At 42.0% G+C, this 144,179-nt stretch overlaps 1 long non-coding RNA gene across 1 annotated transcript; it reads left to right on the top strand.

Annotated features, from left to right (window-relative positions):
• Positions 1–7,031: 7,031 nt before the first annotated feature.
• On the top strand, positions 7,032–119,808 carry LOC149523597 (uncharacterized). Its single transcript, XR_016350660.1, has 5 exons — positions 7,032–7,096; positions 7,862–7,957; positions 39,715–39,788; positions 111,455–111,582; positions 114,284–119,808. It is a non-coding gene; the product is annotated as an uncharacterized LOC149523597 (long non-coding RNA).
• The last annotated feature ends 24,371 nt before the right edge of the window (positions 119,809–144,179 follow it).

Here is a 144,179-nt window from a genome sequence, read left to right on the forward strand (position 1 = left end):
CTACAAAGTGTTTGTGATGCTCACAGGTACACTATGCAGCTGATTGGGGGTCCATGCTTGTTGAGCTATGGTGTCTGCACAGGTAACCCAGGCTTAGGAAAAAAGGCATGAAAATGATTGTTTGCCATTGCTTTTGGGGACAAAGGAAGAGAGGAGGCAAGTGCATCATGGGAAGATGACAAAATGTACCCAAAACAGTCCATGAAAATGTTTTAATCCTGTAAGGGAGCCAGTGTCCTCTCTAATCTTTTTCACTGATGTGCAGATATTTTCTATTTATGTGCAAAATAATTTTTTTGTGCACTGAAGTGTGTGTGAATGTGCACCATTATTAGAACCAAAACCTCACTGTAGGCACTCTGCTAATCAGCTCGGCGGCATTCGAATTTCTCCTGAGCGGCCGCACAAGTGCTCAGCTTACAAGGAACACTGACCCTAACCCAGAATTCCAACTGTCAGCAGGAACAATGGGTGAGCTGCCCACTGTGCATTGCTCAATGAGTCCATGTGAGCCCTGGGAGTGAGGATGTGCTCGACTGACTGAATGTGCATAGTGGGGAGACGCAGCATCCACTTTGTAAAAATCGGAGACTACATGATAAATTAAATGTCACTTAATTTTATAGTGCAGACATACCCTAAGGATACTTCTACTCTGCAGGTTGAAGTCGACTTAAGATACGCAACTTTAGCTACGTCAATTGCGAAGCTGAAGTCAAAGTACCTTTACTCGGCTATAGGCATTGTCTACATAGCAGGACATCGAAGGAAGAACACTCTCCCTTCAGTTTCTCTTACTTCTCGTGAAATGAGGGTTACAGAAGTCAGAGTAAGAAGCCTGTTATTTTGAAATCAGTGTGCAGTGTAGACATAGTCTCAGTCTCTAGTTTTTAGCAAACTGAGTACTCACTTCTGTTTTTCTAATCTCCTTGAATTCACTGAAAACCCCCTGCATATTTAGTGCATGACTTTTCTTCTCATCTGAGAACATATCAGGGTTAAGTATAAAGCAGTGGTTCCCAACCTTTGTGACCATAGGGACCCCTTTTCAATCTATTAAAATTTCATGGACCCCCTCTCTGGGGGAAAAGAAAAGAAAAGAGCGGGAAATTTTCAAAGGACCCCCTGCAGTACCATCTCAGACCACCAAGGGTCCGCGGACCACAAGTTGAGAACCATTGGTCTAAACTGCCAGTCAAAACTGAAATAAGAAAGAGAAGAATCAGGCAAATTGTTTTCTGACAAATGCTGTTGACTATGTGTGGGCTGAAGTGAGCGAAGAGCTTGAAATATTAATAAGCATTAGAGGGTGGAAAACAAAATTTAAAAAAACCCTTCATTGTGTAGCATTGGTTGATAAACAGAGTATAATCCCATAATTATAGTTATATCATAATGCATAACATTAATTAAACTCTGATGTGCAATCATAATGCTTGCATTTCCTGACTTAAACGCCAGTATTACAAAAACATACACAAGGGCTATGTCTAGACCGGCCAGTTTTTCCGGAAAATCAGCCGCTTATCCGGAAAAACTTGCCAGCTGTCTACACTGGCCGCTTGAATTTCCGCAAAAGCACTGACTTCCTACTGTAAGAAATCAGTGCTTTTTGCGGAAATACTATGCTGCTCCCGTTCGGGCAAAAGTCCCTTTTGCGCAAAACTTTTGCGCAAAAGGGCCAGTGTAGACAGCTGAGATTTGTTTTCCGCAAAAAAGCCCCGATCGCGAAAATGGCGATCGGGGCTTTTTCTGTGGAAAAGCGCGTCTAGATTGGCACGGATGCTTTTCCACAAAAAGTGCTTTTGCGGAAAAGCGTCCGTGCCAATCTAGACGCACTTTTCCGAAAACGCTTTTAACGGAAAACTTTTCCATTAAAAGCATTTCCGGAAAATCATGCCAGTCTAGACGTAGCCAAGGGGTCCAACTGGAATCACTGGGTCTCCTCATGGTATGCAAAAGCTGAGTCTTGCAAAAATCTTTGCATGATCGTGGCTTGACTCCTTAACTTTGTGATTTAACATGCCTTAATTAACATTTTAGGCATGTTGTTTTATGTTTTCATTGAATATTGTGAATGCTGAATACCCTGATAATCAGTGCTGGAATATGTTTGTGTTCATGACAAAGTAGGGTAGCTGTGGTAACAAATTCATCCTGCAGATTTTAAAAAAAACTATCCTGTTAAATAGTACACAATAAATTTTTGTTGTTGTTTTAAGAGATTTTGGTGCTATAGCCTTGGGATGCTGCTATAACTAAAGCAACTTATCTATAGGCTACATGGGCTGACCATTGACCTCTTTCTATTTTGGGTGTTTTTCCAGATAGGAGAAAACATCCTTAGTTCTAAGCATATTTATCTGAATAGATTATGTATTTACCTGTAGATTCAATATGGAAAGTAAAATGACAACATGGCAGTTGTGGAGAAATTATCTGAAATTACCTTTGCAGTGCTAAGAGTTTACAAGGTTCACCCTCTGTAATAGGCTGCTTGCCTTTAAGAGTTTTGACGCTTTGCTGGACTTACATGAACCTAGCTGCAGACATGATCTTTCCTTACTACATTGCTTGCCATTTGAATAGGTCACATTTTGATGGGATATGCTTTCATTCCCTGACTCTGAAACTGCTGTATAACTCTCCCTTCATGCTTGCATATTTCTAGAAGGATACATTCCATTATTCACATAGCAAATACCTAATTATTTGCAGCTGAATCCTTTGTAGGAACACCTCCATAGCTTTCTGAAATACTGCAGATATCTGTCAAACCATAGTAAGTTTTCACCCACGGCGAATAATGTGAAGGGAAATAGTTTCTTTCCCATAATGCTGCTGAAGTAGAGCCTTGCATTGTTCTAAATTGAAAACAAAAAGAAGTACCTTGTGTCAAGTACTTGGTGTCATTCAAGACTCTTTTAAAATTATTCTACTTCTGTGTGAGTAGCCAAGTTTTAGTCTCTGAAGTATTCTACTTGCCTTCACCCGTATTCTTTTATTTTAAGTTTCTTTATATAATAAAGGGACAGGCACTAGGTACAGTTTTCAAACTATGGTCTACCTAGCCCCTTGTAGACTGGCAGTACTCTCCTACTGTGGATCTGATTTTTTGAGATGCTGAATATATCTACAGCTTTCACTGGTAACAGATGAAGCTGTGAATGTTCCACACTTCTGAAATTTAGGCCCTGTTTGATGATTGTGTGTCGTCGTTGTCCCACATCTCATTCTGATATTTGCTGGTCTTTTATTAGTAGTTCCTATGGAACTAATGTTCTTTATAAAACCTGAGTCATTTACTGGATGTAGGATGTACCACTTTTATTACCAGTTGGAGAAAATAAGATTCATAAGAAAAGTCACATCTAGATTGAGGAGAAGAGGAAAGGTATCTAGATCTCCAGCTGGATGAAAAATTGGTTTTTTGATTCCCAGGCAGTTCTGGAAAAAAAAAAGGGGGGGGGGGTTGGTGCAACTGGATCTAATCATGGGGTTAATTTTGGTGAATCAGATCAAACATGTTTTATTGGTCCCTGTGATGAGACTGCTGGCCCCCACTAGCCTAATAAGAGTTAAACTCAGTCCAGAGAGAGGGCTGGGGCTGTGGAGCCAGCAGCTGGGGCATGTAGCAGCCAATTAGGGCCCAGCTGGGGCTGTATAAATAAGGGCTCCTGGGATGGAAGAAAGCAAAGACTTTTGCTGTACCTGTGCAACAGGAGAGACTGTATGGCTAGGGATGCTACTAAGGTTTCCTGAGATAGGGATATGCTGGGGAAGGATAGGTAGAGCTGGGGAGCTTTGTCTAGGCAGATGCCTTGTTTTCAGAGCCTGCAGGGAGGCAGCCAGGGTAGAAAAGGTAACAGGTCCTTGCCAATGCTGAGTGGCTGTTTCAGACTGCAATTGGTACTGAGGCAGGGGCTAGAGGATAGGCAGTGGGGTCAAGGAGGCAAGCTGGGTAGAGGGGAACTGGGGTTCTCTGGGAGGGTAGAAGCCTAGACTGCAGGATAGGAGTGGACAATAACTTTTGCCTGGGAGCCATTTCAAACCATTTTTTTTTAAGTAAAACCCTGAGCCACCCTGGAAAGGGGCCTAAATGGGAAGGGGTAGGGCTACCCCATCCCCAGACCATGTTTGGTCTAGGGGTGGAGGGAAGCCCCTTTGCCTCCCCCCCCCTTTCCCACTAGGCACCCATGCCCTGGAAAAGGCTTGGCATGCTCCCTCACCTCCAGGCCAATCAAGGAGTGCAGGAAGCTTCCCTCTGCCCTGTGAGGACCACATGGCACTCTGAGGTGCCATAGCTCCTCACAGGGCTGGGGCAGGGTGAAGGAAGCTTCATGAAACTCCCCTGCCTGCAGGCCCTAATTGGCCTGGGGGTGGGGGAGCAGCAGGGCCTCTGTGGGCTGGATCCACTGCTTGGTGGGCTGCATCTTTGCCCACCCCTGGTGCACAAGATGGGCCGCTAGACAGTGGTCAGCAGAAGGTGGTCTGATGCTGAAGAGCAATTCCCAAGGGGACCAGCAAGGTGCTGCGGTGTTGTCACAACCTGTTACAATTCCCAAATCATGGGCTGTGTCTAGACTGGCCAGTTTTTCTGGAAAAACTTGTCAGTAGTCTACACTGGCTGCTTGAATTTCCTCAAGAACACTGACAATCTCATGTAAGAAATCAGTGCTTCTTGTGGAAATACTGTGCTACTCCTCTTCAGGCAAAAGTCCTTTTGTGCAAAACTTTTGCGCAAAAGGGCCAGTGTAGACAGCTCAGATTTGTTTTCTGCAAAAAAGCCACGATCGAGAAAATGGCGATTGGGGCTTTTTTGCGCAAAAGCGCGTCTAGATTGGCACGGACACTTTTCTGCAAAAAGTGTCCATGCCAATCTAGACGCTCTTTTCCAAAAATGCTTTTAACTGAAAACTTTTCCATTAAAAGCATTTGCGGAAAATCATGCCAGTCTAGACGTAGCCATGGGGTTTATTGGGTGGTGGTGGTGGTTGTGGGTTTTTTGTTTGTTTTCCTGGTGATGCTCACAGGAGCCTCCCTTTATGACCTTGAACCTACTGGTTCAAGAGACCTAGCTTCTAATCCATGCCTGTGAGCAGACTTGAACCTGAGCCTCCCATATCTCTGGTGAAAGCTCAAAATCCTGGTCTAGTGTATTCACTCCATTCTAGAACAGTCTTCTCACTTTGACCAGAAACTCTACCCTGTCCTGAATAATCTTGCTTAGAAAACAGCCACACTTCTGCAAAAAGTTTTGGTTTTATTGAAAAATTCTTGACTGGCTTTATTGAGGCATGAGAATGGTCAAATGTCACTTTCTCTAGTTTGGTGTTAGACTTTGAATGCTGACGTAGCTTCAGCCTCAGGAAGGTTTGAAACCTCCCCTGGAGCTGCAGCAGTATTATCAGAAGCTATCATGACAACATTAAGCTCCAGTGTGGTTCACTTTCAGCTTGCCATTTTGAAGATTATCTTAGCTAGACGCTACCCTGCTGTGAATTTGTATGATCAAGAGTAATGTGGCTTGAACACACCGCACAAGAAAGGGTAATGAATACTTTAATGCCCAAGGAAAGGTTAATGAATAAGGTAATGAAAAAATTCTACAACAGAGAGGAAAAAGTGTTTCTCTCTCTCTTGGTATCTGAATTCCATGCACAGCTTTTCCTTCAGATTGCAACTTATAAATCACAGCTTTCTTTCTGAACTGCATATGAAATCCGCAGCCCAAATACTGCATAAGCAAACAAGCAGACTAACCCCAGTGTTTCAAGATCTGAGAAGCCTATAAAGTAATACAAAAACTTTAAGCTAACCCCTGGTCTAGCTTTGCTATGGATATACAAGCAGGGATCTTTTGGAATTAGGCCTGGAGTCATAAGCCCCATGTCTGAAAAGTAATACCAAATATTTTGTTTATCATGTGTAACATTTTCCCCTGTGCCATGTATCAGGAGTACTCTGGAAGTCTCCTTGACTGTGTCTAAACTGGCATGATTTTCCGCAAATGCTTTTAACGAAAAAGTTTTTCCGTTAAAAGCATTTGTGGAAAAGAGCATCTAGATTGGCATGGATGCTTTTGCATAAAAGCACTTTTTGTAGAAAAGCATCCGTGCCAATCTAGACGTGGTTTTGCGCAAGACAGCCCCGGTCGCCATTTTTGCCATCGGGGCTTTTTTGCGCAAAACAGTCCTAAGCGGTCTACACTGGCCCTCTTGCACAAATACATTTGCACAAGTGGGCTTTTTCCTGAACGGGAGCAGCACAGTATTTGCACAAGAACACTGACAATCTTACATCAGATCGTCAGTGTTCTTGCGCAAATTCAAGCGGCCAGTTTAGACAGCTGACAACTTGCCAGTCTAGACGCAGCCCTCATGTTATCAATATCAAGTCCACAATTTTTCTTGCCAAGGTGGACTGGATGTGGTTACCTTCATAACCCACTGGGTATGTCTGTGCTGCAGTTAAATCCTAGGACTGGCAGAAATTGGATGGGGGGATGTGACCCCTACATGAAACCCTCCAAATGTTGCCTCAGGAAAATGTGGTGCCAGGTATCTATCTCCCAGAGCCTAACAAGACATGAAAGGCAGAGAGTGCTGGGTAGGGAGTGTAGGAGCAGTCCTTCTCCCCACATGTAGGAGAGGGGTAGCAGAGCTTGTCACCTCTTGGGTGTCACTTCTCCATGTTGGTGGGGGGTGTGCACCCCTTCCTGTGTGAACCCTAAAGTTTTAAAAGAAGGTAAATAAGAATCCAACTATGCAGTATTTCATTTTAATGGGGGCTCAGCTTGATGTTAATTTGAAGGTTTGTACTGCATAGTTATGATTGGTTGCTGTTGAACTCACTTGAATATGAATAATTTTACCAGGGATCTTGTATTCAGGATAGGGAAATGTGGTCAGCTACGCAACCTGAGCCCAGTGAGTCCAAGTCAGCTGACATGAACCAGCTGTGGGTGTTTAAATGTCCTTTAGATGTGTCCACTGAAGCCATTCAGCTGGGCAGAGGGTTTCCTGTGAATCAGCATGGGGACTGAATAGACTGCCTTTGCAGCACTCCAGGTCCCTGTGGATCCAGAAGATGTGAGGTAGGGGATGGAAATTGAACCTAGATCACTCACATATTGAACCATAACTCTATCCTGGGCCTCCACGCCTGTTTATCTATTAGATCCAAATTCTGTCACCCTTATTTTCATGAACTGGTACCTCATTTCACAGGCAGGCCCATTGATTTCAATGAAATGTAAGTGGCAGAATCTGGCCTTTCAATTAACAATAGGTTCAGTGCTCTGAAATTCTGAAGTGTATCTCAGCTTAAATAAAGCTTCTGAAGTTCTCTTTTGCTCGCTTTAAATTGCACCCATGGTATTCCTGTGGTTGCTGCACCCTCCCTAAGATCCCCCATCCTTACAAGTTTAATGGTGAATTATTTATCGGCATATTCATTTGCAGTTCTGCACCTGTATCATCTCTAGTGGATGATATTCTAGAAACATGTGGTCTTGACAGTGTGTCAATAGTGTGTACACCTTTGTTTGCATTTTTTATTTCACATCCATCTGGCACTTTTGTAGTCATCAGGAGTCTCTGTATCCTTGGTGGGGAGCCACTTAGTGGTTCCATAATAAATAATTATTAATAATTCATCAAGTGCTGACAGCTTGTTCTGCCCTGTACAAACATATAAGGAGAACTTTCTGTGTAGTAAACATTAACTCATGAATGCCTCTAGGGGATTTATGAGCCATTTCAACTTCCACAATAGTCCCATGTATGAATTAATGGAATAGTTCCATTCTAAAAGCTACTTGCTGACATTTATTTGTTTTTCCTTTTCTTATGTGTTTCAGCCACTGCTCTGCAACTGTTTGGAGGAAGACTGCCCCCGCTCACTCTTTCATGTCTCCCATCACAGAAATGTGGTGACATCCAACAGAGAAATAAATGTAGGTATGTGGTTTTTTTTTTTCAAGATTGCTAATGCACCTAGAGATGGTGGCAGGTAGATTCACCATTTCTAGGTGTATTTTTTTATTTTTTTGCCATAGAGCAGTTTTGGAAAAAGTGTAATAAATAGATGTAACTCTTAGTATCACTAATACTTGTATAACTGGACTGGAGATCAGATCACAGTTGCAGATGTGCTGATAAAAGAGCTATTTTAAATTCTGAATTGGTTGAGCTACTAGAAAACGTGTAGAGCTGTGTCCTATGTAAATTCCAGAAACAAACTGTAGAAGGGCAGGGCAAGGACAAACTTTCGTTACCTACAGAAGTGAACTGCATCTGCATCTATTGATTACCCTATGCACAAATTAGAGATGACATCAAATGAGCATTCTTTTTGCTGGAGACTTGATTAAATTGAATGCAGCACTGGGTAGGGAAGATTACAATATTGTTAAAGGCCCTAAGAAAATACGTAGCACAATAGACCTAGCTCTGTCTTTATCCACTGAACTTGACAATGGTGCTTTTGAGAGAAGGTAAAAAGAGAAACTTCCTCTAGTATAGCTTTCTTCATTTTTTGTATTACAATAGGCTTGTGCTGTGTTTGTTTAAAATGTGCCTCTCACTGAGTTTTGAATTGAGCAGTATGAATGATTATTATTTTTTAAGGTCTTAGCCCCTACCTTAATGTGGATTCTTATAGTACTGTATATTGCTAATGTGTCTAGGCCATTCTATGTTAGCTATATAACACATGAATCTCCACATGTAATGTGATTGCGCTTTTTAAGCAATAGTGTTATGGCATTTCAGGCCCATAGAGAAACAGCATGACTTTAGGCAGCAAAAATTAATAGTAACAAACATTGTTTGCGAGATGTTGAACATTCATCGTTGCCCCTCAGCTGCTGTTTGTGGAATTATAATTTGTCTGTGTTTTGTTGATGTGTATAAAACAATTAGTATGCCATTAATGACGGTGGGGTCCTGAAACTGAGTATCACATCAGTGCTTCTTTTGAACAGTATATGTCTTTTTTTTTAAATAGAAATGATTCTCAAGTAAAATTATATTGGTCAGGAGAATAACAAAAATCCGAAGAAAGATAAATGACTTGCAGATATCTTTTCAAAGAAGGTCTTAGCATGTTTTGTTTCCTTGTAAATGCTAATTACTTTGTGGTGTAATTAAGGTACAGGAGAATAAGAATTTAGGAATGGATTATTGTTTGGAAAGTTAATCAATTCTATTCTGACTTAGCCTAAAATGAACTATTTATTCTCGTATATAGGTTCATCCAGTTTATTAGCTGTCTGTGTCCTCTGTTCTGTGATTAATTTTTCAAGCCAGGCAGAGGTCACCCTAATGATAAAATGACACACATGATAATCATTCATGCATACATGGAAGCAATTTTAAAAATGCATAAATGCATCAGTTTTACTGGTGCTGGAGATTGAAGTCCAGATCTGCCCTTGAACCAAATCTACTTTAAAGTTAGTACAGTTTCAATTCCATTTTCAGCCTTTTGTATACAAAGTAAAATGACGGATTACCCCAGTCCATGGAAAATCAGTTTCCTTAATTTCATTGCAATAGGCATTGATGCCCATATGATACAATTAGGTAAAGAAATTATGCACTGTGTTGCCTGAATTAACCTGTCTCCTTGAACTTCATCCTTAACAAATTGCCCTTCAGGCATCAGCAATTCCTCATTCATAAGGGCATCCTTTTTCTGAGTGCCACAACTCGTAATCAAATTAAATCCACTCTCTGACAAATTATATAGCATGCAGCAGGTAGCAAACCTGTCAAATACCTGGTGTGGACTATAATATCAGGTTCATATTAGAAGAGGAAGAGATTTTAAAATACCCCTTCCAAATCAATGAAAGTTTTTTTTCCCCTCTCTCTTGCGCGCTCTCTCTCTCTCACACACACCATTTTGCCTACAAAATCCTGCTATTAAGCCATCTTATTAAAACTAGCAGTGCCTCAGTGGAATAATTAACCAGGAATTCTGTGAAAAACTGCTCTCACCTATAAAAACAATGTATGAGGGATACAAGGAAAAGGTAATACCCATGTAGCGGTATCCATCTATTTTAAAACAAAATCACTAATAAAATGCCCCCAAATTCAAAAGCCAGCCAACTATGGGACAGGCTTAAGAAAAGAGTTATTGTGGGAGCCAGAGAAATATGTGTGTGTGATGTCCAATCAAATCACCTGTCAAAATAAAGGCTGATGACCAAGGAATAATATTTCATGATTACAGTTCCCCCATTGAAGACTTTCAGCTGCATTCACAGCAAAGGCCTTGTCTAATTACCATTTTAGTCCCACTCCAACTACTGGTTTTCAACTAGTATAATTGAATTGATACATCCTCTAGTGTAGATGCAAGAGAAATCACTGTAACGATGCTTATTCTCCCATGACATAGTCCCATATGTTTTGAGGAATAAGCTATGCTGCTAGATAAGGAACCTTTCTGTTAGTATAACCACATTCACAATAGAAGCCCTGATTGAACTATTTTCAATAAAAAAAAAAAAATCTCCCCCCTCATCTCCAAAGTGCTCCACTTAGGAAGGAACAATCAGTTCCATACATACAAGATGGGAAGCGACTGTCTAGGAAGGAGCATGGCGGAAAGGGATCTAAGGGTCATAGTGGACCACAAGTTGAATATGAGTCAACAGTGTGATGCTGTTGCAAAAAAAGCAAATATGATTCTAGGTTGTATCAACGGGTGTGTTGTAAGCAAAACTCGTGAAGTCATTCTACTGCTCTACTCTGCACTAGTTAGGCCTCAGCTGGAGTACTGTGTCCAGTTCTGGGCACCACATTTCAAGAAAGATGTGGAGAAATTGGAAAGGGTACAGAGAAGAGCGACAAGAATGATTAAAGGTCTAGAGAACATGACCTATGAAGATTAAGGGGGGACATGATAGCGGTTTTCAAATATCTAAAAGGGTGTCACAAGGAGGATGGCTTGGTAGATAGTGTTCAGGCAGCCTATGGTTTCCAGACTGTAGTATGCCCTGATTTTGCCTTTTTTGGCATTGTATGCTCCAAGTCTGACTTGGAATTTCCACCTCTTGCAGTAGAAAAATAAAAGATTCCTTTAACAGAATTTTTGAAGTGTTGCAGATATCTAAAACTCTGATCTGAATGATTTTTTTAAAAAATCCTGTTACTAATTAACACATGGTATATTGTATTGTATTGCATTAAGGCCAGATCTTCGCTATGTGGTAGTGTTCTGGCTCTTATGACTCAGAAATGGTAAGTATTAGGTGCGATGCTAGTTGTTTTGTAATATGAAACCTTATTTGTAAGTTCTTTAAAACATACATCTGTCTACAAAACCTGAAGCCATTTGTTAATTTGCTCTGGGGTTTCTACTTTTTGAGTTGGTGACACTCACAAGGTGAAAGTTTCAAACCAGGAGAACTTTTTTTCTGTTTTTACAGGTCTGTTTCTCTTGTTCTTATATAGCATGGATCCTGAACATTCCCCAGAGAAACTGTATAAGCCTGAGTGAATGCCTTTTACTCTTCTTTCCAGTGTCAGTAGATATTGTAGTAGTATATGCAAGGAGAGCACGTCTATTTCTAGTTGACTCATAGATTTGTTTAGCATATTAAAACTGAGTTATGTGTGAATAATATATATTTTGGTGTGTTTGCTAGGTTGAGTTGTTAGAAAGGATGATGATGATGCATGTACTCCAAGGGTAGTGTTAATTTTCTTTTAATTCCAAATTACATATCATAAGCATTGCTCCCTATTAACTATTCCTTGTGTTAATATACTTTTTTCCACACCTACGAACTGTTTATATATATATATATGTATGTGTGTGCTTTATTTGTACTAGTGGTACACATCCACACACTGCCTCAGTATTGGTATTGCACATAAGAAATTTCAACCCACCCAAAAGAAAATTCAACCTGCCCAAGGAGAGAAAATGTTAGAGGGAACAGTGCTGAAGAGCCTAAAATTTGTGACTCCATGGTAAGAGAAATCTGGCTTAATGAAATCTAATTATAGACTGTACTACCTGTTTGGGGTGCCTGCCTTGGTTTTGAGGATCTGCCCAGAGGGTGGCATTCACCGTCATCAGCGAGACATAACCTATCTCTAAAGCATTCTCATTTTGGGGCTCCCTTAGTTCCCATCCATGTAAACAGGAGATGAGAGATCATCACCTTGCAGGAGGTACTTGGTACTTTTCAGTCCTAGGCTGCTGCTTTATAAGTATGAGCACCATCCTTCTGGCTTACAAAAGAGAGAAAAAATATTCTAACCTGATCATTTTAACTGGGCTACAGCAAGGGCTAACATGTAAGACATGAAACGTATTAAGGTGCTGGGGCAGGTGGAAAGGACAGGATATACAAACATTATAAGGAATTGAAAATATTAATGAGTATTTGCTTCAACTCTAGATGATATTAATATAGCCTCACCTTCTTTATGGTGTCATTTTGCATTGTCTCAGCACATCCTGAAGTTTGGAAACATTAGGAAATTTTAAAAGGAGGATTCTCACTTTTGACGATGCTTGTCCAGCATTAGCAATTTTGCCCTAGGGTAGGTAGTTTAAGCAGCTATTTGCAGCCCCAGCAAAAGCTGCTAATTTTGTTTGCACTTAGAATTTTGGTGCAAATCATCAGCCTTTTACAAATCATCTTAATGTCAAAAAAAAGTTTCATAAACTTGTGGGCATGTGAGGGGCTATAATGGAAACTAGCTCCCTACAAGCCTTTCTCTGATTTGCGGGGGCGCTGTGCAGGTTCTCCAGCCTGCTTTAATCCCTTCCAGCCAGAGTGAAGAAGCCAGTCCATTACACTGTAAAAAACCAATCCGAGGTGGTTTGCTGGGGCAGCCCTGTTTTATAAGAAACTACTCAGCAGAGCAGTGGGCAGTTGGATTCTGAACAGCAAGGGTGCAAGAGCAGCTCCTAGGGAAAGAGAAGCCCCTTAGACAGAGCAGTGCTGGGCAAGTTAAGGAGAATTAGAGGGCAGCTCTGGCCTGATACCAGCCAGATTGTGGCTTAGATATAAGGGTCAATAAGGTGCCAGGGTCACAGGAGAAATGGCCCAGGGAATGAGAGGAATTAAAGGGGAGAGAAGAAGGGCAGGACAAAGCTGTTGCCAGAGGGTCCTTGGGCCAGGACCCCCACTTTTTCCCTTTTGTACCACATGTAACCACTACTGGAGCATGGCCTATACAGACTACAGCTTTCACCGAGGTGTGGGGGCTAGACATTGGCTGTATTTGGCCATGGTGGAAGGTGCAAGACTGAGAACTGCTGATACCCCCAGAAGGGGGTTAGAAACCAGACTAGTGAGCACTGCTGGAGGGCAGTGTCCTGAAGAGGACCTGGGAGCAATGCGGGTCCAGAACTAGAAAGTAGACTGAGTATAGAGTGACAACAGGCAAGACTCTGGCCAGAAGGGGGCACCCTGCTGAGGATTGAGCTAATTCCCAGTGTAACCAGCAGGAGGTGCCACGCTGGTGAGTCCTACTCCATTGCATACAGCTTTAAGTGAGGTTAAGATACATTGCCATTATTGTGCACAGTGCTTTAGAGCAGGTAAAGTGTACGAACATAAACCAAAATCCCTGCCTGGAAAACTTCTAATGTTTTAAAAAAATAAAGATTGGACGACAAACATCTAAGGCCTAAAAGTGAACTGGCACAAAACCAAGTCCTTGTCTCTTGGTAACATCCCCTCTCCCAAAGTAGAAGGAAACTGTACAGAAAACTTCTATTCAGAGAAATAATTGGGGTATTCAGTTCCTTAATGGTCCAAACATGCAAGGTAGTGCTGGTGCTTTGCAGTATTAAGAGTCTGAAAAGCTATTCCAGCTTTTCGCTGGAGCACTGAAGCCACTGCTTCTCCTCTTCCCTCCCCTCCCCATAAAAAGAAAAGCCCTGAGGTGTCTCCTGGACAAGAGAAGCCCCAACCTGTCCACTCCAGCCGCAGTGGGCTGTGTACTTCCTCCAGCACCACTGAGCCTCCACTCCCCTGGTCCCTGAGCACCAGGCTACCTCCAGTACCAAGCTTGGCCTGCAGCTTCCCCTAGCACTGTTCTAGGCCCAGTGCCACCACAGTTTGGCAGGGACATGTGCTGAGTCCAGCTGGCAGCTTCCCTAAACACCAGGGCTATGTCTAGACTGGCATGATTTTCCAGAAATGCTTTTAACGGAAAAGTTTTCCATTAAAAGCATTTTCGGAAAAGCACGTCTAGATTGGCAGGATGCTTTTCCGCAAAAGCACTTTTTGCAGAAAAGCGCATCTAGATTGGCCACGGACACTTTTCCGCAAAAAAGCCCCAATCGCCATTTTCGCGATCGGGGCTTTTTTGCGGAAAACAAATCTCTGCTGTCTACACTGGCCCTTTTGTGCAAAAGTTTTTTGGAAAAAGACTTTTGCCCGAATGGGAGCAGCATAGTATTTTCGCAAAAGCACTGACAATCTTACATGAGATCATCAGTGCTTTTGTGGAAATTCAAGTGGCCAGTGTAGACAGCTGGCAAGTTTTTCCGGAGACGCGACTGAGCCAGTCTAGACACAGCCCAGCTGCTTCCTCCTTCAGACTCCCCACCCACTGAGCTGCCAGCCCCAGCAGTGCCCAGCGGAATCTCTACAATCCAGTGGCCCTCCACATTTCTCCTCACTCTCCATCCCCAGGAAGGGGGATGCAGTAAGCAGCAGGGACCTTTGTGGCTGGGGGATGGACTGGAGGAGGCAATAGGATACTTGGGGAAGGTGGGGGCACCACAGTCTAGTTATTCAGTGGCAATGCCCTGACCTATTGTACCCCCACCTATGACAGACACTTCTTAGTTTCATAGCTGCAGTTCTGCATCCCATGGTTTGGGCAAAGGTAAGTGGCCAATAAGGTATCTCGAGATTAACATTTTTTGGTCTGAAGAGTTCCTTTAATAGAATTGTTGTATTTGGAGGGAAAATCAGCTCAAGCAATGTAGCCATGATACTGGTTTGAAGAGTAGGATCTGAGTGGTTGTAAAGAAGGAGAGGCAATGCAATCAATGTGGGTGGCTATTTGCTGAAGCTACAAGAGGTTGGTGATATCTGAGATTTCATAGGTGTATTTTATTCCTTTTTCTCAGACTTCCAAAGTGAGGGCTGCCTCCATTCCTGTTCCAGGCCTCCAGTTCCCTCCAGTGTAGCTTCCATGCACTCAGTCTCTTTTCCCCAGCTATAGAGGCTTCTTCACAAACTCTGGGCCTGCAGGAATGGCTGACGACCCCATTCACATGGGGGGAGATGGGTGCAGAGAGCAAGGGCTGATCAGAAAACAAACATTCCTTTTCATGAACATTAAGACTTTGACATTTGTTTTTGTTCTGCAGCAGAACAAAATGGAGCCCATTTCAACTTTACCAAAAAAAAAAAAATTAAATTTTCGACAGGAAGGGTGCTCAGGGCCAGGATACGATTGTTGGGGGGAGAGCTATCCTGCCATCCCCAACTGGCAAGGTGGTCAGCTCCCCTAGAATATAGAGGTCTGTGTTTCAGTCTCTGCTTTGCTTCATTTATAAGAGGAATTTGACTGTCTTCCAAATCCCAGCTGAGTACCCTAAGCACCCCGGGCTGTGTCTACACTGGCCACTTGAATTTCCGCAAGAACACTGACGATGTCATGTAAGAAATCAGTGCTTCTTGTGGAAATACTATGCTGCTCCCATTCGGGCAAAAGTCCTTTTGCGCAAAAGGAGTGTAGACAGCGAAAATGGCGATCGGGGCTTTTTTGCACAAAAGTGCGTCTAGATTGGCACAGATGCTTTTCCGCAAAAAGTGCTTTTGCGCAAAAGCGTCCGTGCCAATCTAGACACTCTTTTCTGCAAATGCTTTTAACGGAAAACTTTTCCGTTAGAAGAATTTGCGGAAAATCATATCAGTCTAGACGTAGCCCCACTGTCTGTATCTTGCTCTCTGATTTTTACCATCCTTGACTGCAGCAACATAGCTGAAAGAAGTTTAATCAAAAAAGATACATTTCTGCAAAAGTGTTCAGTATTGACAAAGCAGCATTTTTTTATGCAAAAACATTTCATCAAAAATTGCTGGTCAGTTCTATAGAGAACTGCCTGTGTTCCCTGATCAACAAGGTGTGAAGGCTACAAATTTTTATAACTTTATGAGGAGCCAGTACTGAAATGTGAAGGACCCAACTTTCTCTAATTTCAATACAGAAAGTAGCATTTTGACTGCTGGAATGAACATTAATTAAGAAACAATAATTATCATTGTTTAACTTGAGAATACACTTCTACAAACATTGCAGATGTTTTCCTAGACTCAGTTTCTAAAAGACACAAAGCATGTTTCACTTTGTGTTGTCTGCTCTGAATCGTCTGCTAAGATTTGGTTACATGGAAAAGTTGCACCAACATAACCTCCTCTTCTGACCCTGACCAGAGGCTTGGGAGCTGGCTACTGGCTTGCTAGCAGCCCTGGTGGGCTCTGTGGGAGCACTGCCTCGCTCATGGCGGCACAACAGGGTCCTGCTCTGTGGCACAAAGCTGGCAGGGCCAGTGTGGTGTCACAAGGTGTTTCAAAATAGAGTTTTGAGGGGTGTGGACAGAGTGGCTACCAGAGCAGCTGTGAGAATCCCAGGAGGCCAATTAATTTGAAATAATCAGAGCTGCGCCATCCACACACACCTGATTTTGAAATAGCTATTTCCAAATAGGCATTATTCCTCGTGAAATGAGGGTTTATTATTCCGGAATAAGAAGCCTGTTGTTTTGAACTAACGGGCTTGCGGTGTAGAAGCTCACCTTGTTATTTCGAAACAACATGAGTTATTTTGAAATAACGCTGTAGTGTAGACATGCCCTTTGTGTAAATCAGTATAGCTCCATTTAATTTATTTACACCAGCTGAGGGTTTGCCCCCTTATGTTTGAAATATTGTATGACTCTGATTTTCCTAGTCAGCAGTGCACTGATTTTGATTAATTCCATCCACCTACTTACTCCAGCAGGGGAAAAAACCTCATATTCAGATTTCGCACAGAAGCAAGGAACTGCTAATTCAGAAATTATCTGGTGGACTTTTAAAGCCACCTATTGTTTCTCCACTACTTTCATCTCTGTAATTAACAATGATATCCCTGTTACCCAGCAGTCACCTGAATGGCAAACTCTCATTAACTGGATTTTCAACAGGATTCCATTTAGATTTTATTTTAGGTATAGTGGGTGCAATCAGATTACAAAGTTTTACAATAGGATGTGCTATTTTTGTCATTATAGTGGCAGAATATTTTTAAATGCCTGAATAGTAGCCAAAGAAACTATTGGATTTAATGCACGGGTCAGTTGCAGGATAAATGCTAAAATTAGTGCATGATGACACCCCTGTTATTTGCAACCTTTTTCTTTGAGCCTCTCTCTTCATCATACTATAAAAACTCCACAGCCCACCTGCATCACAACAATTTTTATGCACATTCAGTAGATTGAAAGCCGGGACTGGTTTTATGGGGGAGCAAGCAGGTCAATTACCTTCAGCCCCACATCCTGGGGCACCTACAAAGCTAACTTGCTTGGATTTCAGCTTTCTGATGCAGGCCCTAGTGAGTCTAATGCTCACCCTGCTGTTTGGTTTACATTTTGGTGGAACCCCTAAAACCTGGTTACAGACTCCCAGAGGGCCCCGGACGTGTGTTGAGAACTACTTTGTTAAAAAATTGTACACAAGCTGGCATTTTTTTTTTCAATCCTGAATCTCTTATTTCACTGCTGAGCTTTAACCCTCTTTTGATCAGCATGGAGACCTGATCTTGATCCTTTGTAATTTAGGGTGTCCTAAAATCTACACCTGACTTTTCAGATATGATACTAAACATGACCTAAATAGATGCTGTATGTGGACCACAGTCTGAATATGATAATGATAATAATACCTTCAAAGATTGCAGGTGTAACACATACTTTGGGTTCCTCCTGTTGCCACACATGGTGCAATTTTCCACCATATGAAGAATACATTATGAGGATGAATGTGGTGAGTACCCTGGAAATCCTTAAACAATGTCTTGCCATTTCTGGCGGGGGAGGGGGAACCTAGCTACATGATGAATTTGTGTGGTGCTGACCAAAGGCTGACTTTCCAAAGTCCTGGAAACATGCTTGATCCCTGGCTCTGCCCAGGACCTGCCCCAAAACACCATTTTCCAAGCCCCCACCCATTCTCTCACGACCCTGCCTCCCTCTTCCTGTTCCGCACCCTTCCCTGAACGTGTCATACCCTTACTTCTCTCTCCCACCTCCCTAGCATCCTGTATGCTGAAAAGCAGCTGATTGTGGCAGGTGGGAAGCAAGGGAAGGGAGAGGGAGACACTGATTGATGAGGCTCACTGTCAGGTGGGAGGTCCTGGGGGAGGGGGGGGGGGGGGGGGGAAGGCCGATGTGGGGCTGTTGGTGGATGCTGGTAGACTCATCATTTTTACCCGTGTAGGTGCTCCTGCCCCATAGCACTTGAGGAGTTGGTGCCTATGATACTGATGACATTCAGAAAGTCCCAGGAGGGACTGGTAACATTGTCAATACCCACCAAAATTTAGTCAGATTGAGCTTGATATGCTCTGGTTTCAAATGTCAGCAATGTGGGAAAAAATCATTGGCTCCCCTATGTTAAAAGTTGCCCAGAGCTGACACTAATCCCCCCCAGTATCAACATAGATTAAACCAGGGTTCCGCAGAAAATGAAAAAATGATGTCAGAACAAACCTGAACATTAATATAATCTTAGCCAGTATCGCAGCTTGTCAAGAGGGCTCTTCTGTTTCACTGTTTTATTTAATACTCTCATGCCCATTCCAGCTGACACACATAACCGTAGAACATCTTTGCCTCTTGCCAACCCTTCTCTTGTCATTGATTGTGACATGAGTAAAGGTCACTTTTGCATGGGATTAAAAAAAACAACAGCAGGGAGAGTGAACAAAAGAAGGTGCTAATATCAAAGGGCCAAATATTGACTATGTATAAGTAGGTGGAGATTATTTGGCCCAATTTAGACTGGGGAGTCACACTTTGTTGCCACCGTCTGACTGTGTCATAGCGTATTCTTTTGCATTATAAATGGGTCTGACTTACAGCAAGGGAACAAATCCCATGATTCTGCAAGGTTTTCAAAATGACAGGAGCTGTGTTTGATGAGATGAAAGCCACCTGGAAATTAGCATTTCTGGATGCAAGGCAGAATGTACCATTGCTGGTGAAAGGCTCCACTTACAACAGTTGCATTGCACTGCACTCCAAAGAAGTACAAATCCCTCCACTCCCATTTTTCTCCTTCTTATTCTTTCTACCTGGTCTAGGAAGATTTTAACAGTCACCAGATTTTTGGCTTTCATGCCTCTGAAGATGTGAGAAAAGTGGAGCCAGTGCGATGATGACTAAAGATTCAGAATGAGAAACACTGATTAGCGTGGTGGTGAAGGGGGGTGCGCAGAAAAATGAGCAGAGGAAGAGGAAAAACTATTCCTTAATTACACCAGGACCTTCCTCTCCCATATTACTCTCATTAAAGCAACTGACATGCTGTGATGTGATACAGATGGAACTCGGACAGCTGCTACAGAAAGGGACGTAGAAGTTGCTGTTCATCCATGAAATTCTCTTCTCTAAGGTCCATTGCTGGAAGTGCTAGATGCTGAGCCCTTGCAGGAATATTCTTATGTGAAATCATATCAGGTGGGCTAGAGGAATGTTTTGTCATGTCTGAAATCAGACAAATGGATGCAGTTCTTAGTGATCAAATTCATTCCTGATGCAACCCCACTGAAACCAGAGGAGTGGCACTAGTGAATTTAATCCATTATACCTACATATAATTACTGCTGGGAGTCCTTTTAGTCTGTCCATCTCTTCAGTGAATTTCAGTATGTTTCCATGGGTGCATAGATATAATGGACCATTCATACTTGTAACAGGGAATTTCAGCTTTTAATAAAGGAGGGGAAGGAACAACATTTCTAACCACTGTCCAATTGAAAAGGTGACAGATACAATGTGTTGCTAGGGTGGGACACTTGTCACTGGTCTTTCCTAGAGATCACTGCCACCTACGCCTGGCCTTATGAGTTTGGCCAAAGCATAATCATAAAGGTCCCAGGTCAGTTAAATGCACTTCCTAGCAGTACTGGCTCAGGCTCTACTGCTATTAGACTTACCACAAATTCCCTAATAGCCAGATGCCTAAGGTTGATCTGGCTCCTACTTAGAGGAGCTAGCATGACCTCTGGTCACATGGCTGTACTGTCCTTGTGGTACTTGTATGGCTACAATTGTCATGCCTGTATGTTTCTGTGGTGTGATTTTTTTTGATAGTTTTGGGGTTTGTAGGATGCAATTTTAAACCGTTTACGTTAGGTAACATCTTAAAGTTGTTTGGTTAATATCCCAAATTTAATACACAGATTAAATTTTACAATGTAATAGGCACCAAGTATTTTATATTACAAGCTACGCTTTTGCAATTATTGTATAGACTCTTATTTGTAATGCCCCTCATAAAAATATTTGATACTAAATGTAATGCTTAATTGCTAAAATAGATGCTTACAATTTTTTGAGAGGGTGTTTTGCTTTTTTTTTTTTTTGGTTGTGCTCTTTGTTTTAGCAAAAGAGTTAGTAACACAATTTTTACCAAGTATTTTAAAGTTACTTTGCTTGTAATGCCAATTCAGTTTCTAACAATTTAGAAGCATAAACTTTAACGACCACTACTTTCCTTTAATCTAGTGTATATTTGAGACAGTTTGTGCGTCTGTCCATCTGTGAGTCTATTTGTTCTTGTCCTTCTTAATGGTAAGAGCTAGGATCACAGCTATACAGCTTCCTCTTCCCATAACTTAAAGCAAGGTCAGGACAATGGGATGTGCATGGAATGTGATCACCTCTCATCAGATGGAAAGGGAGGACTGGAATAGCAAGGACAGTTACACTCCTAAATGGGGCAGTAAGCAAGCACACCACTGCTGCCCTGACAGCCCCGAAGAGCCAAGGAGCAGCTGCCGGTTGGACAGCAAGGCCCCCACTGTTCCTGGGGCCAGCCTTGGGGAGCAATACTGCCAGACAGTGCCACCCCTGGTGAGCAGCTGCCTGCCTCCCCTTCCCTTTGCCCCTCTTGCACCCTCCACCCCTTCTCTTGAGCCCCCGTACCCTGACTCCAGACCCATCCTATCTCCAGCCCCATGCCCTGAGACCACCACATCTGCAAGTATCTGCCCCCCCCGCCCACACACACACTTCCAGCCTCATGCCCTGAAGGACCCAAGCAATGCCAGGTAAATCTTCTAGTATAACATAAAAGAGTAGAAATTAAACCAAAATGAATGTTAAATAGAAGTATATGCAAATACTCTGAGGGCATTAGATTATGATCCTTAGTTGTGTTTAGGAGACTAAGTGGGAACCTGTTGAAACTAGTTACCTTTATGCATAAATTGTGATTTTTTTGAACATTTTTACTTAAAAGGGTATTAATAATGATGGGTTATATTCCAACCATAATATTAAAATAGTGTGGTACCACTTACATTTTTAAAAAGATATAAAACTGACTTGTTGCAACAAGATAAAAATAATAAAACAGTAGTTACATGACACATGCAACAAACATCATTGAAGAATATATATGACATACAGGTCAAACTTACAATTAAAAACAAATAGTATTAGAATTTTATTTATACCTTTACAAAATAAAACAAAAATAAATTATAGAACATGAAAGACCTAAATATTTAAATCAGCTATTACCATTTTATTTAAAACTTTTGATGAAGTTGATACAAAAATATACTACAGGTTGAACCTTTCTAGTCTGGTATACTTGAGACCTGACTGGTGCCATATCAGAGAATCTGTGGAACCATGTACGGTCAATATTGTCTAGCAGCATTACCAACACTGCCACTGCTTACTGGGCTCTTAGGGAGCAAGTGTAGACATACCCTATCTTGGGATAGGGATGCAAATGTAGTGTACCAAAATTGCTAATGAAGTGCAGGATTTAAATATCCTGCGCTTAATTAGAATAATCTTGTCCGGCCTCCATTTTGAAATCATGTTATTGCAAAATAAAATGCCCCTTGTATCAGCATTATTTCAAGAGAAAACCCTTCTCTCAAAATAATTGTTAAACCTCATGAGGCGTTTTATTTTGCAATAACGTGATTTCAAAATGGCGGCCGGATGCGATTATGTTAATTAAAGTGTGGGATATTTAAATCCCTTGCTTCATTAGCAATTTTGGTACACTACATTTGCATCCCTATCCCGAGATAGGGAGAAAGTGTAGACATACCCTTAGAAGACATTTAGGGATAAATTAGAACTAAATAACCACAGAAGAGAGAGCCAGGCCTGGTGGCTGTAAACAAACTTTAGGGGACCAAAGGAAACTTGGCTACATTAATTCTAAGAGGGCATCCAGCTAAGTAAAATCATTCCAGACCATGGATGTTGCCAGATGAGAGAATGCTGGACTAAAGAGGTTTAACTTTTATTATTAGCCAATTTTGTTGCCTTAAGTTACCTAATTAATACATTTTTATTACTTTATGCTAACTTTATTTTAAAACATTGCTATTTGGAAATAAAGAGAGACCATATTTTAAATATTAGCTAGTGCTTAGCATTAGAGGCAGAGTTAGCATTTCTGTTGCTTGGCAACCATATTTTTAAGAAAGATGTATTTCCAGATGTTGCATTTATGAAGGATTAAAATAATTCACTGGATTTAAAGCTTTTACCTTGTTTTCGTTTCTTTTTAACTGCTTTATTTTTGGAGCTTTTGTAAACTCTCTCTTTTAATACAGAGAGAGCGAGCTGAAGGAGGGGTAAGTGGGGGTAGAGTGACCTGAGCCAAGAAAGTAGCTTTATTAAGGTATTTTAAAGTGCAGACAGCAGCAGCAAGTTTAGAAAACTGAGAAGGGAGATAAAAGAGAACTTAACTGGTATGTAAAAATATTTGAGATAAAATATTTTATTTTTCACTGAGTGTGGGTCAAAGCTGTTGGGAACCACTCCAGAGTTTTATTCTTTCTGAGAGGGGAGTGAGGGGAGTTATCTGCTCTTTTAAAACCTGACTTTGTTCCTCAGTATCTGTTGCTTTTGTGCCCATGCCAGGTATAGAGCAGGAGTGTCCTTTGATGCTGTTTTTGGGCAACTCTGTATGCCAATGTATTAATTTTAGGTGTTAACCGGCTTAATTTTGTTCATTTGTTTTTACTTTGAAGGTTTTTTTAATTTACTTTCCTGCAATAGTTTCAGCTCCTGTCTCCTAATGTTCTTTACAAATGTTTTTTATTTTATTTACCCATTGTGACAGGCATCAGTCTAGGTTCAGGTTTTACTAGGACTGGCTTTATCTAGTGCATCACACGACTTATAACCCCCGTCCTCCCCCGTGGCTCCCTGTGCTCACTGGGAGCTGCCTCCGTGCCCCTGAAAATGGCCCTCTCCTCCTGGCTCCCTGTGCTCTCTGGGGCAGGGGAGCTGTTCAGCCATTAAAGATGGAGCCTGATGTGGCCAAAAAGCCTGTAAACACATTTTCTTAAAGGGGCAGCCCTTTAAGAATGGGGGCTACTTAAAGCCTGCTGTTTACTACAGATATTTACAATGGGAGACAGCACATCCCTTTTTTTTTTTTGTTAAGGTATTTTATAGCACTTTTCAATGTTTTATTCTCTTCCCACGCTTGCTGTTTCTCAACTGCTTGCTATACCTCTTGGAGAATGAGAGCATTCCATGGTTCTGTAGTGTCTTTTGCTTCTTGTAACTTTTTCTTTGTTTGTCACTTGTCCTGCCAACGTCATGTTGCTTTAACCACTGAACAGTTATGGTTTGCAATACTCTACATTTAAAGCAACAGTTTTTGCCCTAGCCTTGCAAATTTTATTCCATGTTTGAGGATAGCTTGCTTACTTACTAGATCAGTGGTAATGGGTCACCAGTGTTGTTAGGTGTTAATAGATGTCTGGTTGCATGTGCGTATCCCTTCTGTGTGCTGCCCCAGTCCTGCACAGTCAGCTGTAATGGCAGATCTCAAGCAAACTGCCCAACGACCAAAAGACCTGTTAAAGAATGAAGGCCCCCCCCCCCCCCCCCCAGCCAGGTTCATTGTTGAAAAAGCACTGGGCTAGTATGCCTCAAATTCTACTGGACCACTAATAGATGTATGCCCATATCAGTGGACCAGCTCAGTAAACTGTGGGACTTTCTATTCATCTCTGGGCCAGGCAAAGATGCTTTCTCTGAGATGCATCTTTATACCCAGATACAAACAATTTATTACTGCCCCTCTAACATAATTAGTTAATGCCCCCTGATGTGGCTCGTTATTACCCATCATCTTGTACATACTGGTCTAGACAAAACATTTCTATTGCATCCTGTCCTGCTGACCTTATCTTTTAGGAGGGGTCAGTGTGTTCCTGTTATTTTGGGGGGATTATTTTGTACCATCCTTGATATTGGGATATGTTTGCATAAGTACTCCGTAAGAATGTGTATTTCTGCAGTATCAGTCCTGATCTTGCCAAGTGCAACCTCATACCAGGCCTCCGATGCAAGGGCTTATGTTTCAAGCTCTTTTCCTATTACAATGATCAGTAGACCTGGGCTCAGAGGGCCCATGTTTCTGGCAGATCTGTAATTGATGAGACTACAGCTCAGCTCAGCCACACGGACCGAGCAGTGCACAGGGGTTAAAGTTCCACTTGATACGCTGAACTTACATTCAGCTTCTCTCTTTGCTAATGAAATGATGCTCATGTTCCACAAGTGCAAGTGAGCTGGAGCTATGAGACTTATTCAAGAGCTGAGTGGTTTGAATTTTGCATAGATAAAAGTGGAAGTGTTCACATCTTCAGAGAACAGCAAGAGCATCTTTGACCACAGGCAACATGCAAGCGGGCACAAGGAGTCATGTGCTCCACAAATGCCATGGGTGGGAGGTGCAAGGGGCTGACCAGAAGGAGGATTAGTTGGGGGGAGGCATGGTACCCACAGCAGGAGTCTGCCCCCACATTCACTGGCAGAGGCGGGGCAAGCACAGCAACACATCCCCAACTCACACTGCTCCTCCAGCCATGGTTTGGGGGAGAGGTACGACTGCCCCTGCACTCACTGGTGGGAAGTGAAGTGATGCAGCCGGGAAAGCAAAGCAAGCTGGGGCTGCATTGCTCTGCTTGTACTGCTGCTGCTGGTCAGTGCAGGGGCTGCCCACCACTGCCAGCACTGCCCCCAATCCCGGTAGTCCCCTGGGCTGCGAGGTGTGGGCAGAGAGAGGGTGGAGCAGGGGTGGGAATGGGGGCAGAGAGAGACAGGGTCTGAGGTGGAGGAGGATTGTCGTGGCCCTTCACGTGACCACCCCCAGCCCAGGGGTGGGTGCCTCCATCCCCTTTGACCGGGTACCTCTGTGTGTGATTGAATATTCTTGTGGTGCAATATCAGTGCTCTATTGGCATTAGCAATTGCATGAGTTCAGCAAATCCTCACATCCCTCTGTGCTGGGCGGGCACCGGGATCTCACTGAGACAGGTGAGATCAGATCAGGAAAGATGCATCATGCTGCTGCTTTAACTCTGTCACATGGGAAGGATAAAGAAAAGTGTGAAAGAGTCACAGATTCAATTGCGTCTCCTTTCCTGGCTGGAGTGCTGCACCTCAAACACTGAGGTGGGAATTCATAATACCCAAGAGACTGGTGGTAGTGGTTGTTTTGTCTTACTACTAAGTTGGGAACAGGAATAGATATCAAAATGTGCCTGGCTTGGAGATGGTGATGCAGCTAAGAAAGTGTTTTAATAAAAACTGCCCCCAACTTAACACACTACCAGTTTTGACAAAGATTAAGCACCTTGACCAATGCATAGAGCCAAAGGACTACTTGTTGATATTCAAATCATAAAGTGAATCATCCCAGGCACTATTGAAATGGCGGCTCCTCATTAAATGTTTTACTAGGTTCTGTATTGAAAAAATACTGCTGATAATTAACCTTATTTTGGTCCAGAACAGGAGATGAGCATATGCTTAACTTAAGGACTTGGGACTTGCATGTTTAAAGTCAAGTGTTTTCCTAGATCAGGGCCTCTAATTTTTTCTTCTGGTAATTTTATCAATTTTTATAATTACCTGCAGGCAACCTGGATTTGCATTTGTTGTTGTTGGTCTGGTTGTTGCATATAAATATCTTGGAGCATACTACTATCAGCTTCTGACATCCATCTGTAAGGTTTTTCACATTCAACTAGCTTAAGCAGAGCTGTGCTGTAAAAGTAACCTCGTATCTTATTGTTTCTAGCTTGATTGCTTAATATTCAATAAAAGATTGTTTTTTAAAAAAAGTAGCTGTGCATTGCACAGAAAGATGAGTTTTTGGAAACCAACAGAAAGCTGTGAGAAGAATTTCAAGATGTTCTCCAGATTTTGATCTGCATTTTATAATCATCCTTATGCATAGCTGACAGATTCCAAACTTATATGTAAAAAGACTTCAAAAATAAAAAGTTAGGAAAATAACTCCATTCAATCTGGCTGAAAGGCAGCCGCATGCTGCCATCATTAACAACCACTGCTGAGAAACTGGCAAATTGATAAATTAAGCTCTCGTTTTGTAGCAGCCTCTAACACACAGGCTCCAGTATTACTTGAGTCTTCAGGAGCTGATAAATCAATCAGCTAGAGAAGTATTTTTACCGTACTACATAGGTACAAATTAAATGCAGGGACTGTGAATCAGTTCAGTGGGTTTAGTTCCAAGTCAATCTTTGGACCATCACAAGAGGTTTACATTTTGTATTGATGTTGAAGTGCATCCTTAATTGAGATGTCTACTTCAGGAATCTCCTCTTGAACACCAATTAATACACATCACGTTAAAGCACAGTTTTTTTTTTGTTTTTTTTTAAGACTCAAATAAGGAAGATATAATGAAGCCAAACTAAGTGCAACTTTTGGTATGTTACTACATGTAATACATTGATAGCTGGAAATCACAATCTTACCCCCAGTTCCATAAGCACCAATGTTAACAAATTGATAGATTTTAAAAACAGATACACCTTCCTTAAATAAGAGAGATGAAGTTTAGTTATGTTCTTTATGGCTATGGGAAGCTGATATTTATTTTTGGAATTTTTTATACATGCTGATCTGGCTCACTTCATGCAATATAACCTGAAACTACTAATGTTTTTAGTAGGTACATCTGAGCAGAGTTTTTGTACCCTCAAATGGAAAATAAATCATCCTGGATGGGAATTTGGTCTAATCAGCCTCGCGTTTCGTAACATTCAAGTTGTATAATTACCAAAGGATGATGTATAAATTCCAGTAGAAAATGCAGAGAATAATACTTGGAAAGGACAATAACACATACATTGGTATGTCTTGTGTTGCCATCTCCACTTCAGGCCTAATAGGAGTCTTGCTTGTGTTAGGACTGCAGTAGTAGCCCACAGATGAGTACTGTTTCTTGTAGAGATAAGATAGTGTAAGCAAAGCTAATGTAAAAAATTTGAATGTAGTCCATTACTTTTAAGGAAGCTGATAGTTTATTTAAAGCAGGTGGTTATTATTTAAGTTTTCAATGTTGGCTATAATTGAAAGAAATGTATGTTTATATGCTGTGACATAGTTACAGTATTAATAATCAACAATACAAACGATAATTGGAGCAAGAACAAAGCTGAGAAAAAAAGGTGGTAAGGAGGAGGGGAAATTTCATAAGTTATCTTTGCAGACAAACATCTTAAATTATGCAATTGTGAACTCAATGAAATCTGATTATCTTCCATGTTAAATGAAGAACACTATTGTCTACTGTTACTATGTCCTATCTCTCAAAAAAACCAAAAAACAACCCTACAATAACTAAAATCAAAATCATATGGGTTCTGATAAACTCTCTGGTCCCTCAGCTCTGAGTTCTTATATCAAAATGTTTTTGAAAAGTATGTGAGAGGTCTGGCTCTCTGGCCAGATACAGCGTCTTGGAAGAGCAAGCCCCGTGTACTTTTATTTAATCATCTACTCTCATCACAGGCACATGAGGGCAGATTTGCCATCTGAGGTTTAGAAGGGACTTCCTCACTGTATCCAGAAGATCGGAGCACTTACGAAATAATAGCAGGGTTTGGAAAAGGTTCTGAAGTCTACCAGTAACTTTGGCCATAGGGGATTTTTTTCTGGGTCTCTTTGTTTTGATGGGTTCCAATAAAAGAATTAGTGCTCAGAAGTTAAGAGCTATAGAAATATCAAAAATAAGTAGGAAGCCCGAGAATGGTGATGAGAGCTTTGTTCTGAGCCAGTTGGCTAACTTCATCCCTTTGCATCTCTTTCAATCTGTATTCTTTTTATCAGGCACAGTTGGAATAAAGACATGCAGACTTGATTTCAGAGAGACTTTGTACTGTGAAAGAAAATGCACAATTAAGATAAGCAGAATACTGGAAAAGGACGTTTTTGCTGGTGGCAGGATTATAATTTTCTGTGAAGTTTCAAAATAGTCTTAATATAACTTTAAATATAAACTATATTTTAAATGTTTTTCTTGATAACCTACTGAAGTCAAGAGACAGTGTCACCCTATATTGTAATTGCTATAATATGTTAGATGCACTGTGCTGTTTTGAGACACTTGATAGAGAACTACCTGAGTGTAATACTTACAGAAGAATATGCATGTGACAGACTTGACTTTAACTAGATTTTGCAGTGAAATCAGGCCTTTAATATAGTTTTAAATCAACTTTTTGTGTGTAATTACAAATCCATCAGGGTAACAATTTAGTGGATGTCTGGCTGTAGATAACTAGTTTTGCCTCTGATTGTCTCTGCTTATTTATAAAGGTCTTTCAAAGGCTAAGTAAGCTATTCTGAAATCTCAATTTCCATATCTACTCCACTGGATAAGAGAATTAATTTTTGAGGTCTGGAAACAGAAGATTCAAGGCCTGTTGTCTTGTTTCTAACTGGGAACATAACTACAAAGTGAGGGCACAGAGGCAGGGAGAAACCAGTAATAGAGGCTATTTAACGCTGAACAATTAATGTATTAGACAAATAAAAAATAAACTAAAAAAAGCATATTGATTTCTCTCTCAAGAAGTTGGTACTGGAGTTCAATAGATCAGATTTCTGTCTTATTAGATCTTGTACTCTTTAAACTGGTTCAAGTCCCAGAACATTAATTGTGTCATAATTAGGTTCTGTGGAGCAGAATGAGGATTAGTAGATATTGATAGAAGCAAGGGGGTTAGCTTCTGTCCGGACAGGGAAATAAACTGCTTCTCGGAGGGGGACAAGTGTTCTGAGTGGTGGTTTCTTTTTTTTAAATTCACATCTTTACTGCTGAATAAGTAGTGCAGACTAAGTTCAGTGGTATGGAAGAAGGGAGTTGATCTTTTCAGCTGAGATTTTCAAAACTGAAAGTTCTATTTTAAATATGATTGTACAGGTTTGCGTGTGTTATTTGGGACATATGTGATACGTCTATTTGATAAATCTTATCTTTCAGAAGTAGACATATGATTGAAAATACCCAGGTATTTTGGCAGAGGTGGATGTCCATGTTCAGAGGTAGACATGTACATTTGGAAAGATGTAGACAGGTTAATGAAATAAGACCTAACATTTAAAAAAAGGAGAGGTGTGTAAAGAATCCAGAATGTTCTAAGGCAGTGGTTCCCAAACTTTTCGGCATCACACCCCCTTTTTGAGAAACCCTCATGGCCCCCTCCCCTTCATAGCAGTAAAACTTGTTGAGCAAAAAAAAATAAATTGATGGGGGAGACTGGGTTGCCTTGTGCCCCCCCCCCCCGGAATTTCTTCATGCCCCCCAGTTTGGGAACCCATGTTCTAGGGTATGGGGTTTTCACAGTTCATTGCATTGTGACCCCTTTTGACAACCAAAACAACTACATAACTCTGGGAGGGGCGGAAAGGGTTTGAAGCCTAAGCCCAAGTTTCACTGCCCCAGGTTTCAGACCCACTTGGGCCGTGCTGTGACTGAACCCTGAAATCCAGGGCTGAAGCCCTGGTCCCAGCACACCTAATGCAAACCCTGATGACCCCATTAAAATGGTTTTGCAACTCTCTTTGGGGGCCTGACCCACAATTTGAGAACCGCTGCTTGAGAACATCCAGGTGCCAGACATACCAGAATGGAGCTGCAAAATGTGCATGCTTGTGTTTTCTATTGTTCTTAGCATATTGTTTCTGGCTTTAATTATGTTAGATTAGATACCTTCCATATGCAATAGGAGACTTTGGATTAGATCTCTGTCACAGATCTCCAACAGTACTGCTGTGAGGAGCATTCAAGTTATGGGCTTTTGGATGCCTGGAATGTTGTGAGCTCCTGGAGCCTGAATTAATTTTAGACACTTCCCCAAGCCATAGGCCCACACTCATGACACAGATCTTCCAGTGGCAACCCCTTAGGAGTGGTGGGATCAATTGTCCAGTGGCGTGGCTCTTTGGGTGCAGAACTGACCTTCAGTGCTTGAATAGACTTCTCTCCCAGTACTCAACCCCAAAGTGGTTGACAGGCCCACCGGTGGGGGGCAAAGGGAGCAGTTGCCCCGGAGCCTGGCAATTTAAAGAGGCTCCCAGCTGCCACCACTGCTTTTTGGTAGCCACAGGCCTGGGCCCTTTAAATCACTGCTGGAGCTGCCCACTCCATGTAGCTCTGGGGATTAGGGGGGTAGGGAATGCTACCACTCTCTGGGCAGCACTGTGGTCTGGTTGCTTTAGTCCCTCCCTTCTAGGAGCATGGCGTTCTCCCACCCCCACCTTGTCCAGGAGCCAGTGGAGGCTGTTGGCTCCCCCAGGGATGGATCTTGTTTACAGTTTTACTTTCTCGGGGGCACATAGTTGTTGTGAAACAGTCAAAACTCCCTCTTTTTCTCTCCCTAGAATCTGTATTTATGCTATTTTATATTTAATTGTGCAAAGCACAGGAGAGCACATATCATAGCAGACCATAGTAAGTGCAGCTTCCCTCCTTAGCTCATTCTTCTCCATCAGGCAAGTATGGTCCTTCACCACATTGCCTGCCCTGCCTCCCATCTTTGACTCTCCTTCACTGAAAATTTCTAAAAGATTGGATGCTTTTCTAAAATATCTATTCTGGGAATGATTTGGGGGAAGTCCTATGGCCTGTGTTAGGTAGGAGGTCGGACCAGATGGTCACAATGTTCCCTTTTGGTTTTGAAATTTCACTCCACGTGAGCACATGTGTGCATGTACACAGCACCCTTCACTCCTCCTTATGAGTGCTGCAAGGATAATCAGCTTTTTTTGTTCTTTCCTGGCAACTTTCCTATACTTTCCATTCCATTCCAAACCCCCTTCCCTTCAGGTAAGAGAAGGAAGTGTCTTCTCCCAGCTAGTGTAAATTCACTAAGGTGTTTTGCTTTGAATTAAGGGCTTTCACCCTCCTTTGTCTTTGACCTGTCAGACATGGTACAACCCTGATAACTCCAGATGGACTTGTACACATACATGCTTTCCATTACACAGTAACTTCATGGAACAATTTCATAAAATCATGCATTATTCAGATCTGGGGCAGGAAGACAAATGTCAAATGATGAAAATCAGTGGAGTCTTCCTTTACCTTAATGAAAAAGTAAACCTCAATCACCAGGAAAGTGACTATTTTAAAAATACTTAGGGCAGGCAGACACTGCCACTTATGTCCACTGGACTGGAAACTGTATGCCTGTAAATCAATTTTCAAGTATACATGATTTATTTGGAGAGTTCTATTAAAAGTAAACTAGTTGTTATGGAACATTTCCAAAAATATAAGTCAATGTAACTAAGTGAATTCTGTAGATAAATACATAAAAGGCTGTAGGAAGATTAGAAAAAAAAAGTTTCTGATGATATCTGTTAATCTCGTTAGCCAGGATTTCAAAATGAAGTGTGCTTTGGCAAGGATAGTGCACTGCAGTTCTTTTCACTTGCTTCGTGCTATGCTTCAGAAAATTACATTAATTCACTGACACTCATTTTTGTTATTTATTTATTGTTAGAACTGTCTTGATGCATGATAACCAGTAACACACAACTTCTTGTTCTCAAGCAGGTAAATGTAAGATTTCTGCCTCCTGAAAATGTTTATTGTGAGCCTCATTTATTTTACTGTCGGTTCATAATTAGAGTTTTACCAGAAATATGACTTGCAGCTGGAGAAAACAGAGCAAAATTACAATTCTGGAGGTTTACAAATAAAAAAACCTCCAGTTCTCATGCATGACTCTATCCAGGTGCTGGATTTGGCTAGCTATATCACCATACAAGCACAGCTGGGTCCTGATTCAGGACCTGTTAAACTGTAACTACATGAGGGCTGTGTCTAGACTGCATCCCTTTTCCGTAAAAGGGATGCACATTAGACATATCGCAATTGCAAATGAAGTGGGGGAGATTTAAATCCCTGCTTCATTTGCAATTGCGATATGTCTAATTTGCATCCCTTTTCCGTAAAAGGGATGCAGTCTAGACACAGCCGAGTAGTTATACTGAAATCATGAACTTAAGTGTTTTCTTCAATCAGGGCCTTGCTGAAGATCTTTTTGGCACCAAATCTCATCTTCCCTTATGTAATTTCAGTTGAGAAGTTGAAAGCCTCAGGTCACTGCCTCAGTGTGAGGAAGTCTCAAAGGGGCAGCTGTATTAGTCTTTAACTGAAAATCTTTAAAAAACAACAATGGTCCTGTAGCACCTTAGAGACTAACCAAAAATACATAGCTAGTATCATCATGAGCTTTCGTGGGCACAATCCATTTCTTCAGATGACAATTGTTATTGTGAGGAGAGTAGGGAAAGGATTTTGAGCTCTACCTGTCTGCATTTTGTGATGTAGAAAGAACATTAGGAAACATATGATGGTGCACATTATAGTGAGGTGACAGAATGACAGATTTTAATAGGCCTTTTCCATATTTAATGTCTGTGGTACTGTGTGGCAGAGTCAAACCCAGTTGCTTTTCTCCTGATTGTGGATTGCCTTGTCCTACTTTTAATTTGGTTTATAATAGTAAATTTTCCTTCTTAATTTTTCCGCTTTGCTGTCTCTTTCCCTCTAAAGTAAATTCCATGGTAGAAAATACCACAGGCTACATTTCACCCACTGACATCAGCAAATGGAAGCAGCAAATGGAATACTGCTACAGTCTGTTTGGCACCAATCTCTAAGATGTCAGTCAAAAAGCTGAATGGCGTAGAAGATATATTCCAAAGAAAAATGTGAAAGAATAGCTGAAATCAATTGTGTATATATATAAAGGGGAATATCCTTCTGATCCTATTTTTAAATTAGTTAGCAAGGACAAGCTTCTCTAGATTGCTGGATGTCTCCTTTGTGACCTCGTTTCAGCAAAGCACTTCAGCACATGTTTAACTTTAAGCAGATGAGTTGTCCACCTGCTTAAAGTTAAGCATGTGCTTAAGTGGTTTTCTGAATCAGGGCTATCAGAAACTAGCATTTCTTTTTAAAAAATTTTTCTTGAATAAAGTGAAACAACGTTTCTGAAGTGGGGTATCTCCATTTCCACATCCGAATACTTATAAAACAAGGTAGAAGTACTCTTCCTGGCCAATGCATGTGGAGAGTGGGGATAATAGAAATCTGTCAGATCAGCTTTGAGGAAATGAGCAGTGTGTTAAAATGGCAGATGAGTTGCTGGTTCTGTCTATTAAGTCTCTTTAGTAAACTGCAACTGATTCAAATGATACCAACACTTGTAGGAAAGCCTCTTGGATCCAACCAGCATGAAACTGGGCTGTTGAGTATATGAGTGAAACATAGGATGTGCAAGTAGTGGAAGGGGGGACATTACACTTAAATTGCCAGAGCAAAGATGATGATCATCCTATGGGATGGAGCAAGGTTTAATAGCAACCAAATATTAATTCCACCAAGGGGCTTCCGTTAAAAAAAAAATCTGACTCCATAGTTTTGTGCCTGACTATTCCTTGTTTAAAATACACACCAAAAATTCAGCCAAACCCATTCAATCTGACAAAGCGTCCTCTCAGATAAGTTTGCTTCTGAAAAGTTCAGTTGACTTTGATTTGGGGGGGGCGGGGGCAATGTAATTATAGATAGTTTTACAATGTGCTATTTTTTTTAGACCATGGATGCAAAAATAGCTCCTACTCCTGTGCATCAAATTGGGTGCTGGAAGGGGGCAGTCTATCCTAATCCACTCTGGGTTCTAATGCAGAAAAAGCAACAATGGGAAATATTTTTGCTTTTACCCCCTACTTGCCTTCCCTTCATGCTGACTGCTGAGAGGTTTTTAAAAGCCAGTCTCCAGCACGAGTACATGGTCGGTTTTTACTCTTTATTTGGCACAGGGGAGGCTGGCTAGGCTTTTGAAATTTCTCAGCAGTCAGCAAGAATAAAGTGGGCATCCTAGTGGCAGGAGTAATTTTCAGCTTCCTGATAACAATTGGCAGAATGCTGGGAAAAGCTATTTAAGAATAAGTTTTGATCACGCAAGTCTATTTTGGCCTATATTTAATGAGATGTCAGCTAGAATTTACAATAAGTGATTAATTGTTAATCTCCATGTGCATGTTAGGTTTTCCACTGTTAGGTGTCTCAGGTCAACTTATTAGTACAAAGAAATACAGGAAGAAGCAGCGGTAAAAGATATTGTTAACTTTATACTAATATGTACGTATATATGTGTAAACAAAATTACTGAACACGTGTGTGTGTGTGTGTGTGTGTGTGTATACACACACTATTATTATGCATTTAAAAATGAATGTATTATAATCATCAAGATGTGCCCATATACACTGGACTTTATTATTGTGACCATTGTTCTTCCAACCCACTTCCATACATTTTCGCCCAGGCATGATTTTTATGTCATGTTTAAGTCTGTACACATGACTGGGCAGGGTCAATGTCTTGTTCCTGTGAAGCATCTAGCACAGTTTTGAATATTCAGTAATATTAGTTTTTACCTAGTACCCACATTCACATATGGACACAGACTTAGGACAAAGGTGGGCAATAAGCGACCCATGGGCTGGACACAGTTCTTCAGGTTATCTCCTAGTGGGCCATCGGGGCTAATCCTGGTGAATCATGTCCACCCCATGAGTTGCTTATTGCTCCCTCCCCCAACTTAGGGAAAAGGGTAGATGTTTAAGCCACAAACTTTCTTTGTAACAGCTGCATTCGTTCCTCAGTTTTCCTTATATAAATGTGATAATACACCACCCTGTGAGGTGGGGAAGTATTGAGTATAAAGCTACACAAATTGGGACATATCTGCATATTAAATTGATGGTGGAGGTACGAGTAAGCATCTAGAAACATAGAGTGGACTGAACTCTTACTTTTATCCTGCATAATCACTTGATAAGCATAAGTCTAGAGCTCACTTTATTAAACTCCCAAACACTATGATTTCAGCACACATCAGAACTCAGATGAAATGAGTTTTATTAGTTGATCGAGTGAGACAATGTCTCAGTTGAAATCACTGACGAACAAAGTCTGGGTAACTCTGGAGCAATTTCCTCTTAGAGGAGGGACTGGGAGATGCCAGTTCAAGATAACACTCAATAGAAAATGAAAAGACAGTTGAGAAGACAGTGTTGCAAAACAGCTATGATAGCCCAGCCTCTGTGGGGCTATTTGGATGTCTTGTCATGCCCTTCCCCTGCCTCTCCCTCCCACTGTAAGAATAGGTTTGTGGCTGGCTTTAAGACAGCATGGAGAACTGAAACTTCATTTACATTTGAACTTTGTGAAGCTTTCACGGCATTTTGTGAAAAACCCTAAGAGATTACAAGCCACACTTTACAATGTTAGATCCTGACTGTTGCTATATCATATGCCAACAGCATTTCATTTTGTGATGCCCCTTTTCATGTTTAGAAAGGTCAGCATTATAGTCAGCAAGCCCTCAGTCTAACAATAACTTTTGAAAAAAAATAGTTCAGAGAAACCTCATTGTTTTGCAAGGTTGTAGTGTAGTGAAATTGCTTAATGGCCTTTCTCTGCTCCTATGTGAGCTGTCCTGTAGCTAATTGCACTACATCTCTGTCATTGTGGCTTTCTGCTCTATGAATTTGGTGGCCCTTCCACAAATTAAACTTACAGCACTAACTCTGGTGATTCCCTCATTTATTGGTTACCCTCTGCTTTGGTTTGTGGAACTATGGGGTCTAAGGTGTGGTCTCAGCACAAGTTTCATTGACTTATCTATGTTGGTTTGGAAAACGATTTATCTAAATCACCACAACCCCTTTTGTGAACATTCTTATTTTAATGTATGAGTGTCCCATATTGGTTTAGCTAAATCAATTGTGATATTTCATACAGGAAAAGCCTCTTAATAAATAAACTGGTTTCCCTTGCTAGGCGGGTAAGCAACACATGACTGAGAGTTGTAGAGGAGTTAAAGTGAGGTAGAATATAGTAACTTTATTAGGTCATTCTTTGAGGGTACTAGCAGTACATTTGAACATATCAATCAATAAGCACTTAAGTACTTTTGAAAACCTAGCCCAGGATTGGGGAACCTGGGGACTGAATGTGGCCCCCAGCTTGCCCGGATCTGGCCCCTAGCACTTGGGGAGCCCGTGCTGACACTCCAGCTCATCACTGCCCTACCATGGGGCTGGAACACACAATTTACTAGCTTGGGCCCCCCAGGCTCTGGGTATAAGGGGAAATGTGGGGAGTGTCTTGCTGCTTCTCAGTTGGGGCCACATCACTTAGGGGCCAGAGGGGGGAGGTTCCTTCTCACTTGTGAGAGGCTCCTGACTGATTTTTGTGTGGATCAGTGGCCCCTGACTCAAAAAAGGTTTCCCACCCCTGACCTGGCCCTTGAAAATTGGTGCTGAATGTGATTTTTCAAAACCTTTCCATAGAGATGGAGCTGGGAGTTAGGATCTTCCAAGCACCTGTTAGGCATCTTTCTGCATCTTTAAGCACCTAAAAAAAAATTGCCCAAAGAGCCCAATGCTGCTGCCACTTTGGTCAATGGAGAGACCCATTGAGTTCAGTGGTGAAGGTCTAAGACGTAAGATCTCACCAACACCTGCATTACACAAGAAACCAACTCATTAGCAGGTTAGGATCCATTTAATTTCTCCCTGAAAAAGGAACTATGAACTCTCTCAAATCACTCTTGCATGCAAAGACCTGTGAGTGTGCCAGTGTTGAGCAGTCCCTTACTCCCTGTAGTAGATCCCAGGATTTCTCATGGAGTCAGATAGTGCTCATTGTTAGAATTGGGCCCTGTGTAAGCAGAGAGGTCTCATAATTTGCAGTATTGCACAAGGTAAGAGAAGTATCCTATTCCCTCCAAAGAAAAGAGGCAGACATGAAGTGAAAGGCTTACTGCCACTGCGGCTTTCATATCTGTCTCTACCTCTTGCCTTTTTTTTTGTTTTTACATACGCTGCTTTGAAGATTTTCTTATACAGGCAGTCCCCGACTTACACGGATCCGATTTATGTCGGATCTGCACTTACGAACGGGGCTTTTCTCGCCCCGGAGCTCACGGGCGGTGGGTCACCGCCAGTGTCCTCCGGGGCGAGAAAAGCTTCTCCCGGTCTCCCTGGTCTGCTGGGGGGGGTCCAGCAAAGCCGCTGGACCCCCCCTCCCCCAGCAGACCAGGGACACCCGAGCAAAGCCACCGCCTGGGCGGCTTTGCTCCTGTCCCCCTGGTCTGCTGGGGGGGGGGGGAGGGGTCCAGCGGCTTTGCTGGACCCCCCCAGCAGACTAGGGAGACAGGAGCAAAGCCGCACAGGTGGCATCCCGCTGCCTGTGCGGCTTTGCTCGGGGGCAAAGGAGCAAAGCCACACGGGCGGCGGGGTCCCTCCACCTGTGCGGCTTTGCTCGGGTCTCCCTGGTCTGCTGGGGGGGGAGGGGGCGCAGCTAGTGCGCCTCTTCCTCCTCCCCCCCCAGCAGACCAGACTTTTGTTGCGGGATGCCTCGGGTAGAGCAAAAGCCACACGGGCGGCGGGGTCCCTCCACCTGTGCGGCTTTGCTCGGGTCTCCCTGGTCTGCTGGGGGGGGAGGGGGCGCAGCTAGTGCGCCTCTTCCCCCCCCCCCAGCAGAACAGACTTTTGTTGCGGGATGCCTCGGGTAGAGCAGCTGGGGTGCTGCCGGGTTGGTCCTGTGGGAACCTACCGGGCAGCGCCCCAGCTCAGCTGTTCTGTCCCAGGCTCCAGATTCAGCAGCTGTTGAAACTGATCAGGCTGATTCCAGGAAGCTGGGGGCAGAGCAACTCTGCCTCTGGCTTCCTGTAGTCAGCCCCTGGTCAGTTTCAGTGGCAGCAGCTGAATCTGGAGCCAGTTCCGACTTAAATACAAATTCAACTTAAGAACAAACCTATAGTCCCTATCTTGTACGTAACCCGGGGACTGCCTGTACTTTATTTTATCCCATGGTTCCTTCCTTTTTAAAAAATCTTCTCTTGTCCTTTGTCCTTGCTCGCTTGGTTGGGTTTTTCTGTCTGTCTCTCCTTACTTTCTTATCACAGACACCACTTTTTCTTTCTTCTGCTGTTCCTTAGCCTCCTTCTCTGCTAAGAAAACAATAAAGGACGAATTTGAAAGACACTAGAAAAACAACAGACTAAAATTAGCAAGCAGCCTCTAATCTGTAAAGGGACAGAAAGATAAAAATAAACTTGACTTCTTGGACCATCATCTTGGGCTTGTGGATTTAGCATTTAATTTCTCATTATGGAAACAAATGCTTAGTAAATTAATCATTGTACCACCTGTCCTACTCTTCTTATACCTGTTGCACTTAAAGTCATTTCAAAAACTATATCAGGATGGATTTCTTTAGCTCCTTAATCCAATAAGAAGAAATATTCAGGAATACATTGGTTTCTTCTTAGGACACATTTCTCAACTTGTCAATTAACAATTTCTATAAAGCAGTCGAGATCTGATCTGATTTCCCCGTTTGCTATATTTCCTCTTAAATAACTCATGTACAGAGATATTGCTATTAGTTCTGCTGGTGTAACAGATCAGAATTTGGCACTGAAAGTCTAAACCTGCAGTGCATTCATGCAGGGCTCCACTCACTTCAGAACCTGATGAAAGGATTTCAGCCTACTGAGTAAGAACTGTAGGATTTGGCTCTTAAAACCCTGCATTTGCTTCATCTTGAGCTGCATCCAGTTGCAGGGAAGAATCAGATTATTTTAATTTAATTACACTTCCTTCCTAATAAATTGGGTTATTCACCTACTTTGCAGCCACAGCAAAATCAGGTGGAATTCTGATTAATGAAGATATTTGTCATGCTTGTTAAGTGATATTTTTCTACAGGAACAGATACTTGGGTGGTAAAATTAACTAGAATTTTCAGGGGTCACCATGGTAATTAGTTACCTTTAATTAACTGGAGCCAATGTCACATTCTTTACCTTTTACTTCCAGATAACTATCTTGGATCCCAACTCTCAGTGATAACCGTCTTCTGCAATTTCTTGTGCTCATTGGCACTTGGCTAAGGCTGACAAAACCTGAAGAGGGGTTTAATCCAACAGCTTTAAGGCGTCCGTTCCAGAGATGAATTAAATGTTTGAGACATAAATCAAAACCAGAACATTCTGACTTTTTGATGTATTTTGCAATTACTGATTAATGCTTTTTTTCCTCCTGCAGAAAGCTAACGGTTTGTGAAATTTTGGAAAAATGATGACAAACTGAGAAATGCAATCTGAAATTCCTGTTGAATGGTAAATATAGAGAAACCAATACAAATGGGCAAATTTTCATAATAGATTTTTGCAAAACTATAAATGATGTTTTGATATGATAAATGTTTTAATTCTTATCCATTGTCCTTGTAAATTGCCACCGTACATTGTTTAAATGGTGGTAAAATTATTATATTAGTTATTACTTTCTTTGGAGATTGAGCCACTTCCTTGTCCAGTGTCATTTATCATAGATCTCTTGGTGTCAAAAGTAGATACAATGATTTACACTAGGTCATAGTGTAGTCCTCACTGTTCTACCAGACATTTTTTTCTTGAACTTGACAATGATCAGTTGCAGTAATCTACAGTAATATATGAATAATATAACATACTTTTTTCAAATCAGAGCCACTTTATCTTTCTTTTTAGATTTAGATTAGACACTACACTAAAGATTTTAACTGAATAACATCACAAGGATTATTCACTTCCCATTCAACATCAGTTGTTAGTGTAGGGTAAAATGGTTGCTCTAAATTGTTTTGAAGTTGTGACGGATATCTGGCTTAATTTCCAAGTCAAGCATGATTACAATCCTGTGTCTTCCAAACATAGATTTCATTGAACTAATTTAGCCTTTACAGCCAAAAGAGTAAGAGCCATGTCAACTGACAACTTTTCTGTACAGTAACATGTTTTAGGATGATTATTATGTTGCATCTGAATGCATGCTCTGTGCTGTCATACTGGCTAAGCTAAGCCTAAAAATATTAAAAAGATGTAAGAGGGTAAAATGATTGCACGAACTGTCAATGTGGCTTATTTAATGGCTTCCTCAAATGCGTCAGGACTGGGATTCAGCTGAAAGCCCGTTGTCCGCTGCTGTGGCACTCCTCTCTACAAGCAAAATCTCACTAAGTGTTAGTAAAGATAATGTGTTTCAGGCTAAGCTCTACGGAAACTTGTGTAAAGCCATTAGAATGTATCAATTCTGCTTGAGCTAGACTTTTAACAATAAAATGCAGAATAATATGTTCATTATTATACCATATCATCCAGATTATACTAGAAGACAGAACAATTATGGACAAAAAGCTTTAACACACATATATACCGTATATTCCGGCGTACAAGACGACCTCTGAAGTTAAAAAACATCCCCCAAAAATCGGGGGTCGTCTTGTACGCCGGATGCCCCGCCGCCGGAGCCCCTCCGCGGCTTTGAAAGCCTCGGGGGAAGCCGGCGGGGGGGCATCCCAGGCACGCATGGGCTGGCCGCCCGCCGGAGCCCCTCCGCGGCTTTGAAAGCCTTGGGGGAAGCCGGCGGGGGGGCATCCCAGGCGCGCATGGGCTGCCCCCCCGCCGGAGCCCCTCCGCGGCTTTGAAAGCCTCAGGGGAAGCCGGCGGGGGGGCATCCCAGGCACGCATGGGCTGGCCGCCCGCCGGAGCCCCTCCGCGGCTTTGAAAGCCTCGGGGGAAGCCGGCGGGGGGGCATCCCAGGCGCGCATGGGCTGCCCGCCCGTCGGAGCCCCTCCGCGGCTTTGAAAGCCTCGGGGGAAGCCGGCGGGGGGGCATCCCAGGCGCGCATGGGCTGCCCGCCCGCCGGAGCCCCTCCGCGGCTTTGAAAGCCTCGGGGGAAGCCGGCGGGCGGGCAGCCCATGCGCGCCTGGGATGCCCCCCCGCCGGCTTCCCCCGAGGCTTTCAAAGCCGCGGAGGGGCTCCGGCGGGCGGGCAGCCCATGCGCGCCTGGGATGCCCAGCCGCCGGCTTCCCCCGAGGCTTTCAAAGCCGCGGAGGGGCTCCGGCGGGGGGGGGGAGCCCAGGCGCTCCTGGCGGCTTTGCTCCCGGTGCCTCTGGTCTGCTGGGGACCATCTCCAGCAGACCAGGGACACCGGGAGCAACGGAGGCGGAAGGGCGCTGGGGTATAAGATGAAACCCTATCTTTTAATTAAAAAGATAGGGGGTCGTCTTATACGCCCAGTCGCCCTATACGCCGGAAAATACGGTAGACAGCTAAGAATAATATACAGTATCCTAAACCATAAGAAAACCCTGTCACTTAAGGGACATTGTTTGGGCCCACCAAAATATTTTAATTAAAAGAGGGTAAATGCCACAGCTCTGGATGGTGTAGAATGAGGACTATGCAGCACTGTTTAAAAACAAACACTTCTTCTGTCAGCAGCAAGCCAAATGAGAGGTTGTATCTGTGTTGCTAAAGATCAGTATTTTATTAAATCTGAACTACTGATGCTTTTAAAAATCTACCAGTAATAGAGCCATTTTCCAGGATGTTGTGTGGGTTTCTTTAATTTTGGAACTGGGCAAATACTGTAAAACATTACTCTGAATATTGGGATGATGTTTATATAAATACACCTTGATTTCGCTTGGCATCCTGTGATGAGATACAGTATTCTGCATACAATGTTCCTCTAAACTAGTAACTGTCACCAGTTGACTTATATATATTTGCCCTTAGACAATAATTTCAGAAGGCAACATTACATGAGGGATGGCAACCACGAACAGTGGGTGGGCTGCAGGAGTGCCTTACTTCACATCAGTTGCTGTCATAGCCCGTTGCTGACTGGGTTCCAGGTGCAACCCCATGTCCCTCCTATTAGTCTCCCCAACATGCCTCTTGCGTACCGGAGCCCTGCACTTACCTGCTTCTTCCCCTCCTCCCAAGTGATTTGCAGCATTTCACCTCAGGGAGGAAAGGGGATGGAGCATGAAACAGGCAATTTGTGGTTTCTTGAAAGTGCTAGGAGGGAGATGGAGGAGCAGGAAGTGTGGGGTTGTGGTGCCCTGGTGAATGGGGGGAGGAGGTGAGGAGGCAGTCAGGGGGTGCACAGGCTGCAGGTGGAGCCCCAATGAGCTGCTTGTGGGATGCAGGTTGCTTAACACTGCATTATGCCCATAACCAAGAGTAACCGAGGCCACATCTCCACTTTGAGGAAGATTGACACTGCTGAGATTGAAATTCTGGAGTTTGATTTAGTGAGCCTAGTTAAGACTAGCTTAATGGAACTCGGAAGGTGACCCCACTAGTTGCCGGTACTCCTGCTTTTGCAAGGAGTAAGAGAAGCTGACAGGAGCATTTGCTCCTGTTGGCCTCCCCCTGTGGGGAAGGCAGGGAGAGCTGAAACAAGGTATGTCAGTTCTTACTCTGGCCTCACTAGTACAGATCCACTACCCATGCATAAAGTGTTTTTTTTCTGCCTGCAGTGTAATGGAAAAACATGGCAGCCTGCTGCTTGCGCGGTACCTGATTAAACCTACGGGAGAGGTCTGTGTTTGAATGGCACTTAGGTTACACCAAATTAGTTAAATAGTTACGTGCAAATCTGTCACCACATACTTAATTGCTTTTCTGGACAGGGTCTTAGTCAAGCATCATATGAACATGCACAGGCACTATAGCAGAGATCCTCAAAGGTATGTGTCTGAACTCCTATTGAAATCAATAGAGGCTAGGTGCTTAAAAACCTGTGAGTACCTGGACCTATAGTCTTCCCCCATCTGGATTCATGTTTAACACCCATTTACATCAGTATCAGTTGCCATGGTGAGTCTTGTAAAAAAAAAAAATGGAGATCTTGTTCCATAAACTAAATAATGTGGATAGCAAACACTGAGTTCCATTTTTAACCTGTGAAATGACTTTTCTGGCTAATGATAACAGATGAGAGCAAATGAAAGTAAGAACGTGCTGAGGTACATTAACATCACTCTGAGTGGCTGCAGGCAACAAAGTGTCAGTGTGATTGCGTGTTATGAGTGTAAGTGCAGCTACTGTAAATGAGGTGATTGAATGTTGTCTACGGTAGGTCCTATTTTCTTACGTTTTTCATATTATCCAATGGGACAATTGTGACATCCTGCAACAAATATCCATGTTTGCGGGTTCCTAATCTACAAATAGCAGCTATTTCATGTTATCCCCAGACAGTTTCAGTGTCTGGGCAATTTGCTAGCCACATTTGTCTAATATGAAGAATTTTGAGGTGCTTCAATAGTAAAGCACCTTTTGGTCAGGACAGATTTTCTTTCTTTCTTTGGGTGTGTTTACACTACCCCGCTAGTTCGAACTAGCGGGGTAATGTAGGCATACCGCACTTGCAAATGAAGCCTGGGATTTGAATTTCCCGGGCTTCATTTGCATAAACTGGGCGCCGCCATTTTTAAATCCCTGCTCGTTCGAACCCCGTGCCGCGTGTAGCCGCGCGGCACGGGGTTCGAACGAGCAGGGATTTAAAAATGGCGGCGCCCAGTTTATGCAAATGAAGCCCGGGAAATTCAAATCCCGGGCTTCATTTGCAAGTGCGGTATGCCTACATTACCCCGCTAGTTTGAACTAGGAGGGTAGTGTAGACATACCCTTTCTGTCTAAACTAAACCCCTTTGTTGGCAGAGGGATGCAAATTAGACATTTTGAAAGTGCAAATGAAGCGGGGATTTAAATATCCTACCCATGCGTCATTTGCATAATGGCAGCTGCCAATTTTTGAAGAGTACAGGATCTTTCAAAATGGGGCATTTCTGTCGAAAATGCCCAGTCTAAACTGCCAGGTTTTTCTGAAAAGCCCCATTTTGAAAAAAACGGCGGCCGCCATTGTGCAAATGAAGCGTGTGATATTTAAATCTCCGCTTCATTTGCACTTTCGATACGTCAAAGTTACATCCCTCTGCTGACAGAGGGGTGTAGTTTAGTTGTAGCCTTTCTTTTGGTAATAAAATTTGGCTTTCTGTTAGAAATATAAAATATGTGATTTTTATTTTTTTCTTTGAAATACTAATTGAAAGAGCATGCTAATCACAGAATACTAGGACTGGAAGGGACCTCGAGAGGTCATCGAGTCCAGTCCCCTGCCCTCATGGCAGGACCAAATACTGTCTAGACCATCCCTGATAGACATTTACCTAACCTACTCTTAAATATCTCCAGAGATGGGGATACCACAACCTCCCTGGGCAAATTTAGTCCAGTGTTTGACCACCCTGATAGTTAGGAACTTTTTCCAAATGTCCAACCTAAACCTCCCTTGCTGCAGTTTAAGCCCATTGCTTCTTGTTCTATCCTCTGAGGCCAAGATGAACAAGTTTTCTCCCTCTTCCTTATGACACCCTTTTAGATATCTGAAAACTGCTATCATGTCTCCCCTCAATCTTCTCTTTTCTAAACTAAACAAACCCAATTCCTTCAGCCTTCCCTCTTAGGTCATGTTCTCTAGACCTTTAATTATTCTTGTTGCTCTTCTCTGGACCCTCTCCAATTTTTCCACATATTTCTTGAAATGCGGTGCCCAGAACTGCACACAATACTCCAATTGAGGCCTAACCAGCGCAGAGTAGAGCGGAAGAATGACTTCTCATGTCTTGCTCGCAACACACCTGTTAATACATCCCAGAATCATGTTTGCTTTCTTTGCAACAGCATCACACTGCTGACTCCTATTTAACTTGAGGTCCACTATAACCCCTAGATCCCTTTCTGCCGTATTCCTTCCCAGACCGTCGCTTCCCATTCTGTACGTGTGAAGCTGATTGTTCCTTCCTAAGTGGAGCACTTTGCATTTGTCTTTATTAAACTTCATCCTATTTATCTCAGACCATTTCTCCAATTTGTCCAGATCATTTTGAATTATGACCCTATCCTCCAGATTAGTCACAATCCCTCCCAGCATGGTATCATCTGCAAACTTACTAAGTGTACTTTCTATACCAATATCTAAATGGTTGATGAAGATATTGAACAGAGCCGGTCCCAAAACAGACCCCTGCAGAACCCCACTTGTTATGCCTTTCCAGCAGGATTGTGAACCATTAATAACTACTCTCTGAGTATGGTTATCCAGCCAGTTATGCACCCACCTTATAATAGCCCCATCTAAGTTTATTGATAAGAATATCATGCGAGACCGTATCAAACACCTTACTAAAGTCTAGGTAGACCACATCCACTGCTTCTCCCTTATCCACAAGACTTGTTATCCTATTAAAGAAAGCTATCAGATTGGTTTGACATGATTTGTTCTTACAAATTCATGCTGGCTGTTCCCTATCACTTTGCCACCTTCCAAGTGTTTACAGATGATTTCCTTAATTACTTGCTCCATTATCTTCCCTGGCACAGAAGTTAAACTAACTGGTCTGTAGTTTCCTGGATTGTTCTTATTTCCCTTTTTATAGATGGGCACTCTATTTGCCCTTTTCCAGTCTTCTGGAATCTCTCCTGTCTCCCATGATTTTCCAAAGATGATAGCTAGAGGCTCAGATATCTCCTCTATCAGCTCCTTGAGTATTCTAGGATGCATTTCATCAGGCCCTGGTGACTCGCAGGCATCTAACTTTTCTAGGTGATTTTTAACTTGTTCTTTTTTTATTTTACCTTCTAAAATTGCCCCCTTTCTACTAGCATTCCTTATGTTAGGCATTCCTACAGACTTCTCGGTAAAGACTGAAACAAAGAAGTCATTGAGCATCTCTGCCATTTCCATGCCTTACCTGATTTCTTTTGACGTTCCTGAAGCTTCTGTACAGGAACGAGGCTTGGCTATATCCACACTGTACTGAAGTACAATCATTTCTTCTAATACACCTGTAGGAAAGGGATTTAATTTAATTTTCATTTTTAGAAAGGTTAGGGAGTGTTACAGTATAATTATATTGAGTGGCATAGAAATTGGTGCTACTTCACAGAGCTAAAGACAGTTATTTTAAGGCTGCCTTTTGGAACTTAACTTTTACGTTGAATTGTTAGAGGTGTGTTAAAGTTAATTGTTAGGGTAGACAGCCCCAGGATTTACAAACCCAGTCATAAAAAGCAGGAAGTGTTACGAGCTACAGCATAATTGTACTGAGTCTCATAGAAATTGAACTGGCTTTGCAAAGCTCAAAGGGATATTTCAAAGAGTTGTTAACACCTCTTAGAAAGTATTGTATGTGGAAACATTCTACTTATATATATTCTGCATTATTTTCTCCTATTTTGTATTATATGGGTTAGCTGAATAAAAACAGGTGATCTGATTGCCTCCTCATTTACCATGACCCTGATAGTAAAGGCCTGTGGAATTAAACATTTAGTTAATAGGGTTTTGGGAGCATCCTGTAGACTTTAATAGAAAAATTATATCTGTACCTATATAGAAAGAATTTCATTCTATAGACTCAGAGTAATAACTATAGATACCTATTATATTTCTGTAGGTTCCTGTTTTCACTCCCATAAGGGAGATGTATTATATTTGAAGTAACCATTTTGTTGAAAAGCTTCAATGGACTAACATTTGCTAAGGAGGATGGGGATAATGTAGAAGAGTCTAATGCTTATGTTGCTCAGTTCTCACTTGCAATCATAACGTACTGCTAATAAAATCAAAGCATTTTGCCGTTGATTTTGGTGGCAGAGAGAATCACAGAATCAGAGAAATATAGGCCTAGACAGGACCTCACTATGGGTATGTCTACACTACAAAGTTAGTTCGAACTAACGGACGTTAGTTCGAACTAACGGACGTTAGTTCCAACTAACTTTGATAGGCGCTACACTAGCGCTCCGCTAGTTCGAATTTAATTTGAACTAACGGAGCGCTTAGTTCGAACTAGGTAATCCTCATTCCACGAGGATTAAGCCTAGTTCGAACTAGCTAGTTCGAATTAAGGGGTGTGTAGACCCTTAATTCGAACTAGTGGGAGGCTAGCCCTCCCCAGCTTTCCCTAGTGGCCACTCTGGCCAACACCAGGGAAACTCGTCTGCCCCCCTCCCGGCCCCGGACCCCTTAAAGGGGCACGGGCTGGCTACGGTGCCCATGCCAGGTGAAAGCCTGCCAGCACCCAGCCAGCAGACCCTGCACCTAGCACGGATCGAGCCACCCACCCGATGCCCCCCAGCCCTCCCCCTCTTCCCGGGACCAGGCTGGCGGCTCCCGGGAGCTTGCCCGGGACCGCAAGAGGCGGGCACCCGCCTGGGCTAGTGCGGACATCGTGGACCTCGTCCATGATCTCCGCACTAGGCACAGGAAAGTGGCTGGCTAGGGCAGGAGAGCTGCCAGCCTGGCCACCCAGGAGCAGGTGTGCAAGAGAATCAAGGGGGTCCACTGAGACCCCCGACCCTGAGCCCTGAGCTTACAATGGCTGTCCTGGGTCAGACCAAAGGTCCATCTAGCCCAGTAGCCTGACTGCCGACAGCGGCCAACCCTAGGGACCCTGGAGGGGATGGACCGAAGACCGTGACCAAGCCATTTGTCTCGTACCATCCCTCTCCAGCCTTCCACAAACCTTGGGCAGGGACACCACTCCTACCCCCTGGCTAATACCACTCCATGGACCCAACCTCCATGACTTGATCTCACTTCCCTTTAAACTCTGTTCCAGTTCTAGCCTTCACAGCCTCCTGCAGCAAGGAGTTCCAGAGGTTGACTCTTTGCTTTGTGAAGAAGAACTTTGTTACTAGTTTGAAGCCTGCTACCCATTCCTTTCCTTTGGTGTCCTCTAGTCCTTCTTTATGGGAACTAATGAAGAACTTTTCTGTATGCACCGTCTCCACCCAACTCCTGCTTTTAGAGACCTCTATCCTGTCTCCTCCGTCTCCTCTTTTCTAAGCTGAAAAGTCCCAGTCTCTTCAGCCTCTCTTCACTTGTTCCCAACCCCTGATCATTTTAGTTGCCCTCCCCTCTCCCAGCCTCTCTCTTCCCCTCTCCCACCTCCTTTTCCCAGTCTCTCCCACTTTTGTTCAATAAAGACAGATTCCATTTTGGAAGACACGTTATCTTTATTTTGTACATCAAGAAGAGGGGCTAGGGAAGGGTAAGTGGAAGGAGGTGAGGGAGGAATGGGGTACGAGCCCCGATGTGGAGGACTGGGGTGGCTCTGTGGGCTTCTGGGGGTGGAAGCTCTCCTGCAGCCCCCCAATTGCCCCCTCTCCCCAGATGGCAGCCTGCAGCAAGTGCAGCCGGTCTGATGGCCGAGTGCTGTGATGTGCCCAGTGTGGGTACTCTGGGCACTCCAAGCCAGGACTGCTTTGCAAGCGGGGCACCCCTGAGAACTGTCTGTCCGGGGTGGGGGTCGGGACCCTTTAAGCACAGCCCTCGGCTAGCCTGAGACAGCATCTCCACGCTCTAAGTCCTCCTCTGATGCCCTGCCGGCACTGCTTCCGGCCATCCTTAAGCCCGGTTCAGAGTCCACTTAATGTGGACATGCTAGTTCGAATTAGCAAAACGCTAATTCGAACTAGTTTTTTAGTCTGGATCCGTTAGTTCGAATTAGCTTAGTTCGAATTAACTAATTCGAACTAAGTTAGTTCGAATTAACGTTGTAGTGTAGACGTACCCTTAGTTATCTAGTCCAGTCCCTGACACTGAGGCAGGACTAAATAATATCATCCCTGACAGGAGATCTCCTCAATGGAGATTCTGCAAGTTCCCTAGGTACTTTGTTCCAGTGCTTAACTGTAGGATTTCCCTTGCTGCAATTTAAGCCCATTACTTCTTCTCCTGTTCTCAGTGGTTAAGCAGAATAATTTGTCACCAACCTCTTCATACATATTTGAAGTCTATTATACTTTTCCCCCTCAGTCTTCTCCAGACTAAAACCATTTTTCCTGTCTTTCCTCATAGCTCATGGTTTTTAAAGAGCTGTAATTATTTTTACTGCTGTCCTTTGGACTTTTTCCAGTTTGTCCACATCCTTTCTAAAGTGTAGGGACCAGAACTGGAAAAGCTATTCAACTTGAAGTCTTATTAGTGCTGAGTAGAGTAAAGGAATTACTTCTCTTGCTTACAGCACTCCTGCTAATACATCCCAGAATACTGTTAGTTTTTTTTTGCAAGAGTATTATATTTTTTTACTTCTGTTTAGTTTGTGATCCAGATCTTTTTGCATTATTCCTTCAGAAGCAATTCTTTCCTATTTTGTATTTCTGCAATCTGCTGTTCTTTCTTAAGTGTAGTATTTTGCTTTTGCACTAGAGGGATAATTGGGACTGGCCTGGGATTGTTCACAATCAGGCAAAAAGGGGTCAGATTTCTTGTGCCCTCCACTCCCTGCTGGGACTAGCACACTCTCCCCCTAGAAAGGCCCAGATCCATATCAATTAAGGATGCAATTCATTTGTTAATATTTGAAAGACATGATCCTTGTAATTAATGTTACCAGACAAGTAAGCTGTGAATGTCCTCTTTATGTGACTACTGTTCATAGTAGAGCCGTGGGAGAGAAGTAAAGGAAACAGAACATTATTCTTCCGGGAAGACCAACACAAGAAAGCAAATGTACAAGCTAACTGTTTGAATGCTTCACAAATATCTGCATGTGTCACTTATACTTTGTAAACATCTTCCCCCTCTTCCCCTAATGTTTAACAAGCAATTAATTTAATTGGTTATGGTTGGTCTCATAGCTTCTATTATGAACAAGTGCTATTCATTTAAAAGGTCAAGAGCAGTCTCTAAGTATATTAGCTGTAATTCTCTTATGCATAATTTAGTTATTTACATGCAAGTAGAATGCATTTGAAATTCCATAAATATAACTCATTATTATCAACAAATGGAATTACAGATACATTTTAAAACAATAGACTTTTGTGTGTACTGAGCTATTTATTATTTAACAAAAGTATAAAAACATCAAACAGCCTACAATAAAATACATGAGTATTCCCTTATTTAAATATTTGATAAAACAAGAAGTCAGATGCATTTCTTCAAGTTGCAGAGAACAAAGAAAATAAAAGGTCAGAGGGCTACAGTTTTCTCTGAAGATACCAGTAACTCATTATCACTAACAGGAGTGATGTATAAGTGCTTAAAGGAGTACACAGTCCTCCAAATAAGGTATAGAAGCTGATGTCTTTTTATAAGCCTTTTCTCCTATCCACAAATATCTATTGAGCTATCCAAGCTAATTAGGGTACTTAGTTGTTTCAAGGACTCTTGCAAATCTGGGTGGATATGATATCCTGGGGAAAATGTTAGATCTATGCTTTTCAAAGGTCCTCAGGGAATTAGGGGCCAACTCCTCTAGCTTCTTTGGAAATCACAGCCTAAATGATTTATTAGCTCACAATGTTACAAATGTGCAAGTGTCTGATATTACACAAAAGTCTCATTCAGTTAAAACATGTGAGATCTATTGATTTTCCCTTTCCCTTGCACATCGAACTCTTGCTCAGTGTTTTATAAAAGGCACAGAGGTTGCCACAAATAGCTTACATTATAGAGTGAGGGTAGGTGACAGTTCAGGACACTTGAGTGTAGTATAAGTTAGGGATGTTCGATATCAGGTAATTGAATAGACAAGTAACCACATGAATTCTTAGAGGTTACTCGACTATTCTATAGTCCCCGAGGGTGGGGCCAGCAGCCAGCGCAATCCAGCCCCACTCCTGGGTAGTCCCCTGGCACTCCACACTGCTGCCTCTGTATCAGTATCTCCCACCTGGCACCCTACGCTGCTGCCTGCTCAAGAGAGGAGCCCTAGCTCCCCACGTAGACTGGTTGTCTGCCCTGTGCTGTTGCCTCTAATGCAGGCCTGAGTCTGCCATGAACAGAGGCTGGTTCAGCAGCAGCCCCGTCCACAGGGGCGGGTCCCACCTCCCCATGGACAAAGGCTACTCCAGCCTCTGTGGGGAGCTCAGATCCCTGCGGACAGGGGCTGCTGCTGCTCCAGCGCGGGGGTGAGGAGGGAGAGGGTGTGTGGCACTATTGAGCCATTGCTTTTAAGCCTGCTCCCCATAACACTGGATCCTGCTTCCCCTCCCTCGTGCTTCTTCTGATACAGAGGAAACAAGGCAGGGCTGGGGGGGAATGAGAGTAATAGAGATCAACCGATAAGCCTTGGCTTATCAGTTAGTTGTATGCTCAAGTACTTGTTTACATCCCTATTACAGGGATGGCCCACAGACTGAACATGGTTCGCTAAGGTCAGTCCTTGGTGGGCTGCTGGATGCTTTATTTACAATCACGTCCACAGAAATGGCCACTGGCAGCTCCGGTTGGCTGTGGATCACCATTCCTGGGAGCTGCAGGAAGTGGCAGAGGCCAGACTACCAGTTAACCGCAACTGCCATTGGCCTAGAACAGTGAACCACGGCCAATGCAAGCAACGAGTGGCTGCACATGGGGACATGAAGGTAAATAAAACATCGGGTGGCATGCCAGAAGTTAACCCTGTCGAACCACATCTGGCCCATGGGCCAATTATTGCCCATGTCTGGCTTAGTAGGTGCTCTTATGAGCACGAGGAGGTCTAAGAACATGTTCTGGTCACTGCTGAAGAACTTGAAATCTGTCCTGAAATCTCCAGGACAGAGTTGAAAAGGCTGTTTGAGGCACAAGAAAATGGAGATGGTTTTAAACCTAAAAAGAAACCTGGAAGCAGGTGTGAAAATGAAGATTGGAAATGAATTCATGGGGTTCCCCTGCTCTAGGAGAATGGTCCCTTGCTGACAGTGGCTTTCCGTGAGGTTCCCTGCGGGCTCCCCAGCATGTTTAAATTAGTTCAGTTCTGAGTGTAGATGAGACAAAACCATATTGAACATTATTAAAGGAAGCACCGGTGAGACCATGTTTCTCCACCAGGACGCAGTCATGCTCTCTGCAATAGTGCTGAAAACAGATGTTGACAAGGCCGGTTGACAAGACCCATTGTCTGTCTCCACTGCAGGCAATAGGTGATTCTTCTTGTGTACATGGGATAAGAGATGGTTAAAGGGAATGAGAGGTGGAAAGGAAGAAATAAGAGTGGCAATGTACTCGGGAATGGAGCTGTTCAGAGCCTTGAAGGAGAGAGAGGCAAATCTATTATAAAGAGGAAAATGTAAAAGTAAAATAATGTTGTTGTGGGTTCCTATAATTTGTGCATGGTGTTTGCTTCCCAAGTGGTTCAGTGGGCAACAGATGAATAAAATAGGTTATTCTGCAGAGGTTGGCAGTATAGTCAAATATATGAAGCAACAAACTAATTAATCAGGAACTAGAAAAGAGCTGCAGTGCCCATGATGCTAAAATAAGTGCAGCATTAACTAAATGTATATATACAATTAATTGGAAAAGAGGATTCCCTTTATTTCCCTTCCTGGGTACTGCATTCCCTCTTGGGACCATTGTAGAATGAACTGATTGCTTGGGAGAAGGTGGATAACACTTTCTACTATCTTACAATTTCATTTCTCCAGCTAAGAAATAGAAATTCCTTTTCCAGTCAACTTGAGTGGAACTGAAGTTCAGTGTCATTGAAAAGATGTAGTAGGTGAAAAAGCAAGCTACGGCATCATAAATCACTGTTGTATGACATAGTAAAGATATATTAGATCACCCAGTCCAGGGCCTGCCAACCCTGATCTGCTATTTACAGTGTGTTTTAGTGTCTTTTCTAGTTTCACTACAGAAGAAGGAACCTAATCAGTGGAAGTTAAATGCTATTGTTAGAATAGGACTCTGTAAACATTTTGTATCTGATACAGATCCTCCAAGATGTTCTTGAATTAGTAACACGTGACAAATCAATATGAAGTTCACAGTGTCTGCTAGTTTCTTTTATGCAGAACCAGAGCTGTCTGGGGTGGGGGGGGGGGGAAGGCCGGAGAAGGAAGAGGCCTAGGACAACCTCCCCCCACTCCCCCAAGACCTCAGGTGTGGAGTCCAAGACACCTCACCTGCTGCAGGTCCCACTGCACTCCTACATCCGCCCCTTCCCTAAGCCAAGTCTCTGCTCCGTCCTTCCTCTGCCCCATTGGCCCCTCCCCCAAGCAACATGGCCCTACCACCATGCTCCAGCCAGATGCACTGCCCTCTCCTGGCCTGCTGTGCCCTGCTTCTTCACGGCGGCAGGAAGCCAAGTGCAGCGAGCCGAGGGAGCAGCATGATGGGGTGGAGAAGGCTTGCTCACACGTGGTAAAGGCAGGGAGGCAACCCCTGCTGTTGCCCTGTGCCAAGTCCCTGTAATCCCCTGGGTCCCTCCCATTTGTGGGATAGTTGCTACAGGGCCCCCAAAAGTGCAGGGCCTATGTCAGCCACCTTGATCCGTCCTATGGACTGGATGATTCTGTGCAGAGCCAGCTACTTGAGCCCGAACTTGAATAGTTAAGATTTTTCAACACTCCCAGAACAAGCAACTACATGACTATTATAGCAGAGCTTGTGTTAACAAGCTACAGATGCTGAGTTAATGAGTGTGTTTAATAAGTAGACGGGGTGGGTGTGATTCTTCCCTTTATAAAGGAAGCAAACAGTGCCATGGGGGAAGACAGAAAAGAACAGAGCTGAGCCTGATTGTATTGCTGGTATGTGGTACTACATGGGTTGGAATAATTTACCAGCAGGCAAGCTATTTTAAAAGCTATTTTGTTAAAAACTTAGCCTTGTTTGGTTTTCAGATTGTAAGGAGTGTAGTTTGGGGATGTAGTCAAGGAGCTGTGATAAAATAATTTGAAACCTATGAAAGACCAATGACTAAAGACCAAATAACTCAGGCAGCCTTAGATTGGAGGTTTTCTGGTCATTCTTAATTAAACTTCTTTGTTCAGGGAACTTTGAGAGACCACATTTATCATAAGGGATTTTTGGTAGATAATAGTTGAGGGTGGGAGAAGGGAAGGAGAATTAGCTTGTCTCTTAGGAAGGAAACTTGGAAAGTGTCTTATTGATATAACACACTGCAGCTCACTTGCTGAGCACCACAGGTTGTCAGAAGTGCATCATGCTGGACCTCTCATTACAAAACAGGTTCCCCATCAAATATTGAATCCTGTAATACCTCTGTGGAGTGATTTGTTTTTTAGGATATTTCAAGAAGCATCTCTCCTTTTATGACCAAGATCTGCAGTGATGGCTTTGCATGTAGTTAGGATAAGAGGGGGACAATAGGGAACAAGTGACAGATCCTTCTCGGCTGCTAGCCCACAGCAGGGGTTCTCTCACTCACCAGAGCTTAAGAATAGTGATAGAAATGTAGCCGTGTTAGTCTGGTGTAGCTGAAACAAAAAATAGGACTACTTAGCACTTTAAAGACTAACAAGATGGTTTATTAGGTGATGAGCTTTCATGGGCCAGACCCACTTCCTCAGATCAAATAGTGGAAGAAAATAGTCACAACCATATATACCAAAGGATACAATTAAAAAAAAATGAACACATATGAAAAGGACAAATCACATTTCGGAACAGAAGGGGGATGCGGAGGGGGGGGGGAAAGGAAGGTAAATGCTTGTGAGTTAATGATGATAGAGGTGGGAAAGGGTAGATGTCTGTGAGTTAATGGTATTAGAGGTGATAATTGGGGAAGCTATCTTTGTAATGGGTAAGGTAGTTGGGGTCTTTGTTCAGCCCCCCCGTCAATGTCCTTTCTGGTTGAAATGGCAAGAAACTGTTTTTTCTTTGTGATCCTGTCTAATATCTGTTTTGTGGGCATTGATTCTTTGGTGAAGTGTCTGAGACGTTTGTCCAATATACATAGCAGACGGATACTTTCGGCACATAATAGCATAAATTATATTTCTGGATGAGCAGGAATATGTGTTCTTGATCTTATAACTCACTTGGTTAGGTCCAATAATGGTGTCAGCAGAGTCAATATGTGGACAAAGCTGGCATCGGGGTTTGTTGCAAGGGAAGGTACCAGGGTTGGTATTAGTGTGGTATGTCCTGTGGTTGTTGGACAGTTTCTTGCCATTTCAACCAGAAAGGACATTGTCTCAACGACTCGATTACCTGCATCCTGCTTCAAAGCCCTTTTAAGACTTCACTTGAAAGAGAATCCTCTGAACTGTCATTCATGCTTAAATTCGACACTTTACACCTAAGCTTAAACAAAGACATCAATTATCTTACCCATTACAAAGATAGCTTCCCCAATTATCACCTCTAATATCATTAGCTCACAGACATTTACCTATCCCCCTCACCCACATCCCCCTTCTGTTCTGAAATTTGATTTGTCCTTTTCATATGTGTTAATTTGTTTAATTGTATCCTTTGGTATATATGGTTGTGACAATTTTCTTCCACTATTTGATCTGAGGAAGTGGGTCTGGCCCATGAAAGCTCATCACCTAATAAACCATCTTGTTAGTCTTTAAAGTGCTAAGTAGTCCTGTTTTTTGTCAGAGCTTAAGAGTGACTGCAAACCTTATCTCCTTCCCTACAAAGTACATGAGCCACAGTAATGGTGGGAGGAGTGTTTAAAAAACGCCTACAACAATTTAGAAAAAGGGGAAAAACCCTTGCTGCAGAAAGGGGACCATCAGGGCATCCAGCAGAGTTAGTCTTCAGTCAGCCTTCTGAGTGCAGCTGGCCTGCAGCACGTGCCTGCTTGGCCGCCACAGCGAGCAGGGTGGCTCTTAAGACTGCAATAACCACCATTTGCTGGCTACTCAGTGCTCATGATCACCAGTGCTGGCTTTCCTGGGTTGCTTGGTTCCTGCCTTGTCCTCAGCCTTGCCTGTATCCTATCCCTGTCTTGAGCCATTCCTTGCCTGCTCTCCTGCTCGCTCTTGTTCCTGGTCTCTAGTTTTGACTCTGTACTTTGGCTCTGACTCTGGTGTCCAGTTCCTGATCTCTGGTTTTGACCTCTGGCTCTGGTGACCGACCAGATCCTGAGGCTTGCTGCCGCCTCTGGTGACTAGGGTGGATTGCCCTGATCCTGGTTGCCTGACAGGGAATACCCAAGGGAGATGTTACAATATGGCCTCCTGTTGATACAATTTGGCAAACTACTGAGATCTATAGGGTGATCAGCACACTATGAACAGAATAGGCAATACTTCATTGGTTTTGGTCTAAAATGAAGATAACCATACAGCTCATTTGTATCTTAAAGAATGGAACCAGGCAGCAGCAGAGCCCCTCTTCTCCCCCCCCTCCAAAGAAAAAGCAAAGCAAATTTTGTACTGTATTAAATGTAAACTACTAAAAAACCCAAAGGGAACATTGAAGAAAAGATTTGGCAAGGTAAGGAAACTCTACGTTTGTTTAATTTAAATTAAGATGGTTAAAAGCAGCGCTTTCTTCTGCATAGTAAAGTTTCACAGCTGTATTAAGTTAATGTTTCGATGTAAACTTTTGAAAGCACAACCACAGTGTTTTGTTCAGAGTTAAAAACAACCTCCCTTCCAGAGGTGCTCATCACTCTGAGGTTCTCCTGTGCCAGCTGGGCACACTATATAGCTTTTTTAAAATATAAAGCTAGCAGTCTATACTTCCCTGATTTAAAGTAACAACTTACATAAGTGTGCTCCTACAAGAATTGGACATGATGCTGGATGGCAGGCAAGTTTTGCTTCTTACGCAAGCTAGCTATATTTGTCTGAGATTCACCTGGTCAAATCTTACAAGGTGGAACAATCTATAGTTGTCTGACATACTGAGCTCACCTGACTGAGCTGCCCTGGGGCAAGGGGTTGAGAAAAGAGATAAATCTACACCAGGGATTTGCCTTTTAATGAGAAATAATGTCCTGCCTACTTTAGGCCTATGGGATGGCTTCTTACAGATTATGTGAAAACAGAGCAATGTAAAATTCAGTTTTTGCTGTGGAGAGTAAAGTCATATGAATGGATGCTTCAAAAGAAGTGAAGAGATTAAGAGATAATGTATCTATACACTATAATTTAGAGAGCTGCAAGCTGTGTTCTGTAATCAGCAAAATTATAGGCACACAATTACTGTTTTCTTTATTGAAGTTTACATTTTGAAGTACTGCAGAAAATTCATCTTGTTCTGCAAATAACACCAACAGCTTATCCGACTCCATCAATACTCATCAGGCTGGAATTCATACTCAGTGCCATTTTTAAACCCAGTAGTGACGTTTGTAGGGAGAAAGAGGGCGCTGTAAGGAAGCTGGCTATGTATGGGTGCTTTGTGCACTATACTGAGAGGCAGTCTATGCTGTCTCCAGTATGGCAATTGGACGGGGAAAGCAGGGGAAGTGACAGAGAAGGACAAAATGTTCAAAAAGCATGTGTCTTGCAGCCACAACTTCAGCAGAGGGACTGCTGAATCAAGCACACAAGATACTATGCCCTGTCCATGTTTTAAAGGAGTAATATTTTTGTGCCTCCAACTCTAACTGAGGGTTTATCTGCACACACAAATTATGCTGCTTCAACTAAACTGGTGGTATTAAAATGGTACCACTCTCCCCGGTGTGAACATAGATATACAGGCAGATATATAAAGGCACGGCACCTATATAGCTATTTCTGTACAAGAAGGAGAACAAATACAAAAACACATACACCAATAGAAAATCTGTATATAAAGCAGCCTCATTATCCAGCTACATGTCTGAGAAATAAGCCTTGTGTCTGAGGGCTGAATTTCAGTGTGAGCATTGATAACCTCTGAATTAACAGTCTTTCTATGTCTACACTATGACTTTTGCCGCAGGAGGCAATGCAAATTAAGCATGGATTAGCATTTTCTCATGCTTCATTTGCCTACTCTTTCATTCCGTTTTTGTGCTAAGGTTCTTTGTGCAAAAACAGGCAGTGTGATCATGGCCATTTTGCGCAAAAAAACCCTTTTCCACAAGATCCTTATGGAATAAAAGAATATGCAAACGAAATGCGAGAAAATGCTAATCCATGCTTCATTTGCATTGCCTCTTGCAGCAAAAGTCATAGTGTAGACATAGCCAGAGAGACTGTAACAGAAGTTAAGGGCATTTGCAATTGCTATAAAAGCCACCAACCCTTTCTAGATGTTTTAAAAAATAAGGTCCTCAGCACCTTTGAAGTTGGGCACAAGGTGTCCTAAAGCTTAGCACCTAGTAATTGAATCACCTGAATATTTTGGCTGCTAACTCTCCTACTACAAGGCCATCCAAAGATTGACACTGATTTAGAATGTTTGCTTCTCCAGCGATATACAGTGGTTCCTGAGATCTGCAACTTTCCCTAGTGTTGCTTTTACCAAATACCCCTTCTGATTAGTCACTTGTGATTTATTCACTGTAGTCTTTTAAGTGCTGTTGAAATACCTACAGGAGTCAATTATTGCCTTCCATCTTTTCTGCATCCCTTAGTCACTAGATTATCACTACCAATTTCTAAAAGTAGCTGGCATTCATATGCAAACTAAATTAGGGAGTCAAGACCTGAGAACATACCACTACTCTTTAAGCTTTCTTTTGAGGCCTGGGAAATCCTAATACACACAAGAATAGCTTGGAAGTGCTCCTAACTGAATCCGCTGAGAATGAGCATTAGGAATTTCACTCATCAATAAGAATTTACAGTCAGCTTTGCTTTGTGCTCTCTTTTTAATTTAAAGACAGCTGAGTTCTAAATTTGGTTTAAAATCTGGGCTGTAGATTAGTAAATAGCCTCCACAAACCACTGTTCTCAACTGTAATATTTTTTACAATTTTTGAAAGCCTGGAAAAGATCTCTACATTTTACCTATTTCATTGTCTTTTCCGAGCAAAAAGTGGAGCCAAATGCTGTTTCCTATAGGGTTATTCTCTTTCCCTTTTGGAAGGATGTTTTTCTAATATGAATTTTGGCATATTTCTTAATGCAGCCAAACAGTAAAGTCGGTTGGCACATTATATCCTGTGGCTAGAAGTGTTAACATGGACATGTCCAATGCCTGCAGCCATCCAAAACATTACTTAGCACTAACCCACTGTCACATTAATAAGAAATGATTGCATTATTAAATACTTCATCCAAGATAATGGCGTTGGGTGACAGTGGGCAGTTTGGAAATTGTGGACGTACTACTGAAGCATAAGTTCAGTTACTTTGTTCCCAAATGCATTGGAATATAATTTATTAATCAAAAGGTTTGTGTAGATAAACTGATATTCCACCAGCTCGCATATTCCTCCCTTACTTTGAGCCAGACACATTTAACCTCTTACATATGCATCCACAGTGACTGCGATTCACAAAGAAACTCCAAGTCTGGAAGAATGCTTAAGTGGTTAAGGCACTGTACTAGCATATCAGAGAGCTGGACGCTGTTCCTGGTACAGACCCAGGCATCACGTATAGCAGTGACTGTGACTCGAGCAAGTGATTGAATCTTTCTGTGCGTCATTTCCCTCATCTATCAACTGGGTAGAATGTGTCCTATCTCCAGAATTGTGAGGATATTGACTAAAAAGGTCTCAAGTACTACAGTGATAAGAGACATAGAAACCTAAAGAGAAATTTAAGGCAACCAGGATTTGATTTTGTTTCCTCCAGGATGCTGTTTTGTTTTCATAGAATCATAGAATCCTAGGACTGGAAGGGACTGTCATGATTATGAGGGTTAGCCAGCAGCCTGGAGATTAAGGGGTTAACTACACCTAGCCAGGTGGCGTGACCAATAGGAATGTAGGTGGGACTTTTCAAACTGGGACAAAGGAATTTGGATTTTTCTTTTTTTTTTCTCCCTTTTTGTCTCTGAGGGGGGAGAGTCCTCTGCAGCTACAGAGAGGGACAAGCATGTCTCTCTCTCTCTCTCTCTCTCTCCAAGACACCATTCTTCATTTTCTGTAAGTAGGGTAAAGTTTAGGTAGTTTTGTTAGGTTTTATTATTTTAAGGATTGGGTATGGGATCTGAGATCTGGCACTGTTTAAAAGATGTTTTGGCTTTTCTTTGTAACTAAGTTCTAGGCCCATGGAGTTTTTCCATGAGTATATTTTGTTACCTTCCTATCTAGTCATTATGCTTGCAACAGGAATATTGTTGTAATAATAAAAGTTCTTTCCTTTCTTTTTATTAACCTGGCATTGGTTAATAGTGTGCCCTGATTTTTATTTTAGGGGTGAGATTTCCCAAATGATCTTTCCCCTGGTTTCTTTAGCAACATTTAGGTGGTGGCAGTGGAAGTTTTATTCCCAAGATCTAGGTTTAAGATTTTGGGGGAATTTTTATACCAAAGCCTGGTAGATAAGGCTTTGGGGTACACTTGCTGGCCCCCACTTCTGCATTTATCATGCCAGAGTGGGGAAGGAGCCATGACAGGACCTCGAGAGGTCATCGAGTCCAGTCCCCTGCCATCATGGCAGGACCAAATACTGTCTAGACCAGGGGTGTCCAAACTTTTTTCAAAGAGGGCCAGATTTTATGAAGTGAACATGCGTGAGGGCCGACCATTTTGTCTGACATTATTTGAACTATTAAAATAAAATGCAAATTAACTATTTTATGCAAAGTTTATTGCAAATGGCATACTTTTCATTTCGTCACATGGATGACAAATCTAAACAGGTATTAAATCACTCTGCCTTTCATATCTGAAGGCCAGATGAAAAAAAAAATCCAGGAAGCTGAAATATATGTCAGGAACATTGAAAAGTACATTACATATTATTGGTAATAAAGGTTGTCTGTCAACTTTTAAGTTCAAAAAATATGAACAGGAACATAACACCAAGTATACATGTTGTGTCCAAATATATTTATAACTGATTTAGACCAACTGACATTAACTGAGATTTTACAATGTATTCATCTCAATACATATGGATTCGTTGGGGGCCATAAAAGATAGATATTGCCAAATTACCTGCGGGGCCGTATTAAACCGGAACACGGGCCGCAATTGGCCCGCGGGCCAGACTTTGGACATGCCTGGTCTAGACCATCTCTGATAGACATTTATCTAACCTACTCTTAAATATCTCCAGAGATGGGGATTCTACATCCTCCCTGGGCAATTAATTCCAGTGTTTGACTACCCTGACAGTTAGGAACTTTTTCCTAATGTCCAACCTAAACCTCCCTTGCTGCAAATTAAGCCCATTGCTTCTTGTTCTATCCTCAGAGGCCAAGATGAACAAGTTTTCTCCCTCCTCCTTATGACACCCTTTTAGATATCTGAAAGCTGCTATCATGTCCCCCCTCAGTCTTCTCTTTTCTAAACTAAACAAACCCAGTTCTTTCAGCCTTACTTCATAAGTCATGTTCTCTAGACCTTTAACCATCTTGTTGATCTTCTCTGGACCATCTCCAATTTCTCCACATCTTTCTTGAAATGCGGTGCCCAGAACTGGACACAATACTCAAACTGAGGCCTTACCAGCGCAGAGTAGAGTGGAAGAATGACTTCTCATGTCTTGCTCACAACACACCTGTTAATGCATCCTAGAATCATTTTGCTTTTTTTTGCTACAGCATCACACTGCTGATTCATATTCAGCTTGTGGTGCACTATAACCCCTAGATCTCTTTCTGCCGTACTCCTTCCTAGACAGTCGCTTCCCATTCTGTATGTGTGAAACTGATTGTTCCTTCCTAAGTGGAGCACTTTGCATTTGTCTTCATTAAACTTCATCCTGTTTACCTCAGACCATTTCTCCAATTTGTCCAGATCCTTTTGAATTATGACCCTATTCTCCAGAGCAGTCGCAACCCCTCCCAGCTTGGTATCATCTGCAAACTTAAGTGTACTTTCTATGCCAATATCTAAATCATTGATGAAGATATTGAACAGAGCCGGTCCCAAAACAGACCCCTGCGGAACCCCACTAGTTATACCTTTCCAGCAGGATTATGAACCATTAATAACTACTCTGAGTACGGTTATCCAGCCAGTTATGCACCCACCTTATAGTAGCCCCATCTAAGTCGTATTTGCCTAGTTTATTGATAAGAATATAATGTGAGACAGTATCAAATGGACTTTGCTCACCTGTCCCCGTCGAACCTAGTTTAAAGCCCTCCTCACTAGGTTAGCCAGTCTGTGTCCAAACAGGTTCTTCCCCCTTCTCGAAAGGTGAATGCCATCTCTGCCCAGCAGTGCTTCCTGGAATAGCATCCTGTGGTCGAGGAAGCCAAAGCCCTCCTGGAGACACCATCCTCGCAGCCAGGCATTCACCACCAGGATGCACCTGCCTGTCTCTGCCCGGGCCCCTACCTTCAACAGGAAGGATAGAAGAGAATACCACCTGCACTCCAAAATCCTTCACCCGTACTCCCAGAGCCTTGTAGTCACTCTTGATCCTCTGTGTCACACCTCACAGTATCATTTGTGCCCACATGGATGAGTAGCATGGGGTAGTAGTCAGAGGGCCGGATAATCTTCAACAATGTCTCCGTAACATCTTGGATACGGGCCCCTGGCAGACAGCATATCTCCCGAGATGAAATGTCAAGGCGACAGATGGGCACCTCCGTCCCCCTCAGAAGAGAGTCTCCGACCACCACTACCCTACGTTTCCTATTCGCAGTGGTGGCAGCAGACTTCCCAGCCTTGCGGGTACGAGGCTTCTCCTCCTCCGTTGTAGGGGGTGATTCCTTATCTCCTGTATAAAGAAGAACATAATGGTTTCCTAGTACTACGGCAGGAGGGTTCGGAGCAGTGGTGGAGCACTGCCTGCTGCCAGAAGTAACCAGCTACCAGTGTCCACCCTGAGCCATCTCCTCCTTCACCAGCAGTGTGCCCGCAGTCCTGTGTACTGGGACAGCTGCCTCAGCTGTCTCCTCATGAACATGGTGCAGGAATTGCTCTTGGATTCGGGTGCTCCTCAACCTAACCACCTCCTCCTGTAGCTCTCCCACCTGCTACCTGAGAGATTCCACCAGCAGGCACCTTTCGCATTGGATGATCTCCCCAGCCTGGATATCAGTAAGTGGGAATTGCAAGCCACAGTCCCTGCAAAACCACACCAGGATCTGGGTAGAGGCATCCATGCTCAGGTGCTCTGTCTGACTACAGGCGCAGGTGGAGGAGACAGAAGCAGTGCTGGCACAGGTGTTGCGGGTCTTCCTGCCCATCGTGGGCCTCCCTCTGTCAAACTCCCTCTCACACTCCCCTGTCCACTCGTTCCCTGGTCGCTCTGCCTCTGGCTTTTAAAGCCTGTTTGCCTAGGCCAGGCCTGCCCCCTCGTGAGTCACACAGGGGAAGGCTGACCAGATGCAATTAGGGAAGAAAAGGTCAGGCACTCAGTCCCAACTGCCAAACTCAGCTCAAACTGAAACTGCAGTCACCTGAAATTAGAATCAGAATTCAACAAACAAAATTCAAACAGTCGAGCAAACTCACTCACGCCAAAAGTGAACACTCTCACTCTCACCAGGTAGCCTGTTCAGCGGCGGGATCTCTTGTGGTCCCTCTCAAATTCCCCTGTCTGCAGCCCCCTGTCCGCTTTCCTAGGGAAGCTTGTGCTATGTGAGCAACAGCTTACCTAGCTGATATTTTATTTTATAAAAATGAAAATATCACCGTTTGTAACATTGTGCTATGACAACAATGTTTCTCATCTGCCTAATTGAAAATTCTCCACTGTTAAAAGTTATAAAGCACACCCTAGACCTAATATTGAAATGGGACATTTTGATTGGTTTTAGAAACATTCTAAATGACTAACATGCCATTCATGGTAGCTGCAGTGTGGTCAAGGTGGACATCTGTACTCTGAATGCATGCCTGCAGAATCTTGTTTGATTGTGAGCTAGAGAACATCCTTGAGGATAAGCTGTGGTGTTGAATGCTAACTAGAAAGTGCTGTTAGAGCTAGATGCCCTTTTCATGCCTTGTCCTGAAGAATGAGCTTGGTTTTTTTCTAGCACTCTTTGCTGTTCTCTTTCTTCCATTACCTGTTCAGTATTTCCACTTGATGATATAAACACACTCCCTACAACTTGTTACACATTTTTCTTTTTCCATATTCAATGTAAATCAGATTTCATTTTCATAATTCAGTAACTTCTAAGACTGCACTTACAGCTGACTTCAAACCAGAGCATGACTTTTGCATCTGGAAAAAAAAGCACTTGTGTGCAAAATGGCACATGCAGATCGATGCAATCAGATGCTCAGCTACCCAGTTTTCACAGGCCATACTGATAAGCTTAGTCATAATGTTTGCACATGCATTCTTGCATGCACAAATTTGAAAGATGCTACAGAAAATGTGGCCCCGCAGTCTAAGACCTTTACCAACCCTCTTCTGGAGGGGCCTTAGCTCAGACATTATTAATTTACAATTTTATCCCACCCACAAAAACTGTTTCCTTCATTAGGATGGTGCTTTGAACTCAAGCTGATTGGCTCAAGATAGGATGGGAAGTTAACACAATTTATCAGCTGCTAACGCAACCATTCTGCAGTGTGTATGACACTTAATGTGCAAGTCCTCTATTATCTTCTTAAAATTCCTTTTGGCCTGATCTACACTAGACTTGGCAGGTTGGCTTAACGTACGCCATCCAGCTATACAAAATGCATAGCTGGATTTGGTTTACCTTCAGCCAAGCTGCTGCAGCATCTACACTGTGGGAGGCAGCCTCCCTTAGGTCTCACAGAATGAGGAGTACAGGACACCAGCGGGGGCTGCCCTCAGTGGTTGATTTAGCGGTCTACACTATACCCGCTAAATTGAATGCTAGTAGATTGACCTCTGGAGGGTTGATCTTCTTCATGGTGTAGACATGCCCTTACTGTCCGCAATACATTGGGCAAAAGAATTCATAGCGTGGGTCAGTTTACAGTGCTGAAAATAATGGGGTATGTCCCCAGAAGTCTTAAATAATGGATGGGAATTGTGAAGTGTAATTCTCAACAGTGCAGTGCAGATAAGCTCTAAAATTCTTATGACTACTTATAATAAAAAGAAAAGCTAACTACAAAAGCCAGAACATGCTTAGGAGAGCTCATTCTCCAAGAGCAGATTGTATAGTCTACATGTCCATGCAACGCTTTGGCTTCTTGAGTGAAACACTGAAACTTCCAACAATTTCCACTTACGATGATGATTGTTTTGGTCTGGACACTTGTCCACTAGGAGCTTGACTACCAACTTATTTCATACAGGACAGCAAGGTGATAAATAGATAATATTGCCTTGACTACTGTCAGGGAGGGATTTGATCTCTTACTTACTGCTACACTGTGGCCTTCTTCCGGAAAAGCTTAGGCGAATGAAGTGCAGCATGGAATATTGCTGTGGTTTATTTGCATAATTAATTAGCAGCCGCTTTTGCACAAGAGGCTTTTGCACAAAAAGGAGCTGTTTAGATAACTCCTTTTTGTGCAAAAACCCCCTCTTGCGCAAGAACCGTTATTCCTCATTTTTTCAGGAAGATCGGCTCTTGCACAAGAGGGGGGTTTTGCACAAAAAGGAGCCATCTACACCACTCCTTTTTGCACAAAAGCAGCTGCTAATTAATTATGCAAATTAAGTGTGGCAATATTCCACACCATGCTTCATTTTCATAAGCTTTTCCGGAAGAAGGCTCCAGTGTAGCCATAGTCTTAATGTTGAGAGGAAAAGCTCCATATATGCTTACCAATGCTTTGAGCCATCATCTGGTCACCCCCCACACCCACCCAGTAAAGCTGTCTTCATCTGAATTTAGTTTTCACGTGGCTATGGTTTTCATCACTAATTTTCTCACTTTAAATGGAATAGACACTATGACAAAATAATTGGTGGTAATTGTAGCACTGGCGTCAGCTTTAATAAACCATTCAAGTAGCAAATATTTTACAGAAGCAGCCATTTCCTATGTGTCACCAGATAAAACCTTCACATCCTTCAGCACCTGGCTCTTAATGCTATTACTTGTATTTTTCTTTCATGCTGTATTTTTTTTCTTGTTAATAATAGAGCTGTCATTTCTAATAAAATATGAAACAACCATCCAGGGAAATAATACCAATGATAGATAGTGCAGCCTGAGACATTACACTGAGTGAACACAAATGCTCAACAGCTTGGAATAGAATTTTATCATTAAACCTGAACCTCAGCAGGTACTAGGGCTCAATGCACCAGGGGGTGAAAATGCTCCTTCCTTACAAGATGACAGTTCAGCTTCTTTTGGCACCATTCAGGTCATGGGAGTCAGCAGAGACGTCTAAGGTGTCTGTCTGTTATAAATGTGCCTTGTTGAAAAGAGAGAGGAAAAATAAAAAAGAAGCTGAGATTGCTCTGTCTTCCGGATGATCCCATAGGAGGGTTCTATCTGAGGAGCACTTTGAGAGGCCTCGTATTGTTTTCCTCCCTATTCCACTATAGATTAGGCTGTGGAGCCCATCCAGAAACCTTTGGGGGTCCCCAACAATCCATGGCGGTCCCCCTCACATTGGGCAGCCCCGTCATCCCTGGCAATGCAGCTCTGTTGAAGCTGTGACTACTTTGGTCTTAGGGGCTCCCTGAATGGTGATCCCCATCTCAGAAAATGGTTCTGGGGAAAGGGAGCATAGCTCAGACTGTGTGATCATTTTCTAAGGGCTGTATTCCGATCCTGAGGGTATGAAGGGTACAGACCCCGGCTAAGCTACTTCTTCCTTGGCTCGTCCACTCCTCCCTCCTCCTGTCTGCTGCAAGACACTTAGGGTGTGTCTAGACTACTGAGTTTTGTCGACAAAGGTGGACTTTTGTCGACAAAACTATACCAGCGTCTACACTACCGCTGAGTTCTGTCTACATAACGTCGACAGAACTCAGCAGTTTTGTCGACGCTGGTATACCTCATTTTACGAGGCATAACACCTTCTGTCGACAGATTTCTATCGACAGAAGGTGTTATTGCCTGTAGGGTTGCGTCTAGACTACAGGGTTCTGTCGACAAAGCAGCTTGCTTTGTCGACAGAACTCAATGTGTCTGGACGCTCTTTGTCGACAGAAGTTTTGTCGACAGATACTGTTGACAAAACTTCTGTCGACAAAACCCGGTAGTCTAGACGTACCCTTGGTTGTACAGCTAGACTTTATAGGGTCCAAGGCTGGAGGAGATGGTATAGTGGAGGCAGATATTCTGGCAAAAGACGGGGGTGATCTAAACTCCTCGCCCTGCTAGTCCTTTGGGCTGTGTTGCTTGGGAGAGGGAGGTGGGAGCAGAAGAAGGGCAAGAAAAGGCAGAACAGGGCGGGGAGAGGAAAAGCCTGGGGTTGAGGAGGGTTGTCCCAGCCATTCCCTGGATTTGTAGGGGGCAGTCACATGGCCAGTGTCCCCTCCTTCCAGTCACCCCCTGAGCCTGAATCAGCTGAGGTGGGGTTGGCCAGGAAGAAGGATGCAGGCCAGCCTCTGTGCCAGAAGGGAGCTTTGCTTGTGGAGTTGCAGTGGCATAGGACTGCAGCAGTGAGTGACACATGAATAAGCAACTGAGATGAGCCTGAAGGGAAAGCTGAGCCACCCCTACTGAAAGTTTGGAGAGCTGCCCAGTATTGAGTTGGGTTTGCTTTTCGTTTTGGGAGTGTTTGGGACTCCGCTCCTGCAGAGTTGGGACTGATGACACAATTAGTTGGTGAGCTAGAGTCTTGCTACAGTGGGCACCAGAAGTGGAGACCCCTTTCTGCCTTGAGGAGACCTAAGGCTGTGTTAGGGTGCCTGGAAGGGCCCCATGGGGATGCAGCTCCCATCATGCAATTACATTAACAAAACTAAAACTGTCTATTCAAATGATAATTATACTCTATCTTCCAAATAATGGCTAAACTGTCTGTATTTTTCCCATCAAACAGTCTGGTTGACTAAAGACTGTCTATTTGCACTTAACGCTATTGCATTGTTGCCAATTAAGCTTGCATGTGGAACAGGGTAATTGGCACAAATGCAGTTTTATCACCAGTGTTAATTATCTAATATTTCCCAACATACAATAATGCAGAAATTCCTTAGGCACAAATGAAAATGAACCCATCAGTTACAATTTTTCTCAAGATAATGGCTGACAGAACATTTGCTACCACACAAAAATGGAAGTAGGAGAAAAATTAACAAAATTAAGAACTTATTTGTTCAAGGTTTATAGTATATAATTGTAACCATATATTATATGGTAGGCATTCTCATTTCCTCATGGGGACACATTTGCAAAGCAGTGTCTGGAATTACTCTTACAAATATCACTTAAAAAAAAAAAAAAGAGGTTTGTATGAACAGTCACCTTCCTAATCTTTAAAAGTACATTTTTTAAAGAAAGGGGGCTAAGTCCTGCTCTGAGTTTCGGGTTTGCAAATGTCAGCAGGATTTGTCACACTATCTGTTATTTGTCATTGCTAATTCTCCCATATGACTAGGTCTGGTCCCTAGGATGGTCTATGTCATTTCATGCAGAAAGAAATCAAATACTATCCAGTACAGGCCAAAAAAAGTTGCCTTACAAGTTCATGAACAGCCTTTTTCATTCATTTTTCATCTTATCGATGTAGTTAAATTCAGTAGTCTTCTCCCTCTCTCTACCATGAACAGACTTGGGAGTTGTGACCCTGAGGCTATGTCTATACTGCACTCTTCTTGAGCAAAAGCCTAAGCAAATGAAGTGCAGAATAGCATATTGCCGCCCTTCATTTGCATAATTAATCAGGGGCCTTTTTTGCACAAGAGGCTTTTGCTCGAAAAGGAGCTGTGTAGACGGCTTCTTTTTGTGTAAACCCCCCTTCTTGTACAAGAGCCATTCTTCCTCATGAGGAGTAGGGTTATTTTGAGGGAAGGGTTTTACTCGAAATAACACAATTTTTTGTCTCAAAATAGCGGCATAACACAATTATGCAAATGAAGCATGGGATATTTAAATCCCCGCCTCATTTGCAATTTTGGATGTCTGCATTTGCATTCCTCTCTCAGAAGAGGAATGAAATGTACACATACCCTCAATCTTTGTTGCAGGGGAGGAAAGGTGTTTTATAATGACACTGAGATTAGGGAACATTTCTAAAGGTTTCAAGAAATTGGGGGAACCCATCACTTGATGCTTTTTGGCTTTAAAGAGCAGCATTGGATTTTCAGCTTCTTCTTTCTATCTAGCATATAAGATCCAAATGTTAGGATGTTAATTATCTTTTCACAGCTAATCTTCCTTTAATAATTAAGTCCTTGAACAAGCTTCAGGAAGCTATGTTGCTCTCAATTTCAAACAAACAAACAAACAAACAAGAAATATTTGTTTCAAGTAATTTTAGCTACCTTATCGCAGATGACAGTGCTAATGACATGCTATAGAATAATGATGGACTGAATACATACTATTTTTGCTTCTTAGGAAATCTCAGAACTAAGTTATAACCATAAACAAATCATTTTACATTTGTTGGAGCTATACTATACAGCTGATTAAGCAGAATTTTGGCCTGGTTTCCTCTGTCTCTTTAACATGAGTGACTTCAGTATGTCAGGTTGCATCAGGTATTCCATGGGCTTTTTTTTTTTTTTTGCATTCCTTTTGCTGGAAATGTTATCCATTTTTATAGGACCTTTTTATTTGAATGTCAGTAACACCAAAATTCTCTTTAAATCACCCATCAGAATACTCATCCTAATTACTACTATGGCAGATTCTGAAGTATGAATCTGATACGTTTCCATGATTTAATTCAGGACGTGGTTTGATCCTACTAGTTGCTTCTGTGCAATACAATGCAACCTAAGCTTATATTCTGTGATCATTACCATAGTTCCTGAGCACTAGATGTTACATTTCAGTTAGGCATTTCCATAACACATTGCATTTTTACAGTGCCTTCTGTCCATAATTCTTAAAGAATTGTATGAACTTGAATGAATTAAGCATTGCAAATTCATTGTGATGCAGGCATTATCTTCTGTTTAGAGGTGAGGAAACAGAGGCACATAGAAGTTAAGTGAAGTTGCACACGGAGTTAAGAGCAGAGCACGAGCAGAATCTTGTCCTTTTTATTCTCTGACATATGTTAATCCTTAGGCTGTGTATATTCTCCTGTTATACTCCATCAGAGACTTTATCAGATTTGCCAAGAATACAAATCAAAACATGAATTTTCTAACTCCAAGAACTGCCCATCCAAACTGGTATCTGAAGATCAAATTGTGCTTTTTCCGCTTCTTGTCTCCCCATCAAGCACCAACAATAAATCAGATTTTTGAATAAGAACTTATCTGGCAGTGCTGTTGATGCCTGTGATAGAATGGAATGTTTCCATAGCTACTGTGTATGGTTTTGTGTTGCTGACTACAGTGTACACTCGCTTTTGTTGGTGTAAACAGAAATGGGACTAGTTGCTGTTTGAAATGTGACAATGTACAATTTTGACTGTTCTCTTATTTTCTATTCATGCATCATAGACACATTTTAATATATGCTGACTTATACTCCACAGGTGGCATCAGTAGTAGGGATGTGAGTGACTATTCGAGTAGTCAACTATCAAATAAGCTTAGACTTATCGGGTAGTCAAGTCACTACTCACCTACTTTCATTCCCCCCCGTCCCTTGCTGCCTCTGTGGGCAGGGGAAGCAGGAGCCGGTTCCCCGCAGCACTCTCTCTGTGGTGCAGGGGGTGAGGCAGGGGAGGTAGAGCCATAGTAGTCCTGGAGCCAGCATGAGCCGGGACTGCTAAGTCCCAGCTCGCATCACTCCCAGGAGCAGCTACTGCTGTGGCTCTGCAGTTTAAATGTAGTAAGAGCTGAGCTGCCTGTGTGCCTGGCTTTTACTAAATTTAAACTGCAGAGCCTTAGTGGGAGTAGTGAGAGCCCCTTCCTTATCGTAGTCGATGGCAATTTCATCGACTACTCAATTACCTAATTGACCGCTACTTAACATCCTTAATCAATAGCTGTCATAAGTTTATGAAAACTGGTGGACTCTGCTCCTTGTTCTAAGGCTCATGTTTCTTCTGTATAGGACTGTGTTTTTATTAGTTTGTTTTTGGTTCTTTTTTTAAAGCATTTACAATCCAAAACAGCATCAGTGTTGGTCTGTTTTCACCCAAGATCTTCATCCTTATTTGTGTCTTATTTTTGTTTGCCTGACTGAATACATTTTCTGTTGGTCTATAAATAAATGTGTTAGCAACACTTTCCCTATAGTCATCAGGATCACTTTCTTCTTTGCAACTACCATCACCTAGTATTAAAATAAATTCCTTCTAAAAGTTTCAGGAGTTCAAGTTTACCTACACAGGGATACATTTTTTCACAATGATCTGCTTGAGCAGAGTGCATAAATATAGCCATTTCATGCCCATTTGTGAATGCAGTTGTACTTAAACAGACTTGCACGTTTTCAGTAGGTGGCGGTAGAGAGTGACACCGTGAAGAAGTCAGTTAAGTGGGTGGGTTGGAGAGATTGATAGTCTAAGTACTCAAATACGCTTCAGTGTGAAGTTGTGAAAATTGTGCCCCAAGTACACAGGCAGAGAGCAGATCTTAGGAAATCTGCCACCAGTCATGGAGGTTTGGCAGATTATCATATTTATCATTAGAGGACTACCACACACTGTGCTGCAATTCACCCACAAAATCTCATTTCCGTGCCACAGAAGTGATTGCTGAAGAGTCGCACAGTTCAAAGACACTTATTATAATACAGAATAATGTCAACATGTTAGGGGAATTGCAGTACCCTGACAATACTGAGGCTAAGATTACCTGACATATGGGAATGGAGAGTTGATGAAAGTAGGCCTGGCAGAGCCTTTCACCATAAAGCCTGATTATTTTAATCTCTTTAATCAACACTGTAATCAAGTTATAATGTGGCCATCCTTATAGTTGTAATTGCACATATGGATTTATTACATTCCAGCAACAATTTAAAATCTGGCTTTTTGGCCAGTAACACACTTCAGCTCCCTGCTGCTACAGAATTAGATGTAATTGCTTGTCTGTATGTAGTTGCTTAGGAGACACAGAACACAGTTCTGGAGACAGAAAAAGAAAGAAAGAAAACAAATATACAACATACTTTAAATTAGGAACATCCAGGAGCAGTGGCAGCAGCACTTTGACTCAACACCTCACAAAAGCTGACAGCTATATGTTTCTCTTTAAATTGCTTACATTTTGGTTTGATCTAGTTTTAATTTCATTATATAATGCAATTATAGTATGTAGTTATAGTTAGTTGTAGGGTAGGGTGATAACATGGAATTCCTGCTTATGGTCCCTAATCTTTATATGGAGGAATTTCTTTAGTTTGTATCACTGTAGTACCTGAATACCACAAAAAATCAAATCCTATTAAAGTTTTGAGGGTACTTATATTTCTAAACAATTTAAGTTTTATACAAGTTAGTGTTTGAAAAACCTGAATACTGCCTTCCATGAATGGAATAATTTGGCCCAGAGACATTTTTTCCTTCCTTTTACATGTCTCACATTGCACAATAGGAACTCAAGGCAATTCTCTGATATTATTTATTCTGCTTATCTATGTGCTACCATGTGTCCTAGTTATTGTGAAACAGTCAATGTCTTAAAAGACAGGTTTAGTAAAATTCCATAAATTTTAACTTAACTAGATGGAATTATAGGTATAATTGAAAGAGACCTATAAGAATAATTTTGAATATGTGCTTGCCCTTTTAGGACTGGTCCCAATAGAACAGTGTGGTATTTTTTATCCAGTCTAATGTCCCAAACAATAGGTAGAATTTCCCCTGAGACACTAACTTGCTGTCTAACATACCTCATAAACTGAGAATCATTGTTTACTTTCTCAATTGTTATTAGAAGGACTATAGCTTTTGGACACTAGAGCTGCACCGTGCGAGGCACAAACATATTAAGATACTGACCATGCCTGCTATCCCACTATTCCTAGCCTAAATGATTCTCTTCCCAGTTTCGTTACATTTCTCCTGCAGCTATGCCTCTTGGTACTTGGGTTGCCATACAGAGGCTTTTGGTTTGCCTCTTTTTTTTTTTTTTTTTTAAATCCTATGTCTGGGTGCATTTTTTCAAACAAAGCAATATCTAGTTTGTTTGTTTTGCTTGTTTGTTTTGCAGAACAGAGATTGTGGCTAAGAAAGGGTGCATCTACACAGCACCCTAAAGCTGAAATAACATACGCAATTTGCGCTATGCAAATTGTGTATCTTATTTTGATTCTTTTTCAAAATAGCTTATTTTGAAATTTGGCATGTCTAAAGAGAGTGTCAAATTTTGAAATAACACCCTCTTTAACCCTTGTGGAATGATGGTTATGTGGATGCCAAAATAGCGCACCCATTATTTTGAAAAATATTTTGAAATAATAGGCGGCTTGTTAAGATGTGGGGTAGCTATTTTGGGATACCTATACCTGTGGTGTCCTGAAATAGCTGTGCAGTGTAGATGTACCTGAAAAGTCCTGATTGGTCTGCTTCCTGATTAGTCCCTTACCTGCATCCAGATCTAATTTGTCCCTAGAAGCTGCTAGATCCTGCCCATCTGGGCCTTGGCTCCCAGTCCTATGGAAAAGGGCAGCCCAGAAGAGAGATGATGATGGTTGGCTGTCTCTGCATCCCTGGGTCTGTGCCTGCCACCATGTGAAGGAGTCACACTGTCCTCGCTTCAAGAGTCGAGCCCCTTCAGCATCTCCCAGATACCATTCTAGCACCTCACCCCTCAGCAGTGTCCTCTTTTCCGAAGCCTGAAACATGGTGATCCTGTTAGTACCATCGCAAAGCATTCCACTACAGGCTTATTGTTTCTGTTCAGGGAATTGATGGGTAGGATTCCCTGGGATGCTAACATGAAGGGGAAAGGACACCAGGAGAGCTGGCAGTATTTTAAAGAAGCCTTATTGAAGGCACAGGAAGAAACCATCCCAATGCACAGTAAGAAAAGCAAATATGGTAGGCGATCAGATTGGCTCACCAGGGAAATCCTTCGTGGCTTAAAAACAAAAATGAAGCTTATAAGAAGTGGATACTCAGACAGATGACTAGGGAGGAGTACAAATATATTGCTCAAGAATGCAGGGGAGTTATCAGGAAGGTGAAAGCACAATTGGAATTGCAGCTAGCAAGGGATGTGAAGGGCAACAAGAAAGGTTTCTACAGGCATGTTAGCAATAAGGGGGTGATCAGAGAGGGTGTGGGGCCCTTACTGAATGAGGGAGGTAACCTAGTGACAGATAATGTGGGAAAAACTAAAGTACTCAATGCTTTCTTTGCCTCTGTCTTCACAGACAAGGTCAGCTCCCAGACTAATGCACTAGGCAACGCAGTATGGGAAGGAGATGGACAGTCCTTGGTGGGGAAAGAACATGTTAGGAACTATTTAGAAAAGCTAGACATACACAAATCCACGGGTCCAGATTTAATGCATTTGAGGGTACTGAGGGAGTTGGCAATTGTCATTTCAGAGCCTCTGGCCATTATCTTTGAAAATTCATGGAGATCGGGAGAGATCTCGAATGACTGGAAAAAGGCAAATGTAGTGCCCATCTTTAAAAAGTGGAAGAAGGACAATCCAGGGAACTACAGACCAGTCAGCCTTATTTCAGTCCCTGGAAAAATCATGGAGGGGATCCTCAAGAAATCCATTTTGAAGCACTTGGAAGAGGGGAAAGTGATCAGGAATAGTCAGCATGGATTCACGAAGGGCGAGTCACGCCTGACCAATCTGATTAGCTTCTATGATGAGGTAACTAGCTCTGTGGACATGGGAAAGTCAGTGGATGTGATATACAGGCAGTCCCCGAGTTACGGGGATCCGACTTACGTCGGATCCGCAGTTACGAACGGGGATTTCTCACCCCGGAGGACTGGAGCGGCGGGACGCCTGGTCCCACCGCCGGCCTCCTCCGGGGCGAGAAAAGCTGCTCCCCATCTCCCTGGTCTGCTGGGGGAGCCAGCAGACCAGGGAGACAGGGAGCAAAGTGGCGGAGGACCCGGGGCCGGACCCACAGCCGCTTCCAGATCAGCTGGAAGCGCCGCGGGGCCGGCGGGGTCCTCAGTGGCTTTGCTCAGTGTCTCCCTGGTCCGGGAGATACTGAGCAAAGCCGCTGAGGACCCGGCTAGACCCGTGGTGCTTCCAGCTGATCTGGAAGCGGCCGCGGGTCCGGCCCTGGGTTCTCCGCTGCTTTGCTCAGCGTCTCCCTGGTCTGCAGACCAGATCAGCGTCTCCAGCTGATCTGGAAGCGGCCGCGGGTCGGGCCCCGGGTCCTCTGCCGCTTTGCTCAGCGTCTCCCTGGTCTGCAGACCAGATCAGCGTCTCCAGCTGATCTGGAAGCGGCCGCGGGTCGGGCCCCGGGTCCTCCGCCGCTTTGCTCAGCATCTCCCTGGTCTGCTGGGGGGGGGGACGCAGCTAGTGGTAGAGCAGGTGGGGCACTGCCGGTTGGTCCCGAAGCACCGCTCCTTGGTGCTACTGGACCAACCCGGCAGCACCCCAGCTGCTCTGCCCCAGGTGTCCTGATTCAGCCGCTGCTGATCAGTTTCAGCAGTGGCTGAATCAGGATGCCTGGGGCAGAGCAGCTGGGGTGCTGCTGGGTTGGTCCAGTAGCGCCGAGGAACGGCCGCGCTACTGGACCAACCCAGCAGCACCCGAGCTGCTCTGCCCCAGGCGTCCCCAAGTCAGCCGCTGCTGAAACTGACCAGCGGCTGACTACAGGAAGCCCGAGGCAGAGTTGCTCTGCTCTGGGCTTCCTGGAATCAGCTGCTGATCAGTTTCAGCAGCAGCTGACTTGGGGACGCCTGGGGTTCTTAAGTTGAATCTGTATGTAAGTGGAACTGGTGTCCAGATTCAGCAGTGGTTGAAACTGATCAGTTTCAGCAGCGGGTGATGCCAGTTCCGACTTACATACAGATTCAACTTAAGAACAAACCTACAGTCCCTATTTTGTACGTAACCCGGGGACTGCCTGTACCTTGACTTTAGCAAGGCTTTGATACGGTCTTCCACAATATTCTTGCCAGCAAGTTAGATGGATAGAAAGCTGGCTAGAGTGTCGGGCCCAATGGGTAGTGATCAACGGCTCGATGTCAGGTTGGCGGTCAGTTTCTAGTGGAGTGTCCCAACGATCGGTTTTAGGACCTGTTTTGTTCAACATCTTTATTAATGACCTGGATGAGGAGATGGATTACACACTCAGCAAGTTTGCAGATGACCCTAAGGTAGCGGAGAGATACAGACAGGGTCCAGAGTGACCAAGACAGATTGGAGGATTAGGCCAAAAGAAATCTAACGAGGTTCAACAAGGACAAGTACAGAGTCCTGCACTTGGGACAGGAAAATCCCAAGCATTGTTACAGGTCAGGGACCAACTGGCTAAGTAGCAGGTCTGAAGAAAAGGACCTGGGGATTACAATGGATGAGAAGCTGGATATGAGTGAACAGTGTGCCCTTGTAGCCAAGAAGACTAATGACATATTACGTTGCATTAGGAGGAGCATTGCCAGCAGATCTAGAGAAGTGATTATTCCCCTTTATTCGGCTCTGGTGAGGCCACATCTGGAGTATTGAGTCCAGTTCTGGGCCCCCCACTATAGAAAGGATGTGGACGCATTGGAGAGGGTCCAGAAGAGGTGACCAAAATGATTAGAGGGCTGAAGCACATGACCTATGAGGAGGGATTTGGGTTTGTTTAGTCTGCAGAAGAGAGGTGTGAGGAGGAATTTGACAGAAGCCTTTAACTTCCTGAAGGGAGGTTCCAAAGAGGATGGAGAAAGGCTGTTCACAGTAGTGATGGATGGCAGAACAAGGAACAGTGGTCTCAAGTTACAGTGGGCAAGGTCAAGTTTGGATATTAGGAAAAACTATTTCGCTAGGAGGGTGGTGAAGCACTGGAATGGATCAGAGGGAGGTGGTGGAGTCTTCATCCCTAGAGGTTTCTAAGTCTCGGCTTGACTAAATTCTGACTGGGTTGATTTAGTTGGGTATTGGTCTGGGCTGGACTTGATAACCTCCTCAGGTCTCATCCAGATCTATAATTCTATGATTCTCCAAATATTTGAAGATGATGCTCCCTTTGCTTTTAAGCAAAACAAAAAGTCCCTTTGGGTCAAATGGAGTATTGGTGCCTTAACATTTTAGTAGATTCTTTAACAATGCTAAAACTGAAAAACTATTTCCATTTAATTCTGTATTTTCTGTCTTTAGTCCCAGAGGAGCTGCAAGGCTATGTTCTGAGGCTAAAAACTCACAAAAGCTGATTCCATGAATCTCAGTGGACAGAGACCATATCTACCTATTAGTATAAATTGCACCATACACAAAATGGCCCTGATCTTGACTCTCAACTCTGGGTACTGCTGCTTTATAAATGTGATTGTTTAGCACTAGTTAGATTCATTAATTGTGGAGAGATTCTGCTTTTTACAAAACAGTGTCTCTGCTGGTTAATTACTGGACTGTTTGGTGGTCAAATGAGGGTCAATAAATGTGATTTGCATTGACTAGTTTTTGTTTTCACAAAGATAAATAATAAACCCTAAGTGCCCTAAAGTGAAGTTGCAGTTTTCATAAGAGACCAGAAAGTTCAAGGGAGACTGATCCATGCTGATTCGTTTATATGTAAATCAGTTTTTCTTAATTGGTTATGAATTTAAAATACCTTATGTGGAGACCTTTCACTTCTAAATTGCTGAATTTTTTATTACATCAGGGTAGGAAGCCCTTTTCAAAAGTAGTTTAGTCCATACTTTTTAAAATAACTCCGTAATCCCCTTCTGAATTTGCAGCTCATGTTTTAGTCATCAAAACAAATATGCTGCTCAATATTGTAGGCAATGATAACACCATGGTAAACACAGGAAATGCTTTATTAATATGATCTAAGCATTTAATTGCTCCCTTGTAGTTTAATCTTATCTTTACACATTGAAGCAGGGCATATTGTACATTTCTGATCCTCAAAGGACAGCTTTTCATATGGCATTGTAGAATAAGACATTATCACCAGAAACCTGACAGGCCTGTAATGTTGCTTGTCAGCTGATGGGCTAGGAAGTTTGTTATAATTATGAAAGAGATGTGCAAAAGATCCGTTTGCAAAAGGCAGTGCTGAATTCTGCATTATAATTAAGGAAGGAGAGGAGGGAGCCCTCGTCTGCCATGAATTTAGGGTTCCCGTCAAAAATGAAATATCAGAATCTAGTAAAGTTCAGAGCAAAAATTTCAATCTGTTTTATTTAGCTTATCGGGTCAAAACTTTGGAAACAGAGTTTAAAGTTTTGAATATTAAAGGGACATTGAGATATTTTTCATTTCAATATTTAGAGGCTAGTGAAACACTACTGTAGGCCCTGTGGCCTGACTCTATAGAAGATAACAAACTCTCTCTGCTCCCATATGTTGGTGAACAGAGAGAAGAAAGTCCATAAAACCTGCTTCATCGGCATACCCAGAACTCCAGTTGGATGGAAGCTTCAGATAGGAGGAGGCTTTTAGTCACCATGTATTGGTGAACAGGAAGGCAGTATGATGAAGAGAGAGCATAATTTGGATATGCTTTCTACCCAGAATTCTTCCGTTCACACTATGGAAGTCACCATAACTCTGCGCACATTCAGAACTAGTTGGATGGAGGAACTGACTGGAGGGAGTGAAGGGTTTGTAGGATGTTCCTTGCTTAGGTGTTCTGTGTGTGGTTAGTTTGCAAAGAGAACTATTCAGCACACTTCTAGAGGTGAATGAACTCTGATGACGCCTCTTTTACTTGCTGCTTATATAAAACTTAAATAACTTCAGGCAGTAGCTGGATAACACCGACAGCACTTTCCAAGAAGCAGGAGAGAAGTGTACCTGAGCGCAGTGTAGGACTAACAGACTGAGCTACCTATTGATGCCGAAATGATGAGTGGAGTTTAATAGATTGCGAAAGAACAAGTGATGTAAAAAAGGATCATTTGCCCATTGGATGTTCACACTGACAGGCGAAAGGACCAAGGTAACACGGCTGCTAAAGTTACCATGGATGTGTTTAATTTATCTTTTAGAGATAGTGTTTCTGTCTTTTCCCAAAAAGATCTTGTGGCCCCTTTTCCTGTAACAAAGCTTTCCTTGTTTCCAGAGATGAAAGTAAGGCAGTGTGCCTCCAGCAAGAGTTGGCTAAGGTGCTCCACTGTAGAAGCAGGTGTGGCACATTCCCAGCCAGGCTTCCAGAGCTCTCCTGTAGGCTGCCATGCTAAGCAGCAGGCAGGTGAAAGGGGCTGGCTGGGGCCACCATTTCTTCCCGCCCCCCCCCCAAGTTCAGTACTTCTCCAGCCCTGAGCCCCTACCCCCTGCACTATTTTAGGATGGTAGGAAGGGCTGGAGCCCCCTCGATCCCTACTGATGCTGCTTATTGCTTGCTCCTTTCCTTCTGTTACTGTGAGGGAACAAGAGGAAAGCTCACAACATCCCTGCCCTCCTATCCTTCCTGGCTTCCTTGCTGGTGAGTGGAGGAGGCAGATGAGTGTGTGCTTTCCCCTCACTCCCTGACAGTGGTGGAAGAATAAGAGTAAGCAACAAGCCGAGTCCATAGGAATTGGAGAGGGAGGGGCTCTGTCCTCCCTTCTCTCCCTAAAGGGCACCCGTGGGCCCCCAGGCTCAAGCCCTCTGCCCTGATTCCTGCACCCCCACAGCTTCCTTCCTTAATTCCTCCTCGCCCCCCAACCCTGACTTCTGCATCCCCCTACAACCACCAATCCCCTGCCCTGAGCCTACTGCACTCCATCTCACCGTTAAATTTCTTACAGATACTGTCATATTGCTCACATCCCCAACTCCCTCTCCTGAGCCAGTACCTGTAGGAAATTTAAGTTACTTTCACCTTTGCTTGTTTCATAAATAGACTGAGGTCAAGTTTATACTAGATCTGGAAGATTGGCTTAAGGTACACAACACCCACTATGTAAATAATGTAGCTGGAGTCAACATACCTTAAGCCGAGTTCGGCACCATCTACTCAATGGGAGGTTGATGGGAGCAAATGTTCCTCTTGGACTCCCTTACTCCTCATGAATCAAAGACTTTTGGCACCAACCAGGGATGCCCTCAGTGTTCGATTGAGCGAATGCCTAAAGACCAATCTCTGGTGCGACAAGTGAAGATGTGGCCTTAGAACTTGTGAGGGGAAATATATTGCCTGTTAAGGGTTCCAAATGATCTCAGATATTTTGCATGGGTGGCTCAAGTTGGTGGTGATGGTAAATTTGAAGAGCGACCCTTAGCTATTTGAATGTGACCCCTTTTGCTAGCTGGCAGAAAGGTTTCATAACAGATTGCATAACCTAACCTCAATTGGCATAGGGAGTGTCAAGGCCAAATCCCCACTCTGGCATGATGAATGCAGAAGTGGGAGCCTGCAAAAATACCTCAAAACCTTATCTTTCCAGGCTTTGATATAAAACTTCCCCCTCCCAAAATCTTAAAAACATAGATTTTGGGGATAAAAATCCGCTGTCACCACCCAAGTAATGATAAGAAATCCAGGGAAGAGATCATTTGGGAACTCTCAGCCCTAAAAAAACCAGGACACAAAAAAATTAAACAATATCGGGTTAATAAAAAAAAAGAGAACTTTTATTATCATCACAATACTCCTGTTTCAAGCATAATGACTAGATGGAAAAGTCACCAATTAATATACTCATGGGGGACCCCCCCCCCGTGGGCCAAGAACTTAGTTACAAAGGAGAGGAAAACCCATTTTAAATGCACAGACATCAGATTCCCATTCCTAGAGCATAAAACAATAAAACCTAACAGATTTATCTAAACTTTATCCTACTTACAGATAGTGAAGAATCTTTTCGTGCAGAGAGAGACCTGTCTGTCTCCCTCAGCATCTGGAGAGAAACTCCCAGGGACAAAGGAGGGAAAAACCAAAAATTCCTTTGTCCTAGTTTGAAATCCCTATCTGCATTTTTATTGGCTGACTGCTACCTGGCTTAAGTATAGTTAACCCCTTAGTCCCCAGGCTGCTGCCCGTCCCTCAGGATCATGACAGAGTCTGATCTAAAGTCCATTGAATATCTAGTTCCCTGTACTTTTGAGACAATGCCAAAATTAATGTGTGCAACCCCTTTCCCTCTTTTGTGCATACAAACACTGATTTGTGATTGTGAGCTGAGAAGTTGAATGACTAATTATATGGAAACAGACAAGGGTTTTCAGTCACAGAACTAGAGACTTGGGACTGATTAAAAATAAAACACTAAGGCTTCTTTAAATCTACTATATATTTTGAAGTTTGTTTTGTGGATTTGTTTGAGCAAAATAAATTCATACTTACCTACAGATACCAAATTTTGCATAAACAATCCTGCCATTTCAATTAGCTGATTGCACTACTTTTTATACCCGGATATGCTCTGTGAGAGGTTTAAATTAGTTTTGTTTTTCATCGGAAAATGTTATGGCTATTATGATTAGAGTTCATAAAAATATTTGCTAACAAAATTAAAATTGAGTCACCTATTCATTTTAGGGTAAAGAAAAATTTTACTGTTACAAATCACAAAATATTTCAAATTAGTTACAAAAGAGTAATGGAAGCTTTATGAGTTCCTGATGTATGGTAATTTATTCAGTAAAATGAATAATGTGTAAAATTGAAAGTTTGCAAATTTAAAACTGTTCTTTTACTTCCCCTTTGCAAGCACATTGATAGAAAATTCTATTACATATATTTTCTTGAACTTTCCTATAAGTGCAATCTACGCAAAATGACTTCGTTTGGTCAATGATGGGCCTCACCTGCTAGTGTGTGTGTGTAGGTGTGTAGAAGAGACCTTTTTCAATGACGAAGGAAAGCTTAGAAGTGGATTTCTTCCTTTCTGTGGAAGGATGGCTAGTTTTTTCTTCTATGAGTTCTTCTGGGGAAGCTGCTCACTTAGGAGGACAAATAGGGCAGGTGGAAAAACATGTTTGTTGTGTTCCATCTGCCATGGTACTATTTCTCATGAGACTGATTGATAGTTGTTAACAAATCAGCCTCCTCTAGTGTCTGAGTGACTGAGTCATTCATATGCAAGGCAAGCAGGACTGATTTATCACTCATCCCTGGCAAAGAGGGTCAGTTGGGTTGATTTCTCAATCTGAATCTTTAGGATGCATAGGCAGTATCTGAAACTCAGTTTAACAGCTCCTGATTACTTTAATCTCTCCTCTTTGTGAATCTCCAGGTGACTAATCTAGTGGGTAATGTTTAACCTTAAAATAGGTTGTGGCAAGTTAAATTCATCCTCTGATAATTTACTCCTTGATTTTTGTTACCAAAATTTGATTATTTTTGTTTTTTGTTGAGATAAGCGTGGGGAAAGAGTATAGTAAAATGGGCTGGCCTCTCAAGATTCTATCATTTCATACAACATGTTCTGTGAATAGTTATGGTGTGACAGCCTGACTCAAAAAAAAAAAAAAGTTGTGCATCCTTCTAGATGGTTCTAGAACCCTCACACCAACCAGTTTTCTGCTTGGTCATGCTAAATGACAGATTCTGGGACCATCCATAAAGTTGCAGAATTATTTTGCTGACTTAGCTTGGCAGCTGGCACATAACTAATGTCCTTTTGACATTGTTTTACAAAACATATAGGCTGTGTCTACACTGCACCCCTTTTCCGGAAAAGGGATGCAGATTAGACCAGTCGGAATTGCAAATCCGCGGGGGATTTAAATATCCCCCGCGGCATTTGCATTTACATGGCTGCTGCTTTTTTCTGGCTTGGGGAAAAGCAATTCTCTGGAAAATAAGCCCCTTTCCGGAGGATTTCTTATTCCTTTCTTATTTCCTGAAAGTAGGAATAAGAAATCCTCCGGAAAAGGGCTTATTTTCCGGAGAATCGTGTCTAGACCGGTGCTTTTCTCCGGCTTTTCCCCAAGCTGGAAAAAAGCGGCAGCCATGTAAATGCAAATGCTGCGGGGGATATTTAAATCCCCCGTAGATTTGCAATTCCGACTGGTCTAATCTGCATCCCTTTTCCGGAAAAGGGGTGCAGTGTAGACAAAGCCATAGAATATCAAGAGAGCCTTTCATTTTACTACACCTTCTTTCCCTTATCTGTCTCAAAATGAAGCCCAAGTGAGTGAAAACCAACAGAGTGCACCCAAAATAGTAGATGAGCACTAAATTAGAAACCCTAACATTAGTAAAGTTACTGGCATTAGTGTTTGCACAGTACATACCCAATGAGCACGCTGATACTCAAAAAAACAGTTGCCAGTTAAAGTTTCCATTCTTTCCAAAAATAAAATGTAATCATTAACTTTAAATATTGATGAGCATGTTTATTTCAAAAGATGATTTTCTCCTTTACTTCCATATAAGCTATTTTGAGGGCTACCTTAGAAATAGTGTATTGAGTGTGTAGAACTATTTATTAAATAGATTTTAAATTATGTATGACTTGGATTCTTAATCCATAGCTGTCTTGCAAAAGCAGAATCAGACTGCATTTGCTGTAATGAGAATATTCCCTAAATTTAGAACAGTGACACTGAATAGTTTGATCCTTGATTAACGCTTCATGCGATATAACAACAGACTTATATTATCTCAGTTCCAGAGTGTATCAAGGCAGATTTCTGCAAGAGCCCCTGATTTATTTAATACCAAATTACAAAGAACCTTTTTAATGCTATTTTCACCAGCATAGTTAATTTAGACCCCAATTTTTGGAGGTTGTATTGTTTCTTTAAATACTATCAGTACTGAAATCTGAAAAGCATATTACAGTGTATCCATACAGTTATTGAAACTGTCAATGAATTTCTTTATACCTAATGCTTAAAACTGACACTTTATTAATGTTGCTATACTTTCTATGTGTCTTTGAGTGTATATGTATCAAATCTATCTTCTGATTTATGAGTGGAGCTCCCATTAACTTTGGGGTGTGTGTGTCTGTTTTCATCCAGAGACAAGTATGAGATATTGTAATTGTGCTTCAAGCAAGTATCTGCTTCATATTTGTTCAGTCCCTAGAGACCTGATTCTGCTCTCAATTACATTAGTTTTACACTAGTAAAGTGTAATTGACTTTGGTAGAGTAACTCCTGATTTTACACTTAAAGGAGGCCCAAAAGGAGAACTATGTATACGGTAAAAAAATTAAAATAACAGAAAAGCATCATTCCTTTGAACAAGTCCAGCCCCTGCAATGATTATGTAAAACAAAGATGGGCACTTGGGAAGGGATGAAAATACAAATATTACTTTACACTTGTTTCTCCCTCGGCCTCCTGGTTGGTTTTCTAACTTGAGAGGACTACTGGGAAACTTAAGAACTCTTGTCAGTTCCTATGATGATAAATTTATCAAGACACAGCTTTTGCAATACTTTTGTTGTTTCTGATTCAATTATTTTGACGTTATTGAAATGAACCTAGAAATGTCTTTCCACTGGGAAATACAAGAACAAGAAAGAACATCATAATAAAGAAGTCATGAAGAAAGCTTTGTGAAGAGTCAAGTGATTCCAGAAACAGACAGGTAGAATTTCTCATTTCCTGCTGTCCCATCTTAATATACTTCAACAAGTGAACCATATTTTACCATCATCATCTCCCATCCAAGTAAAACAGTTTTGCTCTGATCAGTGATCTTTTGCCTTTTATTGAACTGAGTTTAAAGGATGATAAAAAATAGAGGAAAAAGCCAAGAATTTCTCTAGGGATGAATCTTCTTAAAGTACTTCTCCTTGGAAGTGGCTTGCTTCTTGAAGAAATCTACACACTTTTGTCTGCCTATATATCCATTGATAAAATGCAGAGGAGAGAAACTCAGAATGAAATTAAGAATGATAAATGTTAAGGAAAAATGAGAAATTAGATTTCTTCTGAATACAAGCTTGAAAGCTTACAAAGATTGTACTTGGTGTAAAGATCTCACCAAACTGAGTGATTGGGCAATAAAATGACAAATGAAATGTAATGTGGACAAGTGTAAAGTAATGCACATTGGAAAAAATAACCCCAACTATATGTTCAGTATGATGGGGGCTAATTTGGCTATGACAAATCAGGAAAGAGATCTTGGAGTTATCGTGGATAGTTCTCTGAAAACTTCCACGCAGTGTGCAGCGGCGGTCAAAAAGGCAAATAGGATGTTAGGAATTATTAAGAAAGGGATAGAAAATAAGACCCAGAATATCTTACTGCCCCTGTATAAAACTATGGTACGCTCACATCCTGAATACTGTGTACAGATGTGGTCTCCTCACCTCAAAAAAGATATTTTGGCCTTGGAAAGGGTTCAGAAAAGGGCAACTAAAGTTATTAGGGTTTGGAACAGGTCCCGTATGAAGAGAGGTTAAAACGACTGGGACTTTTCAGTTTAGAAAAGAGGACACTGAGGGGGGATATGATAGAGGTATATAAAATCATGAGTGGTGTGGAGAGGGTGAATAAAGAAAAGTTATTTATTAGTTCCCATAATAGAAGAGCTAGAGGACACTAAATGAAGTTAATGGGTAGCAGGTTTAAAACTAATAAGCGAAAGTTCTTCTTCACACAACGTGTAGTCAACCTGTGGAACTCCTTGCCAGAGGAGGCTGTGAAGGCTAGGACTATAACAGAGTTTAAAGAAAAGCTAGATAATTACATGGAGGTTAGGTCCATAAAAGGCTATTAACCAGGGGATAGAAATGGTGTCCCTGGCCTCTGTTTGTCAGAGGCTGGAGATGGATGGCACGAGACAAATTGTTTGATCATTGTCTTCGGTCCACTCCCTCTGGGGCACCTGGTACTGGCCACTGTTGGCAGACAGGCTACTGGGGTATATGGACCTTTGGTCTGACCCAGTATGACCATTCTTATGTTCTTATGTAATAAAATTAAAGCCCTTGTTTTTAAGAGTTGCTTAATTCTCGTCTATATTTTAAATCACTCACATAAAAAAAGCATGGCAGTCTATATGAATTGAATCACTTATGAAATTCACACTAAAGTTCTACTACATGGAACAATCATTATTTTGCTATCTCAGTGGCCCCGAGCCTGAGATTGTTACTAAGGCAAATATTCATTGATTTCAGAAGCTTAATGGGCATGTGAATAATCAAGTTTGTAGTGTATGGATCATAACATTCTGGCTACCTAGAGGGAAAACCCCCGCTTTAGTGAGTTCTTCTTATTCACTTCCCATCCCTAAATAATTGCACATGTGAAGCAATCCCTATATCTCTGTGACCTGTAAATTACATATGGCATAGACCATAGTTAATTGCTATATTGTTAATGCAGACTCTCACAGGCTATTTCTGAATTAGCCCTAAATGGCCTATACATTTTCAAATTGGCAATGGACTGAAGTCCATTTATGTCATTTTGTCTTCTGTACAGCCTTGAGATACTGTATGTTCTCAATATATAATAGTCAACAATTCTGTAATATGCTGTGAATTTTACTGAAGGTGCATCATCTACAAATACATAACATTAATAAAGTATAGGCCTTTTACGTATTGGATCGGACTGTAATGGACTAGTAGAGTAAGACTAATTTAATTGAGATTATGCTGGAAAAGGGTTGCTTGTATGAAAGCTGGGGGGAAATTCAGAATTTTTTTTAAACTTAAAAATTCAGATTTAAGTTGACTGGGACACCACACAAATTTATGATGAATGGGAAAAGATAAATCAACAAAAATATTTTATTTGAAATCCAATGTTTTGACTCTCCAGTTTTGAAATTACTTTTTAAAAATTTACCTCTGTTTTATTACCTTTTTTAAATGTTAAAGTTGGAACCTAACCATTTAATTTTGGATTGAATTAAACATTTTGACTGCCCAAAATAATTTTTTTACTCTTCTGGTCCATCATATCTTTTGTAACTACTCTAGAGTAAATGCAGTTTATAGCAGCAAAAGAATGTTTTTCCCAGCATAAATTATACAAAACAAACTGTACTTCTGAAAGAAACTTTTTGTTGACATGACTGTGTCAAAACTAGGGCTTTTGTTAATATAGAAATCTCAATTTGACTAGGGCTTTGACTTTTTTTACTTTACCAGCAAAAGTTTTTTTTTCTAGTGCAGATCATGCCCTTAGGTTTGTGACCTTTGCACAGTTCCTAGTGCAAAATACTTCCAGTCATAAATCTATTTCACATAACTTCAGTATCATTTTTGGCACAACTGTCAGACACTGTTTTTAACAGAACCTAAGAACTGAGCTATCAAGAGACCAAAGTGTCTCTTTTCTAAACTTGTCATCTTGAGGTCACTTCAAAGACAAACCAAGAAACTTGCATTGTGACTGACTTATTGATAAACAGGAGAATTCATCTTACCGAGGTACCATATATAGAAATATAAATATTTACTCGAAGTGGAAAGCAAAATAATATATAAAAACTAAGCTTTCATCTTCTATTAGAAAACTCCAGTTAAAAGCACAGGAATTGATCATGGGGAACTTCAACTATCCAAACATATGTTGTGAAATTAACACAGCAGGGCACAGATTATTCAATCAGTTCTTGGACTGCATTGGAGACAATTTTTTTATTTCAGAAGGTTGACAAAGCTACTGTGGGGGAAAGTTGTTCTAGATTTGATTTTAACAAACAGGGAGGAACAGGTTGAAAATTTGAAAGTGGAAGGCTACTTGGGTGAACGTGATCATGAAATCATAGAATTTATGATTCTAAAGAATGGTAGAAAGGAGAACAGCAAAATGGATTTCAGGAAGGCAGATTTTAGTAAATTCAGGGATCTGGTAGGTAATGTCCCATGGGAAACATGACTAAGGCTTTGTCTACTATGTAGAGTTTTTTCAGAAAAACAACTGTTTTTTCTGAAAAAAGTCACAGAGCGTCCACACCTCAAGCGCAGTTTTGTGCAAAAAAAGTCGAAAACAGAGGGAGTTTTCCGGTGTAGGTATTACTCATTCTACAAGGAAGAACACCTTTTTGTGAAAGAGCTCTTTCTCAAAAAGGTGTCTGTGGATGGGAAGGAGGGTTTTTTTGTGCAGAAAGAGGAAAAAGCACAGGTGCCCTGGTGGCCATTCTGTGCATAGCAATCAGAGCTTACTTTTGAGAGAGTGTCCATGCAATCTGGACGCTCTTTTTGCAAAAGCGCATTGCTTTTTCAATGCGCTTTTGCCATGTGGACATGCTCTTGCGCAAGAAGTTTTTGCGGAAGATCTCTTCTGATAAAAGCTTCTTGCACAAGAAGCCTGCAGTCTAGATGTAGCCTAAGAGGAAAAACAACTGAAGAAAGTTGGCAGCTTTCCAAAGGGATATTATTAAGGGCCCAAAAGCAAACTACACTGGTATACCACAAACTATACTACAAACTGTACTATGTAGGCAAGAGATCTCCTTGACTTAACCAGGAGATCTTACATGATCTAAAAATCAAAAAGGAGTCCTATAAAAAGTGGAAACTAGGTCAAATTACTATGAATATAGGCCAATAATGCAAGTATTCAGAGATGAGAAAGGCAAAGGCACAAAACAAGCTCAATCTAGCTAGAGACATAAAGGGTAACAAGAAGACATTCTCAAATATATTAGAGGCAAGAGGAAGACCAAGGTCAGGTCAGGGTAGGCCCATTGCTCAGTGAAGAGGGAGAAAAAATAACAGGAAACCTGGAAATGGCAGAGGTGCTTAATGACTTTTTTCATTCGTTTTTTGTCAAGAATATTGGTAGTGACAGGATTCCTAACATAGTGAGCGGTAGTGGAAGAGGGGTAGACTTAGAAGTTAAAATTAAAAAAGAACAAGTCAAAAGTCTTGTGGATAAGGGAGAAGCAGTGGATGTGGTATACCTAGACTTCAGTAATTTATTTGATATGGTCTCACATGACATTCTTATCAATAAACTAGGAAAATGTAACCTAGATCGGGCTACTATAAAGTGGGTGCATAAATGACTGCATAACTGTTTTCAAAAAGTAGTTATTAATGGTTCAAAGTCATGCTAGAAGGCCACAACAAATGGGGTTCCACAGGGGTCTGTTTTGGGACTGATTCTGTTCAATAACTTCAATAATGATTTAGATATTGGCATAGAGAGTTTGTTTATTAAATTTGTGGATGATACCAAACTAGGAGGGTTTGCAAGTGCTTTGGAGGATAGGATCATAATTCAAAATGCGCTGGACAAACTGGAGAAATGGTCTGAGGTTTAATAAGGACAAATACAAAATACTCCACTCAAAAAGGAACAATCAGTTTCACACATATAGAATGGGAAGCGACTATCTAGGAAGGAGTACTGCAGAAAGGAATCTAGGGGTCATAATGGACCATAAGTTAAAGATGAGTCAACAGTGTGACACTGTTGCAAAAAAAGAAAACATGATTCTGGGATGCATTAACAGGAGTATTGAGAGCAAGACATTAGACATCGTTCTTCCACTCTGCACTTGCCTAATTAGGCTCAGTTGGAGTATTGTGTCCACTTTTGGGCACTGCATTTCAAGAAAGATGTGGAGAAATTGGAGAAGGTCCAGAGAAGAGCAAAAAAAATAAATGATTAAAGGTCTAGAAAACATGACCTGTGAAGGAAGACTGAAGGAATTAGGCTTGTTTAGTTTAGAAAAGAGAAGACAGAGGGGACATGATAGCTGTTTTCAAGTATCTAAAAGGGCGTTATAAGAAGGAGGGAGAAAAATTGTTCTCCTTGGCCTCTGATGATAGGACAAGAAGCAATTGGCTTAAATTGCAGCAAGGGAGGTTTAGGTTCCCAACTGTCTGGGTGGTGAAACACTGGAATAAACTACCCAAGGAGGTTGTGGAATCTCCATCACTGGAGCAGGTTAGAGACACATCTGTCAGGGATGGTCTACAAAGTGCTTGGCTCTGTCATGAGGGCAGGCCTCTGGATTCTGACCTCTCAAAGTCCCATCCAGTTCTGTTACTCTATGATTCTACGACGTATAAAGGACATATTGCACTGATAGCATATTGATGGAAAGCTGCTTCTCTCCCCTAATCAACTTTAAACTCAGATTTGAATGCTCTTCTGATATTTACTTTATGATGTATTTAAGGATAATGTGATATATCACCACAAATCTATGATCATTTGCAACAGACACAAAATTGCAGAAAATAGTTATTGCCCTACATATCTCTCTATATATTTAAAAAAAAAATTCCTGCGGGACAACAGAATGATGTCATCACGGCACTCTGCACCCCTCCTGCCTCTTCCTTCTCTCAGCTCGAGCCTGACCTCGCTGCTTCCCCTTGGAAGGCTATTTTAAACCAACCACCTTCTCCCCTTCCTCCACCCCCACCCCACAGGGCTTTCAAGTCCACGAAACACGGCACAGTAGCCAGCAAACCCCACATCGTAGCCATGACAGCCCAGGGGCACCGTGTGGGGGAGGGTACAGTGTTTGGGACAGCAGCCTGGGGACAGGTGCTTGGAGTGGGATTCCCAGCCAAGCTTATGTTCCAGCAGGAGGCTCTTGGGGGATCCTTCACCACCAGGTTCTTGGGGAGCTGGAGTGCGGTGCCCAACTGCCCGCAGTCCAGCTGCCCCCACGGAGACTCACCCCCTCTCCTGTGGCTGCACTTACTGTGGCTGCCAAAGCACCCCTGAGCCACCACACCAACCTGTCTGCCCCTTCCCTTCCATTCCTGGTGGGCAGATGGGCGGCCCCAGGCTCTGCAGGCAGGGCTGGGGTGGCAAGCAACACAGGCTGGACTGCACAGGGGAGAGTTTGGGACAGTGGCCCCCCATGCTGCTGCATTCACTACCTCATCGGGCTGCAATGCCACAGAGCACCATGTACATTCGGCACCACCTGCGCCTTACTGTGCCCAACATGGGGCAGGCAGGCACCCCTTTGCCTCCCCGGCCACCAGGATTAGAGCCAGGCCTGGTGCATACCACAGCTGGCAGAGCAGAATGGGTTAGGGTTGGGTGGGGGAGAGAAAGAGCCCGCGATGGTTGGGGAAGGGGAAGGGAGAAGAGACCTCTGCTGGCGGGTGGGGAAGGAGAAGGGACCCATGCTGGTGCGGCCCAGCCTTCCCCTATGGCCGGGTGGGTGAAAGCCGGGGTTGGTAAGCACAGCAAGCAGGGGGCACTGCCCCCTAGTCCATTATAAGTAAATGGACAACTAAACTGATACCAACTAACAGTTGTTGTACAAAGGTGGCAGAAATCATTCCCAATAGCTACCAATGGCTTTTCAGAAGTGCCAAGCCTGTCTCTTAGATGGGAATTGTAGGTGCTCAACACCGTGGAAAATTAGACCATTAATGCTTGATTCCGATAATACTCATTTTGGTGTAAATCGTGAATTATTACATAAATGCTTCTGGAAGATGCAGTTGTACTGCCTCATATAATATTCACCTGCTCAAACTTGTTCAATGTCTTTGATCAGAAATTTTAATTTATAGTCAGCATCACTTTGTTTCTTTCTCAGTACTGATTTCAGTGGTATTTTTGTATTTCTTTGAAGAGAATAAACCAGAGTAATTATTTTTTGTGACATGAAGCTTGAAATATTTTTGTTTCTTAAATCTAACAACATCTGAAAGCAATTTCTCTTTCAACTATCATAGCCCTAGTTAGTCATACAATGGGCATGTAATGGGAAGCTTAGAAGGGGTTATTTTTTATGTTCTTTGAGCTATATTGTAACTAGTTTCTTCAAGTGTGATTTGAACACTCTGGAGACAAAATGTCCCATCTCTGTTGTGTTTTGTGTCAGATTTATCAGGCTGGCTTTTGTTGGATTGATCCACTTTCATAGATAACATCTGACCCACAGACCTTTGAGATCCATATGGCAAAACCAATGACATTTCTTTTATTAGCCTCAATCTTATTCAACTGTTTTTTCAATTATAGTTGGAAAAAAACTCAGAAAATTACAGGACCAGAGAGGTGAGAAGCAGATTCCCCGGCAGACACTCTTATTTATTTTATGCAGGGTATTTTGCCCTTTCCTCTTTCCCATATACTCTCCCTTCTCACAACTAGACCCACTAGGAAAGTAATTATAGACAACACCAAAGAGCCTATAAATGCTTCCACAGTCCATTCCTGTTATAAATGAGCCTCTAGAAAGTCAGAAGCTTTGCAATATTTTTTTAACCCTGGACCTAGATGTCCAACCTAACGACTTGATTCACAGAAATGCCGAATCCTTCCACTGCTCCACCAAAATGTACTCAGGTGACTGTGTAGGAGTTTGCTTCTGAATCTTTGTGGAATGAATCTGCATTACATATAGTTTTAGTGCTTGCTAAGAGTGAAAGCACACTCCCTGATTTCAGAAAATTACTCCTAAAAATCACATAGAAATAGACTTATGATAACAGGATGTTTCTGTTTTCCCCCTGTAATTTGAATTGCTACCTTCAAATTTTATTCCTAATGAGATTAGAAATCAAGAAACAGGGAGAGGGTTTAAGTTAACAAAGCATCATGGATCTGCACATTGCATAAGAGTGTGGAAATGAAGCAGAGATAAAGTTATTTCATCACAGGAGCCTATATCCTATTGTGAAATGTTGGGAATAATACACGTTGTCCCCTTAACTTCCTCAAGCAATCGGTAAAAATGAACACACCTTCTGTCCAATTAACTGAGGCCAGTTTGATGCATGCTGAACCAAAGGCCAAATACAAAATTGGGTCCTTTTAATTAAATCAACTAGGAGAGACTGATAGAAGCTCACTCAGGGTGCATCTACGCACCAGGGCTTAACTCGAAATAAACTACACAAATTGAGCTATATCAATTGTCTAGCTTATTTAGAAATAGCTTATTTCGAAATTGGGAGCATCTACACAGCATATATTTTGAAATAGAGCACTCTTCCTTTGTCTTCCCTTAGTCCTCATACGATGAGGGTTACAGGAGTCTGAATAAGAAGTCCTCCAGCTTGACAGTACTTCGACATTATTTCGAAATAACTGCCTGTTGTGTACGTGTGGACTAAGTTATTTTTAAATAACGCTAGTTATTTTGAAATAATGTTGCTATGTAGATGTACCCTGATGAGTCTGATAGGGGGAAAATACTCTTCTAAGCTTGGCCCACAAACCAAGCTCTGTCCAGCTGTAATATCAAAATGAGACACAGTTTACATGGACAAATGTAGATTACATAATCATATATGTTGCTCTAGACTTGACTATCTCTGCAGGACATAAGTATGCTTATAGGTTGGTTAGTTCCCTGTTGGGGCTTAGCTGCCCTGCTGTTTGCTCCTTGAACCTGTCTGTCTTAATAGATAGAGAGAGGAAACTAAGGGTATGTCTACACTTCATTCCTCTCCCGAGAGAGGAATTCAAATACAGACACCCAAAATTGCAAATGAAGTGCGAATTTGAATTTCCTGCGCTTCTTTGTATAATCGCGTTATGGTGCTATTTTGAAATAACCCCGTTTTTTTCTCAAAATAGCGCTATTTCAAGATAAAACCCTTACAGTAAGGGTTATTTTGAGGGAAGGTCTTTGTCTTGAAATAACCCATTTTTTTCTCATAATAGCGCTATTTTGGAATAGCACCATAACGCGATTATACAAAGAAGCGCAGGAAATTCAAATCCGCGCTTCATTTGCAATTTCGGATGTTTGCATTTGCATTCCTCTCTTGGGAGAGGAATGAAGTGTAGACATACCCTAAGTGGTTTTTGTGATGGACCTTGATAGTTGTCAAGACCTTCCTTGACATTGTAGCCACTATTTATGAAGGACAAATACCAGAGTTAGTCTGCATGTGCAAAAACAACAAGGAGTCCCGTGGCACCTTAAAGACTAACAAATATATTTGAGCAGCATCAGCATCCTTCCTGAACAGCCACACAAGTGTCGGGATCCCCCCAGTAGAGGAATAGCCATGGTGTTGGAATGACTGCTGGCAAGCGAAACCAGAGACTGGGGAGAGTTGGGACCTGGTGACCTAACTGCTAGGCAGCACCACTAGTAAGCTCAAACCTCTCCCAGTCACATACGATTTCTTCTTGTGTCTGTCATGTAATGCCAGTACCTAGCTTTGTAGTAATGTGGTTTCTGGAGAAACTGTTTATTTTCATGTATCCTAAATTGTGGTTGGGCCCTGTTATAACTATAATACCTTTTGACTCTATTGTGTTCCAAGGAAGTTCTTTGTTCATATATTTCTTTTGGGCATGTTTACTCTAGCGTATTGGACTGCTGCTGAATCTGTTACTGCTCAGCAGGCAGTGAAAACAGGAGGATGGTTGAAACACATCCCCCTTTTTAAAAATGAAGTCAAACTGGAGTCTGCCTCAGTGTGGTACAAATATATCTGTCTGCTGGGGATGGGTCCTGGGCAGGCAAGATAGAGCAGGACAAAGTATGCACCAAGCGATTTTTTGAAACTGGACACTCCAACTTCCCCTTATGTGTGGTGGAAACAGAACAATGTGTCTGGAGTTGGAGATCTGGATCTGAACATGCTCTAGGCCAATGGTGGGCAACTTGCAGCCCAGGACTGAATGCAGTCCATAAAGTTCTATGTGTAGCCCATGAGACATTTTGTTTACCCTTGTCCATGTGAAAGGTTTCCAGATTCCACCAGTTTTCATTTGCGTCAGTTTTTTTCCTGCTGGTATTACTAAAGTCACATGCACATAAAGAAAGGTGCATGCTGATTGAACACAACATTGACTATGAGAGCCGTGCACTGCTTCTGCATCCAATCAAAGCACTGCTACGGTTCAGACACCACACTGTAAGTTCTAGGTGCACAAGTGCAGTTAGCAAAGCTACTCTATCTTGGGAGAACATCTTGGTTATGACAATCTTGCGACCCATGAAGATAAAGAAGGACCGCACATGCAGCCCACTCACTAGCCTAGGTTGCCTGTTGCTGCTCTAGGCATTGGGATATTCAGATGTGGAATCCACATTTGGGGTTGTCTTCTGATAAGATTGAGAACTCAATGGATATGGCTAGGTGTGATTAATTAGGATGAGAAGCCTATGGCAAGAACACTTGTTTCACTGCCTCCCCCTTATTAGATGTGGACAACATCACAATAAAATGATATGGTCTACTTTACTTAGCCAGTCATTAACATTTGATTTCATGTTCTGGTCCTTGGGGCCAGGTCAGGTGAAAGTAAAGACTGACATTTTCCTCACACTACCACTCACTGGTCCACTCCATCCTGCAAAGCACAGGTAGCATGTTTTTATAGCACATGAACACTAGTCTGTACAAAATGGTGGGCATGTCACGTTTGCAATGGCAGGTTCATGATTCACCCCAAGGATCCTTTCTCCTACTGATATGCCCCAAGGATCCTGTTGTAAGAGTTGATAGCACTGTAACTGCATGTCTGCTGCAACTGAACAAGACAGTGGCAGTGGCTGGACTATCACATTTTGCTCTTTTTTTGTTTTTGTCTAGATAACTCTCTTTTCAAATCAAGAAAGCAACCAAGAGGAGAAATAGACTCGTCTGGTAGCAGAGAGATGCTTGGTGCAGCTCATGAGAGCCAAGGTGACATCTCTGCAATTGCAGATCCTGCCACTATCGTTGATACCTGTAGATCACGAGGCCACTCCAGGCCCTAGTGTAACTTGGAGCTAGCTCAGGATTCCTTTCTGTTCCTTAATTGCTTAGTTTGTTTCCTCCTAAATTCAGTATACATGATGGAGTACACAGGACAAAACCACACTTAATAGTAAACAAGTGCACACTTGTGTGTAGAAAAATGACTTCCACCGCTCAGTTTTTCATTGTCCAGATTCCTGGGAGGTGTAGACAACCTGCAGTTAAAGCAAACTGAGCTCACACCTTTTGGGTGTCAATTTTAATATGCATGTCATGTTTGAAAAGTGTCAGCAGAAAGCGACTGAATAATACTTGTTGCGTATTCATCTGAAGTACATAATTGCTCCAGCTGACATGTCTGAATGCACTTTCATTATCCTGTCAAGAGGACACTTTGTGCTTACCAATGAACAGTGTTTGGGAATAGAAAGTGCTTACTTAATAAAATGTATAACAGATTTTTAGAAAAAAACTGTAATTATAAAGTGTTCGTGTTGGATGAGAACGTTGTTTGTGAAGTCTTAACTTTAATATAAAAATGGAATTGTGACTTAAGAGGAAGTCTGTATGGTATTTAGGGCTCATTATAGTGCCCTGAGGCAATATTACTCTTTTGGTGTGCACATCCATCAATGCTCAATGACTTTGTGAAGACAGTGCATGAGTTAGCCTGGAAGCGAATGTCAAATCTAAAGGGGAACTATAGCTTTGATCCAAACAAAAAAGATAGGAAAGACCCACTTTCTCCTGTGTCTTTAAAATATTTAGACCATTGACTTTTTGAATGAATGATGACTCTGATCACTAACATCCTTGCAACACCCCTTTTTACAGTTATCCTCCACCTTGTTTTCCCTAAGGCCAGCACTTTGAAGCTTAGATCTGTAAACACTTAAATACCAGCTGTGGTTCTGAGTAATCACAGATACCACTGACTTCCAAAGGAGTGCTCAGCACACGTCTAAATCAGACTGCTTGTTTAGGTGACTGCATGTGGGTATAGTAACCTACCTTTAGGCGTCCAAGTGGCCAAAGCCAAAGAAACTGGTGTTGTAATACTGGCATTAGCTCCCAGCCTTGTGCTCAGACCATTAATTTACACAACCCTTTTAGGTTAAGCTTCTGAATCAGAGGCAGAATTCTTTTTTAAGCAAGGACCATTCATGAATGTCCTGACTTTCCTTAGAAGCATTTGACTGGGTCTTAGATTAGTAATTGTTCAATTCTCTCTCCACTGCAGAAATAGGTTTTGGAGGGGAGGAAATGCAGCCCCAACTGGATGAAGCAAAGAGTGTCAGTGTCCAGAAGTTTTGGTCTCGCCTGGAAAGAGCTACAGAGACAGCCATCTGTGGGTTTAGAAGGGAGTCTAGCCAGGGCTGCTGAAAGAGCTGTAATGAAATCCTGCAAGTGAAACCAAGCTACCATCCCATGGTGGGAGCACAGATGGTGGTGCTATTTCCCACTGTGATGTATTTCCTGAGGTGCAGAGTGCAAGCATGGTGCATGTAGCTCCCTAGTGAGAGTGAATCTGGCACATACTTAACTGCAGTGGTTAACTATAGTTTCTTAAGCCTGCAAAGTGGGCTTGCTTCAGGATGACAATCACTATTATAAATGAAGAGACTATGTTTAAGGTAATTCTCGCCAAATAAAAGCTGTTCGTGGTTCCACGTTTTCCTTTGTTCTTCTAAGAGAGTTTTAGAAACTTTAGCCACACTGCTGTGCTTAAATGAATAGCCATGGTGTAAACCCGCTTTGCTGCTGGGACAAAAGAAACAATAAGTCCCATCCCACCAGAGTCTCACTAGAAATATACAGAAAGAGATTTGAGAGAATGCCAACAGAAATGCCTGTAATTTTGTTTGAACTTGAGCTGTATTTCAGTCCTACTGCGTACCCCTGAATAGATAAAGGTGGGTTATTTGCTTAAAAAGAGAGGAAAGGATAAGAGAAAATAGCCACCTTTGAGAACCTTTCCCCTTCTTTCTGATAGCAATTGTTCAAAGCATGTTTCTCTGCTTCATACCTCCCTGTAAACTGTCTTCTGTTAGTCTCTGAACTGTCAGAGAAGTGGATAATTTTAGAGCTGCAGTACTCCCTCAACATTTTTTTCTCCTGCAACCCTATGTACGCAGGGTGGCATTAGTCATGTGAGTGCTTCCACAGACCTCAGTGGCAGGTCTCACATAAGTGCCATGTCTGTAATGGTTACAGACCTTTCTAACCTCCTGAAGGCCTCAGACCTATAGAGAACTTAGGGGACATCTGCACTACAATAAAAGGTCTGCAATATAGCCATGGCTGGCCCAGCTGACTTGTGAGTGAATAGAGGGGTCAACAGCATCTGCGGGCCCCTGGGGAAGCTCTGAGGCAGAATTCATTTTTAAGCAGGGACCATTCATGAATGTCCTGACTTTCCTTAGAAGCATTTGACTGGGTCTTAGATTAGTAATTGTTCAATTCCCTCTCCACTGCAGAAACAGGTTATGGAGGGGAGGAAATGCAGCCCCAACTGGATGAAGCAAAGAGTGTCAGTGTCAGTATCCAAACTCTCCTAGTGGTATGCTTGCAGCCAGAAAATTAGAGTGTGAACCTTAATGGCAGTGAGGATTCTCATCTTCCCACCCTGCACTCACCTTTCTGGAGAATGTCGACATGGCGACAAAACACCTGAGGCACCAGGTCCCAGAGCTTAGATCCATTGAGTCGCTCAGGCTACAGGACTGTAAAACTATGGTGTAGATATTTGAGCATAGGGCATGGAGCCGAGGGCCTGAGACCCTTCCCCTAGCAGGGTCTCACCTGTTCAAGGGCGCCATTTCGGGCACATGGAGGGAGAGGGTAGCAGCAGCCAAGCACTCAGGGACATGGCTAGCTTTTCATCCCATTCTTCGGATGCTAAGGGAGTAAGGGGAAAGTGCTTGCTTCCCGTGCATTCCTCTCAAATCTAGCTGGTAAGCTCCCTTCACCAGCCAGGCGTGAGAGGCATGCACGGAATGCAAGCACTTTCTTCTCACTCCCTTAGTGTCCGAGGAATGGGGTGAAAAGCTAGCCGTGTCCCTGAGCGCACGACTGCTGCTCCCTCCCCACCATGTGTCCAAAATGGTGCTCTTGAACAGGTGAGACCCTGCTAGGGGAAGGGTCTCAGGCCCTTGGCTCTATGCCCTATGCTCAGATATCTACACTGTAGTTTTATAGACCTGTAGCCTGAGCGACTCAATGGATCTAAGCTCTGGGACCTGGTGCCACAGGTGTTTTATCGCCATGTCGACATTCTCCAGAAAGGTGAATGCAGGGTGGGAAGATGAGGATCCTCACTGCCATTTAGGTTCACACTCTAATTTCCTAGCTGCAAGCATACCACTAGGAGAGTTTGGATATTTGTATTTTTGATCCTTTGTGTCTTGTTTCTTTCTGACATGCTGTTCCGTCTCCCTCTCCTCCGTGCAGAAGATAAGATTTTGGTGGAAAATGGCAAATGATGTTAAAATTCAGTTAAAAATGAGTACAGTTTTACCTTGCCATTTAATTATCCCTGCTGCTAAAAAAGAGACAAATGCTTTGCAATTTTATGTTTTTCTCTTGCTAATGCCAGGCAATAGGTGCAGTAATAGAAAACATCAATTCCTTTGGGAATTGACAGCCTCACCAGGCCCCTGGGCAAGGGGGGAGGGAGGGTCTCTGTGCTCCTGGGAAGGGCAAGGCACCCAGCCCCTCTCCCCCCCATCAGCAGGCCTTCTAAGGAAAGTGGAGTATTACTGTTAACAATAACACAGTCACTGCTAAAATAATACATTAAAGGTATACATTCTGTTTGAACTAAGGCACTATAAAGTTAAATGTACCACTCCATTCTAACTCCCTTTGTGTGCATTCAAAACATGTTATGAAGATCTTATATATTATTGGTGCTGTAATATTCAGTGACAATGAAAGGAACTAATGACAGCTCTGAACATCCTTTGGTATTTTGGGATTAAATGAGATAAAACTACTATAATGGTTAGTTTTGTATTTGTTGGCTGTCTCATGTCAGTATAAATGAAACTAAAATAGACCTCACAACAAGTCACCATTAAAATACTAACACCAGATGTGATATTGTAATGCCACCGAGTAGATGAAAGGATTTATTGACATCATAATGGTACCTATAGAGTTTCAAGACAAAAAGGCCTACTCTAAGCTCATAGGCCATATCTATTGACATTTTAATGGATTCTGTGTATAAACATTTAGGGGGGAAAAAGATCTTCCATACATACAACAACTGTGCTTCATTTGACACAATAATAGCTCATTGGGATTAGTTGTGATGTCAATGCCAAGGCTAGAGGTACTTTCACCTCACAAATAAGAGGAAAAAAATCCATTGGCATTATGTACTGACTCAGTGGACATGACATGCTTTATTATTCATGATGCAATGTCGCTGGAAGTGAAGCACTTCCAATGACCTTTAGATAGGTCCACAGGACATTAACGGATGATTCAAAGTCAATGGAAGAATTACAGGTTTATCACACTGTATATGTTACTTTAGCAGTGATATTCTGAGGGAATAGTCTAAGAAACTGCTTATGAATCAGCATAGCAATTTCAAAATTAAATACACTGGCTCTGTATTTTTAAATAAAATTCAGAGAGAGACACCAGTCTGCATATCATGGGCTTTGTCTCCATTGCATTTTATTTTAAAGGTCTTTGTTTGTTTACTTTGTTTTTAATTAGAACAATTACAAATCCTGTCTCTCTTTAAATCAAAGGCAATATTTCCATTGACTTCAGCGGATTAGGATGTCATAGTATGTGGAAAATTCCTGCAGTAGAAAGAGGAGGAATAGTTCGCCCAACAGCCCTGTAGGAGGTCTTTGTTTTATTATGTTTTCTCGGCTTGCTGCAATATGTGGAATAAATCTATTGCATTTCTATTCATTTGTTCCATTAATGTTGAACCACATTTCTAAGTTTCCCCCTATAAAATAACTAAGTAGAATGAGATACTATTACATTTAAATTAGTTTGGAGGTGGGAAGTTCACAATCTCACTGCAGGGTAGCTACACCACAATGCATTATGATTTTATTTGCAGCTATAATGTACATTCATAGATTGTTTTTGAGTTCAGAAAGTATCATTATGATAATCTCTTTGACCTCCCTAACACAATAGGCTTTACCCAGAGATTGCAGCATTGAGTCCAATAACTTGTGTTAGAACTAGTGCATATCATTTAGAAAAACATCCGCTCTTGATTTAAAGACATTTGGTAATGTATTCCAATGGCTAGCTATTCTTACCATCTTATTTTTTATTTGAATGCTGCTGACTTCAACTTCTAGATATTGGGCCTTGTATCTTTTGTCAATAACCTTAGAGACTATTGTCACAGGCCTAATAAATTGGTGTCTCTGTTGTGATCACTTTATAACTTTAAGTCCTGCCTTCTGGAAATTTGCATGGGGATATCTGCAGATCATTTTTGTAGATTTGTAATAAATTTTGTATTCATGAAGAGTTGTAGCTTTATGGAGTACTCATAATAGCTCCTTGTATATTAATTGCCATTGTTTCAGTCTCTCAGTAGAACAAGAAAAACAGACATATTTCCACACCTAAAGAGACCGGTATATTACATATATTTTTAATCAACAACCATAACAGTGAATTAATATACAAAACATTGTAGATATTCTTCTGGCACTGATCAGAAGATCCTAAGGCAGCTTTTATCCTACTATATATTTTAGAAATGTGCATCTGTTTGCTTTTTCAAGAACTCCTAAAAAGTAAGAGCTAGGACAACCAAATTTAGCATGTAGTTTCCTTTTATCATAAGTTAAAAGCAAGGTAAGGGGTTCATTGTGCCAGGAAACTGGCATGTGCCTGGAATTGGATTGTTTCTCATAAAACCGTACAAAAAAAGGCATGTGAAAGGAGCTGTCTGAGAGTGTGCCCCCAACCCAAGCCTCCCACCCTCTAGGTCCCTTTTAGGGAAGATGGGGGAGCTGAAGCCCGTCCCCCTCCCCGATTGATATGGGAACACTGCTGACTGTTCCCCTTTGTCAGGGAGTAAGGGGAAAATGCACAGTTTGTTGTATTCCTCTCTTTGGATGAGGAACACAAGGGGCAGACAAACCTGGACCTAACCCAGCCAGGAGATATGCACCCCTCCCCTGGCTGTTCACTGAAGCTTCAGCAGCCATAGAGAGGTGCTTCTTACCTGGTCTTAAGCTGTTGCAGTGAGAGAGGAATGGGCTAGTCCTCTTTGTCGTTGGGGCAGCCTGCAGACTGAACCCCTCATCCTCATCCCCTCCCCAGAGCAGTGATTCAAATGAAGGATGGACATTTTCATGTTATTTAAAAAAAAAAATTAAGGACCCAAGCTATGTTTGGTAAATCTTCTATAATATAAATAGTCACAATGGAGGAAGAATGGCTGCAACATTAGCTATTAACTTAATGATTGTGTGTGTAACTGTCTCATTAGCCTCTACTGTGCATTATGAATTTGTGAAAAAAGTGAAAGTAATACTTACTTTTTTTCTTGCTAATGAGGGAAGATTGCACTTCTGCAGTTTGGTTAGTTATCTAGACACCAAGTACTATGGAAAATAAAAAAAAAGATTGATATAATTCTTGGTTGGTCCATACAAAAATACACACCTCATAACAAAAACAAAACATAGTGGTTCAGAAAGGAACTGGTACAGTCCCAGAGGAGACTAAAAAATACGAAATTTGTTTTCCCTGAATGAACACATACAACTAAATCATAGCCACTATGTTGCCTTACTAAGTTGATGATTTTATCATGAACTCATCAGAGGTTAGTGAAAGTGTTTTTATTCTTTACTCTTTTGAAATGTTAATTCAGATTTTTTTTTGTGAAAATTCTTTCATGATGAAGACAAATGAAGTGTCAGTGTGGACTTTATTTCTGCACCAGCAAACACCTCCCCAGGTGTTTGAACCATGAATCCAGTACATCCCTGTTATTAATTCCACAAGCAGAACAACAGTATGTCAATTAAATCTAAAAAGATAGATAAGAAAAAGTTAAAGTGCAGCAAGTGTACAAACAACACGACTCTCTCTAGAACAATATTAGTACTTCAGACAGTAGCCAGAGGGTGGTGGTTGCTTACCTTTATTCTGTCGCACAGTTCTAACAAATTCTGGAGAGAACTGAGAGCTTATTCTTTCATGTTGTCCCATGAGAGCTAGGGACATTACTTGCCAGAGTAATTTGTGGACCAGTCATTTACAGAGTTCATGTACAGGGAAGACTCCTAACTTTCCAAAATTATCTTAAGAGCTCCAGCAAAAGGGGATATTTTCATGTATGTTTCTGGGATTATTCAAGAATTGTAATTTTACTGCGTATACCCATAAAATGGGTATAAAATTCCCACACTCTCAACACAGGCCCAGTGTTTCATGAACATATATCATAGAATCATAGAATCATAGAATAATAGGACTGGAAGGGACCTCAAGAGGTCATCGAGTCCAGCCCCCCGCCCTCAAGGCAGGACCAAGCTCCGTCTACACCATCCCTGACAGATGTCTATCTAACCTGTTCTTAAATATCTCCAGAGAGGGAGATTCCACCACCTCCCTTGGCAATTTATTCCAATATTTGACCACCCTGACAGTTAGGAATTTTTTCCTAATGTCCAATCTAAACCTCCCCTGCTGCACTTTAAGCCCATTACTCCTTGTCCTGTCCTCAGAAACCAAGAGGAACAAATTTTCTCCTTCCTCCTTGTGACACCCTTTTAGATATTTGAAAACCGCTATCATGTCCCCCCTTAATCTTCTTTTTTCCAAACTAAACAAGCCCAGTTCATGAAGCCTGGCTTCATAGGTCATGTTCTCTAGACCTTTAATCATTCTTGTCGCTCTTCTCTGTACCCTTTCCAATTTCTCCACATCTTTCTTGAAATGTGGCGCCCAGAACTGGACACCTTTAGCTGTGTAGACCTTTAGCTGTGTCATTCTGAACAGAAGCAGGGCGAGTTACAAGGTGGGTATGAGGAAGATCAGCATTTAGAAGTTTATTTGCTAAGCCAGGACAGGATTTATGGCATGTACAACTAATTCTGCAGTAGGGATAAAGAAGATACTGTGAATTGATTTGGTCTCAGCTTGGATATTTGGAGGGGAAGCAGAACCAGGAATCAAAGAGGACTTGTTAGCACATAGGCCTAGGTAACTAGGAGGACAGTGGTATTAACTATGGTGCCGGCTGGGTGTAATAAGAAGGATTAAGAGTAAACTAAACTTTCAGTGTTAGCTCTGTTGAATTCATGCTATCCTGGTTGGCCTGTCAGACTATGAGTGAGAGAGAGAAGATTAATAAGCTATCTTTCCACACATTTATTCAATGTAGAATACACGTTAAAGCTAAAACACTTTCTATTCACTGCTGTACAGATTAACTCTGTGCTAAACTACCTCTCTACATCTGACAGATATGATTGTAGGGTATATTATTCACTCATAATAATCCTACTATCTTGGTCACTGAAGATAAACTGGTCTTTTTGGTCAACTATCTGACATGAATTGACAGCACAAGAGGGAAAGAGAAATGTCTTTTCATAGGTTTTTAAAGGTCACGTATTTAAAGGCTTTCACGGTGCAATGTGATTGTGTAGATTGTTTTCAGAATCCCTGACCATAATTATTGATGGCAGCAGAATTAGTCTCTTGAGGGTTGCCATTTCATGTAGGGAACTAAAATTACAGGCAGAAGATTAAAGTGAAAGAAGTGATGTTAAGGTTTTTCATTGTATTGCCAGATTCTGTCATTATTCAGTGTGGTACTTATTGCTGAGAGACATCTCTGAATACTGAGAGATGAGGGAAGTTGTAAAGGGATTTTGAAAATACCGGAGCTGTGAATGTTTCTTACTCATGAACGTGAAGTCATGAGTAGAAGAGGCTGACAATGTCTGATAGAGAGTTCATCCTCTTCTGTGTCTGGCATTAAGGTGGTACTGCAAATTCATATCTCTGGGATTTATAAAGAATTTGCATAAAGCCACTAAGTGCAAGTAGAAAGTTGCTTCAGCTGTAACCTAATTAAGAGAAATGTGTGAGAGAAATGAAAGTTAAGGAAGAAAACATATGAAGAAATATAAGAGGTGCATGTCGGTTCTTATTTGTGAGCACAAATGTTTTCTCATGGCATATTTTGTGGGAAATTGTGCATTATAATGGTATAAGCTAAAAGTTAATGGTAATAAAAGAATTAAGAAGTTTATTATAAAACAAGCCTTCTAAAGTTATTTTAAGTTTAAATGGACTTGGCATGCAGTCTTCACTGCCAAGTCTCTATTCCATGCCCCTTCTTTTATTCCTGCATGTAATATATTCTTTAATACATTAGTTCTTTAAAAAGTCTTAGTCATTAAAGATAAATTTTAGTGTAAATCATGGGTAAACAATTTAACTTCTTTCTCTCTCTCCTCCTGAAAATCTATAGATGCAAATATGCTTTAAAATTATCCATCTTAATTAAAATATTAAATATCAAAATACTGTTTTTTAAAAGGATTCAGGGTTTACTAATCTCCTACCAGATTGGGCTGCCAACTGTTATGTGCAAGCCTTACTAGAATGTTGATTATATTGTCTTCACTATTTCTTAGTGGCTTTGCAATAGTTGAGCATTATAGGTGCGGAGACATAACATGGCTGGTGGAGTTAGCTCTTAAGTGCACAGAGTGCACCCTTTTTGCAGGAGGGACTTTCTGCAGTACTGAAGAGGCGCTTTTTATAATATTACTTCTCCTCTTCCGTAGAACATAGACTCTAGAATACATTCATACCGTTAGAAATATCAGTTTATTATTTTTCTGTGTTTGTGCAGACATTCTGGTGGTTCACAAGAAAGGTTCCTAGGCACTGCTACACTGCAGATATCTGCCACACTGCTGATGCTACAGCTAATGCTTATGAGATGTGTGTCTGTTTAGAAGATGCTATTCAGAGTGCTATCACTAATCATTCTCTACAGGTTCTTGCCCACGTTCATGGATGTGTACCACCAATTCATACATTATACACACACACACACACACACACACATGAATATATACATATATTTTAAGCAGTTTATATGTGTGGAATAAATATATTAAAACAAGACACCTGTGTCTAGTTGCTGTAAAGTATCCTTAATGATCACAAAGGTGCTGTACAAAGATAGGGAATTAGTCTTCTTCCACTCGAGAGAGAGTAGAAGCCCCAGAACAAATTAACACATGGTTTCAGGGTCTGTAGACAGATGCATGTTTCAAAGAGTTTACAAGTAAGGTTTCATTTTACAAAACTAGTATCACACCTACAACTTGCTACTTCTGACTCGTGAGAACCAGAACTCTACCAATAGCAAAGATCTGGCCTTCATGCAATACAATTTGCCATGTATTAATTTGTAATGCAGGATTTTAAAAAATCATTAAGCTCAGAGGGGTTTGTTTAGATCTCTGCAACACTCCAAAAAATTCTGTTAAAAGAATCTTTTTCTTTCTTATCTTAAGCCATTAACACCTATGTAAACTTTGTTTGAAATGCAATCATGCAAATGTCCTCCTAGAGCGAGCGCGCGCGCGCGCACGCACACACACACACACACACACACACACACACACACACACACACACCATGCAGTCTGCTTCCCCCTCTACCTCCAACTCAGTCTAACATAAGTCAGGACACCCCAAACAAACTGCCCTCTGCCTCCACCTTATTGCACAGATACCAGCACCCACCCACTCTGTCTTTCCCCCACCTATCCCATGTAGTCAACCCCTTACCTCTCCATTCCCAGGCCAGGAGGGTTGAAGAGACTCTGGGGTTTCTGCCTCTCTCTCTCTCTCTCTCTCTCTCTCTCTGGGTATGTCTACACTACCCCGCTAGTTCGAACTAGCGGGGTAATGTATGCATACCGCACTTGCTAATGAAGCCCGGGATTTGAATTTCCCGGGCTTCATTAGCATAAGCGGGGAGCCGCCATTTTTAAATCCCCGCTGCTTCGAACCCCGTGTAGCGCGGCTACACGGGGCTCGAACTAGGTAGTTCGGACTAGGGTGCCTATTCCGAACTACCGGTACACCTCGTTTCACGAGGAGTAACGGTAGTTCGGAATAGGACCCTAGTCCGAACTACCTAGTTCGAGCCCCGTGTAGCCGCGCTACACGGGGTTCGAAGCAGCGGGGATTTAAAAATGACGGCTCCCCGCTTATGCTAATGAAGCCCGGGAAATTCAAATCCCGGGCTTCATTAGCAAGTGCGGTATGCATACATTACCCCGCTAGTTCGAACTAGCGGGGTAGTGTAGACATACCCTCTCTCTCTCTGTCTCGCTCCTTTGGCAGATGGGACTCCCCAAACTCCTCTCCCCTCTGACTTTCCTCCAAGCCAGTTAATTAATTACTCTTTCCCTCCCTCCGCCCAGCCCTATATTGCCTTCTTATCTTGGCTGCTTATCTTGTCTGTTTTTCTGCTGTGGGAGCTCTTCAGTTCAGCATGTGGTAGTGTTTAGCTGCATGGGGAGGGCAGGCACATGACCCCAGCTCAGAGCATGGAGTGGGAGGAAGGTGCACAGCCTAGCCTCCAGAGCCTTGGAGCAAGGGGAGGGCAGACACTCGGGAGCAGTGGCATTCCATCCCCAGTAGGCCTATTGTAGGCATTCTGGGGGCGGATTACGGGTGGGGCCAAGCTGGCAGTTTGGGAAGGCTGTGCCTTCCCCTGCCTAGCATACGAGCTGCCCCCATCCCTTTCCTGAGCAACTATTTTTCTTCCATCTTTATTTCTTGCATAGGCAGAGCAGAAGGTACGTTCTGAAACTGAGTACCACAGGCAATTGAACAATACCAAATCTCAGCCTTTTCCCCACATTATGTTAATTCCTGTATGCAAAAGGCACAAACCTGTTAATGTTTGACTCGCAGTGTTATCTCTTTCCAACACCAAGAAGAGATTGTCCCATGGGGCATGCATTTGTTTTAAAAGCTTTTGAAAATACTAATTGCACAAGGATGCTTATCTGTACTAAGGCTTTTGTGTATGAGAAGCTGATTTGTTCTAAGAGAATGAATGAGCAATTATGTTCTCAAAAGAGGATTTAGAGGGAGATACAAGATTAGGAAAGATTGGAAGTAACACATTGGTGGTGAAATATATTGAATTATATAGGCTTACTCCCAGAGAGTATTAGTGCATAATGATTTCGACCATTACAATGAAATAGTGTATTAAGGGAATAAATGATTGTCAATAAGGTATTTAAAATCTCAGTTTCTGAACCCAGAATGCTTAGATGTTACCTTTTAACATCAAATTGCCTTATCAGAAAGTAATTGGTTAGGAGAAGAACTCTGTCCTTTCAGTATTTTGTATCTGCCTCAGGGTGAAGGTAGGGTTATTCTTCTACCTAATACACATTTGTTCACATTGCAAAGCTAATCTACTAGGTGTTTTTTTTTTTAAACAAAACTGGCAATCTCAGGAGAAACCAACCAATGCAAGTCAAATTATCTCTCATCCCTAAAGGAGACAAAGAATATTTTTAGATGAATACCTCAGTGCAATACACACTGTACATAATTGAGTTGTTACGTAGTTGGACTCAGGATAAAGGATATAACTTTAGAAATAGGAATAAAGTTAAAGGTTTTTTTAGGTGAATACTATATCTGTAATTTTATAGCACAATATATTTTTACTGACACATAGTACGTTGGTTGTCTATAAACTCAGATATAGATTGAAGAGTGCATGAATATATATTGTCTGCTGACTACCTGTTTTGTTTTTTCAGTAGTGCCCATCACCAGTGCACTTACAGTTACAATTATTGAATCTCGATGCAGAAAAGAAAGCAATAACCTTTCACTTGCAAATCAGTGTAGGTGTAGAGTACGCCTGTTAGTAGAGAAAGGGATCAAAGTGCCATTGTATTCCATGAACAATGAATAGACTTTCTGATGCTGTCTTCAGTAGATTTGAGTTTAAGGGCCATTTCTTGGTTTATATAATAGTAAAGGATTTAATTCTTTCCCCAATACTGCAATTAATCCAGACTTTCCTATAAATCTTCTCCAGAGACATACGGATTTAAGGAAAAGAATCTTTGTGAAGTACTGTCAGTTGTTCTTTTAGATAACATTCAGTAATTTAATTTTAAAGAGTTTTACGTTGGATAACAAGTCCAAACTCCGGGAGCTTTCTCTTTATCACTGCCTAATAATGATTTATCTCTGTGGAGCGGGACAAATAGTAGTTTGAATCACTTCCTCAGTTCTAGAACTGATTGAATATTATTTATTTAGTGCTACACAGTTTTTCAAATCAAATATTAGATGAGTAATAATTTGCATTATTACCCCAGTCCCACTGTTGATAATGATAGAAACTTCATAAATTTGCCAAAAATAAAATAAGTAGAAATAGTGGCATAGAAAAGGTGGATGAAGGAATTGACCGCCAGGAGAGAACTATGAGAGAAACTCATAAAAAAGAGAAGATCAGCAGGTAATGCATGACTTCTTCACCACATTGTATGATTTAAGATTATGGTTATCAGGTATCATTAATTCAGACGATAGTATTGTATTTTTCCACTTAACCAATCTCAGAAGGGGTAGCTGTGTTACTCTGTAACTAAAAAAACTTAAACAACAATGGTCCTGTAGCACCATAGCCCTGGTCTACACTAAGGAGTTATTTCAAAACAACTCCCCTTATTTCAAAAGAACAAGTAGAGCATTCAAATACCAAACCCATTGTTTTGAAATAAGGGACTGGTTAATTCAAAATAATAATTTACGCTTTCCACAAGGAATAAGCCTTATTTCAAAAGAGTTATTTTGAAATAGCAGTAGTGTGGATGCTCCACTGCTGCTATTTCAAAATAACTACCCCCCAGAGTCATTCAAAGTAATTATTCCCCAGTGCTTCCTGGGGCTCTAATTCGAGGTAGTGCATCCACATTAAGGCTATGTCTATACTACCAGGTTATTTCAAAATAAATTATTTTGAAATAACTCCTGAAATAACTATTTTGAAATAAGCTTATTCCTCTTCACAAGCAGGAGTTATTATTTCAAAATAACTGGCTTGGCAATATGGACATTCACCTTATTATTTTGAAATAACTCCTCAGTGTAGAATGCCCTAAGGAAGCCTGTCTTGGACAAATTTTGAGGCTTCTCTGTAGTGTGAACATACTATTTCAAAATAGTTATTTCCGGAGTTATTTCAGAATAATAACTATTTTAATAAATAATAATAAATAATTTCCTAGTGTAGATATGCCCTGATAGACTAGCCAAAATACATAAATATTATCATGAGTTTTTGTGGACACAACCTACTTCTTCAGATGACACATATGGAGCAAGAGGCACAGAGGTTGAATTATAAAGCTGAAAAGGAGCTGAGGAGGGAGGAGAAAGTATCAATTAAAGTGTCCGTGCTAAATAAGGCTAATAGAGTAGTCTATAAGTGCCTGGTATTAGCTTTTGATATCATTTGGGTATTGAATATAATGACCCATCCAGTTCATATCTTTGTTCAAGCCATGTCAGAAAGTATCACTTTTGCAAATGATGGCTAGTTCTGCAGCTTCTCTCTCTAATTGATTCCTGAAATTGTTTTGTAAGAGAATAGACACCTTTAAATCCTTTAATGAGCCCCTGGACAAGTTAAAATATTCCCCAACAGATTTCTCTGTTACCATTTTGAATATCTGATTTGTGTCCATTAATCCTGGAGACTGTCCAGTTTGGCCAATAAATATATATGTCAGAGGGGCATTCATGGTACTTGATGGCATATATCACATTAGTGTGTTTCTCAAAGTGGCCTATGGATCCACTCTGAGAAACCTGCTAACTGGCCACTGTGGTTTGTTTGTTTACTGGCTCTGCAGTCACAGAGCTTGCATTGGCTCTGATTTACCATTTGCAGCCAAGGAGAGCTGAGGGAATGAGTGTGGGCCAGGCTCCTGCTTCGTGTGGCTCCCCTTGGCTGCAAAACTGGAGCCAATATAAGCTGTGAGGCTCCATGGCTATGGAGCCAGTAAATAAACAAACTAGAATGGCCACTTAGCATGTTTCTCAGAATGGATCTGAGGACTATTTTGAGAAACACTGAACTACTGGATGTGCAGTTGTACAAGCCTCTGATGTGGTAGCTTATGTGGGTAGGTCCCCTGATGATGTTGCATGTGTAGATGTGTGGACAAGCTTGTGAGAGTGAGGGATCATTTTCCAGAACAAGTTCCAGATTGTTAATGATGCGCTGGAGGGATTTAAGTTGGAGGCTGTAAGTGATGACCAGTGGTGTTCTTTTGTTTGTTGGGCCTGTATTGAAGAAGCTGATGCCCGGGTACTTGTCTGGCTTTGTCAACCTGTTTTTTCACTTCCCAGGATAGGTATTTAAGTTTTAAGATTGCCTGGCAGAGATCCTGTAGATGTTTGTCTCTGTCTGTGGGACTGGAGCAAATCCAGTTGTATTTCAGGGCCTGGCTGTAAACAACTGATTGGGTAATGTGTCCTAGATGAAAGCTAAACAATCATTAATGGATTTAAAGGTGGCTATTCTCTTTCAAAACAATTTCAGGAATCAACTAGAGAGAGAGAATCTGCAGAACTAGCCTTCATATGCAAAATTGATACCATCTCACACGGCCTGAACAAAGACATGACCTGGATGAGCCATTATATTGAACATCCAAATGCCATCAAAAGGTAAGAATCAGGAACTTGCAGACTACTCTATTAGCATCATTTAACATGAACACTTTAACTGATTTTTTTCCTTCCCCTCTTTCTTCCTTTTCTGCTTTATAATTCAACCTTTTTGCCTCTTGCTCCATATTTGCCATCTGAAGAAGTGAGTTGTGCCCATGAAAGCTCATGATACTATTTGTATATTTTGGTTAGTCTCTAAGGGTATGTCTACACTACAGTGTTATTTCGAAATATCTTATTTTGAAATAGTTATTTAGAAATGGCTTATTTCGAAATAACACGTCTAGACACAAATTGCATTTCGAAATAGCGTTTTGCTATTTCGAAATAGTGCGTCCACACTGATAGGATGCTGAATCGCATTTAAGGCTGGACAGAACCAGTTCTGGCAGGACATCAGTTCAGGAGTTACCTTATGTGGCTGCTGCCTCAGGCTATCTGAGACCTGTGATTAAAGGGACCCCCTGGACAGCCAGTTCTAAGGTTTCCCTGCTTGCTTGCCTACCTTGCTAAGGGACAGCAAAGCATTTTTTCTGTGTGTGCTCTGGTTGCCCTCATTCAGGATGCCAGAGCCGCCCCTGGGTACTCTAATGCTTCTCCTGGACATGTTGCTGCGAGCCTGGAAGCACATTCTGCAGGCAGTAACAGTCTCCCTAGTGTGCCCCACTAGGGGCTTGTGCCTCATTCCTCCCTCACATCCTTCCACTTACCCCTCCCAAGCCCCCCTTCCTGCTGTACAATAAAAGACACATGTTCATTACAACAAAGCCTCTTTATTGAACAAAACTGGGATGGTGGGGGGATGAAACTGAGGTGAGACTGGGGAAAGAAGGTGGGAGAGGGGAGGAGGGAGAGTGGGAGAGGGGAGGAGGAAACCTGGGAGGAGGGAGCTGGCAAGGGGAGGAAAGGGGAAGAGAAGCTCACGGCTCAAGGTTGGAGGTCTTGCTGGACCAACTGTCTCCCAGCACTATGGGTGCGGGGGCCTCGGCATCCCTGGGGAGGGTGGGGAGGATGAAGCAGGAGAGGGAGGAAGAGTGGTAGCTGGGGAGGCAGCAGGGGCTGGAGCAGCAGAAGGCAGCAAGCTCTGCCCCAGGGTCGATGACCACATGGGGGGCACGGACCATCCTGCCCCCCAAGATGTGGTCCACAGCATCAAAATAGGGGCAAGGGTCTGGGTCTGCCCTTGGTCGGGAGCTGCCCACTGTGGCCCTGACATATGCCTTCTGCAGCTCCTTTATTTTCATGCAAACCAACTCCTGGGTTTGCACGTGGCCTTTGGTGGCCAGGCTGGCAGCCATCCGCCTGTAGATAGTTGCAGTCCTCTGTTTAGTGCAGAGATCATGGACTGAAATTAAGTCCCTGATATCCGCACTGGACCAGGCAGGCGCCTGCCTTTTCCATCCCCTGGCAGGCTCCTGGGAGCTGGAAGACTGGTCCTGGGGAGTGGGGGAGGCAGGGACGGTTTAAGGGGGGGGCTAGCCGGGCAGCTGCCCGTGGCACCAATCTATGGGGGGGGGGCTGATGGCAGTTGTAAGGGGCGCTGTGCGCCCAGCTATGCAGGGCCCCTTAGAGCTGCCATCAGGCGCTGCACGCCTGATAGCAGCTGTAAGGTGCACAGCACGCCAGGGGAGGGCGGTGGGGGCGCATGTGCCGTGCGTCCGGGAGCGGAGCTGCTCATGCATCGCGCGCCCACTGCCCAGGGCGCAGGAATGGCTCAAGCTGGCCCTGGGTGGAGGGCTGGCTGTCACTGGCTACCTGGCTCATGTTGGGGTCACTGGGTCAGGTGCAGTGGCTACTGGCTCTGGGATGGCAGGCTTGGAGCTGGCACAGGCACTGTGGCCAGAGTCTACCCCTTTAAGGGGTCCAGATGCGGGGGAGGGAGAGGAGATTTCTTGGTTGTGCCCAAAGTGGCCACCAGGGCACCCTGGGAAGGGCTGGAGGCCCCTTATTTCAAAATAAGCGTCTATACAACACTTATTTCGAAATAGAAATTTCGAAATTGATGCTATTCCTCATGGAATGAGGTTTACCAATTTCGAAATAAGCCCTCTGCTATTTCGATTTAATTTTGAAATAGTGGTTTGGCTGTGTAGATGCTGGTAAAGTTATTTCAAAATAACTTTGCTGTGTAGACATACCCTAAGGTGCTACAGGACCATTGTTGTTTTTTAAAGTTTTTTTTTACCTAACCAGTCTATAGCCTTTGAAACACCTCAGAGTGTCTGGCAATGGTATTATGTTTTTGCACAAAACCCACCCTAGAAAAATACAAACTGCTGAAAATTCCTAAATAAAGTTGTTTATCAAATTAACCTTCTCAACTACTTTTCCTTTTCTGTAAGTTTCAAAGAAAAAATTATTATAACAATGGCACAAAATCAGAACAAGATTAAAAAAAGAGCTTGTCATCAATATAATGGTTGTCATTATTGTTGCTGTCATTATATAGCAGCTTTTTATTATAATGAATTAAGTTCATTCATCCAGGGGCTTTCTTTTGTTCTGTTTTTTACTGCACCTAGTACAATGAGTCCTGGCCCACTGGGGCTCCTGGATGCTACCACAAGAAAAAATACAATACAATTTAAATCCCATGTCTCTTAATAAGGATATCTGCACAAAACTTATAGGCCTTGATACATCCATAGGTTTAATTCTGTCATGTTTCTGTTTTGTTTTCTGTCTCCTGATTCTGCAGAGTTGTCGTCAGATCTGTGAAGTCTTGAGGAGTTCTTGTCACACTGATAATGGTGTCTGAAAAAAGGAGAAGCTTTACTTAAGTTAAATTTTTCCAACTCTGATTTTGATAAGTAGCCTTCTGAACTACGTGAAATGCTTTTGTGTGGGAAATCCAAATAACTATCGGATGCCCTGGTAGGCTGGTAACCCTACTCCTCCTAGACTGTACATTTTCAAAACTATTTAATCAGCTCTGTATAAATCTCTCCTTTTTTTTAAAAAAAAGAAGATTCTTTGTGTCTGTCACTTCCTGCCACATGTAGATTGTACGTGTCAAGGGGCTGACACACACAAGTCTTCAGTCTTTTAAGGAGCTGCCACTAGAGTGCCTAATAGACTGTCAGTTTGAATGCTTAAATGAGATTCAGCGAAAGAGAGAATAATGCATATAACAAAAGGGCTAGTGAGTAGAGTAGGGGAAAGAATCCGTTGCAGAAACATCAAGACTGGAAATGTACTTGCAGTGATGGTTTAGTAATGGAGTAATTGTGGGAACATTAGCAGCACTGTCAGGAAAAGGGGAGACAATGGGCATGGGACTAGATAAAAGATGAGGATGGTTAAAAGTCCATTAATCATGTGATTACTTTTTAGGGACTTTTGAGACCTGTCTTCCCTTGTCATGCTAGCTATTGGAACACAATTTCCTGGGTACAATTGAGGGTACTTAGATGTATAACTAGCCCTACAATCGGGGGTTAATCATCTCCCTGTCCTTAGGTGCATCTACAGAAAGTGGAACCCACAAAACAGTACCTGCAAGCATTTCTGAAGACGGGTTAAAGCCCTTTAAAGCTCAATCCCTTTATGGAAGTAGTCCCTAGGATGGCATGGCTTAACAATGACCCAGGAAGGGATAGAAAGTATGGTAGAAATAATTGCTGCATTTGGTGAAATGGTGTGTCTGAAGCTTTGCCACTTTCATTTAAAAGCATTTGTATTTCCATCATACCCATTCCTTTATGCTGTACCTGTAGAATCTATATTTGGCTGCTGGGGGTCATGTGTGTGCTTTGGATTCGCCCTAGATTTTAACAATATCTGAGTGAGCAATTCACAATACATAATTTGTCTCCATCTGTCCCTTTTCTTGTTCATGATTTATCGGCAAATAGTCTTTGCTCTTTCAAAGCATTTGTAATTACTTGGCCAATACGCTATGTGAATATATTTAAACTTATAAAGTCCACCATGCCCTCCATAGACTATTTCCTTTGATTTCTTCTTTAGTGTGAGATTGGTCAACTAAATTACATGTTATTGTTTCAGCTCCTAGAATGGATGACTGACAGGCATGTGAGCACTTTCACTCTAATTAGAGAATACAGCTGTGTGCAAACCAATAAGGTATCTGTGTAAAGAACAGACATTCTCCCAGATAGTGAAAGGAACAAAAATCTGCTCACACTAATATTCACAGAAAAGTAGATGGGAAAAGGGCACATGCATGGCTGGAGCAAATAGTCATTACAATTCCACTTATCTGTTCTTGGGTACTGTTTTACACTATTCAGAAAGCTCTAGTTGCAATGCAGTGACTTTTGCCACAGTCAGAAAAGCTCATCCCTTCTTCCTTCTGCACTCTCTCTTCTTCTATTTGACATAGATTTCATAGCAGGAGAACATGTGTAATGCACAAATCCCAGTTGTCAACAAGCAGGATTGAACCTGGGACCTCTGAAGCTTAGCATATGGTTGGTAATAAGTGACCTGCAGGCTAGATGCAGTTTGCCAGGGTTAGCCCTGGGTGGGCCACCATATGCTTTATTTACCTGAGCATCCACAGATGCAATCACTTACAGCTCCCATTAGACCTGGTGAACTGCATCTGGCCTGGGGGCACTTCTTGCCCACCTTTCTCTACTGGATAAGCTTCTTAGCTAAGGCTGTAGCAAACTCATTACTCTCTAGGTGATCTAGATGCCTCAAGAAGGGGACAGAGCACCACACCTTGCAGGCATGGATTCTACATGCAAGTCCAAGATTTAACTTTAGTTATTGGCCCAGAAGGGGTTGGACCTAAGGATATGTCTACACAGCAGCGTTATTTTGGAATAACTGACATTATACTGAAATAACAAAGAGCGTGTCTACACTGCAAGCCATTATTTCAAAATAATGTTAAGCTAGAGGACTTGTTACTCCAACTTCTGTAACCCTCAGATCACGAAGAGTAAGGGAAGTCAAAGGAAGAGTGTTTTTCCTTCGACTTCCTGCTGTGTAGACAGATCCAAAAGCCGAATTAAGCTATTTTGATGTCAGCGACGCAATGAATGTAGCTGAAGTTGCATCGCTTAATTTGAGTTTTGCCCTGCCTTGTAGACATGCCCTAAAGAAAGGTATAAAACATGCCAAGACCTGTAGTCGAGCCTCAAGGATCAGAATCAAACCACCCCAACATGCTTCAGTTGGAGGTTTGATTTTGAAATTCTAGCTTCTCTTATTCATCATCTCTCTTCTTTTTCTTCCACCCCTACCACCTTATTTAAAGTTCCAAGAAGACTGTTGGCCTGCCATTTTCTCCCAGAGCGGAAACTCTTCTTAGATGTCTGTTCATTCTTACTCTCAGCCAGGGTTTTATAGCATTGTAAACAGAGCTGATTGGGAATTTCCATCAGGAAATTTCCCCAGGAAATATCAGTTTTGCAGGTTCCCTTCTCCCCCCATAAAATGAAATGAAATACTTTGGTTTTGAATAAACCTAAATTGAAACATTTGGTTCGTCAAAAAGAAATTCAAACATGTTGTTTCGGGTCAGTTTGACATTAAAACTGAGCTGCCATAGTGCTGTCTGTAGTTGATATGCCTCATGTCCCCATGTTCTCTTAAGGGACAGGCTGCTTGGACAGACTACATCTCCAGTGGTATTCTCTGGTCTGTCTCTTGGCTGCACTACCATGATGCATCCTGGGAGTCCCATGTGCTTCGTGGGAGATGTAGTCTATGCAGGAGCTCAGCCCATAGAGGTGAATAGAGGCATGACACAGCCAAATTACAGCTTCTAAGCCACATGGTTGGCCCTGGAGAACAACTTTTGCTATTAAGTCTAGCTGAAATGAAACATTTTAACATTTCCAAATTGAAATTTTGTTTTAACTTTCCATTCTGCCAAAAACAAATATGGTATTTCATCCTCATTCAGTACAAAAATGTCAAAATAGTGATTCCAAACTTCTGTATTTTGATCAATAGTATTTGTGAACATGTTCCCCCCAACTATTGGTAAAGTAATTTAAAGCTAGATCACTTCAATTTGATGTGAATGTTTGTTTCATACAGTTTTATAGACAACTCAGCTATCTTTTCTTTTACTGTGGATGTGTGGCATTGCTGAGAATTTGTAAATGTAAATAAAAATCAGTATTCAGTTCAGAGTACTGAATGAATGGTTGAATTTCTAAAAGACTGAAAGTTTTATTTGATAAACATCCAAAAGTTCAAAGGGGCATTCAAGCTATCTGGTTTGGAAATTTGTGTGAAGAGGCTTTTTGTTTTGGAACTATCAGTCATTTAGATCTTTTTATGAGAGATCTGTTCATTCTTAGTCTCAGCTAGATTTGATATACACTAAGATTAATCATTGTCTAACATTCTTATTTATGCATCTCCATCCAATACCAGAATGTACCAAAGCATGAGAGAAATTAAAGTTAAATAATCTGCTTTTCCCCGTCTTCCAATAAAAATTCAAGTTCAGTTTGAGGGAGACCATAATCATATTTTCATGATGATCAAAGCAGATTTTGGAATAATTTAGTTAACTAAATACAAATATAAAGAAACTATATTACGTATTTTGTCATCTAGACTTTCTGTATTCTTTGCTTCACATCTGGTTCCTGTGTCAATGTGAGACAGCCTGGGAGTTAGCAGAAAGTTTGGCAAAGAAAAATATCCTGAAGGGGATATGACAATTTAAACTTCTTTCTGAGGCTTAATACTTTAGCACAGTAAGGTCTTATTTTACCTTGAACCAGCTTGTCTGTGGCTAATAATGCTCACTTTAATTCTGTTTAATTATGCCTGTGTAGTGTGACATTAATTATGGAAAACAACATTCTTACTCTTCTGATTCCTTTGAACAGAAGACACACATGTATTTCAATATGAATAAAAAATAGCTGCACCAAGGACTGTATGGCAGCCATTACTCAGGATTATTGTTAACACTTGGTTTATGATGATAAAACCTGCCATGGAAAAGAGTAAAGCCTCCAGCATTTTTCTCCACACTGAACTCTTAAAAATCCTCTAATGTGATGTTAATTTAAAGAGTATCTTGACTGTTGTTTCAACTAGCAAAAGGACCTATTCCACCTTCTTCAAAATCAACAGCCTGCAAATATTTTTTTGGGGGAAGGGAGAGATTTGGAGGAAGAAATAGTCTTAGACTATAAGAAGCTCATCTGAAGTGAACCACTGTTGAGGTTGCAGCTTTTTAATTTGTATAGCCATGAAATTTGAAATGGCATGATATGGCATCTACAGGACGTTTAGTGCCCATTGAAGAGGGCCTACAGCACACAACTGCTATGGAAGGGTAGTCTGACTGACCAATCAACACAGTACAGTAGACTTCCGATAATCCGGAACCTATGGGACCTAGGTGGTGCCGGATTATCAGATATGCCAGAGTATCAGGAGGTATTATAAGATGGTTATGTATATACTGTATATAAAGTGTTCTTAACCCTTTTTAGTGTACATACTGTATACAATATACTGTAATGTTTTAGTTTTTTTAACCCTTTTTACCCTTTTCGCTCAGTTCAGCTGCTGCCACTGTTACCTTGTGACTCATTTTTTGCCAAAGCTCACTCACTAGGCTCTTGCCATTTTGATGCTGGACTATCAGGAGTGCCGGACTATTGGAGTTTTACTGTACATCTGTTGGAAAGTAATATGGCAACACAATTTTTTCCACTAGTTTTTGGAAAGTATTGGGAACCACTTCTTTGTTTCATAAAGTGAAGGACATAACTGGGGGAAAGCCATTTTAGACTTGATTCTAACTAAAAGGGAGGAATTGGTGAATCTGAATCCTGAAAAGTAGAAGGCAACTTAGGTGAAAGCAAACATCAAATTGTAGCTTTTGTGATCATAAGGAAAAGGAGTGAGAGCCCTGAATGAAGACAATGGACTTTGAAAAAGCTGACCTTAACAGATTCAGAGGACAGGTAGGGAAGGTCCCATTGGAAGAAAATCTCGAGGTGTGGTGGAGGAGAGGAGTTCAAGAGAGCTGGAAGTGTCTCAAAAAGACAGCAAGGGAAACTAGGTTAGATGTTGGGGCGGGTGAGAAATACTTCAAGTATAAGGGTAGTAACATTCTGGAATAGGCTTCCAAGAAAGGTCATCCTTTGTAGGTTATTAAGAAAAGGTTGAACAAACATCAGCCATGGATGTTCTAGGTATAGTTGAGCCTGCATCAGCTTGACAATCTCTTGAGGCCTCTTTAAGCCCTACATTTCTGTAATTCTGTAATGTCCTGGGGGGTTTCCGGCGTCCCATCTGGGTATACCATTGTGGTTATGTCTGTTAATAAGAAACTGAAAAAAGTACTCTTATGAACTTGTGCTGTTACATTAGTATAGACCAAGCAATGGTGTTTTACCACTGTGCCATCTAGCCCTACTCAAAGAAAAATTTGGTAGTAAACTGCCTGCATTTCAAGTACCCTGGGGCCTTCATTCTACTAGCATCAGTGGAGCTGCATTGGTGCCGGACAAATGTAAAAAATTAATGAAGCACAGACTCATCTAGCTAAGCTGAGGATATTGAAAGTATTCCAGTCTCTTTCTACAGTGGAAAGAGAAAGGGGTTTACTGTTAGCAGCCATAGCTGGGAGATTTTTAAAACTAGAAAGCTGCCCTGTTTGCTGTTTGTTGTTAATAGTGTTTGTTTTTAGAGTTTAAAGCCTAAAGCAGCATGAACGGAATGTAGCCAGAGGTTGTGCTGGTTTATGTCTGTGTTTTCTAATTACACAAAACTCCCTTGTAAATTAAACCTGAAACCCTAGAGAGGGTTGTTTTGAATTTTGTTTTGTTCTGTTGCCTAACCTGGATCTCCTGCTAAATTTCTGTCCAGATGCAACAAATACTAATGACTAATAATCCATATCATAAAATGGAAAATCCAGTTCATCCTTAATTCTTTGCCACATCCATTTCCTGGTCCTGTCCAGTTCTGGCAATGAAAGATGTGTGTGTTCTCTGCAAAAGTGTCTGCATTATGTGGGTGCAATGCATGAATTGTGCCCGTAAGAAGCTGATTTTCAGACGTGTTTATTGCAAAGAGGCCATTTCAGAAAATGTTTTGCCTCCAGGAAATCATTTCTAGAAAGACAATTAGCATTCTTTATACTGCCACAGATTTATGTGTTTGGGGGGGTGGGGAATGACCCATGCTTTAATGAAATGATAGCTCTATGTCTGTAGTACTTACACTACATCAGCTGCTTCATTCTTTGATCATTAATTCATGTTAGTATTCTTAATTACATTCTAGACTCCCTTTCTATAAGAAAGAGACCCCCTTTTCATACAGATATAAAACAAACATTTCACTAGTTCTTGGCTCTATCCCATGATTTATTTCTCAGACAATCCAGTTTCTATTGAAAGAATGAGTGGACCAGAAAGAAGTCATTACAGCTCCTGGGCATTACTTGTTTCTTTTTTCCTTACAGTGGTTCCGCTCCCACCTTTGGTTACGTGTTTTGCTGATAACTTACCAGTTAGCAGATATTATCAGTTGCCAAGTCCCATGTTGCTGAACATTATTTAATAAGCAGTTTGCCAGATGGCTTTAATATTACACATTTAAATACAAGTACACAACTCAGTGTCAGCATCTTATTTATTGAATATTTATATGGCTCCTGAACTACTTGTTGAAATTGCTGTTAGCCATTTGGTCACTGAAAGTAATTGTGTATTACGGTAGACAACAAGTTGTTTGCATTATTTAGCAATCAAAGCATATTGTTGAAAGGGGAATAGCATGTTTGACATCTATTCAGATTCTGGTAATTGAAGCTGTGCAAAATAATGGATTTTGCTTTTTTGCATGTTTATAATATGAACTTCTAGTCCATTTGCTTATCTGCAAAAGCATGAGGGAAGCAATTGTTTTGACTGCGAGAATGTGAGGTTGGAGAAGAAGATTATGGCTAGAACAAAGGAGGGAAGTGGTCAGTCAAATGCAACCATAGCTCTTCCAAGTAACTTTTTTCAAACTTCTATGAGTGAGCATCTTGTGTAATTGCCTATGTGAAGAATATTGTACTTTTTGGTGTACCACACCATTTTACTGCACCAAGTACTAAGACTAAATTAAATAAGTAATATCATCACATTTGTGATCATAAGATAGGCTTTAACTCAGTTGGACCTGTAAAGGAAATACAATAGACGTATCGGAAACAAGTAGACTGGAGCCTCTTCAAACGATGTTATAATAAATCAATATAGCAATGGGAGAAATCTACAGAGAATGGACAGATTTGTTCTGAGGGGGTTGACTGCTAGGAAATCTTATTTTCCTTCCCACCCCTCAGTGATTATGAAGGAACCAGAGATCAGAGTTAAGAGAAATGCATGCAACCAGATAGCAGGGCTTCTGTGCTGTGGGTTCTTCAGAATGAGCTCTGTCCTTCATGCCTCAGCCAGAAGCAGAAGTGATGCTCACTCATGCTAAGAATAGATGAAAGAGCATCAAAAGACTGCTGCTGCTTGGTTGAAAAATACTTGTCAATCTGGTCCATATGGACATAGGAAAGTGAAGCCAAAAATGATCTTCTAGAAATGTTATCTCCCTTTTTTATTCCATTAGCACTCCCCTTCCCTCTTATTGTTATCTGCATGCCACCAGATGCCAATAAATCCTACACAACAATCATTTTAGATCGATACATTTTCATTTTAGGCTGAAAATTCTGAGATTCCCTGGAACCATAAGTTCCTGTCCCAGCAGCACCCATTCAGATCTTTAGCACATTTAAGTATATAACTAACATATGGGCATGATCCAAACTCCACTGGGGAAACTTTGCTCTAGATGTAGACCCAGATTCACAATTTAGGCCTATCTTTCTCTAGCAGACCTGAACCAGACCATTGGGTTCCCAAACCCATGATCATCAGGGAAATTTAGGTACAGAGCCAAACTGCATGGATTGTATACATCTAATAGAAAAAGAAATTTAAATTCCATTCACCTTCCTGGAAGGGAAAGAGTGTTCAGATAGATCTTGCAAAACTGAAATTACATCTTTTCTGGCTGGATGTTGACTTGTTTGCCCTCTTCTGGCCTTTTCCCCAAATGATTCTATCATGGGGTATATGTACTCCATGCAGACCCTTCATCCAAAGGGTTCACACAAGCACCTCTGGTCACTGATGACTGGCAACATCACCACAGCTGGGAGAAGGGCTGAGAAGTAGAGGAGGAGGGTGGTTACCTGAGGACTAGAGGAGGGAATTCCTACTGAAGAGCTACTTAGATACAACACTCTAGAAGAGTGGTGGGCAACCCGTGGCTGGTGGGCTGCATGCAGGTTCTCAAAGTAAGCCACTGGTGGGCTGCAGATAAGTTGTTTACCTTGCATCTGCCATAGCTCTCACTGCCTGAAATTCACTATTCCCAGCAAATGGGAGCTATGGGAAGTGGTGGCAGCAAGTCCCTGTGGTTTGTGCTGCCTCTGACAGATTAACCTGATGAACCACATGCAGCCCGTGGGCCACAGGTTGCCCACCTCTGCTGTGGAAAAAGATGATGGGACTAACACATTGAAGTGCCTGCAGAAATTGGAGGGAAGATTGGAAGGAACTCAGGGCACTAAGAGAGTTCAACCCTGATTCAGCTTATCTAGCTTGAGGGCCCTGAACTGGAACTTAATGGGGTGGATGGTCTGGTTCCCCTTCCAAGCCCCTGCTGACCACGAGAGCAGAGTGGGGTTTTCAGATTCCTGGGCACGAGGAATAGATTACTAATTCTGTTGGGTCGAGTGAGCCCAGGTGCCGTACCACACCTGGCCAGAGGAGGTCCCTGTTACCAGTACACTGACTCACCCCCCCTCCTCACTTATATTCAGTTGCTACTTATCCTTTAGCTCAGATGTAACTTTCTTTCAGCGATGCTCAGAGGGGAAAGTAAGATAGTGTGCCACTCAGGTCGAAGCTAGCTGGAGCGCTCTGCTACAGGAGGAGGCACAGCCCATACCTTGTAGAGAAAAACTCCTGCCCTAGAACCTGGTTTGTATTTCCCAATGCTTCTCCAGAATATGGGCTGGAACCTTTATTTTTTCCATGAAAGCAGAGACAAGCCTTGCCATTTCCGGCTCCCTGAAATCAGAGGGCCAAGGCAGTAGGCAACACAAGCCCAAAGACTAGCTTGGATAAGGAAAAAAATGGAATGAAATTCCAACACATTGACAGTAACCAATAGTATTTTATATTGAGAAACTTTTTAAACCTTCAAACACTCTATGATCTGTGCCTGATACTGGGTGAAGGTGCCCAGCACTTCACAGATTTAGGCCCCATATACACACAAACACAGCATCAGGCTTCTAGGACTGGTTCTGTTCAATATCTTCATCAATGATTTAGATGATGCTGTAAAGAGTACATTTATTAAGTTTGCAGATGATACCAAGCTGGGCAGGGTTGCAAGGGCTTTGGAGGATAGAGTCATAATTCCAAATGATCTGGACAAACTGGAGAAATGGTCTGAGGTAAATAGGATGAATTTTAATAAGGATCAATGCAAAGTATTCCACTTAGGAAGGAACAGTGAGTTTTACACATGCAGAATGGGAAGTGACTGTACTGCAGAAAGGGATATTGGGGTCATAGTGAACCACAAGCAAAATGAGTCAACAGTGTGACACTGTTGCAAAAAAAGCAAACATGATTCTGGAATGCTTTAACAGGAGTGTTGTGAGCAAGACACAAGAAGCCATTCTTCCACTCTTCTCTGCACTGATTAGGCCTCAGTTGGAATATTGTGTCCAGTTCTGGGCACCTAGTTTCAAGAAAGATGTGGAGAAATTGGAGAAGGTCCAGAGAAGGGCAACAAAAATGATTAAAGGTCTAGAAAACCTGACCTATGAGGGAAGACTGAAAGAATTGGGCTTGTTTAGTTTAGAAAAGAGAAGATTGAGGAGGGACATGATAGCAGTTTTTAAGTATCTAAAAGTATGTTACAAGGAGGATGGAGAAAAATGGTTCTGCTTGGCCTCTGAGGGTAGGACAAAAAGCAATGGGCTTAAATTGCCACAAGGGAAGTTCAGGTTGGACATTAGAAAAAGTTTCCTAACTGTCAGGATGGTTAAACACTATAATAAATTGCCTAGGGAGGTTGTGGAATCTCCATCACTGGTGATATTCAAGAGCAGGTTAGATAGACATCTGTCAGGGATGATTCTAGAAGGTGTTTGGGGAGGGCAGGGGACTGGACATGATGATCTTTCGAGATCCCTTCCAGTTCTAATGTTCTATGATTCTATGTAAGTCACTTAAATTTCTTACAGGTACTGTTGACCCCCAAGAATAGGGCAGGGTGTTGGGTGTGTGCAATATGATAGTACCTGTAAGAAATGTAAGTGTGGCATGGAGTGCAGGGGACTCTGGACTATGGGTGAAGGAGTGTGTGGGTACGTGTGGGGGTGTGTGCAGGGTAAGTGACTGAGATTGTGGCAGGTACAGGTGTGAAGATTGGGGTATTTGAGGAGGGGCTTATGGCAGAGTGAAGGGGTGGGTGGGGATGGAGCAATCAGGGTTGGGGTGTGAGGAGGAGTTCAGGACAAGGGGTTGGGGTGGTGCAGGGGTCAGGTTTGGAGTGTGAAGGGGCTCAGCAGGGGAAAATGGGGGAAGAGTTGGAGTGTGAAAGGGGCTCAGGATGTGTGTGAAGGGTTGCAGGAATCAAGCCAGGGGCTGTGGGTGTAGGGGGCTCAGGCATGGGGGTGTGCTGTGGGGTGGTAGCGCGGGGGGTAAAAGCGCCTTTAGGCAGGGCAGGAGGATGGAAAGCGCTCCCATTCCTACCAATGCAGCTTGTTGCTTACTCTTCCCCATCTGTCAGTGACAGGGAGTGAGGGGAAAGCTCAGTGGGGTCACTCATTCCTCGGCCTCCTCCCTGCACCAGCCAGCCTGGATAGGAATACAGGGACCCTGTGAGCTTTCTTCTTGCTCCCTGATTATGATGAAAGGGAAGAGCAAGCAACAAGCAGTATCAGTAGGAATGGGGGGGGGGGGGGGGGCGCTTCAGCCCCCCATCTTCCCTAAAATGCACCCTGGGAGAGTGCTCAAGATTGGGGCACCCTGGACTGGTGTGGGGCACATCCCTGGCCAGCTCCTTTCATCGATTGGGATGTCTGCTCCTTAGTGGGACAGGCTGCAGAAGAGCCCCAGGAGGTGGGAAACCATTCTCCTAAGTCTGGCAGATGATTCACAGTTCTCTTTATAGCTACCCAGTGTTAGCCTCCAGGTTCTAGGCAGACTCTCATACATGGATCTGCTAATTGTGGGGGGACCTGAGTTTGGTTGCAGGGATAAATCCTCGCTTCAGGTGATTGGGGTAGGCCTGCTAGCTAGGGTTGCCAGATGGTTTCAACAAAAATACCGGACACACTTGACATTACATCACAATCTAGATTACATCTTATTTAGAAAATACATTTATATTTTCTTTATTTGTTTCCTGAACAGAAAGCTCAAATACTGGACTGTCCAGTTCAAAACCGGACACTTGGCAATCCTACCTATCGCAAAGTTCTTTCCAGCCACCAGCTTGTTACCTACAGCAGAGCTGGCTTCTGTGCTGAAATGCCAATGTTCAGGCCTGCTTACGGGAGGTGGTGGGGGAAGAGCAAGGAAAGGGGACTCGCTGCCAAAGTGTCATATGGTGCACTCCGGGCAGCTCTTAGAGTTGCCTGGAGGTATGAGGTTGCTGTGCAGTGCTCTCCAGGCAGCTCTGGTACGGCAGGTGCGGCGGTCCAGGCTGCCCTCCACCCCACCTCTTCCACTTAAGGCCATGCCCATTCTAGGAGTATGGCACCTCTGCTTCCCCCTTGCCCAGAGGCTTGGCATGACTGCCAGCTCCCCTGCCATTGTGGCTTCTTGACAGAAGGAAGTGTAGCTCAACAGCATGATAAGCAACATAATCTAGAGTAGCAGTTGCAAGTCCAGCTCCGCATTGACACTCCTTTACCTCTCTGCCCAGTTTCCTCTGTCTAACTACCTGATGGACACACAATTTTTCCTTAGTGTTTGCAAAGTTCTGCTGTATAAAATCCATCAGAATAATTACAACTACTACTGGGGGTGGGCATAATGACCCACCCTGAGAGCCAGAACTGACCTTGCTAACTTTTCAAACAGGTTTCCAGTGATGCATGGACCTCAAATAAAGTTGATGTGATCAATTTCTGCACCAGGAAGCTGGATATAGCATGGAGCTTTCTCTCCATGCCTTTTGATATTAAATGACTTAGCTAAATGTTAGGGTGTCTCCAAGCATCACCATCCTGGCCCTGTACAAAATTCTACCAGTATCACCGTGGATAGTGGTGTGATATTTAAGGACAGGAACCATTCTGTGTGGGTACGTCTAAACTACATGGCTCCGTCGACGGAGCCATGTAGATTTGTTGTTTTGACAAAGTCAAATGAAGCCGCGATTTAAATGATCGCGGCTTCATTTAAATTTACATGGCTGCCGCGCTGAGCCGACAAACAGCTGATCAGCTGTTTGTTTGCTCAGCGCGCTAGTCTGGACGCTCCCCTGCCGACATCAAAGCCCTTTGTCGGCAACCCCGGTAAACCTCATCCCACAAGGAATAACGGGGCTGCCGACAAAGGGCTTTGATGTCGGCAGGGGAGCGTCCAGACTAGCGCGCTGAGCGGACAAACAGCTGATCAGCTGTTTGTTGGCTCAGCGCGGCAGCCATGTAAATTTAAATGAAGCCGTGATCATTTAAATCGCACCTTCATTTGATTTGCCTATGTGTCTAATCTACATGCCTCTGACGACACAGCCTAGACACAGCCTGTGTGTGTGTGAGAAAAGCTATTTTACACCCCACTTATGTGATAAAGCCAATTCTGAGTCTCATGCTGTGTATCACTGTAGCATTTTACATTGTCTAGCATGCAGGAACTGGCTAATATCTCTTTAAATAGTTTGGGGGGCTTTCTAGAGGGCCCCCCATCTTCTGTTACAGGAGTGTGTGTGTGTGTGTATATGCATATATATAGATAGTATACCTAGTAATTTGGGACCCACCTGAATCCCTGTGGTCTGTGTATTATTAATGTTGTATAGAGAGCAAAGGCCCCACACATTGTCAGAGAGAGCAAGAGATAAAAATCTATTCAAGTGCAGATCAATGATTTACATTTTGATTTTTTTTCAAGAGATTGCATTTACTGGAAAGAAAATACTCTCATTTGCTATGCTTAAGAATTAAAAATATTTGGTTCTAATATGCCCAGGTTCCTTGAGTTATTAAACACAGAATAATGAACCCTTTGCAGAAAATAACTTCAGTGTGATCTATGCCCACAGAGACAGCAAAGCAGCAAAACACATCCAAAAAATAAATTAATATAATGCAAAACAACCTTAGTTCCCCTGCATAATGTATAATTGCATTGATCTTATTAAGCTGCTCTTCCAAAAGGTTTTGTATGTTTTTTTCCAAGAGTACAGTATGATGATGATTATCCTTCAGAATTAGTGATGTATTCAGAGGTTTTTGTCTATGAAATGTACATTTAGTCATGAAGCGAGATGTTTGCTAAAGAAGGAACTCATGGGGAACTGTCCCAACCAAGTTGTCAGTGATTCAAAATTCATAGACTTTCATCTATAAGAACTCAGAAGAAAACAGACCAGAAATTAGTCAACACCAACATTAAATGCAGAGGCCACTACATTGAGATGATAGGAGCTTGTCTAGATTGTCTCTGACATGGAAACAAAGAGCTCTTCAGAGCGAGTCATGGAGTCTTTCTCTCTAGTCTACCCTTTGTATTAGACGCTCACAAAGGATGCATTTAGTTGAGTGTTGGGTTTGGTATGGTTAAATAACTCTTTTTGAAAGGCTACCACAAAGGCAAAAAAGCAGCTTAAGTGAGTCCTTGGTTCATTCAGAACTCTTGATAAAAGGGCCAAAATCAGTATTGCTGACAGAAATTTCCCCCACAGCTCTGTCTTGCAGGATAAGAAATTGTATGCATGGTCTTTCAGACACTCAGAGAACTCCCACTGCTCCTTTGAACATGGCTTTGGTTGCTCATCCAAGACTCGTTGCCCATTCCTCATACAGCTGCTGTTGCTGTTCCTGTCTCCAATAAATTCCAGGGAGAAGCACAGCATCCTTTGTGCACACTAAGGGAAATACAAACTGTGAGCAAAGGAAACATGACTGCTGGTGCAGAAGGTCACCTAATAGGGGAGTGAATTTTCTGCCAACAATGCACACATCTGAAAGATGATCCTGACTTTGAACAGCTTTTTTGGCTAGTCAGAGAGAGAGATGCAAAGGAAAGTAAGCAACTGTGAAATCTCATTAAGAGATAAGAATGTATGGGGGAATTGATGGGGAAAGTGGGGTCATGATTGTATTATTCAAGGGGTAGAAGTAGGACCATTACAGATATCCCTATGCTTTGGCCTATAGAATGACTGCTGGGAAGCTCACTAAATGGACTGTATAGAGAGAGGAGACAAGTGATGTTCTTGCCCTGTAACCTTTTAACAGTGATGAAGGTATTAGTGTTCAGATTATTAGTGATATTTTTGGAATGAACTCGTACGCGATAGCAGCATTGAGATGTTCAATTAAACAAATAGGGTATTTTTGTTAAATTAAATTGGGAGGCATTCAGCTATGGGGAAAAATGCAAAGATGTTACAGAATGACACATTTTCCTGTGGTTGGCAGCTACAGACTGGACCATCAGTAAGACAGAAAGGGACTCTCCAAACCCAACATTGCTGGCTCTCAATCTGCCAGAAAATTTGTGAGCAGGTGTACAGTTTCAAATGAAATCTAGTTAGCAGTGTAACTAGCATCAGCAAAAGAACTGTTGGATAGAACTGGAATCCATCCCATAGGAAATAAAATCCAGCCGTGCTAAAATCCACATTGGAATAGAAGTGGCTGCAGCAGTGTTCCCTCTAATTTTTTTCCATCCAGGCGCAAAATAAATTTTATGTGCACCAACACGTGTAGATAAACATAACCAGTAGAAACTCAAGGTGCCTGTGGTGGGCACTGTGAGTGCTCTGCTAATCAGCTGGGCAGCATTTGAATCTCTCCTGGGTAGATGCCCAAATGCTCAGGAAACAGTAGTGTGCAGTATTATTGTAGAGGGAGTCAAGACAAATGTGCGGTAACTTGCCTGAATGTGGGTAGTAATGTTATATGCATTGGTGCTATAGCTGTGTTGGTCCCAGCTATTAGAGTGGTGAGTAATATATTTTGTTGGACCAACTTTTGTTGATGAGACAGAGAAGCTTCTGACTTTACACTGAGCTCCTTTTTAAGTTCTCAGCATGAACCTGTATACTTACAAAGGCCACATTTGAGAAACATTCTTTTCTTTTGAGCAGCATTCCCTACACTTAAAATAGGAAATCGATTGTCTAGAAAGGTGGTATTCCCAATTTAAGATTTTGGGAACTTCCACGGGTTGTGCATCCTGGTAGAACAAACGGAGTGAAATATGGAGAAGTTGGCTATTTAATCTCACTTCCTCAGTGGAGCTTTCATTTTTATTTTTTTGGTTTTTTAATATGGACTTTTCATAGCAGGCTGCCTTTTCCCATGATAGGTCAGTTTTACTGCTGGCCCAGGGCATACTTTCAACCCAGATCCTGAGCTGTTATAAACTTGAATAGCTCCATGGAAGTCAGAGGTGCAATGCAGTGTTGATTTATATGAGCAACTGCTAGTACAGATTGAACCTTTCTATTCCAGCACTTTCTGATCCGGCAACATCTATGATTTGTTAACCAGATGTCCACTTATCATGGGTGTGGCCAAGTTTCCTGTGGTCCCATAAAGTTTGTTTACAGCCACCAGTCCTGGCTCTTAGTGTTCTGTGCTGTTATTTAGCTCTAAATCATCCCTAAATGTTTTGTAGGAGCCCAGTAAGCAACAGAAGTGTTGGTAATGGTGCTAAGTGTAAGCATATTTTTTTTGCTTTATCCACTTATTTCCTTGTGCCAATACAGTAACATTGTGTAACACTAACAATTTGTTATGACGAGAGCTGATCAGCGTTGGCTAGGTGTAGGCTTCTAAAGGTTGCATCAGTACGGTCATACATTATTAAGCCAAATTGCAAGCACTGTTCCATTTATTAGCTTCAGTGAAATAAAAATAGAGACTCACTCACTACAATATTGACCTCCCGTGGTTCAGCAAATTCTGTAGCTTGACACCAGTTGGGTCCTGAGAGCTCAACCTATAATATTTTTTTCAGTTCCTGCATTTATATCACCTTGCCATGAAATCCCTGCCTGGTTTCTTTTCTTCTTAGATTCAAGGCCTTCCACAGCTCCAACCTTCCCAATAGATTCACTATGATTTCTGCTTACGAGCCTCATTATATAGCTTTTCCCCTTCCCATTTCTCACTACAGAATCTTCTCTTCCTTCCTCCTCTCCAAACCATCTCCAGGTAGGTGGATTATGACCAAAATCTAAGCGGGACCACACTGCAAAGAATGGGGAGGATGATCCCCAAAACTGATGGTTACTTAGATTTACCATGCCAGCAATAAAATAGCTTCTTCAATACCTTAATGATTACCCAGAAAGCCAGAAATACAGTTCCCTTAAAGTAGCTCCATCTTGGGCTTCTACTCAGATAATCAAGTCAAATGTAATGAGGAATAATATATAAGTCCTACCAGTCCCAAAGGTAGTCCCAAAGACATTATCTACCAGGTTCATGACTATTTCTGATCTTACCAGGGTGAAAATAACTTAAGTTTCTTACAAGTCACATCTCCTTGGAAGGACTCAGGGCAGGAGGATGGGGTGTGCCATAGAACCATATCTGTAAGAAATGTAAGTATGGGATGGAGTGTTGGGGGGCTGTGAGCAGGGGTGGAATGTGGGGGTGCATAGCAGGAGTCAGGTCAGGAACTTGGGGATGAGGTGGAGCTCAGGGCAGGGGGTGTGGAAGTTAAAGTTGGGGGGTATGATAAGATAGCTAGTGATGTGGGGTGCAGGAGTCAGGGAAGGGATTGTGGGGAGCTCAGAGCAGGGAGGATGAGGGGGAAGTTCAGGAGTCAGGGCTGGTGGTGTGGGGAGTGGGATGCCAGGTTAGGGGATTGAGGAGGAGTTCAGGGCAGAGAGTTGGGCTGTGGGGAGTCAGAGGAGGGGGCTGGGAGTGTGTGGGGATTTAGAGAAGGGAGGATATGGGGGTACAGGATTCAGGGCAGAGTACTTTGGTGTATGTAGAGGTGAGTGTGGGAGGCAAGGGCACCAATTCAGGGGGTGGAGGAGGCTGCAACCATATAGGCTGGGTCCCTTTTGCTTTTCTTGCTTCCTATGACTAAAGAGCAAGGGGAAAGTGCAGACCCATTGCATTCCTCTGCTCCTTCCCTGGAGGAGCAGGAGGAATGCAGAAGGCTCTGTACTTTCCCTCACTCGCTGCTCACAGGAAGCAGGAAAAGCAATAGGGACCTGGTATGTGTGGCAGCTATTCCCCCACCCTCCAAAATGGTGGCAAAGGAGGGGAGAGACTGAAGGCTCGGATAATCCAAGAGAGGGGTCTGCCCTTAGCCAGCCCATACTACCTGCCTAACTGTCTGCTACTGAGTGCAGCAGCTTACAGGAAGCTGGGAGCCAGACTGGAAGTGCCCTGCTTCTCTTACGACAGCTGAGTGCCCCAGCCAGTCAGCTTCTTGCCAGGGTGCCATCCTGGGGCACCACCAACTTACTTTTACCTCTGGATCTTACACAAATACATGTTTACAGCCAATTTTCATTAACTAAACTACAGTGTATTAAGAAAAGTGTGAGAGAATCAGTTAACCTCATTATATAGAGAAATACAAGTAGAGTTCTTAGGTCAGTTTCATAGTAGAGATGGTGATCTTTAGATTTGCAAAGAGTCCTTTCCAGACTCAGCTCATCAGACTACAGTCCAATGACCAATATCAGAGTGATCCGGAATGGAACTGGGACTGAGACTCAATCTTGAGTCTCAAACTGCCCCTGAAACTTAAGCAGATCTGAGATAATGGGATCAGGGCCCAAGAATTCTTTAGACCTCTCCAGCTACTTCTTGACCATGTGCAGTCCTTGGGTGCACAGTAATGGCTTTGAACTAGCATCCTGTTTTCTAAGGTTTACTGGTAATTAGCGACATGGATTAACATAAGGCAACTGACCATCTCTTGCCATTTACAGGTAGTTTCCTACATACTTCAAAGAGAAATGAAGATGGTGATATTGCTACATTCACAGTTCAACTAAATGTTAACATCTCCTTTTGATCTCTGATTTAATACAATACAGCAATACACAGGAACCATATGACTACCAAAACACCACAGGGGGAGGAGCTCTCTACTCACTCTACTGAAGCACAGGAAAAAGTACTTCCATAGGAAGTGTTATTTTGCATAGATCACTTACCCACAATTCCTCTAATGATACTTGGGAAGTCACCATAACAATACATACATTTAGATACTGAGAGGGTATGTCTACACTAGCTCAGTAGTTTGAGCTAGGTAGGCAAATGAGGGCAACCGGAGTTGCAAATGAAGCCCGGGATTTTAATATCTTCCCGGGCACTGCCATTTTTAAATCCCCCTTAGACTGAACTCCGTGCCCATGACTACACGTGGCACGGAGTAGGTAGTTTGAATTAGGATCTTTAATTCGAACTACCATTACTCCTCGTGGAACGAAGTGCACAGAGACGCTAGCCTGCTGCTACTCACTGATCCCTCAAGTGAGCAAGTTCTCCCAGTCAGAGGCATCCAGAGGAGGTACATTTAGTTTTCTCAATTTCTAGGCAGGAGCATGATTTGTTGGGAGGGACTCTAGCTATATTAAACCCAGCCCTTTTTGATGACTAAGCACATGGCAAAAGGGTTATGCATGTCGACAGGAAATACCACCGGCAACATTCCGGCAGCTTCCTGGGTGAAAAGTGAGGAACTTAGAAGGGGCTTCTTACCTCCTCTGCTCCTGTAACTTTCACATCCAGGAGCAGGCATCTTTTATCTCTCAGACCATAGTGCTGTATTTTAATCTTATTCTTGCCTTATTCCTCCAATGTGAAGAGTTTGGCTTTAAACAATTCATTCTGTACAAGTTACTTTGTAAAGGTGATACCTGAGCATGTATGTTCCTGTTTATTGCATTCTTGTCACTTCATTTTAGTCAAAGTAGTTGATTTGTTCTTTCTGAGATAGCGGGCTAGCCTAGGAAATGACAATCAAGATGAGAAACCTCAGTACAGACAATCATCAACAAAATATATAAATTCTGCTGTGGTGATTACTGGTGAGGATCCATAAACCAAACAATAGTTTAAATTTCATAAGCTAAATTGAGATATTACAGTAACTGAATATAGGGCTTCATCAAGAATGGAAAGTGACTGAGCTAAGGCACTTCTAAAGGGCCACAGTTAGTACTGAGATTTCACTCCCTAATACTGGAAAGGTAATGGCTGTTTTGATTGATATTTTTCCAACGGAACTCCCGTCGAGATTAATAAGGGAATAACTGAGTATAACACATTTGCTACCTTCCTACCTAAGCTCCTAGGTCTGTGTACACAAGGGAAATTTCCAACAACGGTTAATACAGGCTCAGATGAATGAGTTCTAGTAACACTGGGGATCCTGGTATATACGTGGGCTTTTTGGTTTCTGAACTAACCCTTCTGGGAACAAATGTAATTGGAAACATTATTGAAAACCACACTGGCAGCTGAAGCCACATGTTCCTTTAGCCTCACAGGATATGTCTGCAGTTGGGAGGTGTGATTCCCAGTACGGGTAGACAGACCCACACTGTCTCACTTGTATGGGCTCAGAACTTTGGCTAGGCTGGCGGGCATCTTCAGCTGAAAGAGGACTTTCCCACAATCACCTTTCCCACCAAAAGAAGATGTTCAGTTTGAAGAAGAATGCTTTCCTCTGATGAGGTGCCTTGTTTGGAATATAATATATTTGATTACACTAATTTTTTTATTACACTAATCTTGTTAGATTAGAACACATGCTACTGAATGAGGAACCATACTGCTAGAAGTTAGTTGAAAAAAATATGTAAGGTTGAATTCAATTAAAAAAGTTGTTGTGGAAAGATTATATGAAAGCCCCACTGTCTGTAAGCAGTAAGGCTACGTCTAGACTACATCCCTCTGTTGGCAGAGGGATGTAAATGAAGCCCTTCAAAAGTGCAAATGAAGCAGGGGTTTAAATATCCCATGCTTCATTTGCATAATGGCGCTCTTTTGAAAAAGTGCTATTTTGAAATTGAAGCTGCAGCCTAGACATAATTCTTTCAAAAATGGTGTGCTTTTCCGAAAGATCCTGTAAACCTCTGAGGTTTTCACCCCCGTTTTTGAAAGAACCGCGTCTACACTGTGGTTTCAATTTCAAAATAGTGCTTTTTGGAAAGAGCGCCATTACATGATTATGCAAATGAAGCACAGGATATTTAAATCCCAGCTTCATTTGCACTTTCGAAGGGCTTCATTTACATCCCTCTGCCAACAGAGGGATGTAGTCGAGACATAGCCTAAGAGAGCAACTCTCTTTGCTTTCAATTTCAGCTGACAATTAATATCAGGAAAATATGATGCACACACTCTCTACTTGTTTGTAGGCACAAACATATCTTATACTCCCTGGCCACCTCCTTTTTATATGTGTAGAGCTAAGTTTAGCATGGAAGAAGAAAATAGACACTAGATAAATGTGCCCAACATGGCATCAGTTTTATAACATCTGTATCATTGCTGAAGCATTTGAAAGCCCAAATTGCAGAAATATAAACACAGCAGAGAATTGTACTTTTTAGTGCAAAACATAACTTTGGACAGACTCCCTCCAGTTCTCCCTGCAGTAAAATAATGGCTTTCGTAATTTTTTGATTTATAACTGGTGTGCTTGGAAGTATCAGATTCAAAGACTGAGGAAAAACAAGACAAAAAAGAGATTGTTGCTTTCCCCATAAAATCAATTTGATTTCTGTCATTACAAAGCAATACCTTTGCTGAAGATGCCTTTCAAACCCAGCCAGCACTGTGACAGATAAATTTCAACTGGTCTGATTAATCATGCAGGTATCAGCAGGCTATTCCAAGAAGCCTTTATTTTACATGGTTAAAGCCTTTCTCTAAAAGAAACAGTAATATTTTTGTTGAGCATGGGGAACAATTTCTTCAATATCAATTCAATTTCTTTGGGTCTCTGATTTGTCCTTCCATCTGGATCCCTAAGCACAATATTAATTACTCATTTGGGTACTTGGACAGAAAGTATTTGGATATCCATACTGTCAGAACTGATGAGGCTTTGCAAGTGCACCATAGGAATAACTTTCAACCCAGCACTCAAACTAGAGATAATCTTAATAAAATAATTAAAAACACCTAAAAAGCCAACAATAATTTTAACTTTCTCATAACTACAGCACATTTATTTTTATAGTACCCACATGTCCTATTGAGAGACCATGAAAATATTCTTTTTACAGCTGGTCATGCGAGGATAGATTAAAAAAAAACCTCAAGAACATTTTTATAATGAAAGGTCATAATGGCTATAATAGGTAGTAGAAAGAAAGAGGCTTTGTGTGAATGTGAGAGAGAGGGTGAAAGAAAAAGAGAACATGCGTATTTAATGTTCTCGCATTCAGTTAGAAACAAAGATATAGCAAATTGGTTTGACTGGAATTGTGTTGCTCTGTAATGCAGGAATGGCTAATAAATGGGTCAGACAGAATTCTGATGATAATAACTGAAATTACTAAGGGGTTGGGGCCTTTTCTCTTTGGAAATTCATGTTCAGATGCAGTTACGTTGATAATACATCTGTTTACAGATTACTAATTTAATGGCAAATCTGCTGTTGACTGCAACAAGGACAAGATTTCTTGTACAGTTTAGACAGGACTTAATTTTACACCCATCAATAGATAGTAACAGTGGATTGTCTATTTGCCCATTTTCACTGATGGAGGACAATCAAGCCCAGATATAAGCCTCTGATCCCTGCTGAAACCTGAGGACAGGGACAGTCCACAGAAGCGCATTGCTTCAGGCCTGGTAAATGGGTCCATTCTTCCATGGCAGCATACCACTGATATGCTTTCTTTTAATCCATCCTTATACGGAAGTCTTTCATTACTTCTAATGGCTTTCCCCACTCTTTTCTGGGTTATTTGTTTTTCTATATCCTTTTTTAAGAAAGACTCACCAGTTCTGAGCACTGTGTTCCAGGCCATCATCTTAGCATCTGTGCAATGTGCCACAGATGACACATGACCAGGATTCGTAACCGAATTTGGTCCACTGGTTGGATCATTATCTTTCCCAGCCTGGTCTGGATACTGATGGGAAGTGAGATGTAAGGGCATACTATTGTTTTATATAACGGTATGATGATATTATCATGTAATTCTCTATTCCTTCCTTAATACCACTTAAAGTCTCAGTTGTTTTGCTGACTGCTGCTATAAAATGCAGAAACCACAAGCATGCCTGAAGATATTTTGCTAATTGGTTAGTCGATTTAGAATCTATCAGTGTGTAAAAGTTGTTCAAAATGTTCCCTCCAAGGTGCATCACCTTGCATTTTTGTACACTGAATTTAATTTGTCATGACCTAAGTAGATCTATTTTAGTTCTTTATGCTCTTCCTTAGGCTTGACTAACCCAAATAATGATCTGTTGCCTTCTAGGTCAATAATATAAATATGAAAAAATATTACAGAGCCTACTACAGAAACGTAGACCATCTCATTATGAACTGCTTTTCTTGATAGTGGTTGACTATTTTTTTCCTTCTTCAGAGGGGTAGCTGAGTTAGTCTGTAACAGGAAAAACTTAAAAGACAACAAATAGACTAGTAGCAACTTAAAGACTAACAAAACATGTAGATGATATCATGAGCTTTCATGGGCACAACCCACTTCTTTGATCTTTTAGTCTTTAAGATGTTACTAGATTATTAGTAGTTTTTAAACTTTCCCTTTTTTGTTATTTATATCTAAATATTTCTAATTCATGACAGTACTTCACCTCTCAGTTTATAGCTATTTCATTTCCTTGAAAGACCTTTGTGACTGGTAGTCCTGTGGCACCTTAGAGACTAACAAATATATAGTATCATGAGCTTTTGTGGGTAAGACCCTCTGCATCAGATGAGTTGGAGTGGAACTGATGAGGTTATCAAAGGCTCTTGGAAATTTCTTAAATGTTTTCCTAATCCTTTGAAGTCTATCGTACGAAGCAATGTCAAACTAAATATCCATCTATTACATATCAATTATCATTATATGTGAGCACTATAGTTGGATTAAAAATAACAGCGAGGCTGCCTAAGGATATGTTAAACCTCTCTACTTTAAATTCCTGATGAAACATGTCTCGGTTGAGAAATGGAGACAAGTAAATGTTAGACAAGCTGCACCATTTGAAAAGGTGGCAATTGTCAAATATTTTTATCTCAAAACACACTTCATTGATTTCAAAAAATGATCATTATGGATTCTAGCTCTCAATATAACAGTCTCAGCAGTTGTTGTTTTAAAAAGTAAGTTTTCAAGCTCTCATGTTTGTGGAGATAAGTTTGACAAAGTGAACCCTAAAGGTTCAAAAGCCACTAGGCAAATTAAAAGAACTCTCCCTGTATTAATTTAAAATCTCATTATTTTTAAGTCAATCATGACTTGATGGGAGGACTGAGTCATGATTTTTGAAAACTTGAGGTTGGCAACGTATTTTGTCATAGAAAAAGACTGCATTACTCTATTTTGTCAACTTTATCTCCTTCCATGAGAGATCATCTTTCCTTTTTATTGAGTATGATTTGAAACAGTTGCACACTAACTTCCGTGCATATTCATTCATTTATTTTCTATATTTTAATCATTCTTCAACTTCCCTTTAACAAGAACTGTAAATTCATAATAAACTGAAAGCTATAATGCACTTTCACATCTATTTCAGGATGGTTTCAGGGCACATCAATGGAGTCTGTTAAGATGTGTGATTATAACAGAAAACTAATTTCATTTCAGGTTTAGGGAGATCCTGTTATCAAGGAAAATTAAAATGTTGTCAGACAAGTTCCAAAAGGATTACAAAAATATATTCTATAAACACAAAATTATATGTTCAGATAATGTTATAGATCAGAATAAGTCCACAAGTGAAAGGCATCTTTCAGTGATTGCCACAGAGCTTTTAGCCAAGCTTTATCATATTCAAGGCACAGCAAAGTATAAATATATAATATTACCCAAGGTTTGGTAACTTCTTAATAAGCATAAATGGAACGGGTTTGAAGTCAGGTGATGTGGCAAAGCAATCCTTAATTTTATTTATTTATTTATTTATTTTTACATTTTGGGTGACATTTTCAAATTCCACTTGTGGGATTTAGATATCCAATTTGCATTAAAATTAATAAGAATTTAATGGCCAGATCTCACAAGTCTTTGAACATTTCAGCCTTAAATTGTAGTCAAATACATTATGGCTATGTCTACACTGTAGGCTTCTTGAGCAAAAACGGTCATTCTTGCGCAAAAACTTGTGGCTTGTCCACACTACAAGCCCGTTCTTGTGCAAGATAGTTTACAGTAGATTGTCAGAGGAAAGGGCTTTTTGCACAAGAGCTCTTGTGCAAAAAGGTGTGTGGATGGGAACGGGTTTCTTGCGAAAAAAACCTTTGGCTAAAATGGCCATCAGAGCTTTCTTGCTCAAGAGTGCAAAAGCATTTCTCTTACGCAAAAGCACATGGCAGTATGGATGCACTCCTGCGCAAGAACTTTTGCGCAAAAAGTTCTTGCTCAAGAAGCCTTCAGTGTAGACACAGCCTATAGGTATGATTTCATCTCTCTATGTCTAGCAGTTCTACATGCAACATGACTGTTATTAGAATGTCCCTTACAGTCTGACAATATTGAGACTCCACTTCAGAAAGAACAATAAAGGGCACTGAATGCATTGAAAGAAAGAGAAACTATGGGAAGGTGTACATAAAAAGACCTGTGCTAGAACCAGAATTTCATCATTATTAGTAATGCATACTGACATTCTATCAGTGAACCACTGCTCCAAACATCAGCCTATTCACATGCAGAGCAAGATTATTTTTAAATAGGAAAAAAAGAGAGGAGTTAGTGTGAAATATTTTCTGTATATGGGCTATTTCTTCACATTTTAATATCAGCAGCCTCCAGATGATTGCTGATTCCCAAATTTTCAAAGAAATAATCATAAGATAAATTAACCACAAATCAAAATAAAGGTCACAAAAGAGTTTTAATAGCTGTTTTTTATTTTATTTGAATGCACTAATTAGAGAGATGTCAAAAGTGGTTCACTGCCATGTTTTGTTTTGTTTTGTTTGGAGAGGCGATGAAAACTATGCATAACAAGATATAGTATATGGAAACTCAAAAATACTACAATCTGCACAATGGTTCCAGCTGTGCTCACGGGTCATGACTAATGTAAAAAAAAATGCAGCATTCCCCTCTTCATTATTATATTCTGTACATAGCAAAATGAAACTAGGTTACCATTTCACTTGTGATAATGATGTATGCAGGTATTTCATGGGTGCTATTTTTGTTATTGAAATACCAACAGGTGCTTGTGTAACCTAACCTTCCTAAAACACACCAAAAGGAATCTGATTTTTCAAATGGTACTTAATCAAGCCCTTGAGTCACTTATGGGCTTCTGAAAGCTTTACTCAGAGTGAATATTTGTCATTTTCTGTTTAGACATAATACTTACCTGGTGTTCATTGTCTTGGTATGTGATGGATAGAGCTTCAAAAATATTTAAGCATGCTATCTTGCAGCTAGGCATCTAATAAAATTGTCAAGGCATTGATTTCAAGAAGAGCTAGGTACTTAGGCACTTTTGAAAAGTACACTAAGATCCTAGGCTACGTCTTCACTGCAAGTTCTTCCAGCAGAAAATAGGCTAATGATGGGCTCATTAGCATAAAGCAATCTCATTAGCATATTTTCTACCATTTCTTTTTGCGCAAAGGGTTTTTACACAAAAAGAAGCAGTGAGGATGGGGTTTTTATTGCACAAAACCCCATTTTGCACAAGATTATGCCTGTCTGAGAGGCATAATGATCTTGAGCAAAAAAGGGGTTTTGTGCAAAAAAAGATGTCCACACTGCTTCTTTTTGCGCAAAAGCCCCTTGAGCAAAAAGAAACAGCAGAAAATATGCTAATGAGATCACAATTTATGATGAGTCCCTCGTTAGCATATTTTCTGTCAGAAGAGCTTGCAGTGAAGACGAAGCCCTGGCTGAATCTTTGGGCATCTAAATACTTTTAAAAATCTGGCTCTGAATCCCTCACAAATATTTGTAAACAGAGTCACAATAATAATTTCGCTCTATCCTTCCCAGCCTGTAGGAGAAATTGCTCTATTATTTTTATTGGTAGAGGTGTTGGTGTATGAGAGAGAAAGGAATCTGAGGGAAGTTGCCTTCAAGAAGTTGAACATTATGAGATGTGTGGTCATTCTGATCTCTGGCAGAGGGGTTCCGTGGTGGAGGTCCATTTATAATTGAAGCTCCACTTAAAGCAGGAGTTCCCAATCTGGGGAACACATACCCCAGGGGGGTACAAGAAGCTTGTCAAGGGGGTACGGGGAATATTTGGTAAATAACTAGATTATCCTAATTGAAATATTCCAAAAGTAGTAGTGTTAGTGAAAAAAGTTGTGGATTCTAGAGTCTAGAATGTATTTTATTTCATATTGAATAGGGGGTACAGGAAGGTTTACTAAAAGCCAAGTGAGTACGGGGACAGAAAAAGGTTGGGAACCCCTGACCTACAGGGGACTCCCCTAATAGTTGGAGGTTCTGTGCTCTGGTGAACCATACCTGGAACAAGAAGTCACTATCAAGAAGGAACAGTGATCTCTCACAGTTAGGGCCAATCCATAGATGGCTTTGAATCAGGGACTTGTACTGGACTCTGCTTAATGGAAATTTGGAGACAAGAGGGAGAAAAGCCCAGTCCCTTCCTCCATGATTACTTCTCCAGCATTGTGATTTTGCTGCTATGGCAGAAGAGCTGAAGAGAGTGGGGGGAAAGCCGTAGGGGGTGCAGAGGCTTGCAAGTTATGAAGTCCCCGGCATTGTAGCATTCAAGAATTGGAGGGTGATGTAGGCGTAATTATGTAGAGCACTTTGCAGTCACTCCTTTTCCCTCTAGGAAGTATCTCCCCCTTATCCAACAACCCTGCCTATTTCCCCAATGCCTGGCCTGGTTCCTCAGACTGGGTAATTTCATCTGGATTTACCCCAATAAGACTATGGGTACATCTAGACTACATGCCTCTGGCGACAGAGGCATGTAGATTAGGCTACCGGACATAGTAAAATTAAGTGGCGATTTAAATAATCGCTGCTTCATTTAAATTTACATGGCTGCCGCGCTGAGCCGACCAACAGCTGATCAGCTGTTTGTCGGCTCAGCGCGATAGTCTGGACGCTCCTCTGCCGACATCAAAGGTATTTGTTGACCACCCAGGTAAACCTCATCCCAGGAGGCATACCTGGGTGGTCGACAAATACCTTTGATGTTGGCAGGGGAGCGTCCAGACTATTACGCTGAGCCAACAAACAGCTGATCAGCTGTTTGTCGGCTCAGCGTGGCAGCCATGTAAATTTAAATGAAGCGGCAATTATTTAAATTGCCGCTTCATTTTACTATGTCCGGTAGCCTAATCTACATGCCTCTGGCGACAGAGGCATGTAGTCTAGACGTACCCTATGTCTAACTAGAGTTTTTCTGGGATCTGGAAAAACTCTGTCACGTCCAGGGAATGTGTCCGCTTTTTCGGATCAGTTTCTGAAAAAGCAGGCACATTCTTTTGGAAGCCCTGCATTCTTCATTTTATGAGGAATAAAGGCTCTGCTGAAAGAGGAGGTTTTCCCCACATTTGGCCCTGTGTAGTTGGGCCAATTGTCAGAAAAGCATCTTCCAAAAAAAGAACCAGAAAAAGGTAAACAAATTGCAGTTCACAATTTGTGTACCTTTTTCCGAAAAAGAACTGCAGTGTAGACATAGTGGCTACGTGTACACTGTGGTAGTTTTTTGTAAGAAGAAATACAAATGGAGCGCTCATTTGTAAATTTCGCATTTTCATTTTCATATTTTCTTCCGATCCTTTTTGCAGAAGAGGTTTTTGTGATAAAAGCCCTGTGTAGATGGGGCCATTTGTCAGCAAAACCCTGTTTCGCACAAGATCTTGTAAACCTCATTTTTTGAGGAATAAGGGATCTTGCACAAAACGGGTTTTTTTCTGACAAATGGCCCCATCTACACAGGGCTTTATATCACAAAAACCTTGTCCACAAAAAGGATTGGAAGAGAATTGCAAATGAGCCCTCCATTTGCATTTCCTCTTCTGAAAAACTACCACAGTGTAGATGTAGCCAGCCTAAGTACGATACACCAATAGTATACATTACAAACTACAGATCCCACTATGTTTTCTTCCATCATTACATTTCATCTGCCCACGTCCTTCTGGGGGCAGGCACTTCTCTTAGCTCTACCCCCTCCTGAAGGAGGACCCTTTTTATTTATTTGCTTCTCAACTTTTATTTTCACTGGGACACAAAAGGGTTATGTCTACACTACCACCCTAGTTCGAACTAGGGTGGTAATGTAGTCAACCGGAGTTGCAAATGAAGCCCGGGATTTGAATTTCCCGGGCTTCATTTGCATGTTGCCAGGCGCCGCCATTTTTAAATGTCCGCTAGTTCGGACTCCATGCCCCGCGGCTACATGCGGCACGAACTAGGTAGTTCGGACTAGGCTTCCTATTGCAAACTACTGTTACTCCTCGTGGAGTAATAGGAAGCCTAGTCCGAACTACCTAGTTCGTGCCACGTGTAGCGGGCACGGAGTCCTTCCCTTCCCTTCTCCAGAGCCAAACACCTCCCCTCCCTGCTATAAACCAGTCCTCTTTCTCCCCCAACCTTATGTCCCGGTACCAGCTGCTAGCAAGTGCAGGTTGGAGCTGCGAGCGGACGTGCACTAGAAATGCAACCCCCCACCTTTTCCACTATTTTCAATGGGAAAATTAACCCCACATAACACGTTTTCACTTAGCACGATCATTTTCTGAAATGTATCTACCGTGTTAAATGAGGAATTACTGTAATCCCATTGGGGCAGTAGGGGACAATGGTGGAGTAAAGGATAGCTATTTACCAAATATTTCAGAGTTTGTCTGTGTGTCTAAGCGTCTGTCACCCAGCTGGAGGACATGCATCTTTCCCCCCGACTGTGCCCAATGAAGCTGCAGCACCCATGGACAGGCACTTCTCACCTGGACCCAAGCTGCTGTAGGGAGAGAGGGAAGGGCTTGTCCTCTCTCCCCAAGGGAGTCTATATACTGAACGCCTCATCCCCAACCCCACCTGAGAACAATTATTTAAATGAAGAAAACCAAAATTTATTTAAGGACCCGTGCAACACTGGGAAATCTTCATCTTCTTGTGTGTGTATATACAAGCACACACAAACTCTCTGTTCTTTGATGATAATAAACTAATTTTTGTGTTTTTTATATATATATATATATATA

The sequence above is a fragment of the Pelodiscus sinensis genome, chromosome 14 (assembly GCF_052426305.1).
Source record: "Pelodiscus sinensis isolate ZL-2025 chromosome 14, ASM5242630v1, whole genome shotgun sequence".
NCBI classification, from domain to species: Eukaryota; Metazoa; Chordata; order Testudines; family Trionychidae; genus Pelodiscus; species Pelodiscus sinensis.